This window comes from Gopherus flavomarginatus, chromosome 3 (genome assembly GCF_025201925.1).
Source record: "Gopherus flavomarginatus isolate rGopFla2 chromosome 3, rGopFla2.mat.asm, whole genome shotgun sequence".
Taxonomy (NCBI): Eukaryota; Metazoa; Chordata; order Testudines; family Testudinidae; genus Gopherus; species Gopherus flavomarginatus.
Genome location: NC_066619.1, coordinates 74,082,424 through 74,204,319, shown reverse-complemented (window position 1 = coordinate 74,204,319; position 121,896 = coordinate 74,082,424). Strand labels below are relative to the sequence as shown.

The 121,896-nt window shown below is 42.8% G+C and overlaps 1 protein-coding gene across 1 annotated transcript; it reads right to left on the bottom strand.

Annotated features, from left to right (window-relative positions):
- Positions 1 to 4,011: 4,011 nt before the first annotated feature.
- On the bottom strand, positions 4,012 to 67,840 carry LVRN (laeverin). The gene is made up of 20 exons (XM_050945641.1): positions 67,176 to 67,840; positions 53,384 to 53,526; positions 50,727 to 50,866; positions 48,648 to 48,774; positions 40,586 to 40,740; positions 38,977 to 39,090; positions 36,503 to 36,646; positions 36,064 to 36,129; positions 35,862 to 35,927; positions 33,864 to 34,030; positions 33,029 to 33,105; positions 26,009 to 26,148; positions 23,551 to 23,606; positions 21,559 to 21,712; positions 19,934 to 20,028; positions 19,099 to 19,206; positions 14,936 to 15,106; positions 13,391 to 13,531; positions 11,097 to 11,172; positions 4,012 to 5,922 (listed from the first exon to the last, which is right to left on the bottom strand). The coding sequence occupies exons 1-20, from the start codon at positions 67,838 to 67,840 to the stop codon at positions 5,776 to 5,778; spliced, it is 2,952 nt and encodes a 983-aa protein (XP_050801598.1). The 3' UTR covers positions 4,012 to 5,775.
- Between the last annotated feature and the right edge of the window lie 54,056 nt (positions 67,841 to 121,896).

Genomic DNA, 121,896 nt, shown 5'->3' with positions numbered 1-121,896 from the left:
CTGTGAAGAGTAAAAAGAAAGATAACACTCCCTACTTCCTTTCTGTGGTAAAAAGCTGAATTTCCCCAACCTTCAGCTGTAAACAACCCCTTCCCCACACAGCATCCTGCTCCCTCTATACCTACAGCCCCCTCCACATGCACGATACTCATAACCTTTTTCACACTCCAGTACCTACAGTCTCTCCACTCACACTGTGATGCCAACAATTTATTCCTTCTCTTACAACCTTGGGGGCTGGAAAGGTGCAAATTAATTGCTGGGTGGGGGGATGGGCAGGTGTGTGTGTATGTGGGGGGAAATACAGAATTAATTAATTGATTAGAGTTTTGGAAGAAGCTGGAAGCTCCACATCACCAGGCCATCAGTGCAAGCGCCTGAAGCAGGGGCCAGAATCAATTTCCTCTATAAATGTGGGAAAGATCCATGCAATTACTGGGGGTAAGCAGCAGGGGTTCAAAGATCAAAAACCAAAACACACCATGGAACCTTTTTTGAAAATCTCATGCTGTTCATGGTCTGACTCATGAATTTTGCACCTTTGGGACTGGTGATCCTGTAACGCTGTGTTATAATTGGGTCCCCTGGCATAGTAGAATGCATAGTAAGGCAGGGACAGTGGCTGGTAGGGGAGCCCAGGCCCTCCCATTCCATCAGGCTCCAACCCAGAGCCTTTTGAGGGCAATCAATGATCTGACAGCCAGGGGCACTTAAGGCTGCCCTCCCTGGGCCACTTCCTACCACCTCCCTGCAATTGTCCTAAGGGTAAGATAGTGTGAAGAGTGTCCATTCACCAAAAGGGGCCTTCCAGCAGCTGTGCAACCTGGGAGCTTCCTTTCTCTCAGGATGGCAACTGCCTTCTCCTGTGGTGTGGGCCTCCCTCTTGGGCCAGATCAGGCTTAGAGCTTTCCCCTACTGGGGTAGTCCAAACAAAACAAAGGGAATTAACACAACCCAGAATTCGTATGAGAGAGATTGGGGAATGCTTCCCTATCAGACTCTCTCTGTAGCAGGACTTCCCTTCCCTTCCCTCAAGGAAGGACCTTTGGACAGTTGTAACAAATTCTGCTGTTCCTTCAGCTCTCCTCTGTTGGAGTTACAGGGTCTGCTTTCTTTCCTGGTTTACCACCAAGTGAGCTGTTCTCCTGCCTTTTAACTCCTCCTCCAGCTAGTGCTAGTGCCTAGTATGGGGTTTGTACACCACACCACATCTTCCTTCCTCCTTCTTTTCCCCATTCTCCTCCTCCCATTCTCTTAGGTCTCCTCACTTTCTCCTGCAGTTCCTCTCACTTTCTTCCCCAGTCTCCCCTCGCATCCGGTTCCTCATGCTTCTCCCCCATCATGCCCCTCTTCTGCCCTCCCTCCCCTAATATACCTTCTCTTCTGAGCCTCACATATCTCTCTCCTCGTAGTACCTGCTGTTCACTTCCGATCTCAGCTCCTCCTTCCTGCCCCCATGGCCACTTCACCTTTAGCACACCCACAGCAGCCCTTCTCTGACTCTGCTCTCCGGAGACAGTCCCCTGCTGCCGGAGACACTGAGAAGGAAGTAGCAGCACAGTAACCTATGTTTGCAAGACAGCATAGTAGTAAATCTGAGAAATGTGCTTGGGGCAAAGAGCTGAGTTTGGGACAACTGTGAAGAGCACATGGGGAGGCAAGGACAAGCCTTATTTCACACCTTGCATCATGATAGCTACGATTTGTCCTCACAGCCCACCACCTACCACCTCCCCCATCACAGCCCAGCACCTATAAGTGCTTCTCTCAGTGGAGCTACGCTATTATGCCAGCTGAAGTCCTTGACCTCTTTTCCTACCCAACACCTATCCTTTCTGTTCATTCCCATTATCTACAACCTCTCCTCTTCACACCTTGCCATCTACAACCTCCCGTCCTCATCCATCTCCCACACACATACACACTGACAGCTATATGCACCTCAACACCTACATACACCCTGCGATTTTCTCGCCAAACCCCATGATTTCCTAGTCCTGAATACTTCACACTAAAGTCACTTTCAGCACCAAGCTGCCAGTCAGCACCCTTCCCTTCACCTCCACCATGCTCCAGCCAGCCACAGTCTCCACGCAGTAACAGCAACTTCTCCAAGTCACTTCTCTTCCCTGGCTGCATCATCTATTTTCCTGTTCTGAGCCTTTACTCTTCATAGTCACTCCCCCCTACTTGTCACCCTACTACTGTTGGCCACTGAGTCTGAGGGGGGGCCACTAGCAGTGCGAGAGAGTACATTCTGGTTGGGCTCCCTCTCAACCTCTTACTTCCCTGGCACTTCCTAGTAGAGATGTGTGGTTTGCTGAAAATTCAAAAAAAAAGTTGAGTAAAAATAAAATAACTTTGCATTAAACCATAAACATTTGTTAAAAAAATGGTGAATTAATATATATATATTTACTTGCAAAAATCACTTTGTGGATCAAACAAAATAGTTCATTTGACTTGAAACAAAATGTTTCTTTTTGATTTTGAATTAAAAAGCTTAAAAAAATTAACTAAAATTAAAGGAAATTTTAAAATGAAAATTCATTTCAACCTGAAAAATTAAAATGTTTCATTCAGAAAATGAGAACCAAAACATTTTGGTTTTTTTAGGGTTTTTGTTTGTTTTGGCTTTGGGTTTTTTGTTTTTTGTTTTTTTTTTACTGAAACAATTCTGCAAAATTGACACATTTGCAAAATGTTTTGGAGTCACCAATCTATATTTGTTGCCGGAAAAAAAGCTTTGGTCAGAAATTTTCACCCAGCTCCACTTCCTACTCTAAGGCAGCTTGCCAATGAATTGCCTGTGCCACTCAAAGCTTGGCATTCCCTCCCCATCCACCTCCCTTAACTAATTGCTGCTGCTGCAGCGTACAAGGAGCACTCAGTTCTTCATGCTGGGCCTGGCAAAAAAGCACTCTGAGAGAGAGACAGCCTCCATATAGGTGAATGCAGTAAAATGTGTTTTGTAGACTTCATTCTCACAGAAAATTGAATGTAAAGTGTGGTGATGGGTCATTATTTTTCTATTCTAAAACATATGTATCATAACACATATCTTTTTCCATAAAGAGAATTGATACACTGATTGTGATCTGTTTTGTTTTCTCTAATGCACCTAACATTAATTGGGCTTTAGCTGAACTGAAATGAGAACTGTAATAAATGAGGAAATAATAAATACTACAAACTATATATGTGTTATTGACATGCCTTCAGAAAGATAACAGAGGAAATTTATACCAATTTCTTTTTACATATTGATTGCTGCTTCTCTCTTGACCGGAAGAGACCAAAGAGATTAGTTCCATGATGACTTGTCTTGCTGCAAACTAAGGGCAAGCTAACATCAAAAGAGACTTACACCAAGCAGGCTGAAGTCATTTTTCTTGACAGCTCTAGTATGAGAGAGATCTGACATTAACTGTGGATCAGCCTCTAATGTTTATAAACAATTATATTTTTAAATCAATTGTCTTAGTTCTGGTCCAATTTTAGCATGCCTGAGTCCATAATGGAATGTAATTGAGGCTCTCTTTCTCTCATAGAAGATTTTGCCTATCATAGCAGGCTGAAAGGGCAGGGCTAGTACTAGAGATACCATGTTGTTATTTTAATCCTTGAACAAATCTAACTAATTCTCTCTCTGCTATTCTGCCTCTACAGTTATTTCAAACAGAATTACCTGGAAAAGGGATACGTTCTTAGACATGTTTTCAACTATCTAGTCTCAGCACAGCAAGAAGCAATATCAAGAGGTAAAAGATTCGCCTTCCTTTTCTTTGAGTGGCTGCCAACAGTAAGAACCAAGTAATTCCGTGTTTTCTTCCTGCTATTTAGTCTCAGGCTTGAAAAGAGACGTACAATATGGTATAAACCCTAGGAAAATCAATCACTATATTGTTGCTGTAAGGACACAAACGGTATGTTATTAAAGAAGCACACAATTAATCAATAGTGATTTTGAAATATTTTCTTATTTACAATTGCTTTTGTAAATATGTACAGATTGGTGATTAAATTATTAGCATATTTTTATTTGGTAAAAAACCTGACATTTCTGTAAACAAGAAAAGGGGAGAATGGTTACAAATAGCAGGGAAAGACAGTGGTTTGGATAGGCTGGTTGCTGAAAGTTAAGTACATAAATCCTGCAGTGAGATTGGGTAGAGCGGTGCCCACCTGGGGGCAGCCTCGGTGTCATTCCATTACTTTTCCACCTCACACCAATCCTGCAGGCGACCAAATCAGTCCCTGCATCTCTATGAAGAAGCTCTAAGTCATGCAAGCAGGGAGCAGCTCCTTTGCTATCCATGGACAGTGGAACATATTGCATTCTGCTCCCAAACCCTTCCCATCCTGGAATGGGTGCTGGGGAGACCAGGAATGTCTAGCATAGAGCTGGCTATATCAGCATATACATCCCCTGTGCTGACAGAATCCTCCAGTACTGCCTTAAGGCAGCTTTAATTATACTTTGCACTATTGTGTGCTAAAAATAGAGTGTAGCCACAGCCTTAGGAGCAGTGGGAGGGGCTACCCGCCCCAAGCATGTATCCATCCAAGACCATAGGCACATACTCAGGGTGGCTAGCCTTTCCTGCTGCGGGCGCTGCCACAGCTATATGTCTCCTAAGCTGGGAATCGCAACCCCCAGCGTCAAGTTTAGACATACCTTAAATTGATGTGGCTGTCAGCTTCCTTGGATGTGCACTGGGAACCCAACAAAGGATTTTCCACATTGAAAACTCCGATTTTGAAATCCTGGATATTACTCTGTTTGTGCTCTTTATTTCCTTTATAACACTGCCTGTTACTTCCTCACTGGGTTTCCCTAGGGTAATGTAATATTACTTTCTCTGTTTATAGGGGTAGTAGTGCAACTTCATTTTTTCATAATTTGTTAACTGTGCAAATAAACAAACCCACAAACTAATACACTTCAACCAAAAGCTAATAGACATGCTTTAATACTAATAGCCTGAGTTTTATTTGGCTGTCAGTCATCTCCATTAAGCCTAGTAATAGGCAGGAAGAAAGTAAAACTTCTACAAATTTTCTAATGGAATTTAGTGTAGATGAAAAAGCACTCAATGTATACAGACTTAAGCTTTTGATTCCTGGAGCGCCTTTCCTCTGAGGATCAAGAAGCACTTCACAAACAAATGTTCAAGAGTTAAAGTTCCCTAACGCTGCTCTAACTTACATATTATTGTCCCCATTTCCTTTTCACAAATACAAAAACTGAGGCTCAGTATGATTAAGTGACTTGCCTAAAGATCACACAGCAAGCCAGCAGGGGAACAGAGAATAAAGCCCAAGTCTTCTAACTTCCAGTCCTGTGTTTTAATTACAGGGTTGATTCCTCCAAAGTTCTGACATATTTATGCATCCAACGAAGTGGGTATTAACCCACGAAAGCTCATGCTCCAATACATCTGTCAGTCTATAAGGTGCCACAGGACTCTTTGCTGCTATTTAAAAAATGTTTCTGCAGATTTTTCTTGACTTTATTTAAGAATAAGTCTCTCAAGCATCATCCTGTATGGAAATAAGATAGATGCAATATGCAAATAGTTTTCTTGCATGTTTTCTGTAGAATTTTATCCTTCCACTGTGAATGAGGTCGGCCTGGCTTTGTGGTTAGAATCTTTGGTTTTGAATATAAATCATGTGCTTCATCTCTTTATTAAATCATAAAATAGTATAAAAATGCTAGCAAGCTATATTCTAATATATATTAGAATACATATGAGAAACAGATTTCAGAAGTCAGTCATCTATATTTTTCCGTAACCAATCAGTAAATCTGGCTATGAATTTTCTCCTTTCCTTATTTGCAAACTTTGCAAACTGCAGTGTTTCAGTAGTAGCAATCTGTAGATCCTTGTCCAGAGTAGTATTGTAAAAAAGCTGCAACTAAAAAAATACATAAAGTTAGTCTACAGAGTACTTTGAGTGGAAAAATTGAGTGCACTTTCAACAGATGTCTTAGACAGAACTAACTGTCTAGATAAGAGCTTGTTTTTTACATTTAGGGTTTAAATTTACATTTAAGGTGCAATCCTGATCTCACTGAAATCAATGGGAGTTTTGCATTTGACATCAATGGAGCCAGAATGTGACACTTAAACCTTTAGTTTAGGAAGGTGCCTACTCTGCAAAGCTCCTATACTGTGGCTTAAATGTTCGAAAGTGACAAGTGATTTGGGGGTCAGAAATTGGGATACCTTAAAGGGGATGATTTTCAGAGTGGGAGTGCCCAGCACTGCAGAAAATTGAGCTCCTTAAAGATGAAAGTAGGAACTCTGGCTTCTGCAGATCTTTGAGGCTTCACTGGCCTGGCACCTTCTTTTCTCTTTCAAAATAGTTCATACCTATAGTTACAGACAGCAGAGTTCTGGGGTAAGAGTCTGTGCTGTGCCTCTTAGAAGCGCAGCATAGAACACACAGCCCAGAGGAAGGGGGTTAAGGTGGCTTTAAAGCACTTTTATGCCCTCCTGATCTTGGGTAAGTCTGTGGGCTGGAGGGGCACCCAGTGTAACTTATAGGCTTACCAAAACACGTGTGACTTTACTGCAGGATAAATAATGCCTGTTAGCTATCCTGCTGTAAAATCCTAGCACAGACAAGGTGCTGTAGTCTTACCACTTGGTAAACTCGGTGAAGTCCACCAGAGGCCAGGGTATAATGCTGACCTTGCCTAGCTCCTCATGGTAACAATGTCAGTGCCTTGTCTCCACTAGGATTTTACAGTGGGATAGTAAAGAGCATTAGTCATTCTGCTGTAAACCCCCCCACACACTTTTGTTGCAAGGAAGACATGGCCTAAGTCAGTTTCTCAAATGTGGTCGCCAGGGGCTTTTCTTGCGGCCACAGCCTCCTAGGCAGTGATTTGGGAGGTGGAGCGAGGGCAAAGCAGCGGCTCCTCCCTAGGGGCCACCAGCAGTGGTTGGGTCCTGCCCCACTCTGGAGACACACAAGCTGGAGGAGCAGTCAGTCAGTGAGATCTCCATGTTCCCAAGGGTGGTGGAGTTGGGCTTCAGCCCTGGGGTGGCAGAGAGCAGGCTCCAGCTACAGGACTTTGGGCTCTGTCCCCAGGTGCTGTCCCCTGAGTGTGGGGCTTTGGGCTCCATTCCCTGGCTGTACGGTGGTGGGCTCTGGCCCTGAGTTCACCCCCCGCCATTATCTCTGGCCCCCGCTGCTTCCTCCAGTCCCCATTGCCCCTGGCCCCCATTGCCTCTGTAGCCACCTCCCCATCCAGGGCTTACTTTGTCCCTGGGCTTGCAGGGGCTGAGTAAGCCTGCTGTGAAAAGTGATATTAACAAACATACAAATATCACTTTTCAGAGCAGACTTACTTACAGCTAGCAAGTCTTAAAAAAAACCAAAAAGCAAAAGAAATAAGAAAAAAAGACAAAAACATTCAAAGCACCTTATTTGTGTTGCTATTCTGTTAGGTCCAGTAAAGAATAAATAACTGTACATTATTTTTATTATTGAGTCTGGAAAAAACAAAACCCTTACATAGATAAATTACAATGCTTTGGACATGGCTGTGTGCATATCTGTTTGTTTTTCCTAAAGTTAATTACGTATTTTAGGAAAAATTGTCAAAGCGGCCACCAGCAAGAGTTGGTGGCCACATTCTGAGGCCACTAAAAATTTTGCTGTGAGAACATGTGGCCTAAGATATGGTAGCCTCCAAGGGAGCCTCTGGGTCTGAGCTCGGGTGGCTAGCTCGGTCTCCACTGAAGCCACAACCTCCACACTGCTATTTTTAGCTACCTCTAGCCACTCTAGTGCAAGTCTGTCTACCTGGGCTGGGAGGCATGCTGGGGGTCCCCTTCACACCACAGCACCACTTCTCAGCATAAAGAAGCCAGAGCAAGGAGCTCTATCCAGATGTATAACATTTTAGACATCAGCTTTAGACACCAGCTCCCATGGTACAACTAGAAACAGCTATGATTTATAACTTGGGCTGGTTTTAATTTTTTAGACTAGCCTATGCACGAGATCTATGGACATCTACCTAAACAGTGGTAGAAATGTTGCAAAAAAGAGAGAGGGGAGAGGCATTTGTAGGCTAGAAAGATCCGAAAAGGCTTTAGTCTGCAGCCATGAATGTAAGATGGAGTCAAATTTAATTTCTTTGAACTACTAATTTCCTGAATGGTTTTACTTGTACATTTCTGGAAAATACAATATTTATGAGTTTGTCCACTCTAGGACTTTTTCCCTGGAATAATTTCCCACCATTACAGCAGCTCCACTGGTGGCAGTAAAAGTGGTCGTACAATCCTAGATTAGGCTTCTGGCAGGCACTGACATTTTAATCATCATGTCATCTCAGTCTGTTCACAGCAGCTCTACACAGCATGTTGTTAAAAACATCAGCAGCTACTATTGCCCTGACTACACAATTTAGGGTAACCAGACATTTTGATATTAGGGCCTTTTTTTTTAATACAGGCAACTCTACACCTTGAAAAAAAAAAAAGGTGTCCTGATTTTTCACACTTGGTGTCTGGTCTCCCTAACACCATTGTTCCCAGAGTTGCTCCTACCAACTGAGCTGCTAGCATTGGTGGAAATTTTCACAGGCGGGAGGGGAAGGAGAAGCCTACAGTAGACAAGGATTAGGAGTAAATGCTGTCATTTTTGTTACAATCAATATTTATTTTTATGCCTAACAAAAAATTTAAACTCTGTTTTAACTGAAAAGCTAACTGCAACTTTAAAATTCCTCTGCAGTGAAATTATATTATGTATACATGTAAATACATTATAGGGGAGGTTGCTAGTTCCGCCTGTTAAAAAAGGTTCCCAGTGCCTGCTTTCAGTTGCTTAGAAGTTGGTAAAACCTTAATAGTTTAGGCTGAAATTTTCCATGTTCTGAGTCTGCCTCAGACTGAATTTTTTGGAAAATTTCATCCAAAATTGTTTAGCTGTTTCAAAGAATGAGGCTAGGGAAAAATACATTATTTTCCCCATGTTAAACATTTCTAACAACCTTTTTTTTAAAACAGTCCTAGTGCCCTCAAGCTTTGGAACAGAGACTTGAAATTTGGCAGAGTGATCTTTATGTCACAGATGTGCCTTTTGCTGTCCCCATGAAAATCCACTCAGATAAAGCCAAATTATAAGCCTTTGGGGGCAGCAGGGAATCAGATGGCATATGCTCAGTAGATACTTCTTTGATTATAGCAGTTAACTCTCCAAAGATTGTGCCTGCTCGAGCCTCTCACAGCTCCTACCTGTAACCAGACGGTTCATGTGGCATCCCACAGAGCTAATAAGCATGCTCCAGCCTAGGGCTACAGGGGCCAAGCCAACCTTTCCCTCTAATAGCCAGGCACCACAACTGAGAGCAGGAAACCTGTCTCTCTTTTGGCATCAATGGCCCTCTGCTGGGCTCAGGAAGCCATCTGATCCAAATGCACAGGGGACAAAAGCTAGACCCAAGGAAGGAATGGAAGTAGACTGGCACAAGGAGTCTGGTGAGACTGGGACTGGAATAGGGAAAGAAACTGTGATTGGGAATTGGTGGGGAGACTGAAAGTAGTTGAACAAAGGGACTGGGTCTAAGAGCTGGAAAAGGCAAGGACAGGTTGGGTGGGGAGGCTGGGAGCTCAGGGGAGGATGCTGTGATTGGTTGGGCAATGAGACTGGGAGCTGGAGATTGGTTAGGCAGGGAGGCTGGGATTGGGAGCTGGGCAGGGGAGCAGAAGCAAGGCAAGGAAACTGAGACTGGGGGCCCGAGGGAGGAGAGGCAGGGTAGGTCTGGTTGGGTTGTTTGAATGGGATTAAAACCTTAGGAGGGGGGAGACAAGAGGCTAGAGTTGGGAGCCAGGGATAGGGAAGAGAGGTGGAGCAAGGAGAATGGGAGTGCAGTTGGAGAGAAGAAGTTGGGATTGGTTGGACAAGGAGACTGGGAGCCAGGCGGAATGGGTTGGGCAAGAAGACTGCCACAGGGACCCAGGGGAGACTGCCACAATCATTTGTGCAAACACTCACTCATGCAGTGGTGACTAACTACCATTTGCACATGCATTCCTCTGATGGGGGGAGGAGGGGTGAAACTCTGGGTGCACATCTGTAAGTTTATTTCTTGTGCATTTTTAACATCGACAGACCCTGGTCGTCAGCAGGTGGGACTGAACCTGGGACTTCTGGAGCTTAGTGCGTGAGCCTCTACCCCATGAGCTAAAAGTCAAATGACTGTTAGCTAAGGCTGTAGACTCATTTAACTCTCTCTAAGTGGTCTCAGTGCCACTAGATGGGACAGAACACCACACCCAGGAGGTGTGTGGGTTACACATGGTTGTAACCTTTTTAAAATCACTGATCTCTGAGCAGAGCTGCAATGTGGGAGGAGGCTTAGGGGACCCAGGCTTGCCTTTGGACCCTGACTGGAGTTGGAAATTTGGCCCTGCTGTCCCCACCCTCAATCAGGATTGAAGGGTGGCCAGGCCAAATTTGAGTTGTTCTGTGACACAGTGCACCTACTTGGCTCTCCCATCTTTGCAGTCCTTTTGGTGCCTATGGGCATTAGGCAGCCCCATTCCCCAGGGAGAAGTGGAGCAGGGGGCACTGGACACTCCCAGGAAAGTTAGAGGATTAGATCTGTGCTTTTGGTGCTTCCTTGAGAAGCTGATATGAAGGAAGAGAATGAGGACAAGGGCTCCCACGACAGTTTGCCTGCTGATGAGGATGGTACCTCACTGAGTAAGAGCACGGGGCTGGGTACAAGGGAGAGAACTTGGAGCTGGGGCATGGAAATATGGGGGGAAAGCACAGGGCTGGGTGTGGGGCAGTAGGAGGGGTTTGTGTGTAGAGCTAGGTGCAGGAGGGAGAAACAGGTCTGGGTGAAGAGGCAGTGAGGGATTTGGGCTGGGTACATTAGGAAAATTCTGGTTGCACGCCTATCTCTATGTTTCAACAAAAACCATAATGAGTTTCCATATATTTATTCAATACATTTCATGCTTTCCTTTTCTTTTTAATAAATATGTAATTAAAAAAACTCTTTACAAATTGACAGCAAGGTTTAAATTAGTTATTTATCGAACGGCATATAAGTAACTTACTTCTTGGATCTGTAAGTCTGTATTGACAAAGTTTTCCATAACTCCCAATAATTTCTGAAGTATTCCATTCCTATGCCTATAAAGTAATAGAAATATCAGTCAGGAAGAGAAGCATTTTGATAATATCTTGGTAAATATGCCATCAGCCTGCGTTCCTCTTCTGCAAGCATATTCGCCAAGCCTAATCTATTATTATGTTGAAACTATTGTCTAAACTGAAATTTAGGAATCTGAGTTCTCTCCTGCCCCCCCCCCCCTTATTTTAAGAAATATTCTCAGAGTTTAAATTAGTGAGGCAGATATCTATGCTGGATGCAGAGTGCAGTTTACAAATAATTTTCTTTTCTGTAAAAGATTTGCTGTCAATCTAGAGTAAATAGACAGGAATCATCTGACTTGTCTAATCAGGTAAACTCTGCCATTTTTACACAGCTAAAAATCATAATCAGGTTAGAAGAGACTAGAGAAATATGCTCATCCATTGTCAATCACATGCAAATAACCAGGTGCAAGAGTTTGCAGGAGGAAGAGAAATATCAATGTCTTGAATCAGAGCCATGGCATATTGTGATATAAAAGATACTAGGGACTCTATCCAGGCCTGGAGTAAGCAGGTTAAATAATCATTTAATTCAACGGGAGTTATGCCCCTTCATCATTTGGCCTGATAGGATTAAAATGTAGTTTCAGGTATCTCAGTGTTTTCTTATTGGCAGTGGTTTCATTTGAAAGTAATGGACCAGATTCACAGCAGGTTTCACATAAGTATAACTGTGCAGTGATCCACAGTGGCACAAATTCTGCCAGGGGACAGGTTGTGGTGGCAAAAGCTGCCACAACTGGCCCTAAACTGGGTTATCTTTAGGGGCTAAGTTATGTTGCACACACACAAAATCAAATGGCTGCTCTGTTATACCACAGTAATGGTCCTGCTGGGACCATTCTGTCAGCCAGGGTTAGCAGGAGTGCAAGATGATATAACCACATCCCACCCCACTGTTGTTCCACCTCCTATGCTGGGGAGGCTAGGAGCACATGGGGTAGATGAAGTTATCCCAGCTTTATGCCATACAGGATTCCCCTATGATCTAACATTTCCAAATAAGAATGCGTTTTCTTACTATATAAAAACTGACTGCATGTTTGCCATACAATTTGTCCCAGGCTTTACTCTGTAAAGAGGCTGAACTGGAAAGTTTCATATTCATACACAGGAAGCCTGTGTGTCTTAAACCATTATATTGATAGCCTTGATAAACTCAGGATGGATCAAACTAAAGAGCAATAGCATTTTCCATCTGAAAGTTTGGATGGAGGGCCATCAGGGAGCCGGGGAAGCTCCCGGAACTGGTTACAGCTGGTGAGGACAAGCTCTAACTTATACAAGTGGCATAAAGTCCTTAAATGACTGCAGAACAATGGAGTATCAGCATAGCAGTGCTATGCTCTATCATGTCTCTTCTGTCCCCACCCTCACCCCCAATATACTCCCTCCATCTCCTGACATGCCCCCCATTCCTCCCATGTAATCTGATCCAAGAGTGTTCCTGCCCACTTACCCTTTCCCCCATGTCTGACCACTCTTCAAACCTCCTCTGTTCATTCTCCTTGCTTCCAGAATCATACCACATACATACTAATCCTTTCTTTTTTATCTGCCCCCAACATCTCACTCCTAGATGACCAGCCATTCTCCTGCCACAATATCCGGGTCATACCCTTTCCTACTCTTACCAATGAGTTATAGGATCCAACTACCTTCCAGTGCTTCCAATTTAAATATCTGTGTTGTATGGAGTATATAGAACTCTGGAATACACCAGATTGCATGCTATTTAACAATAAGAAAAACCTCACATGTTTATAATGTTTTCGCCACAAAGCACTTTATAAGGTTGCACTGTGAGTCAGATTTTTAAATACTCACCATCTTACAGTTGAGGCCAGATTTTCAAAAAGCTCAGCTCCCATTTAGTCACCAAAATAGGGCCCAGATTTTTTAAAGCGGGTCAATATCCCTTAACTCCCATTGAGACACTTACGGGGGGACACATACTTCTGCTGAGCTCTTTGAAAATCCAGCCACTTATTTTGGTGCCTTAATGAAAGCTGAGCCCTTCTGATATTCTAGCCTTTTTATGTAGGAATCACTTAGACCACCATGGAAATGCAGGCACCTCTGGAGTAGAACATCTGCCACTGGGCTCTACAGCTCAAACTTAAGGTAGAGAAGAGAGTCAGAGAAACAACTGCAGAAATAAAGATGAATGACATAATTTGGTTGCTTACCATACCTTTCATTTAAAAGTAGCCAATTTTCTGTTACAAATTCCCATGCTATCCGTTGGCCAAGCTCAGTAGCTGCCACATTTGAAATGACTATGGATATATTATCAGAAGACAGTAATGAATTGTTGAGTGAGTACTGCAAATATCTGTTGGAAACATAGAATAAAAATATTATTATTTAGAATACAAACATTGACCTTTTGAGCTGCCTGTATTGTTAGAGTATCATGTTTAATATAAATATTAACCTTTCATTACTTACTAACTTTACATTCTCAATGCAGAAAAAGTGTTGCACAGGGTATGGACATATTCATTTTCCTTATCTTTGCACTCCTCAGAAAATGTTAGGGGCAAATTATCCCTTCCACAGAAAAAAACAATGGACTCATCCTGTCAGGAGCAAGGTTGGTGTCTGCCCTCCTTCAGAGATAGCAGGCCCCTTCATAGAATCATAGATTATTAGGGCTGGAAGGGACTTTAAGAGATCATTTAGTCCAACCCCCTGCTCAAAGCAGGACTATCCACAAATTGTTCCCACCAAGGATTGAACTCACAACCTTGGGTTCAGCAGGCCAATACTCAAACCACTGAGCTATCCCTCCCCCCTGTCCCATCAAGATACCCAGGAGATGTGTGGCATTTCTGTTAAGTCCCTAGTGCCTAAGGAATGCTTCCTACCCTCCAGAGCAACATGACTGCCAAAGAAGCTGCATTCTCAGAGGCTCTCCACTGGTAGCTGCCACATGCACAGGTGCATAAGGCAGGCGCAGGTCACCTGAATTTTCTCTGGCTGCACACCAGAGACAGGATTGTTAACTAATTTCTAACTGCAGAATATTTACTCTTTGTGAGACAGAATGAGCCCATTTTGACTTTCCTCTTCCTAAGTGACTTTGCAGACTGCCATTTGGCAAAATGCATTGGAGTCTCACTCTCTCAGGCACAGGGAGGAGAGGGTCATCAGGGAGTCAGGGGAAGCTCCTGGAACGGGTTAGAGCTGGTGAGGACAAGCTCTAACTTACAAAAGTGGCATAAGGTCCTTAAATGACCACAGAACAGTGGAGCATCAGCATAGCAGTGCTCTGCTCTATCATGTCTTTTCTGTTCCTACCCTCACCTTTAACATACTCTCTCCATCTCCTGACATGCCCTCCATGCCAGAGGAGCGGCTGCCAGAGTAGGCAGCTATGCTGCCTCTGCAAGCTTTGTATCAGTGGAGTTTACCCCAATAAGAGAGAGATGCTGTGCTTGCCTGTCTATCTTGTGCTTCTCAGTGGTGCAAAGTGGACATAAACGATCACAGAATCCAGATTCACTATATTTTTACTTATAAACTAAGCAGATTTTCTTTGACTCCATTGAGAAATAATAATGATGGTAATTATGGACTCAATAATGCAATGTTTATAAAGCCATTTTTAGGAGTAGCACTGCACTTTAAACAATGGATAACTTATTATTGAATTAATATCTATTTTTGCCCTTAAAACCAAGAAATTAGTGATTTACTGTTAAATACATTAAAAATATGATTTGATCAAAGTCACCTGTAAAGCAACCATGACTCTCTGGTGCAACTCATGGCAAAGAGCATTATATCCTTATCTATTCCTGTGGAATTATGATGCTTATACATTTTCCATGCGAAGTCCCATTCTTTATCACTTCCCATTGCAACACCATAACAACAGATTGTTCTTTTAATAGTAAAGGGAATCCTGTAAAATAGAATAATAGTTGTTGACACCATATTGCTATAAAATGAAAACAAGCAGCAGAAAGTTATATATTATGTTCACCAATCACAATCTAAAATACTCACAACAGAGCACTAAGCACAGAACAAAAATCTGAAAAGCAACTAGATTTGAGGACTGCATTTTTACATTTATTATTCAAGCATTACCACAACAGTGATGCTTCAAGGTGAACTGAATAGCTTTTTTAATATAGCTGGGCAAATAGTTCATATTAGCCAACGTAATTAACACCCTTGTGTCACATCACAATATGGTGATGTCACATCCTAATATGATGACATTTGCATGAAAACACCATCTCAGAAAGGCCTTTTGGAAGGGCCTATCCCAGCAGTGCACGTGATAAGAAAACACTTTCCATTTCAAGAAGAGTGTCATATGTTTCGAGAATGCAAGATGAAGAAAGAGAATGGTCCCCTCTCCTTGCAGCAGATTGTCTCCCATTATCCACACTTCAGAGGGTGGTACCTACAAAGTGATGAAGAATTTTGCAAAAAAACCCAAATCCAAAACACCTTTGGGCTCACCTACTGCTACCATTTTACATGCTGAGACCAGAGTGAAAATGTTTGTGTTTCTTCTGCAACAGTCAAAAGTGTCACTAACCCTAAAACAGCACAGGGTGGTAAATCTTTTTGGTGTTAGCAATATTAACTATTCTACTGAAATAATAACATATCATACATGTGAGGATCTCTATGCTCTTTACAAACATTTTATATCAACTGGATTTTTTGGTTGATTCCCTATGGCAGGAAGGGGCCCACTGACAGAAGACTCTGAACATTCTATTTACCTAATGTCTCTGTATTAAATTACTTACCATTAAAACTAGCATAGTCTTTTTTAAATTTCATTTCCTTGTTCTAAAAGAATAGGGCAAAACAGAAAAAAGGAACACCATGGACAGGAAAATAACTGAGGAGAAACAATGGGGCAGGGAACCTAGTTCTGGCATGATAGAGTTATATCATTTTGTTTTACACAACTCCATGACTTTGCACCTCAACCATTCTGAAAATGCAGGAGGGGGGAGGGGAGTCTATCTAGAGCACTATACACATGTGCAGCACACAGCTCTGTAGATCTGCAATGCAACTCAGTTCTCCACTGCCACAGGGAATAGGTTAGGTCCATATTGCTCCCATGAGTAAAAGAAAGAAAAACCTGGAAGATATTGGCTGGTGGCTGTGGGAAGAGGGGAGCAGGGGCTCCACAGCATGCTCTTTCCACAGATCCTATAAACCCATTTCCCCAAGTCCACTTGATTGGAGCTCCAGGGGTCAGGAGGAAGTGTGCCTAGACAGAAAGGGATCAGGAGTCAGTTGCTCTCCATAGCAATATCCTCTTTCAAGCCTGTGGGGATGTCACTATGGAAGATAATGACATTGTCAGCCTATGGCAGAATGACTGCATTGTGGAAGAAAAGGAACTTGGGGGGGTAGCATGAATGCACTGTGTCAGCACCCAAAAGGATTCCTCTGCAGCTCTTGTGTCTGTTACAGGTTTGGTGTGTTTTCCAGTTCAGTGTGTAGAAAAATTGTCCCTCCCTAAATACTGATCAATCTGGAGGGGGGGCAGTGGGAAGAGATTCTTGAACTGAAATTTAGGGAGCTTCCTCACCCCATGCTATTTTTTCTCATTAAAACTTAGTAATGAACATATTTGAATCACTTATAGCTTCATAATTGCACTGGTTTTTCAAATATAGATGGCAGCCATTCCTTAGTGAGGACTTGCCATATGTGAAGATTTAAAGACTAGCTGTCATGTGAATTAACTGTGTGCAAAGAAAGAAAGGTCTTATTCATTATGAAATCAGAACAAGTATATTTTTTTCCACCTAACTCAAAAACGGAAACTCAAACTTTTGAAAAAGTGGGATTTTGGATTCAGACTAAGCATGGAAAGATGAATATTTCAAAAAATTTTGAATAAGACATTGATTTTGTCACAGAGGTCATGGAAATCATGACTTTGAATAAAGTCTGTGAAATCTTGGCAACGGCTATTAAAACAGATTTGATTCCTGCCCTGCTCCCCCAGCTGAGTGGCATTGTGACCTGATGCATGGGTTGCAGTGCCACTAGGTTTGAACCATCCAATTTCTGTCTCCATCTGTGGAGGGGTCGAGGTGCCAAGCCTGAGTGGTGCTGTAACCTAGTGCTCCAGATTGCAATGCCTGAAGTGGGGAGCCAGGCCCAGCCCCTTGGGACAGGAATTCCACTGTAGGTTAAGTGTGGGATGGGCTCACTCTACAACTTACGCCCAATTGTAGCCTCACCCTTATTAATAACCACAGCTGCTTTTGCTATTTAATAGCTTTTGTGTAGGTACATGTAGCAAGAAATACATTACTTGGTGATCCTCATCCTTCCATAATTTATTCTCCCCCACCCCTTTGCTGTGAAATTTACTACAAATTTCTGTGCCAAAATTGTAGCCTTAATTATGAACAACTGAAAACAGGAGATTATGATTAAAATCATCTTGCATCCTTAATTGCAGTATTTACAGCTAACATTACACAATAATAAGAATATTCTGTTTTGGATACTAAATAGTGAGTAACATTTTAAAGCTTTCAGTTTACCTTTAAAAGAAGTTATTATGAGGTCAGTCATTACAAAGCTACTTAACCCCCGCCCCACAAACTTTAATATAAATACTACAGGTTCAGCTGATTTAGCCATGTGATTATATGAACAAAGATTCAAATAACAGCCAACAACATTTTTGTTCACATTTATTAACTATACGATAACAGGTAAAATAAAAATAGAAAAAGGATAAGAATAATAAACAGAATATAGACTCACCAGTGCCAAAACTATCATAATTGCATAGAAAAACAAGAAAAGAGGGAGGGAAAGAGAAGTGAGAATTACAATATGCCATATGGGCTTTTCTGCAGTGAAATACTCTAACACGGTTTTGTTGACAAATATAGGCCATCTTTAGTTACATAAAAGTGCAACATGTATTTTTGATTTCAGTTTGTGAAATCCATTTAGGATGCTTCTGGATATGTTCTTATTGTGGATTTATTTGTTTTTACCATATTACACAGCCTTAATAAAAACCTACCAAAAATAAAACATTGTAACTTTCAAGTTTCCCCCACAGCAATGCCATATACAACTGTAAAATTTCCCACAATGATGCTATATGTCACCATTTAGACTACTGTTGAAGCTGTGAAAGTCACACAGTAACATATACAGTGTATGCAATGTAACAGAGTTAATGTCCCTGTGGGAACCTGCTTTTTAATTGCCTGTCTTTTCAGTCATTTACATTCTCAACCTTAATGTTGTATAGGGCAATGGATGTCATGGCAGACTGGTACTTCTGCATTGCTTATTAAAATCCTGCCTAGAACCTTGGTCCTGCCAACAGCATTCATGTGCTGCTTACACGCCCTCTTAGAAACCCATCGAAATCAATGACACTCCAATTTAGAGTAACCTTTTGCCTGATCAGGCCCTGGGTCTGTAATGGCTAAAAGCTGTTTACAATGAATACTGTAGTTGTTAAGCAGCACATATGAAATGATTTGGTATGGTCAAGTGTCCACATCACAAACAACCACCACAACTGGCAGCATTTGGCTCAGCTAAAGATTAAATGGGTGCAGACGATACCCAGAGGTTAGAACTGAGGCAAACTGACAGAGTGCTGAGGGATACTTCCACAGCCCAGTCTGCACTTGGCCTCTTTGGTGCTTAGACAGAGTTCAGTTTCCAGGGCAGTCAATCTGCATCCTTCATGAAAGTCAAGTTTACCTGAAAAAGCACTAAATATTATATCAGTTTAGGTTCTTACAATTTAGGTCTTGCCAATCTATACAGGAAGAAGAGAAGTACACAAGAAACCTTCCCTACACTGGCCTGTTAAATTTAAATCTGATTTACACATACATATCTATAATATTACAGTATCATTCTTACTCATTGTCAGGGTTCTCCATCCACTTAGTGTAAAGTTCAGAAGATAGGTTTAAACAGTCTTGGAGACCCAGCCAACATGCTGTATTAATAATTTTTTCCAAATGAATTCTTGAAGGGAAGTAAAAAAAGGACACATATTACACATTTTACATTATTCCAATGAATAATTTTTAACTATAACATAATTTTATCAAATTACACTGTATCTTGGGAAGTCATCTGCTAATAACAGCAGGTTCAATAATAAAAACATAACCAAATAGCAGTCTCATTGCACAGAGATGTTTGTAGTGATTAGCAAAGTTTAAATGTATTCTAGTCCCACCACAAACCTATCTGTCCATGTTTTTACACTGCACTTGCCACTGTGAGATCTGACTCTATCTTTATAACAGTCATGTCTCAGCAGACATGTTAAGGATTCAATGGCCATGCAAACTGAACTACCTCTATTCTTTAGAAGTGGTTCCTTTAGGTCAGCTCTGAGGTACAAAGGAGCAGGAGGACCTAGTTGCCCTGCTAATAGTTATGATGCAAAAATTCTATGAATAAATCAGGGATATAATGCTCTAGGGTGTTAAATCACGATCATTCTCTAGTACTAAATTTACTAACCCCCACCCCCCATCCTGATAAAACAGGCAACCCATCTTGCTGCTGCTATTTCATTTTAAAATTCACGTCATGCACATTTATGGTACTGCATTATTAACAATAATGTTTCAGTTACACTGAAATTAATTAAAATATCTTTCCTGCATACTGTTTTCAATTTGCATAAAAGTCTTTATCATATCAAATCACTTCAAATTTGATTTTTTTTAAAAATACTTACTGATCAAAATAGTCATCTGCCAAAGCATCAGAATGTTGACGAATAATACTTGCATAATAATGGTATATTGGCAACATTCTCTTTAACAGATATTTCTTTTAAAAGAAGAGAAAGAGAAATTACTTTAGTTTACATATGACATTGCTGTATTTTTCTCTACTTATTTATTTTGATCATTTTAAAATTGGAACTCTGGGTACAGGTGCAAAATGTAAATAAAACATAAAAATTGGAATCAATGTCCAAAATACAAAATTCTCCCTGAACCACTCACACAGAGGTGTTCCCATTTCAGCTCCCTTAGCCCTGGAAGATAAGATGAATTTTAGAACTTGATATGAAGATTAAACTCATGGAAGAACAACTAAGAAAGCAAGTCCCAGAGAGCAGGATACTGGAAAAATCCCTTGTCTCCTCCATATTAAAAATTCAGCAAAGTACTTAATCACATTTATCTTTAAGCATGTAATTTGCCCCACTGAAGTCAATGGCACTACTCAAAATTAAGCACATGCCTAAATTCCTGCTGAATTGCGGACTAAATAAGGGAACTGTTAGTTCAATTTCCTCAAATGATCTCACTGGTTACCATACAGGGAGAGTGGCAGCCTGAAGTATTTTGTACCTTAACTATTTAGGACATGACAGGTTAAAACAAACTGGAAGCCATTACAAATCACAGGTGTAGTGTGTTCTCTAGGACAGTGGTTCTCAAACTTCTTTTTTTCAAGACCACTTGAAAATTGCTGAGGGTCTCAGTGGACCACTTAATGATCTTTCCAAATGTTGTTTGTACTGTTAGCTAACTATTGTAAAGCACTATATTTAAAAAAACCTTAATAATAATTAATGTTTTTTTTGTTCTGCAAATAAAAGCACACAACTAATATTTTAATATCAGTAGTCTTACCTTTCTAATGCGATAGATGTGCCCCCTCTCCCCTGCCGCAGCAGCTACTGAGCTGGGACTGGGAAGGAGGGGGGTTTCTCCACTGCCACAGAACCAAGGTTGGGAAGGAGGGCTATCTCTCCCCAGCAGCTGCAGCCCTGGAGCTGGACAAAGTCGCCTCTTTCTCTGGCCGCTGCAGCCTTACACATCCCAAATTCCTCCCCCCTCATCTCACTTCCCCCTCAAGGCCACCACCTCACCTTATGTGTGCATCTTCTCCAAGGTCCAGGCACCTAATCAGGGGAGCCACGCCTCCGCGGCTCCACTAATTAGGTGGGTGGCCCTTTATTCCCTCGTGTGTGGCTGCCCAGGGGCACACATTAGAGGGAACTATCCATGGACCACTTGAATGGAGTTCGGGGATCACTGGTGGTCCACGGACCATACTTTGAGAACCTCTTCTCTAGGAGAAGCACTGCTATGCAAGCAAACAGTTGCATTCTGTACAACTAATGGTGGTTGTCAGGCTGATGCATGTGCATCTACTTTTGACTGATTAATAGACAAATCAAATAATTAGCTTCCATTTCTTAAAAGAAAAAAAACACTGAATAAAACTTAAACGAAACAGTAATGTACCTTGTGGTACATCCTTGAGCATTTATAAAGGATTCATGTAGGATATTGTCTTTTAAACGGTCTAAAGTGTCCAATATTTAACAAATTAAGATGATACCTTTAAAAAGGGATATAATTCATAGTTGTTCAGAATATTTTCCAAATTGTCAGGTATTAGGTTTGACAGTACTGAATACCACACAAACATTTCATCTTCTTTGGCAAGGTACTTTGTTAGTTCAAATGCAGACTCAATCTCAATATATCCAGCCCTATTTTTAAAAAAAATACAGAACTGAGTATAGGTATTCAAGTTAAACACACATTTCAACAATGGTATATTTAGATAACTGATGAAAAAACATCTAGATACTGTGGGGTCTAGGAAAGAAGACAGACAATGAGAACAAATATAATACAACAGTGACCAGTTTAAGAGTCTGATCCTGCAAACACATATTGCTGAGCCACGTGCTGTCACCAAGAGCCAATGGGACTACTCAGCTAACTCAAAACATTGAGCACACAGTACACTAAGGTGTGTTGGTAGGATCAGGCCCATGTCCACTACTGCCACTTTACATCCTCACTAAGATAAATTGAAGATTCCCTCTATATTTTTATGTAATAACATTTTGGAGATTAAATATTTTAAAAAGACCATAAATATTGTAACAACAGATTTTCATTATAAACTGCTTTGGGGAATAACCATCACCCGAAAAGCTTAAACAATTAAATGGTAATTCAGGGATATTTAAATTTTATTAATTAATTAATTAATTAAATAGAATGGCACCAATACACTCTAGGCCAGGGGTAGGCAACCTATGGCATGGGTGCCGAAGGCGGCACTTTTAAGCTGATTTTCAGTGGCACTCACACTGCCCGGGTCCTGCCTACCGGTCTGGGGGGCTCTGCATTTTAATTTAATTTTAAATGAAGCTTCTTAAACATTTAAAAAACCTTATTTACTTTACATACAACAATAGTTTAATTATATATTATAGACTTACAGAAAGAGACCTTCTAAAAACATTAAAATGAATTACTGGCATGTGAAACCTTAAATTAGAGTGAATAAATGAAGACTCGGCACCCCACTTCTGAAAGGTTGCTGACACCTGCTCTAGGCTAACCTTCACTCTTTGCAGAGGGCCCATCCAAAACCCTCCATGGGAAGCCCCGCCATAACTATATGTGAGGAGCACATTTTACACATCCTTGTTACAGGCCAGCCTGTGCCCTCTGGTTGGAAAACCTACAGAAAGTGGGCAGAAGAAAACTCTAAGGTTCCCCTGACAGAGTTCCCTCCAAACTCCTCCAGTGTTGTAGGGGTGCTTTGCCTACCTATAGATTACAGTGATTCTGATAACTTTGTGGATCTTAGGTATCTGGTGGACGCATAGGGATAACCATTGACTCCTGGGCTCCCTGCTGTTTTCCCTAGCTCCCTGGCAGCATGGCTCCAATGAAACAGTTATGCCCCCACCTGCAGCTGGTCTTGGATATCCTTTAAAGGAATTTTCCCATGGGGAGGGGGAGGGAAGGGAACTGTGCAAGAAAGTTAATTTTTTTGTTGGTTTTTTTTTGCAGAATCCGAACACTTGTCAGGGCAATCCCACCCCTCTGAACTGTCTCTATCAGTGTCAATAATGAAAGAGGCCATGATAATCATCTACAAGTAGTTGGAAGATTACTTATCAGGAACAGAAAGGAATTGTTGAATACAATGAGGTATAGTTAGAAACAACTGAGATGAAGTAAGAAAAAGGAAATTTAGGCTCAACATTAAGAAATGTTCCTAATGGGGATCTATATTAGCTTGCAGAAAAGTCTCTTGATGGAAATTGTAGCAGCTCAACTGCTTGAAGCATATGAGCTGGGACAAACAGTTAGAAAAGATACTGTAAGGAACTACTCCACATTGGCCAGGAATGGACTAGATGACCTAAATGATTTTTAAACTGTTCCTTGTTGAAGTCTGTCTTCTTTACAGGGTATTTATGGAGACAAAGGAGCAAAGTCAAAATAGGAATGTGAAGTATAAAAGTGTCATGTAATAGTGCATTAATAACAATTTTCTATCATAGACTCAAAATATACTCACTGTGCCAATGTAAAAGCATCATCTATCAAATGTAACCTGTTGACAACTGGAATGGCCTGCAGAAAGCACTCATCTGGTGTTAGTAGATCAAAGATATCATTTTGAGGAAAGCATACTTAGTTATGTTTTGAAAGTCTGGAACAAACCCTGCAATTTTTTCTCAAGACAAACTTTATAGACTTCAATGGCAGCTTTGCCTGAGTAAGGATGGCAGGATTTGGTCCCATATTTTGAGCTGAAATAATTTACTCAATGTGCCTTTAAGAACAATTTTTTCTGTGTATGTAGACTTAAAAAATTCTACATCTGCTACCCATTTGCAATAGCTAATGAACTGCTAAGCTTGAAAAATCCTCTGAAATATATGCAATATTGCAAATTGAAGTGAGGAAGCTCTACAGTATCTAAAATAAATCCTGATTTCTTCAGCTTGACAATGACTTTTTTCCTTTTGAGACTCCAATTCATAATCAAGTCCTCACACCAGTCCAGATGAACGTCTTACATTTGTTCTGAATTCTGAGTTGTTCTGGCTACAGGAGACCATAGGCAGAACTCCAGTTAGTAATTTTGTTCTCCATTGAATAAATCTTCAGGCTAATCCTGCACTGGATTATGTGGAGTGCAAAGATTATTTATGTTGTAACCAGAATCTGTAAAAAGAACTACAGGCTTCTGGTTCTGGTGCAAAACAGACTATGCACCCAGCAGCTGAAAAGACACCTATCGTGCCATCATTTATGCACGTTTTGCAAATTCTGCAACCAGGAAGCAGAGTAGGAGAACAGCTTGCCCACTCTCTTACTATATGATTCTCCTCTACACATGTATTTTTCCTTCCTATTTCTATTTACAGGAGTAGCTTCTAGATATTTAAAGCCTATAATATATCTTAGCATAAACTTAGTTGGGCAATTTTGTCAGGTAAACCTGTATAATGGAATTAAATTGCAAATTTCTTTCACACTGTTCCTTTGGTAGAGTTTCCGCAACACCCTCAAAAGAACTTGCATGGGGGTTGAGGGTTGGTCCAAGGAATCTGTGGATTTCCTGCAAGCCAAGTGAATCTAGCATTTACCAGAGTCCAGTTCCATTTGTGTCAAAACTTCTGGCCCCTGCTTCTCTCTCTCCTGCCTGCATAGCAGGAATGCTCCGACATGTTCCCACGGATTTTCCCACTGACAAATGCCAACAGAGGATTCAAAGCATGGATTGGGAGCCCACTTAAATTTAGGCTGACATTCAGAATTTGTGTGATCAGGAAATCCATATAGGTTTGAAGGAAAGAAAAAGAATGCATCTTGTCTCCAACCCTGCCACACCCATGGATTGCAACTCCTCCAGAGCAGTTTCCATAAAGTCAAGAAAGCAATACCAATAGGAGGCATTTCCCCTTTCCATGTCTCCCCATTCCTATGCCAATATTGTTCATTATTTCCTATACTTCGTAGCAGAAGCAGAGTGGTTGATTTGGCCCTGTTGAACTATTTTCAGTGGCCTTTACAACATTGCAACATTGCAACATTGCAATTAAAAAGTGATTCATGGGGTTTGGGCTACACCATGCAACTCAAGTGAGGAAGAATGCAAGGGTGCCTTAAAGCTCATCTCTATGCTCCCTTTACTCTGAGCCCAAGTTTTGCTCAGCCAGTTCTCTGATGTAAGTCAGATCAGCATGAAATTGCCTTAAGTTATATTAACTTTCAATGGTCACAAGGTGTTGAAAAGACAACCAGGGATTAGCAGAACATTAGTAGGACTGGCTGGAAAATGGAATTTTCCTCCTGCAAAAAAATTGAAATTTTTTTATGAGAGGAAAAACTCTGAAAATAATTCCATTTTGGGAGAACCCCGATGGAATTTTTTCAGCTTGTTCCTGGCTACCTAACTCCCCAGGGTGCTGCCTCTCGTGGCTGCCCAAGTCCCCAGGGAGCTGAGCAGACTCATAGGCCACTGCCCAGGGAGTCAGGGAGATTTTCATCAGAAGTTTTGATGGAATCAACACATTCATGTGGAATGATTCAATTCTGTTGAATCAGCATTTTCTGGTGGAAAAGTGTTCTGTCAGAATGTTTTCCATCAGTCTATGTGCAGGTAAATCCCAGCAACACTCATACACTGGTAAGGCTTTGCAATGGCTTGAAGTCCTGGAAGAACCTCCTTATACTTGGAAATCCTTCCAGGGCTGATTAAGACAGCTTTACAGGTAGAATCTGGTCCTATGTTAATGAAAACATTTTCAGCACACACTTGAAATAAAAAGCTAGTTTAGTCCCACTTTTGTTCCCACTAAAGTCAAAGTGAATTTTGTCAGTAACTCTAATGGGCACAGATCTGAAGTCTTTGTATGTGATGCACTAGCTTTCAATTATCAGTTAAAGTAACTACTGGTAATGATTGCAATAAGAAATCGATTGTATAGAATTTGTTTACCTCATTGATAAACAAGTTATCTTACCTTTGGGTCTTTTTCAAGCAGTTTTGCTAATCTCTTCAAATGTAATGGATCATAATTAACTCTGTAGTATCCAGCCATATTCACATTTAACAAAATCCAGTCATGTTCTGAATCTGTTATTTGCATTTCAGGAAACATTTCTGTGGGGACATTTGGAAATGGAAAGGCTGTATCATTTTACCAATCTCTAATGCAGGTATGTAGAATGTTATAAACTGCTATGGAATAAGAGCTCAGTTTTAATCTGATATATGTGCATGTACATCACCACATCATTAAATTATATTGCTACTATGCATGAGGCAAAAGAACTCAGCCAGTTTCTCAAGATTTTATGAGTTACAAGCTCACATGTGGACCCAGATTTTGCCTGGTGGGAGCACAAGCACCCCGGCAGGGGGAGCACATGACCCCCACATGCACCAGGCCCAATTGCACACTCTGTGTTCTACAGAATACAAGAATTTATCCCTTTAAGGCACTTTGCAAAGGAGGCAGGGAGGAGGCAGAGCCATGGACGCATCTTGGTCCTTCACTGACCAAAGGAGCTGGCTGGCTGGCTGGCTGGCTTGCAGAATAGTGGAATGAATGATTCAACCTCCTAATGGATGGAGACTTGCTCTGCCTGTGTGCCAAGATCTCTGGGAGAAACTGTGTCCACCTGAGGCTCAATACATTCTGGAATTTTCCCTGGAGCAGCGTGCCTCCACACTGCTCCCACTGTTGGCCTCTATCTTCAAGCCATAACAGGGCTCACTGTTATCTTAGATTAGAATTGCCTCCTTATCAGCATTCAAATATAAATCTAAACAATTGTGGGGGCAACAGAATGGGTAAGTTTATGCAACAGTAGCAAAACATCCAACTAAATAGTTTTGTTGTAAATACAAGGCCCAATCCTTCAGATCTTACACAGTCTGATCGCTCATCAAGGGCCTGATTCTGCCATTGGTACTTCATCCGGATCTTCCTAGACTAGGAAAAAAGTGTGGTTAGCCAGTTAGCTAGCCAGAGTCTAGGGTAGACTTTGAGCAGCTAAAACAATTTTAAAGGTGTTAAAACTGCACCTACACAAGGTGCTTCAAATGTTTCAATTGCAGTTAAGCTAACCTGATTTAAAAGAAACAAAAACAAAACAAAAAATTCACTCTTTTTCCCTAGTCTAGATAAGATCATGGAGTAGTACTGATGTAAGTAGCATCAGAATAAGTAGGAGAATAAAGACTGCAGAATCAGATTTTAAATGGGTGTTTTGAGCGAGTGGGAACTACAGGATTGGGCCCTGAAAATTGCCACTAAGGTCTGGTCTACACTACGAGTTTAGGTCGAATTTAGCAGCATTAAATTGAATTAACACTGCACCCATCCACACAATGAAGCCATTTTTGTTAACATGAAGGGCTCTTAATATCGATTTCTGTACTTCTTCCCGACAAGGGGAGTAGCGCTGAAATGGACATTGCCAGTTCAAATTGGGGTTAGTGTGGACGCAATTCAACAGTATTGGCCTCCAGGAGCTATCCCACAATGCACCATTGTGACCACTCTGGACAGCAATCTGAACTTGGATGCACTGGCCAGGTAGACAGGAAAAGCCTCGTGAATTCTGGGTTGAGCTCCCAGTGCCTGATGGGTCAAAAACATTGTCGTGGGTGGTTCTGGGAACATGCAGTCAGGACCCTCCTCCTCTCTCCCTCCATGAAAGCAACGAGAAAAAATTGTTTCTCACCTTTTTTCACTGTCACCCGTATGTCTACTGGATGCTGCTGGCAGACACGGTACTGCAGCACTACATAGCAGCATCCCTTTGCCTTGCCTTGTGGATGACAGAGGATACAACATGACTGGTAGTGGTCATCGCCGTCCTGTGGGTGCTCCTGGCTGGTCTTGGTGAGGTTGGTTGGGGAAGCCTGGGCAGCCATGGGTGCTCCTGGCCGGCCTCAGTGAGGTCGGTCGAGGGCACCTGAACAAAAATGAGAATGACTTCAGGTCATTCTCTCTTTAAGTTTTGTGTAATAGAGATTCAGTCCTACCTGGAATATCATGCGAGCTGGAGGCTTCTGCCTCAGGCTGCTTTCCCAGTCAGCAGCACCGCGCAGTCACACCCAGCCTACCCGTTGCTTCCATGGCTCATGAAGCCTGGACAGTAGTAAGGAGCAGTCCAACTATAGGCTGATCAAGCACAGAACGATGGTTCACTCTGCTTCGCTGTAAGCCAACCACGTTCCCATCCCCTCTTTGATCTCTGCTTGCAGAGGCAATAAAGTCAGTGTTGTTTCAAATTCATGCATTCTTTATTACTTCATCACACAAATGGAGGGATAACTGCCAAGGTACCCCGGCAGGGGTGCAGGAAGAGGAAAGCAACGGGTGGGGTTGTTGCAGGGGCACCCCATAGAATGGCATGCAACTCATCATTTCTGCAGGATGTCTGGGGCTCTGAGCCAGAGCGGCCATTTGCATCTGTGGTCCTTTAGTAGGCTTGTCTGATATTCTAGGCAGGACTGAATCTCCATAAGACAAAACTTTAAGAAGAGAATGACTTGGGGAGTCATTCCCATTTTTGTCCAGGCACCCCTGACTGACCTCACCGATGCCAGCCAGGAGCACCCATGACAGCAGCAGACGGTACAGTATGACTGGTAACCATCTTTGCCAACTTGCAAAGGCAAGGAGCTGCTGCTATGTAGCACTGCAGTAGTGTGTCTGTCTGCAGAATCCAGGAGACGTGCGGCGACAGTGAGCAGAGTGGGCTCCATACTTGCCGTGGTATGTCATCTGCACGAGTAACCCAGGAAAAAAGGAGAGAAACGATTTTTTCCTGTTGCTTTCATGGTGGGGGTGGACTGACGACATGTACCCAGAACCACCCATGACAATGGCCTGGTCTACAATACGCGTTTAAACCGATTTTAGCAGCATTAAACCGATTTAACGCTGCACCCGTCCACACAACGAGGCCCTTTATATTGATATAAAGGGCTCTTTAAACCGGTTTCTGTACTCCTCCCCGACGAGAGGAGTAGCACTGAAATCGGTATTACCATATTGGATTAGGGTTAGTGTGGCCGCAAATCGATGGTATTGGCCTCCGGGCGGTATCCCACAGTGCATCATTGTGATCGCTCTGGACAGCAATCCAAATTCGGATGCACTGGCCAGGTAGACAGGAAAAGCCCCACAAACTTTTGAATTTCATTTCCTGTTTGCCCAGCATGGAGCTCTGATCAGCACGGGTGGCGATGCAGTCCCAAATCCAAAAAGAGCTCCAGCATGGACTGTACGGGAAACACTGGATCTGGTCGCTGTATGGGGAGACAAATCTGTTCTATCACAGCTCTGTTACAGAAGACGAAATGAGAAAGCATTTGAAAAAATCTCCAGGCTATGATACAGAGTCCACAGCACAGTACTGTGTGACAAGCATAACGGAAAGCCAAAGAATCAAATGGATGCTCATGGAGGAAGGGAGGGGGTACTGAGGACTCCAGCTATCTCACAGTCCCCGCAGTCTCCGAAAAGCATTTGCATTTGGCTGAGCTCCCAATGCCTGTAGGGTCAAACATATTGTCCGGGGTTTTCAGGGTATATGTCATTAATTTACCTCCCCCCACACCCATGAAAGAAAAGGGAAAAAAATCATTTCTTGACTTTTTTATAGGTCAGCCTATGTCTACTGCATGCTGCTAGTAGACGCGGTGCTGCGGCAATGAATAGCAGCATCCTCTCCCCTCCCCTCCCCTCCCCTCCCCGGTGGCAGACAGTACTGTACAAAAGGACTGATAGCGGTCCTGATCATCCTGTGAGTGCTCCTGGCTGGCCTCAGGTGAGGTCAGCCTGGGGCGCCTGGGTAAAAATAGGAATGACTCCCGGTCATTCCCGGTAGATGGTACAGAACGGCTGGTAACCGTCCTCATCATAGCAACTGGGGGCTGAGTTCCATCAGCCTCCCCCCCCCCCCCCCCGTCTAAAGAAAAGATTCTGTACTGCCTGGACTATTATAGCAGCGGGATGTTGGGCTCCTCTCCCCCTCCATCGTTTAATGTCCTGCCTGGACTATCACAGCAGCTGAAGGCTGCCTCCCCCTCATTTTATCTCACTAAAAACTCAGTGTTTCTTATTCCTGCACTCTTTATTACTTCATCACACAAAAGAGGGCACACTGCCACGGTAGCCCAGGAAGGCTGGGGGAGGAGGGAAGCAATGGGTGGGGTTGTTGCAGGGACACCCCCTAGAATGGCATGCAGCTCATCATTTCTGTGGGATCTGACACGGAGCGGCTGTGCTCTCTGGTTCTCTGATACACTGGTTCTCTAGTACACTTGCCCCATATTCTAGGCAGGACTGACTATTTTTAGATACAACATAAAGGAGGGAATGACCTGGGAGGTCATTCCCATTTTTGTCTTTGCGCCCCCGGCCGACCTCAGCAAAGGTCAGCCAGGAGCACCCATGACAGCAGCAGATGGTACAGAACGACTGACAACCGTCATCTCATCGCCAATTTACAATGGCACAGTAGACAATACAGAACGACCGGTAACCGTCTGCGCTATCTTGCAAAGGCAAATGAATGCTGCTGTGTACCGCTGCAGTACTGCCTCTGTTAGCGGCATTCAGTACACATACAGTGACAGTGACAAAAGGCAAAACAGGTCCATGGTTGCCATGCTATGGCCTCTGCCAGGGCAATCCAGGGGAAAAGGGCGCGAAATGATTGTCTGCCGTTGCTTTCACGGAGGAAGGAATGAGTGACGACATTTACCCAGAATCACTCGCGACACTGTTTTTGCACCATCATGCATTGGAATCTCAATCCAGAATTCCAATGGGCGGGGGCGACTGCGGGAACTATGGGATAGCTACAGGATAGCTACCCACAGTGCAACACTCCGGAAATCGACGCTAGCCTCAGTACATGGACGCACACCACTGAATTATTGTGCTTTGTGTGGCCAAGTGCACTCGACTTTATACAATCTGTTTTACAAAACCGGTTTATGTAAAATCGGAATAATCCTGTAGTGTAGACATACCCAATGTTTTTGCTCCATCAGGCATTGGAATCTCAACCCAGAATTCCAGTGGTCGGCAGAGACTGTGGGAACTGTGGGATAGCTACCCACAGCTACCCACAGTGCAACACTCTGGAAGTTGATGCTAGCCTCGGTACTGTGGACACAGTACGCCGACTTAATGCACTTAGGGTATTTTATGTGGGGACACACACAATCGACTGTATAACAACAATTTCTAAAAACCTGAATTCTATAAATTTGACCTAATTTCGTAGTGTAGACATACCCCTAGAGTAGCAGATTGTATTGAGTGGCCTCTGCCTAAACTATTCCCAAGAAACACTTTTGAGCTAAAATTTTTATAGTTGGTGTCACCCAGAAGTGATTTCTATTTTAAGGGAGTAAGTACAGGAGAAATTTCATGACAATTAATTTAGCTATTTGAGTGATTTGTGCAAAAAAGTGTTTTTAAGAAAACCTTTTAAGAAAACATACAGTTGCTTTCTTTTGAACTTTGGTACAGTAAATCAGAATTGGCTTTATTTTAAAACTTCAGACTTGGTGTGTAAGTAGCTTTGAATGAAGCCTATTGACTTTGATAGATTTGAAGACATTTGGTTTTCAAGTACAAGTTACAATATTTTTAAAGGGAGTACTGAATATGTGCAGTATTTTATTTTCTTCAGACAGATGCTCGAAATATTAATTCATGGGGATTTTTGGTCATTCGAAGAGCTGCACATAGAAAACGTGTGACAGGTTGATGGGTGAGGAAATGGAGCCTTTCTTTAATCCTACAACAAGTTTAATCCATAGCACTGAACTCAGTATAGCACCTTCAAAGTGAGCACTGCTGCTTAACACCTCTTTCCTGCAACAGCCCTAATTTGTTATCTTGTCACTCATGCAGTGGTTTATTGAATTTTAAATTGAAAAGTACAAGTGTTCTCTGGGATGAATAAATACTGTTCTGTTTATCTGCTTCCTCCACCCACCTGTGGCTAGATACTCACTTTGATAGCCCTATCTCTCATTATTCAAAATAGATTAAACAGCTTTTGACCTTACCACACCCACTCCAAAGACAGGACAGAGGAGAGTTGACATAGGTATGCAGTATATATTAATTAATTATTATTATTATGTAGTGAGGAACTGAAAAAAGTATTTGAAGAAGCATGTATCTGCCTCATATAGATGGTTCATAGTGTGGTAGAGTAAAGGTTAGAATGAAGGCTTTTTCTAAAACCTTAACTCAAAATGTCCAAACTTTCAAATATTTAGGTTTTTAAAATGGCAATAATCTAATAAAGCTTCTTTTTGTTTAAAGTAGCAGTGATTATATCCTTATCTCTGTCTAAATGTACTTGCTTATTGCAGAATAGTAAATGAAAAGGAATTGCACCTTTTTATGACTGAGGATGCATGTGCAGTTGCATTTAAGATTAATTTTAATTCTGCTCCTCTTTTAAAATGATATAAACAAATTCAGTTATGTATTGTTGAAACTTCACCTTTTCAGTTTGCCTAGATGTACAAATGTGGCATTTTGAGTTACTCTATAAAGTTATTTACAGTATTTAGGTATTATGTGATTATGACTCTTTGATAATGGCCAAATCCTGAAGTCTTTCCTCAGTCCAGGAGAAACTCGCACTGAAGTCAGTGGAAGCAGCGTGTGTAAGGAATGAGTAAAACCTGAATAGGACCTCAGAGTTTGTCCCTCTGTACAAAATGGCAGATTTCTAGTTGTTATGGAAATCTCACAATGTCCATTCTATTGTGTGATTAAAACAGTACTTTTACAGTTACAATAGATTTTTGCACATAATTTTTCTTTATTTGAAAATGTACTTATTTTAACATGCGATATAACTAAAGCAAATTAATGTGGAGTTTTTTATTGATTTTTTTATCCTTTCTTATCCAATTCAAAATATAACTCATGTTTTCTGTTTGTTTGTTTGTTTTTTACACATGTATGAACAAAAACATTACTTACTGCTACTTTTATCTAGCCAGACTAAGGGTTGTGCAGATCCATTTCTTATCCAAGAAATAGGAACAATCCATGTGTTACTTAACAAAAAACAAAATTGGACAATGTAATTAATTCTTATAGTTAAGGAAACAAGCTCTAAACTGATGGTGAATAAAATTGCAAGTAATTTCTTAAAATTCCCAGTTGTCCCTTTCCCCTCTCTGATGCACTATATCTTTTCAGATGTTAGTACTCAAGTTGGGTCAACTCCTGGTCTCAATGAAGATCAAAGGGAGTTTTGGCTTTAAATTCAATAGGGCCAAGATTTAGCCTATAGTCCTTTGGCAGATCCTCAGATACTAGAATCTTTCTCTGGGGATTACTTTCCTTCTTCTAACAGTGATTTTATTTTTCCACATTCTCTCTTTTCATTACTCTTAACCCTTCATTCCCTTTCTAGCACCTGTAAAACTCTTTTTTTCAGAAACATGTTTGTTAAAAAGAGTTCTGTGCAGGCAAGAGACCCCAAATGCTCACTAAGCAGCACATCAGCCTTCTGCAAGAAGGCACCAAAGCTACTTCTACTAGAGTTAGTCATTTTGGAAGATCTTGGTCTCTGTGTCTGCCTTTTGCAGCCACATAATGGCCTTACACCATTGCTATCCAGGGGGAAGTAATCAGCTGGAAAAGGGAATTGCATGCAATACCACTTCAAACTCATGCCTCAGACGGATTTCATTTGACAATTCTAGGGGAAAAAACAAACAGCTGTTCAAAACATAATATGTTAATGCAATATTTTTCTGCAATAAAAGGTAAATGTATGCTAAATGCTAAAAATATGAACTAAACATACTTGTAAGCAGTATTGTTTTCTGTCCTTTTATTATAAAATTGTTCCTGACTGATAATGCCGGTGGACAGATTTAATGTTAAAACTGGAAACCCATTTTGGCATGTCCAGGAGTCCATTATTTTTTTTACTGATGCTGGCAACTGAACTTCATTCTGTGCATCTACAACCTTCAAGAAAAGCCTGAATTAGAAACATTTATGAAATATTTATTCATACTGATCCCAGCAACATGCTGGGAGATATAGTAATGTATCTTAGAAATTATAACTGCTTAATCTTCATTCATGTGTCTTTTATATTGAGAATCATTGTAACTAACCAGAAAAAAGTATTATTGTCATTAACCTATAGAGGACCCAACTCTTTAGGGAAATCTAAAGTATTGCAATGATATTTCTAATTCTTGTAACTTGATTCTTTACCTTTCTCTTGTTAATTTCAATATATTTGAACCTTTGGGAGGTTAATGATAGACACAATTTGTTGTATGGGATTTTGTTTATTCTATTCATGTGAAGCACCTAGAATATAAGATAGACACTATGAAAACTAATTAAATAAATAAATAAATAATGTAACACCTGACAACTGATTCTGGGCTGGATTCTCAATTAGTGGGAACTGGCATAGCTCCATTGATTTCAATACTCCTACAACAATTTATGCCATATGAGAATATGATCCTCTGTTCTTAAGACTCTGTTGCAGCATGATGGAATCTTTCTCCACAGTAATTTTGGTACAGATATTATAATAAAAATCCATTATTAATATTTGTTTTCTTAGCGTCCAGTCTTATTCAGAATTTTAGCAAATATTAAAGGTGCTGGTAGTGGGGACTTTCCCTGAAGTGTTGGGCCCTCATTGTAATATACATGAATAAATCCTGACCCTTTAATGACTTAGGATAAATAAACTAAATTTAAAATATTGTCTGAGCAAAAATATTTACTGTGTATAAAAGTGAAGGTACAAAAGAAAAAGATCTTAAAGTTACACAGAAATAAAGATCAGAAAAGCTCTTATGCAGTGTTGTTGTAATTGTGTTGCCCGAGGATATTAAAGAGAAAAGGTGGCTGAGGTAATATCTTTTATTGGACCGACTTCAGCTGGTGAGAGAAAAAAGCTGGGAGATGGTTATTACAACAATTTATAACCCACTTAAATCCCTACTGCCCAGTTTTTTTTCCCCTTTCCCTTTCAGACTGGAGAGGTGTTAATGAGCCACTTCACCTGGAATGGTCCCTTAAATAAAAAATCTGCTCCACTTGGTATTTAGCTGTGATATTTCCTAGACTGAAGAAGAGCCCATGTAAGCCCGAAAGCTTGTCTCTCTCACTAACCCAAGGTCCAGTAAAATATATTACCACGTCCACCTTGTCTCTCTGTGAGAAAAGATTATCCATTTAAATGGCCAAGTGAAAGATGACAAAATTTATTCGGAGCAAGAATAATCTCTGCAGGTTTGTGTAGGCAGAGGCAAGTGGTTGTAAGTGCACAGACCTCCTCTCTGGCCCTTTAGGTACATCTATACTGCAATTAAAAACCCACAGCTGGCCCATGCCAGCTGACTTGGGCTTGCGGGGCTTGAGCTAAGGGGCTATTTAATTGTGGTGTAGCTGTTCAGGTTCAGGCTGGAGCCCAGGCTCTAAGACCCTGCAAGATGGGAGGGTCCCAAGCTCTGGCTGCAACATGAGCCCAGATGTCTACACCACAATTAAACAGCCCCTTAGCTCGAGCCCCACAAGCCCAAGTCAGCTAGCACAGGCCAGCTGCAGGTTTTTAATTGCAGTGCAGACATACTCTTCATCCCCCATCTCTCCCATCAAATCTTCTACCACAAAAAGCCTGCAAAGTGAGTTTGGGAGGTGGGGGTGGGGTGGAGGAACTAGCCTAGGAGTAGATAAATTCCACTTCAAAGTTCCATAGTTGACATATGCACAGAATTTGGCCCATTCCAACCATTTAAACAGAAGTACTAACAAGACTAACAAGTACCATTTGTATGTGTGTCCACAGATCATCTTGGTTAACACTTGAAAAGGAAAATGCTTTCAGGTATGACTGCAATGAAACAAATATAAACATCAGAGTTCATTAGGCTTTAATAAAAAAATCAGAAAAAGAGAAACTCATTCATGCTCACTGTTATTTTCAAACTGATGAACCCAGATGAAGAAGTTTAGTTTTCTAAACTCACACTGAGTGCTTTGATAAACAGCCTCTCAGTCAGAAAGCTGGAAAGCATCCAGATAATGGAGGCCCCCTATGGAACAAAAGAGATGTTTGAACATATGAGTTATTATTTAAATAAACTTTAACCATTCAGTGATTGATATTCAAGCCATATTTTTCATAAGTGACACTGATCATTTCTATTTTGACTTTTAATACTTAATATAGATTGCAAATGCATTCATACTCACACTTCCCTGTAGATGAATACTTTTGAAACACACAATGTACTTGTGTTTATAACTAAACAAAAAATAGAACTATGGAAATTAAATTTTAGAAGAAAAGATAACTAAACTATTGTAAGTTTTGCAATAAAATGCTTTGCTGGTTCTTTTTAAATCTGTGTTTTACAAAATTGTTGGAAAGTACATAAAAGCAAAATATTTGATTTTCTTTTTTACCTTGCTGTAAGTGAAGATGTCAAATAGGCCAACTAGTGAAAATGTTTCGTTGATTTTTTCTTCTCTTGTTGATAATGACCGAGCTGCTATTTCTTTATCTTCCCTTAAGACTGGTTGTAATATGTGATAATAAAAGTATTTATTCTGAAAATTAAAAGATAGACTCCCATTTCAATTAATTCCAATTGTATAAACCACGCAGACTACATACAAGCTAACATTTGCTTTTCAGCTCATTTTTCCCCCTCAAAAGGAAGCAATCTCCCCCCAGAATAAAGGGGGTTGGGGCCCTGATCCTGCAAATACTCCAAAGGGGGAACTACCATCGAAGGCAGTGGGAGTTGTGCACACAGAAGGATGGCAGGTTTGGATCTCATGAAGAAGACTAAAGTTTTACGATTTAAGAAAAAATGTAAAAATTATTAAATGCAACAAAACTTGCAAAATGTAAAAATGAATTATATATTTACATTTCAAGTACAATCAGTTCTTGCTTCACTTATCTGGCAAGACACATTCAGTGTTGTCTATTTCCTATGTTGAAAGAGTAACTAATACAATAGCCATCCGAAGGAGTGCAGTTTTAGGAGCTTCAGATGTCACTGAGTAGCAAATGTGGACAGCCAGATCCTCAGCTGGTGTAAATCAGCTTAGTTCCCAGCTTATTTTTAATGGAATTGTCACCCCAGAGTCCTGAAGCTAAGTCTCATACTCAGGTAAGTAAAGAAGAAACTTGTGTTCATCTGTTTTCTTTGAACATGTATTTGTCATTTTAAGTTTACCCGGATGTTCAGCTACTAATGTGGATCTGCAAGAAGGTGGGTTTTTATTTAATGTGTTTTTAAAACACTGCAGGTCTCTTTGAATACCTGTACTATCAAACAGGAGGAGACAGGCTTTTAAGAGATGTCAACTTATTTTGTATTTTCCAAACAACTTTGGCAGCCAAATTTTGAAATGTTGCAGATGCAATCTGTGCTTGTAATTTTTTACCTGCATATGAATTGTTGGCGAAAACCCTTCATGCAGGTACCTGCAATTACCTGATTCCAGACACGAATCTGTAGCTGTACACATAACTAATGATGTTAAGTGATTTGATTTGCAATACATTTTGTGTCACAAAGTTACAGGCACAGACTTTTACAGAGGCAAACTCCATCTACAAAAAAAGAGACAAAGGCTTCATTCTTAAAACTTAGCCCTTTATATGTTCCTGCAGTATTTTCTCCCGAGAATGTATTTGACATGCCCGTAGTAGTTTCCAATTCAGCGAAGTACTTAAGTGGTGGCTTAATTTAAGCACAAGCTTAAAGAGCAAATGGTAATTTTGGTGATTACAAACACTGATTTTCATCCCTAGCAGAGAATGAAATCCTGTTTAAAAAGAAAAACTCAGCACAACCTTAACTATGGAGTTGTCATCAATGTCTCCATAGTGTCAAACATGAGAAGTTTACATTTATGTTATCAGTTGTGGAGTTATTTACATATAGAATACTAACCTAGGAGAGAGAGAATTACATTCATTGTATCACATAGTTAACCTAAACAAGAAACAGCTTCCCAGGAATCATTCATGTGGAGTAGCCCCACCTCACACAATAAAGAAAAATATGCAGCTTTGCATTTTTGACAATCATGATTAATCACGTTGGATCACTGTGAATATATGAAACACACTGTAAAATGTTATGTTCTATTATCTGATGTAATACAACATGGAGTGTCAGAAAGCTTCTTACAAGCTGCATAGATATGTACAGAGTACCTAAAACCAAGCCCACCTATATCAATTAGGGAAAGTGAATACCATTTCAAAATGAATGTATAGTAACAAACTGATTCAAAGCAAATACTGAAATGTTATCTCTGTGCTGCTGAAAGAGCAGATGCAATTGTGAGCCAACATTTGTCTCTATATTATATACACACGCCATTAGAGATGGTTGAAATGTTTTGGCTGAAACGTCTTTTTTCCCCAACAAAAAAAAAATGCAGATTTGGGTCAGCTGAAACATTTTGTGCATTCATGCTGAATGTGCCAAATTATTTTGGTTAAAAAAAATCTGAAAAAATTGAAAGGTTTCATTTAGAAAATGTTGGAATGAAATATTGATTTTTTTAATTCAAAATGACTTTTCATTTAGGAATTTGTTTCAATTTTATTTTAAAATGTTTTAAAAACTAAAATGAAATGAAACATTAGGTTTCAGGTCAAATTAAATGTTTTGTTTGATCCTAACAGAATTTTATTTTTATTTTTTAGAACAGCTAAAGAACCGAAAAATCAGTCATCCACAGTGCTCTATATACAATATCTATATTATTTTCATTTTAAGTTATATGGGAACTGACGATGAGCCCATTAAAGTCAATAGGAAAGCTCCCATTGACTGCACATCCCTGGTGTTGGATCAGGACAATAATGTAGGTTGTAAGGGGAAAGCGTTATATTCAGTTTTGGTACTTACTAGTGGTAGTCTGGGTTCTATGTAGCTAGCACCAATGTATTCAAAGTAAGATGCAAATCCTTCATTAAGCCATAGATCATTCCACCAATTCATGGTAACCAGATTTCCAAACCACTTAAATAGAAAAGAAAAAATGTCTCAGATTGCATTTCTTTGAACTGCTGCTTTCATTCCTGTATGTTAAACAGATATGAAGGATCAAGAGAACAATGTGACATTATTTAATGTGTATACATTATCACAATCAAATGCTATAATTTATTCTAGTTGGTAGAAATTCAGTAGTGCAAAGACACAACTTGAGAAAAGCCACCCAGATGCAAGTCAGTGGTTGTATATTTTTAAATTCCTATGTTTGAGATTTCATAACATAAACACATACAGTGATTTTAAACAACTCTCAGTTCTATTTAAATAAAGCAGTCACTTATAAATCTGTAAATCTAAGAGAAAGCCAGACTACAATTTGAAAGTATGGCATTTCTCAAATAATATACAAAAGTATTTTCCAAATAGCTTCTCTCCAATTAAATAATATTATTTTATTTTTCCTTGTTCTTAACAAAAGGAAATTGTCAAATAGATGATAAACAGAACTGGGGAAACAGCCACTTCCAAAATCAGCAAATCCATACCCTGGTGAGCAATAAAACTTCCATAACAGCTGTGATGTACTAATAGTTGGCAGTTTACATTTAACAAAAATCTGATATATCACTTGGGGATTTGTGATTTCATTATATATTATTTGTTAATCCTTAAGGTTTGTTATTTTATTTAAAAACTATGTTTAATTAAATAATAATATTTATTTTACTGGCCCTCAATAAACACACATGTGGACTAGCCAAGTTAAACTCTTTTGGCTAACTTTATTTTTTAAAATACTTTCTCTTGGCAAAGTATTATTAAATGAAATATAGCAAAAAGTGAAACTGCTTTATCATTCCAGACCAAATAATTTTAAATTCTGAAGATCATTATGTAAACAGTTCCAGCTCAGATAAAAATGCGTTTACCATGCCTTCTTTCTATAGTTCAATAGCCTAGTCACTATTTGCCTTCTTCGATAGTTACATCTATCCCCACTAAAAATTAACATTCTTTATGAAATGTATTCTCCCATCAGTGCATTGTGGGAATCATTACTCAATCTCTATATGCATACCATGTTCATTTCTAGAGTAGAGTATTTTCTTGGACGGTATCCAAGTATAATGTAAGAAAATAAACAAATGGTTCATTAGTAGACATTATGTGTATATCCATAACCCATCTGAGTCAACTTTTCAAATAATGGTAATACTGTTATCAGTATTTTCTAAATTTCATTCAAGATAAATAAATATTGGGTGGGGGTTCTTGTGTCATGCTGGAATTTGTTTTTTATATTGATCTGCCAAGTTAATTTATAACCGAAGTGTCTTCCAACCAACTGAAAATGGTTTTGGTTATTGCTGTAGCATTCCTTCCTCTAGTTACCATCAACTGTTACGCCCCTACATTTAAGTCGCTATTTTCCGATGTTAAACAGTGTCTTTGCATCTATATAAACTGGAAAAGAGCAATTTCATAGATAAATACATATACAGAATGTTTTACCACATGCCTGGTGTCCTATCTCATGTGAAACAATTAAGCAAATCATAGCTTTTTTGCTTTCGAATTGATCCCTTGGGATGTACATCAAGGCTGATTCTTGGAAAGTCATTAGCCCCCAGTTTTCCATAGCATTTGCTGCAAAATCAGGCAGTGCAACCAGATCTAAATTGATTTAAACAGAAAAAAAAATCTTTAAAATTTTCAAGAGTAAAATGCTTACATGACTCTTCTGTGTTTACTCAATGTGCAATTACAAGATATAGCTTTAGTGGTTCTCTGCTGTACCATTGCAATAAACTAGAAAACGCTTTTTGAAATTGTTTTATTTCATGTCTTTAACTGTTTATGACACTGCTATGCCTCTCTAGGGATGCCGCCCTTTCAGTCAGAAAAACAAAAATCAATTAAGTACAAGCCAAGCCCCTCAACAGTTACATGTACCAAAGTACATTCTGAACTAAAATAGTTGATAAAGAAACTTTCCTCCCAGCTGCTGGGAGAGAGCAGATTCAATTCTCCCCATTCCTGAGTATTTCTGGCTCTCCATTTTCTGTCTTGCTTTTGCCCCAGTTATGGGAGCATGCAGGAGGAAGGGAGGGAGCAGAAAAAGACATCTTTTCTCTCTCGCTCTGTCATGGCTTCTAGGTGTGTAATTTCCCCCTCTTTCTGCATCCTGGCTACTGATAAGAAAGGCTCTCTCTCAAACTCTGTATCCCTGGGTGAGCAGAGAGGCTCATTTCCACTCTTTTGTGTGGATCAAGTTACCCCAGAAACACCTTCTCCCGTTCCTCACATCAAGTCTCACTCCACCATGTCCATTTTCCCTGTATTCCCCATTGTCCCTCGGCCTGTGCCCCTTTCTGCAGCCCCCATTCACTTGGAGCGGCGAACTGCGGGCAGTGGGAGCCGCGATCGGCCAAACCTGCGGATGCAGCAGGTAAACAAACTGGCCTGGCCTGCCAGGGGCTTTCCCTGAACACGCAGCAACCCTAGTTTGAGAACCACTGTTCTAAAGGAAGGTCCATTCTCATTGATTGATATAACCATTAAAAGGAGAGGTTACTCGCCTTGCTCAGTAACTGGAGTTCTTCGAGATGGATGTCCCTGTGGATGCTCCACTTCAGGGACACTTGTGCCTTTAAAGGGAGGTTTTTGGTAGCAGTGCCTGTTCAGCCCACACATGTGCCCCACACATGCTCGCGCCTTGCACTGTGGTTATATGGGGCTGCATGAGTAAACTGCCCTCAGTTCCTTCTCCACTGCAAAGACCCATAAGGGAGACTCCAAAGCAGAGGGGAAGGAGGGTGGGTAGTGGAAAAGCTGCAGGGACACACATCTCAAAGAATTCCAGTTACAGCACAAGGAGAGTAATTTCTCCTTTTAATAGGTTATATCAACCAATGAAATGGCACTTTTCTTTAGAAAATAAATGTGGTGTAGTGTCCCTATGGGTGCTCCACTTTAGATGACTCCCGAATAGTATCCCCTTCATGAAGGAGGTGGGCGATTCAGAACAGAGTCCAATACAGAAGAGAGAACTACTGTCTAAAGCAGCATCTGATCTGGCCACAGTTATCAAGGCATAATGATTAGAAAAAGTCTGAACAGATGACCAAGTTGCCACTCTACACATGTCTGTAATTGGTACATCCTTAAGTAAAGCTATAGAGGTAGATAGTGCTCTTATGGAATGTGCTATCACTCTTGAAGGGGCTTGAACATGAGTTCTGTTGTAACAAATCTTACTACAACCAGAGATCCATTTTGACAACCTCTGTTTTGAAATTACCAAACCCCTGTTTCTGTCCACAATGGATACAAATAGGCTAGGAGATCTGTTAAATGCTTTGGTCATATCTAGATAGAAGGCTAATGCTTTCCTGACATCTAGGATATGGAATATGGCTTCTTGAGTAGTTTGGTGCAGCTGGGGGGGGGGAAGGGAGATGAATGGTTTAATATGAAATTCTTGAGTGTGCTCACAGCAACACCTTCTCTACAGTGAATACTGTAAATGGGGAGGTCTGTCATTAAGGTCCCAAATTCTTCCACCCTTCAGGCAGAAGCGATTGCTACCATGAAGGCTGTCTTTGTTGAGAAATCTAATAAAGAACACATAGTTAGTGGCTCAAAAGGGTATTTCATAAGGCAATTAAGTACTAGGATCAAGTCCCAGATCAGTATAGGATCTCTGATTTGTGGGGATATATTCGATAAACCTCTTAGGAATTTTGCCACACTTGGGTGAGAGAAGAGTGCAAAACCCCCTATGGGTGTGTGACAAGCTGTATTGATGCTAAATGAATCCTGATAGATTTCATAGAAAGACTCAATGTTTTCAGTTCTAATAGGTAATGCAGTACCTTGAAAAGAGGAGAGTGAGTTGGCGAAATTTGATGACTATTACACCAAAGATAATATCATTTTCAATTCTGGAGGTAAGTATTTCTTATAGATTCTTTTCTCCTATTTAATAAAATGTATTGTACCTCAGACAAACAGGATATCTAGATTCCTCAGAACTATTAAGGAACCATGCTTGGAGATTCAGAATCTGCAGATTGGGGTGAAGTGTTCTTGCCTACTGACCCAGGATGCTGGTCAGACTGATCGGAAGTCTCCACAAAAGGGTGAGAGGTGTATATGATCAAATAGGGATACCAGACCTGTCTTGGCTGCATTGGTGCAATCAATATGACTCTGACTCAATTTTGTTTGATCTTGTTGAGAACCTTTAAACAGGAAGGGGAAGGGGATAAGATGTTGCAGCTGTTAGACTATGTTGGTTAGATGGTTGAGACTCTCGATCAAGCCATCAAACTGTCGCTTGGAGGACATGGATGGCTGAGAAGATGTAGCGGTAGATGAAGGAGAATTTTTTTATGATTATCTTAGTCTCTTGGCTGCAGGTTCAAGGGGCCTACAATATGTTAAATATGGGACTTGGTGTGTTCTTTGTGCCATCAGAGTCCTATTAAATCTCCTTTTATTTACAGAAGTGCAAATCCCTAAGGATTGCAGCATAGCTCTTGAATCCTTTCAAGTGTGGAGAGATGTATCTATCAAGTCTACGAAGTGCTTGCAACTGTCAAAGCAGAGGTCTTTGACAGTACTCTGAACCTCTCTTGGAAAGCCTAACAGCTGCAACCAAGGTGCTCTTCTCCTGACCACTGTAATGAAAATAGAACATGCTGCAGTATCTGCTGCATCCAAGGGGGCCTGGAGTGGTGTCTTTGCCAGAAGCTGACCCTCTTATACAATAGATCTAAACTAATCTCAATGTTTTTCTGGCAGATGCTCAATACAAGAATTCTTGGATTTGGTCATGAGCACCAGATGGTTTGCTATTCTGAACTGAAGTATGGCTGAAGCATAGGATTTATGACCAAAAAGATCAAGCCTCTTGTGGTTCTTCATGTACAGGGTGGACTTTGAGCTATGTTTGTCTGCCTTGTTCATTAATGGCCTTCACTACTAGGGAATTTGGAACTTAGTGAGAAAATTGATACTTCAGTTCCCTAATTGGAACATAATACTTTTTATCCACCCTCTTGCAGGTAGGTGGTGTGATAGCTGGAGTTTGCCAAATCATCTTAGCAGGCGCCATAAAAGCATCATTGATCAGAATGGAAATCTTCATAGATATCAAATGTGTAAAATATAGGCGTTTATGGTAAGATTACTGAATCTCCACTAAGGGAATCTGCAACTTGTCAGAAATCCTCTTCCTCAGGTCTTGAAATTGCCTGAAGTCATCTGCCACAGAAGGTGATTGAAGCATGACAACTTCATCATGAGATGTGGAGGAAATATTAGTAAGAGGTTACTTCCATATCAGACCTTGCCTCTTGCTCCTCAAAGGTCTCTTCCTCTGGCATAGGTGGTGGTAAAGGGGGTTGAGAAGAACGGGTCCCTCTCTGTTCCCTCCGATGTTGCAAAGACCTTGATGTAAATTGTTAGTGATAGAAGGCCCACAGATCTCAGCAAGGCCACTGAGGGGGCCCAAATGGCAAAAGTGGTGGCAGCCATCTGTGTTCCTGCCATGAGGCCATCCTTTGAAGTCTATCCTCCTGTAATATGTCAGTATAGTATTGACATATTACAGGAGGGAGTGTGACGTGTCCCAGAATAGATAGGGGAATCTGCACTGAAATTAGAGAATCTGATAAGTTATCTTCCACATACTCTAAGGGGTTGATAGCTGTTCCACTTGCAGAGTAGATGAGAGTGTGTGTGGTGCTTTAGGTGATAGAGGAGGTGGTCACCGAAAGCATCTTGACAGTGACAAACCTTCACTCATTCACAGAAAATACTCCAGCTCACAAGATATTATCAGATCCTTAGGGTACCTAAACTCTTGTGGTACCAACAGTATCAAAGATTGGGCTGACTGGGAACCTTTGGAGGATGGGTTTGGTACCGATGCAGCCAGTACCAAGTACTTACTATGGGAGTGAGTTGGCTCTGATTCCCTCAGTATCATAGGTAGGCAAGCAGTCTGGTACTATTTATCTTCTTGTTATTGGTACCAAGTATTGTTGCAGGATCGGCTTGGTCTTTTGAACCATGTCTCTGCTGCTCTGGACATGGGAATTTGAACTTAGTACTGAGTCTGTCTTAGAGGACTGACTCCTCTTTGCCTTTGCAGTACCATCCTCACTGGGAACCTACATGGAACTACCCTTGGGACTTGAGGTTTCTGTAGCCATCTTGTGAGACGGTCACTGAAAGATTCTTGGAGATTTACTCCTTACTTCCTTCTGCTTATAGGCAGATATGAATGAGACCTTCAGCACCGTAGATGTACTCAGTTCCACGGTACTGCCTGCCTTGCTACCGGTCTCTGATGACCAATATCTCAGTGTGGATGGGGTACCAGCTGTATTGAGAGGTCTATCTACCCCCGGATCTGAAGCTGGACATAAAGTTTGCTCCATCATTAGGAGTTTAAACTTAATTTTCCTATTTTTTCAGGATCTATCCTTGAAGTGCTGATATTGCACATACTAGGGATAGGAGTACCACACACAGGCAGCAGAGGCACTGGGAGTGTCTGTCTCTTATCGGAATAGCCTCATGACAGGAGAGACACCTCTTGAATCCTGGGGAGTCCAGCATTCCTGAGTAAAATTCATGAAAATTTAACCCCAGGAGGAGAAATCTCCTAACTACACAACTATATGAATAAAAAGGGGGTTTGTTTGCTTTTTTTGGGGGGCGGGGGGGGGAGAAAAGCAAAACAAATGGAACATTTTTTCCAATAACTAGAACACTATAAAAAGAACAGGAGTACTTGTGGCACCTTAGAGACTAACAAATTTATGTCAGCATGAGCTTTCGTGAGCTACAGCTCACTTTTTCGGATGCATAGAATGGAACACATCTGAAGAAGTGAGCTGTAGCTCACGAAAGCTCATGCTGAAATAAATTTGTTAGTCTCTAAGGCGCCACAAGTACTCCTGTTCTTTTTGCAGATACAGACTAACACGGCTGCTACTCTGAAACCTAGAACACTATAGGGTAAGTAACCATAAGGTAACCAATTATCTGAGAAAAAATGCTAAATATCAGAGAACCGGTACACAGTAGACACTGTCACAGGAGAATGGTGGTTTGAAGGAACCGAAGGTGGTTCACCCATGCAGCCACATATAGCCTTGGTGCTGGGCACAAGGATATGTGGGGCACATGTGTGGGCCGAATGAGCACTGCTACCAAAAATCTTCGATTGAAGGCACAGTACTCAGATGTACCTGAAATGGAGCACACACAGAGACACTATGTGAAGAATATGTTGATTTACAACTAAATAGCGCCTTTACACTAGATTTTGTATATGGTTTTGCTACCTAGGAGGTAACTATAATTATATACATTTATTTAAGGAATTATATAGCTTAATATTTTCAGATTCTTATTAAGTGTATATTTTTGTATGTTAGAAAATGGTGAATAATATATTGTTTATTTACTAGTTAATTAACTTTTTGCTCATGATTTGTGTCTAAGATGGTAACTGGGATTTAACTAAACACAAAACATGGCATATAAAATGTTTATTAAACGAAATATTTTGGATACATAAACATCTCATCAAAACATGTTTCACATTTACAACTACATTACAATAAGTTTAGGCCTTTGTATTAATTCAGATGTCATTTTAACCAGGTTTATTTTTAAAAAGAAAAACAGTATAATAAAAAAAATTAAATAAAAAATCCAATTTCAAAAAAAAATTTTTTTAAATCTTCAATTTTTATCCATGCTGGATTTGGACATTGAAGGAAATAAAGAAAGATCTCGACTGGATATCAAGGATATCAACAACAAGGGATATTTCATTTTAAACTAGATAGGTGGTAACTAATGAGCACATTTAATCTCCCAGACTACTAAAAATTATTTAGATATTTTAAATTGTCAGAGTACAAAATAAAAGGAAACTGGTGGTTAAAAATGCTTTCTTTAGCTCTTATATATTAAGAAGAGCTCAATCTTTTAAACTGAAATGAATTGATTTTTAACTTTCTGTTTTTGAGCTCATAATAAATGTGCTCAGTATTTAAGCCAAACTCTTAAATGAAGTCAAAAGGAAGTCCGCTTAGTAACTCATATCACCACAAGGCTGAAATTTTTACTAAGAGGCCTAAGTCACCACTCCACTGATCTAGTTTATATGGGTGTCACTCTGTTCAAATCAATGAAGTTATGCTGGTGTAAAACTGGAGAAAAGCAGTGGTGAATCAAGACCCATAATGATGTCTAGCACCTTTGCACACAGTATACATAAAACTAAGATAATGAGGTTTAAAAAATGGCTATTGCACATTTCTTTCTAAGCAGAAATAGAGTTTGCCTACAGGGGATTTTTTTTCCAGGAAGGAAGATGCAAGGAGATGTTTGTGAGTTACAAGTTAGGATGAGACACTGCACAAAAAGCTAGTAAGGTGCAAAGAGATGCTGGTGACTTACAAGTTAGATGGGGACATAGTACAGGAAGCAAGGAAAGTTTGGGAAGGTGTGGGTTAATTACATGTTAGGAATGATGTTTCAGGGAAAGCCAGGTCAGTGTGGGAAGAGGTCACTGACATAGATTCATGAAATATGCTGCAAAGAAAGAAGGGTAGAAAAGGGGAGAAATTGAAAAATAAAGGATTAGGGCTAGTTAGAGTTGCCAAGCGTCTGGTTTTCGACTGGAATGCCTGACTGAAAAGGGACCCTGGCAGCTCCGGCTGGCACTGCTGACAGGGCCATTAAAAGTCTGGCCGGCAGTGCAGTGGGGGCCCAGGGCTCAGGCAGGCTCTCTACTTGCCCTGGCTCCACACGGCTCCCAGAAGTGGCTGCCAAGTCCCTGCAGCTCCTAGGCACATGAGTGGCCAGAGAGGCTCAATGTGCTGCCCCCGCCCAAGTGCCAGGTCCGCAGCTCCCATTGGCTAGGAACCATGACCAATGGGAGCTGCAGAGACAGCGCCTGCAGGCATGAAGGCAGTGTGCGGAGCCTCCCTGGCCGCCCATGGGACTAGGTGCCACAGGGACCTGGTGGCCACTTCCTAGAAGCCGTGATAATTGCCACCGGGTCACTGCACTCCAACCCCCCTCCCACACCCTAGCCCCGTGCCCCAGCCTGAAGTCCCCTCCCACACCCAAACTTCCTCCCGGAGTCTGGACCCTGCACTCCCCCATAAACCCCAAGACCTTGCCCCAGCCCTGACCCCCTCCTGTACTCCAAACCCCTCATCCCTGGCTCCATGCCAGAGCCCACACTCCCAGCTGGAGCCCTTTCGCCCTCCCCCGCCCCGCACCCAATCCTATGCCCCAGCCTGGTGAAAGTGGGGGAGAGCAAGTGACGGAGGGAGGGAAGGAGCGAGCAGAGGGGCAGGGCCTCAGAGAAGGGGTGGGGCAGGAGTGTTTGGTTTTGTGCGATTAGAAAGTTGGCAACCCTAGGGCTTGTATTCCCTGAACCCTGCACAGATTAAAATAAGAGTCTGGCAAGACAGGACCCAGTATTTCTGTAGCTGTTATATCATCATCAACCATTTGTGTTTAATGAAAGGAAGGTACCTCACCTGTTTTTGAAAGAGGGTAGCTGATGTTAAATAAATCTTCCAGAAATGAAAAAAGTGGGCCTGTGATATTTAAAGCATAGTCAGCATGCCCATTTTCAATTGCTTCTTTACGACCCCAAATACGTATCTATAATAAAACAAGGAAATGTTATTTTAGACAATTTAAATTTTCACTATCTTCACCTCTCTTCTGTGAAGGTAACATTTCTGAATAGATGTTTTGGAAATGCTGCATCAGATTCTGCAATTAAACTTTTCATACAAGAAAAAAAGACCAAATTTATCACTTGTCCTAACAAACTAATGGGCAAATCCTAATCCAATTGAGGTCACTGAAAGTTTTGGCACTGCCTTCAAAGGGACCAAGATTTGAGTCTAAATGTATATAGAAAGTTTCCTAGTTATTCTTTTATTAAATATGAAACACCACCTTATAACGTAATAACACTGAAGACAACATATTTAAAAGTGATATTTTAACGTGTACCAGCAAAATGGCATGTGCACCTGTCTGTGGTCAGAAATGGGCTTTTGGACAGGCAGATTAGGTGTTTGCAAGGAGAAATTGATAAGTATACTGTTACCCCACCAATATGCCCATATGGGCACATGCATTAATCTGAGACCCTTGGAAAATTTAGCCAGCAAGTTTTGAATACATAGCAGTTAGCAAAATTAAAAACAGATGTGAGTTCCGCACATGCAAGTGCTTGTACATGTTAAATTTCTGGGCACAGTTTTAGAGGCATTTGATCTCCAGATTTAATTTAAAGTGAAAAAGTACTGATATTCAGTTAACATAGTCTCTCCAGCCTTGAGCTCCCCTTTTCTGCCAATGTATTGTAAGAGTCTCAAAACAGCATACCATTGTGTTCAATACCCAGACACAAAGGGTAGAGTTAAAATCATAGTGACAGCTTTAACTTTAAATACTCTGGCGTATAGCAGACTCTCGTCGATATATTTTCAAACAGACATTTATTGTAAATAATTCTTGCAAAAGAGACAAAGAATTAACTGTTTGTCCATTAATGCACATACTTTGGAGATGAAACCTGGATATCTATGTTTGAAAATTAAAGACAAAATCCTGCCCCTTCTGCTTCACAACAGCAGGGAAGATTGCAACCAAATGCTCACAAGTACTAATTTGAGGGCCTGGCTACTGTCCTAATTGAGCACGTCTTGGCTTAGCAAGACACAGTCTGCAATTTTGGAGGCTTGGTCAGACCTCCAAGCTCCCAACATGTCTGATGTGGTGTGCAACAGGCACCATATCAGTGCATGCTTCTCCATTATAAAGGAGCAGTAGAGTGCTTTCTGCTGCACATTCGTAGTGTCTTCGATGGACCAGCCTGAGCCATTGTGCTTTGCAGTAGTAGGATGGCTATGGGACCCACCATGTAACTAATACTTCACTGTCATTCATTGAGTGAATCAAATACTAAGTGTAAACTTTACCCTTGGCTCAATATTATTTTAGCCTAGATTTTTATATCTAATCACCTTTTGTTTTTCAACAAATAAAAAAACAACCAAAATTAAACATAATAATAAAATAACATCTTTTTGACATTTTTGTCCTTAAAGAGTTATAGATACAATATCACAACAGGACAATTGTAACATGGTATGGACATCATTCACTGCATAGGAAAAGTAACTTGAGGGCATACAATAGGAGCTTTTAAAAGTTAAAAATTGTGTCAATATTCAAAAACAGTATGTTATACAGTATAAGTCTATACTAAGCACTTGAAGCACAGCGCTGCTCCCATTCAAGTCATTAGGGTTGGGATTTTCAAAGGAACTTAAGAGAGGTTTTACTCTGCTCATCATTCATATCAGAATGTATTTATGTAGTGATCTGTACAGAGTATATAAACTCTAATTATTATAAATGAGATTTTTATGCACATGTATTTCTTGGATAAATGTTAACAGTTTTACCAGGTAATCAAATACTTTCAAAATAGGACATATATTCAATACAAGTTACAGCTTATCAAACATACAGTGCACCACAGAACCAATTTATTCTGTTAGCTGCTCTAATGAGTGATGCAGACTCTTATTTACCTCGTTGCCCCTTTCAGTCCTGGTGATGTAATCAAAGTCACAAACCACAAAAGCAGTTAGATAAGTTGACATTTTCAGTGTTGTGTTAAATGTGGTAACAGTCCATAGGCTTCCATTCTCATCTTTCATTTCTGATGTATCTAGAACAAAAATAATTTTAGTATAGAAAAAAACTATCGCTACAATACAATAAAACAAGAGTTTGTGTTTTCAAACTAATCTTTTGTACATCTCTTTATTACATTTCAGTACTCCGTATGACAGCACTGGCTACATATATTTTGGTAATAGCAGCATGCCAACTTTCCCACTTAGCTCATTCCATGTACTTAAATTATTACATATTACTTGTATTATTAATGCAAAGACTCTACTACTCCACTCATCAACTTCTTAATCAAAATCTATGAAGCATATCAAACCGTGCATTAGTTTTGGAATGTGGAAAAGCATAGAACATATTCTCCCATGCTATACTTCTATAATATGTATGTTCATAATATCACTCAAGAAAACATCAAACATGCCTGAGAGTTAACAAATACTTTAATCTCACATGGTTCAAATAAAGGGCCAATCAAACCGTCCACAGAAAAACCTATGGAAGGCATTTCTGAGAGAGGAAATATCTGCAGACTACCTTCACAGATATTCCCCTGTTTTAGTACCAAAGTTACATTACATGCCTCACAGATTCGGTAACCATTGACTTTTCTTACTTGAAATGATGTACATGAGAAATAAAGAATCATGACAATGAGGATATTAAAAGAGACATTTACACACGAAAGGAAGGAATCTCACAGCTTTTTAGGTTTCCTGCATGAATACTATCTGTCCCTCATTTGGCATCTTTGTCACACACAGCATCCCACATTAGGTAAGAATCAGTGGTGAGAAACATTGCCAGGGCAGCATATAACAGCTCGCACTGCTGCTGACCCTGTCATGTCTATTCTGTGGACTAACAGATTATTTCAATTATGTTACTGTTAAGGAAGTTTTCATAAGCATCCAAAAAAATGTTTAAGATATACACAATCTCCCCTGCCCCCTGTCCTTAAATAACAGAAGTATAGCTCTCACACGTACAACACCACAACTTCAGAAGTAAAAGTCATGCAGTAAAATATACTGAGTAAACACTGTATGGTAAGACTCAAAACATGAACTGTTGCGCAATCAAACATCATAGCTACCAGACATGGATATGTCACCATTGAAAGGTGACCCAATACCACCATCACCCACCTTTCAAGATTGCGACTGTGCATATTTGCCTGTGAATTTATAGATTTTTACTAACCCTCTCTGACTTTTTTTTCAGACCTACTTAATAATGTTCCTGCCTCAACAACCCATGTCTCTTAGGACTTGCCTACACACAAAAATTAATCTGGAATAAAAGTAGGGTATGGATTCAAAACAGATTAAGTATTCCCGATTAACTCCATGTGCAGATTCTTATTCCAAAATAAGACACTTATATTCTGGGGGCCAGAGGGAAGTTTGCACATGGAGTTAATCAGGAATAGCTATTCCTAAATAGTCCCTCTCTCAGGTTGGTTGGCCCTTTAAGGTAAGTTGGACTGTGCCTTGCCCATGACCTAGCAGTTATCCATCAATCTTTCCTCTGATCTAGCCAGGCAGGGATAATTAGTGATCCCAGCTGGGTGTAATGGAGCTAGAATGACTGACCCCAGCCGCGGAAGACAACTTAAATTGAGCTGAGCTCAGTTGAGGGAAGAAGACCGGGGAGAGGGGAGGTAGAGAGTTCCCTCTCACTAGGAACGTAGAAGAAATAGAATCAATCCATGTAGTGGGCCTGAAACGGGGGCAAGATCCAGGGAGAGACTGCAGAGATGGCAGGACTCTTCTTTGGAGAAAAGCCCACAGGGAATAGAGTAGATTTTTGTGTCAGGGAACCCTGAGATAGTGTTTGTACGTGGAAGCAGAAGACTTAAGTAGCCCGGGGGGGGGGGGGGGGGAAGCCTATTCAGACTTGTTTTGATTTTCATTTGAACCTTTCGGTTACCTCAGATAGGGTTTGAACTTTGTGACTTGGCCGGAAGGCTGAGCCATGGAAGATCTTGTTAGAGGCAGATGCCTGCAAAAGGCACTGGAAATAAGGAGACCAGTGACATTATGCAGGGGCCTGAGGGGGGTGGAGGGTGGGGGCACTCCAGGGAGCAGTTTTCCCCACCCTACTCCCCATGTAGACAAACCCTAACCTCTTCTGTCCCCAAACAGGAGCAGCAACCGCCTCCTTTTAGGAGATGGAGTCCTCCTCCAGTAATCTATCAACAGCACTCTTTTGACCAGCAAGGACTACCATAGGACCATTCAAAGTCTCTCCACACAAACCAGAGAACCTGATCTCTGCAACATCATGTTCTGCTAACCGCCTTCCACTTACATTTCTTTTTTTACAGTTAACTTCCAGTCCATGCTTTGTATTATTGCTCTCTATTGCTAGGACAGAACACATTAATTGAACAGAATTTTCAAATATTTGAGCCTTTAGTCCAGGGATAACCAATCACTATAGTACAGGATGATACAGTAAAATAATGTGCAATGATTATACACTGTTGAAGTAAATTCAAACCTTTATTAAGGTAACTTGGAGAAATACAGATGTCCATTTTTTAACCTACCTATAGCAGGCATGTTGGAAAGGGCCACGTAACTGGGATGATGGACAATTATGATGTTAAAGGTTGCCTTCATGGCAGGTTCATCAAAGCAGGGATAAACAGTCCTGGCATATGTTGGTTCAAGCTGTGATGCAATCAGCATACTAAATTGGAAATACAGATATGGTTAATCCAGCATGTTGCAGCTGATCAAAAACATTATATAGTGCACAAAATCTGCCAAGTTAGAAAAAGAAAAGATAAATCATATACATATGTGGATTTAGAAAAGGGTTAGTCATTATTTAGAGAAATGTATGACTCAGTTGTCCCCCACAGAGATCCATGTGCAGATTTGCAGCTTGTTTAATTTAGCCATTTTAATGGCTAATTCTTTTCTTACATGTCTTTCTTTTCTAACTGATGAGGTCACATTTTTATATATTTGTTCTTATTTTTCTAATTTGATTTCTAATATGGTGTTAAAGTCTCATGCATAGTTCAGACCACTTACGGCAGTCAAGTGCTCAGAAATTATGTAGCCACCCATATTGAATCAGAAGTAGATTTGATGTAGATGCCTGATTTTCTCTCTAATCCAAACTTTCTTATTTTAAAAAAGGTCGAGTTTATTAAAGGATTTAAAGAATTATAGGACGTGTTTATGTGCAAAACGTGCCCCTCATCTCCACCCAAACCAGGCACAGAAGCACCCTACATCAGCAGCACAGCAGCAGTTCTATGGCACTGCGGAACACCATCGAGAAAATGCTTATGGGGACCCTGTAGCACCTCTGTGCTGTAGAACTCTGCTCCAAGATGCCACTTGTGGTAGTCTGGAAGAGGGCTTTGTGGCAGAGTGCAGCAGACCACGGGAGAAGCCGGTGGACCCATTGGCCAAATTTTCAAAAGCATCCACTGGTTTTGGGTGCCCAACTTTAGACAACTGAGGAAAATCCTTACTGGAGAGAAGCAGGGAAGATGCTGACAGAAGCAATTTCCATTCTCTGTACAAACCAAATGCAAATACATCACTGTAACAGGGATTAGAGACAGATCTACAGGTACACCACGAGAGGATACAGCTGGAGATGAACCACCTGTGTTTTGAAAACCAGCTGTTGAAGATGGGTATCACCAAGGTGAGAGAGAAGATGGGTAGCACCAATGTGAGGCAGAAGACAAGGAGTGCCACTGCCAGCATGAGGAAAGAGAGGACGGGGAATGTCAATATCATCTTGAAATGGACAGATTTCACCCGCAAAACCCTAATCCAGTAGGTGAAACCAGACACCCACATATCTGTCCAAATGGGTGGCAGAGACTCCAAATTATTTCCTTGCTTTAAGGAAGGGAATGATATGGATGTGTTTCTAAATTATTTTAAAATAGGGTGTGAATTGAATAAGATAGGGCAGGAGGACATGGTCTGGTCCCTGGCTTCATTACTGTCACAAATGAAGGACTTAGACATTTTCACCCTTATGGACAGAGAGAAATATAAAGATCATGGGCAACAAAAACAAGCTTTCTTGACAAAGTTCAAACTTCTCCCTGCATATAGAAGGTCCGGGGAGTTCAGAAAAAAAGGGACATGATCTATGCTGAGGTTTCAATTCAAATGATGGGCTATGTAAGAAAATGGGGAACTGATTGGAGGGTTTCCATGGTTGATGAGATCTATGAATTAATGGGATTAGAACAATTCCTTAAACTCTGCTACCCCAACCTGAAATAATGGTTAATAGACAAAGATCCAGGAGGCATGACCATATCTGGGAAATGGGCCGACCAACATGCAGACAGCCCATCAGCAAGTGAAAGAAAAATCAAGGGAGATAGCACCAATGTGACCACCCAATCAAGACCCGTCCTCCCCACTGAAGGGAGAAGGGGCTAAATCCAGAAATGGTAGGAGGCAAACCATAACAAGGGTCCAAAAAGGGAACCTAGGGAGCGGGTATGTTTTTATTGCCATAAAAGTGATCATAAGACAAAATACTGCCTGGTGCTAGGGAGATCAGAGGCTAGTTGTAGCACACAGCAGTTTCAGGTGGCAATGACTCCACCATCAATGGAACCAAAACTAGTCCCATCAGTGAACATGACTCTATCAGACTCCAAATGGGAATCAATTAAACCCTGTTTCCCAGTGGAGGTCGATGGGAAACAGTCCAAGGATGGAGGGATGCTGGAACCCAAGTAACTGGTATGCCCATGATCAGTGGACCCCTCATGGATCATTCCAGATAGACTCATGACCATTCAGGGAATAATAGGTCTCCATTTTCATGTCCCTGTGGCTCAGATCCACCTGAAATGAGGTGGCAATCAGGGCCCTAACACTGCTGGGATACCCTCTGGGATACCCACTGCTGGGATGCCAGAAGAGGTCTTGCTAGGAAATGACCTACAGTCCTGGGCCTGCACCACTTTTATGGTTACTTGGAGCCAAAAGCAGAAAGCCACAGCCCTTGCCTCAGGCCAAGCTGAAAGTTGGCACACAGCTTTGAGCTGCTGCCTGACAGTGTAAGTGCATGGCCTGGGCCTAGGCAGAGTCCTCCTGATTCCCCCTCTGAGGACTGTGTAAGTGGGCCACAGTGATCAGAATAAGCTCTCCCAGTTTCCAGTTTGGAAATCAAGCAGAAACAATTAATTGACCCCTCAAGGAAAACCTAGGGGTGCAGCAGACTGCCCTGGCAACTTCCTGGCAGGATGGCACCTGGAAAGGTTTCTCTGGGATCAGAGGTTGTTTTACAGAGAGTGGATGCTCCTTAAGAATATTGAGCCATGGAGTATACAGAGACAATTGGTGGTATCACAAAAGTACCATCTTAGACTACTCAGGCTAGTTGGGACATGTGGGAATACAGCTCGGCAAACAGCACTTACTCCAGAATTTCTATTGGGCTTGGGGTTTTGAGACAGTGCAAAAATACAGTAAGAGCTGTGACCCCAGTCAGAGAGTGGGAAATGGCTGGAATAAGAGCAAGGCTGGCCTGATTCCTCCTCCCATTATAGAGGAACTCTTTCAGAGGATTGCTATGGACATTGTGGGACCCCTTAGCAAGACTACCCATATGGAGAAAAAATATATTCTTGTGGTAGTACTGCTATCAAGAAGTGGTAGCTCTCCTCCATAGAGGCAGACAAGATGGCTGATACCTTGCTAACAACATTCAGCCGGGGGCAGGGGCGGTTTTCCCTGAGGTTTTGATTGATCGTGGGGCAAACTTATGTCTGCCCTACATGAAGGGCTATGGGAGAAATGTGCAGTTCCACAACTTTGGTCATCTCCCTGCTACCCCCACACTACTAGGCTGGTTGAGAGATTTAACGGAATCCTTAAAATAATATTGAAAATGTTGTGGACCAACAGCCTGGTGATTGGGATAAATATTTACCTGTTATTTGCCTATTAGGAAGTTCTCCAGGAATCCACAGGATTCTTCCTTTTTGAACTTCTCTATCAGAGGAGGGTACAGGGCCCCCTGGACCCAATGAGAGCAGAGTGGGAACATATAGCCTCTCCCAAGGGAATGTCCATTGTGGAGTACTTGTTGGGTTTCTGGGAAAAAATTCATTGAGCTCCTGAGTTTTCACTGACAGAATCTATCTAGAGCTTGGAAGAAACAGTCTGGCATGACCATACGACACATGCTCTGACACAGAGTACAGGGGACCAAGTTATGATGATCATTCCAGTGTTGGAGGCACTGCACATGTGCTGTCAGTGCCAAATCCTGAGCATAAAGTGGTTTGATGTTGTGGAAAATGTCACAATCTTGCTCCAGCATATATAGATAACATTTGTATTTTCAGTCAGATTTGGGAAGAGCATGTGATCCCCGTAAGGAAGATGCTTTACAGCATTCAGATGGTAGGCCTGACTGTAGAGGTGGAAAAATGCAAGGTGGGGATGGCAGAAGTGGGCTATTCTGACCATGGAGTGGAGAGGGGCTGCATAAAACCGCAGCCTGCAAGAGAGGAGGTTATTAAGAATTGCTCCACTCCCCAGATAGAAAAACAAGGTACAATTCTTTACTGGGATGGCCAGATATCACCTGAGATTGTCCCTCACAGATCTATGTATAAGAAGGGTAAGTCAGACAAGGTTACCTGGTCCAAACAGAGTCAATACAACTTCTGTGACCTGAAAGAAGACATAAGTACAGACCCAGTTCTGGTATATCCAGACTTTGAAAAGGCTTCCATGGTATTCACAGATGCCTCTGACACAGGCGCAGGGCTGTGCTGATGCAAGCTGATGAAAAGAGGAGAAGCACCCCACAGTGTATGGGAGCAAGAAATTGCATCCCTGAGAAAAAACAACTATGCAACAAAGGAAAAAGAATGTTTGGTTCTGGTGTGGGCCCTCAGCAAACTACAGCCCTACTCTTTTGGATGACATTTCACTGCATGCACTGACCATTCCCCACTCACCTGGCTACATCAAATAAAAAGGACAAATACCACATTGCTAAAATAGAGATTAGTGCTCCAAGACTAAGATGGAAATTATTTGTGTTAAAGGGAATGCAAATTTGGTTGCTGATGCCCTGTCCAGTAAATAAGAAAATGATTCCCCTAGGATGCAGGTCAACCACCCTAGGCCATATTTGTATGTACAGTGCAGCATCTGTACTGATACAACTGCGCCATTGCAGCACCTGAGGTGAAGATGCTCTATGCCAACAGGAGAGAGCTTTCCTGTCAGCATAAAAAAACGCCTCCACAAGCAGCATGACCTATGTTGGCATGAGAAGCTCTCCCACCAGTGCAGCGCTGTGCACACAAACGCTTATGTTGGTGTAATTTATGTCACTGAGGGGAGTTGAATATTCACATCCTTGAGCGATATAAATTTTTTAGACAGGTTGTAGTGTAGACATAGTCCTAGTTACACCCACTTCGGCAGGGGAGATACGATATATGGCAATTTCCTGCACTTATCCTTGAAAATCTTTATAGTATTAAGTTTATGTATTATTTTGAGCTGGGATTATATGTAACCCCTCTAGAGGGGAGATGTGATGTGAAGTCTGGTAGTTCAAAGTACTATACTGAAAATGTGCCAGACAAGAATAAACTTTTTGAGAATAAGTTTGAAGTGGAGTTCCTGAGGAATACTTAGGAAGAGGTTAATGCAAATCCCCCACCTCTAGTTATGCAAAAACTCAGCCTTTTGCAGCTAAGACCTGAAGAAGGGGTCATTGTATGCTCATTATCTCTTCTCCGAGACTGGAGATGAAGGGCTCGTATAAAGAAACAGCTCAACTATCCAGCCAGGGATCTGGTTCTGAATCTGAGATTGTCATGAACATGTAACAACAGGGCAAACCCAGTTGTGGGTTTTGAAAGACTGACCAGAGCTTGAGGGTGGAGTTGGGGATGATCTCTGGTAAGCATTTTTGCTCACCTAAAGATCTTCTTTGTTTTTAATGTTCTCCCTGTAACAATAAAAGTGCTTGCTTAGAAAGAGCTCTGTGGTAACCTATAATTGCAAGCAACACACAGCTCATAGCCTAGCTAGAGAGAAAACAAAGTACAGCTGGTGGCCTCTTAGGCAGTCTGGCTTGCTGGGGATATCACAGTGTAAATCCAGGGAGCTATACAGCCTTAAAGAACTCCAGTCAGGGTGGAGTAAGACATGGTTCTCTGCCCAAGAGGTAATGGCTGGGAGCCAGAAATCTTTAAATGGGTGCCCTCAAGGGAGCACAGAGGAGGAATACAGGGGCAGTCACCCTTAAACTATGATAGCCCTCTCTTTCGGTTTCCACAGAGTTAGAGAGCTCCTTTAATCCCTATGGATTCCATAGGAGCTGCAATGGCATAGGCTATGTAGGAGTGGACGTAACGAGTATATCCGTGCATAAATCTGACACCTAACCGTGCCCCTCCCCAACCAGCAATGCCCAGTATTGGGGTAGCACTTGCTGTTGGTCTTAGGAGATGTTGTGGGCACCTTACACCACTGCAAATTCCCCAACCCCAGTGGAATTTCTGGCTCTGCCCCCACCCACACACACACATGGTGCCAGGATCTGTGCTAGTAGAAGCTAGCAGAGAGCCTGCATGAATTTGGTACACTGCCTGCAAATAATTCTCATTACAAAGCATAACACTTATGCTGGCCAAGGCATTATTACAAAAAGAATTAAAAGTTGTTTTTCCAGCAGATTTCCACATAAAAAGAAAACAAAAGTAAAATGAAAATGCTTAATCTACTGTTCATAAACAGTGGGTATTTCACCCCTAGTTCCTCAGGTCAGGCAGTGGTATGAGTCACTGCTTGTTTGCATGCTTATTTTTAAAAAGATCCTAATGTGACTGAATTGCTAGCAAACTTTATTCCACATTGCAAATCTACCACATTTGACACAAATCAGTCCAAATGGAATTTTATTTTCCTACAGCCTAGGATTGTATAAGCAGATAAATTAACACCCCCCACTATTCCTCTTTTGCACAAATAAATTTGTAGAAAATGAACCTTTTTATAAACTGTTTTAAGAAATGTTGTATAACAGTGCCAGAGGCTAGCAAAATAAAATCAAAATTAGAGTATTCCCACATACGAGCAACCTGACTGTTAACAGGCTCTTTAAGAATAAGGCATAATTACTTCAGCTATTCCAAGTTGTATTTCACCTTGTATGAAATGAACTAAGTTTAAAACACTAGAAATCTTTTTCATAGGTGATAAGCTGGCATTTCTGCAATAACTCCTATTACCAGCCTTCTTGCTAGATCATAATAGTATTAGGATGACACTGGAAGTACAACAGTCTCCACCTTCTCCCCATGTCCCAACTGTTTAGGAAAGTAACATTTCTGAAATTGTTAACACTGTTTACACAAAACTACATTTTTTAAAAAGCTGTTTACAACCACATTCAACTCCTTTGAAACATGTATGGGGATTGAATCTTGAAGATAGCTTAGTGTAAACCATCTTAGTTTTAGGGTGGACAACTCTTAATGGATCATCCTCAGTAATCCATATTAGTCCTGTTTCTAGTCCTTATCAATTGACATAATACAGGCAATTTAAAAAAAAGCAGAATAGCTAGTGGATTGCCCATTAACACCTACCAGTGTTCATTTAAAACACAAGAACACAAGAACAGCTTGTGACGTTACACCTCATAATGCTTTATAAAAATGTGCTTATGAGTGTAAATATGTCATAACTGGAATATGTTTTATGCTAGATATGCCGTGTAACATATCTTTGCAAAGGTTATGTTCTACTTAATGTATGCATCCTATTTCTATGCAAGTATCATTTTTATATCTGAAGTTATGAGCGTTGGCTCTATGCTTGTATTTAAAGTGTTTGCTGTAGAAGTACATAAGGCAGATTTGGTCAACACAGTGTGAAGGAGTTATTCAAGTAATTGGGAGTACTTAACTAACAATGGACTTTGGGAGACGCCAATCCACATCTAAGCTTTCCTGGGAACGTTCAAACTAACATGTAAACAATGGCTTTGGCCTGCAAAAAGCTGAATCATTCATAGACATGTGACTTGCCCAGGTGACTGCAAAACTCCATCTTGTTGAGGGGATTTTACACAGGAGAACAGAGGGGTTTACACCCACAAGAGAAAAACTATACAAGCCACTGGAAACCCCTCCATTTGGTCTTCAGCTGGCTCAGAAGATAGCCTCTCCACCCCAAAGAGATGCCTGAAAGAAGCTTGAACAAAGGACAGTAACTACAGGGGTGTGAGAGATTGCTGGACTTAGACTAGGAAGGAGTCTAGTCTGTCAAATAATCTTATTGGAACATCTCTGAGGGTGAGATTTACCTGTGTTTAGTTTCCTACTGTATTAGGCTTAGACTTGCATGTTTTTGTTTTATTTTGCTTGATAATTTACTTTGTTCTGTTTGTTATTACTTGGAACCACTTAAATCCTACTTTTTACATTTAATAAAATCACTTTGTGCTTATTAATTGACCCAGAGCAAGTAATTAATTCCTGGGGGAGTAAACAGCTGTGTATATCTCTCTATCAGTATTATAGAGGGCAAACAATTAATGAGTTTACCCTGTATAAGCTTTATACAGAGTAAAACAGATTTATTTGAGATTTGGACCCCATTGGGAACTGGGCATCTGGGTGCTAGACACAGGAGCACTTCTTAAGCTGCTTTCAGTTAAGCCTGGGGGACGTGGCCGGCTAGCGTGTCTGGCACAACAAGACAGGGTACTGAAGTCCCAAGCAGACAGGGAAAAATGGGCTCAAAGAGTCCCAGCACATCAAGTGGCAGTCCCAAGGGAGTCCTGTGACCCAACCCATCACACAGCCATACTGGATCAGACCAAAGGTCCATCTAGCTCACTATCCTCTCTTCCGACAGTGGCCAATGCCAGGTGCCACAGAGGTAATGAACAGGTAATCATCAAGTGATCCATTTCCTATCATCCATTCCCAGCTTCTGGCAAACAGAGGCTAGGGACACCATCTCTGCCCATCCTGGCCAATAGCCATTGATGAACCTATACACCATGAATTTATCTAGTTCTTTTTTAAACCCCGTTACAGCCTTGGCCTTCACAACTATTCTCTGACAAAGAGTTCCAGATGTTGACCGTGCATTGTGTGAAGAAAAACACTTCCTTTTGTTTGTTTTAAACCTGCTGCCTATTAATTTCATTTGGTGACCCCTAGTTCTTGTGTTATGAGAAGCAGTAAATAACTTGTGAGTCTTCAAGAATCATTTACATTTGCTATCAAAGGGCAACACTATATTGTGTACAAAATGGGTACCAAGAAAAACTGCACTGATTAGGATAGTACCCAAAAATCCTAAAATGTAGATGAAATTAAGCCAGTACTTTAGTACATATTCCATAGGAACACACACTATCCTTGATCTGATCACACAGCACTCACTTCACAGCAGTGAAAGTTGTGCATGTAGTCTGATGGTAAAACATGCCTCCCAAATTCCATGGACCTAATCCAATACAACTGAAGCAGGATGAAGGAAGACAAGAGTGTCTTTAAAACACCTTTCTGACTCCTCTAATCCTGACAATGACTCTCTTACCTATATGCCACCCATGGATTCCCCAGCTTGAGGCTCATAAGGATAGCTTTCCAACTACTTTGTACTGTCTGACCAGTGCAAAGCATCCAGAAGTGGGGCCGGGCTTATATTTGACTCCCTTTGGTGCTGTAAGCACTGCAGAAAGGTACTCCACAGTGGCTACAAATAGTGCCTTCATTTTTCATTTCCTCCCCCACACTTCAAGACCTGTTTAAGTGTGCAACTTAGATCACTTGCCATTATCTATAATCAAACAGAACATTAATGGTTATTGTGTTGTTATTCATATTACTTTTTTCTTATTTGTGAGCTTAGTGCTTATGAGAGGACTAGAGAGCTCTCGCTCTATAAGAATTATAGCACAGATGGACACAGGTTTTCCACATCAGTTCACCAATGTGCCTCAACTCTGATTTGGCAAAGTGAGAGAGAAGTTCATTCTCAATGCCAATTAAGCCTTTCACTTCTATTAAGCTGCCAACAGCTATGTGGACATCTGAGCAGGAGAAACCGTTAGCACAAAGTGATAGAAAACCATTATCTTCTGCAAGTTGTACAGTGGCTTTACCAAAATGGCTAACGAACTAGATTTGAACTGAAGACCTAGAGATGAAAGATGCCCTATTGCATAGTGCCTGGGCTATCTAATCCTCCACTAGAATTAGTCTTCTAAAATAATTAAAATAACCTTGTCAGGTACCTTATTAGACCTGACAAATGATGTCCCAAAAATATATCCATACTGCAGGAGAAGGATTGAGTTTCTGCAGCACAAACTGCGAGAGACTCAGAGCTAGGAAACTGCTACTATGGTAAGATTGAAGACTTCACTCTGAAAGAAGGAGAAGTTTCAGAATAGTGTTGCATGGATCAAGTTCAGATAAAGTCATTTAAAATAAGGAAAGATATGCAAAAACTGACTTGAGAACATCAAGAACGCAGGCAAGAGCAGATAAGCAAAGCAACACGTTAAATCTGCAACCCACAGAGTTCCTTTGATTCAATCTACTGTCTGGACATAACTGGAATCTTTTAACCAGACTGCAATCTTACATACCATAGTTACTACAGGGTAAATTAAGGACAGAATGGAACAATTCATATAAATCTTTTTGCCACTTTGCTAAGCTATTTAGGGAGGTTGTACCATAAAATGAAGTCATAACATAAAGAACAGTATGTAAATGGGTACTAAGAATACATACACAGGATATTCATTTATATACTTAGTGGTGTAATTTTCTATGCCTACTTGTATAAAACTAAAAGGGGCTTTCTAAAGAAATTAAGAAAAAATTCAGTTTTCCTTACCTCAAACTTCATAATTAGACAAATACCATTGTATAAAGAGATCCATGAAAGAATGGATGAAGATTGCAGGAAAAATAGAAGAAATTTGTATTAATTTCTCCAGAGTTGGTATCAGCGGAGTTAGGTTATATGACAGTCTCATGCACTTTTTATTTCAATAAAACAAAAAAATTAAGTTTTTTTTTATTGGTGTGTGTTCATGCATGAATGGATGATTTTTTTTTTAGCAAAATGAATATTATCTATTTGGCACATTCTCATAATATCCAATCCACTAACAGACAGCTTAATCTAGTGAACTAATCAGTAGATTGGGATCCAAGAATGCCAGAATTCTAATTCTAGCTCTACTGACCTTGAGCAATTCACTACTCCTTAAATTATTAAAGGTAAAAAAAAAATTAAAATCCCATTTTCTGATGTGTTTTGTTTACCGTATGCATCTCAGTTTGGACAATGAAAAATCAACGAATTAAGTTTCACTTTTGTTTAAATGAGTTTGTTTCCAGATTCTTAGGATGAAATTTGCCAGCACAAAGTCTGTGCAGCATGTAAGCACATAATTGCTATTTTGCAGGTTAATTTATTTAAAATGAATGTTTTTATTTAACTTGTACTGGACCAAGTTTAAGTTGATAGTGTCTCTATATTGTGTGCTCATTTTTTTGAAAGTGCAAAGCACTGTCATTGGTGATTTGATTTTTATAGTTGCAGTTAAGCAAATACTAACATCCATACCGCCTAACAACAACATTCACAGACTCCTCCACTCTACATCTAAGTACCATTTTATTCCAACATGCACCTGCAGTGCATGCATCTAATTCCTCAAAAAAAAAAACAAAAAAAAAAAACCCACCCTCAAACACACAGCCTGAACTCTAACCTTAACTCAATTAAGATATATTCTCTGCAGACAAACATACAGGTGAAGTGCATAATGTGTCATATGTACATGAAAACATCTGAGGTCAGAGTTAAGGTTTTGCATTTGAGTCTGACTATGATACATTGGATGTGTGTGCTGTCCTAGTCCCTCATATTAACATTAATGGAAGGGGAGATCTGAAGCAGTCAGAGCACAGAGCAGCATAGCTTGCCTCTGTTGAGGCAGCTGCTCCATTGGACAAACCTTTTATGGCCCCACTCCGGGAGACCTGAGAAAGTCTACTGGACTAGAAGTAGCGTTGGCAAACTTAGCAAGTGTGAGAGGCTGGGGAGAAGGAGACATGCAGAATGGTAAGAAGGCCAGGGAGCAAAACTGGAAGCAGAATGGCAAGTTCCATGTTTGTCATCTTTAGCACAAAGCATGTGTCTGTACCACTTGTTCATGTGATGGGGCTAGGTCAGGGAAGCTAATGGCAACAGTGATGAGGAGCTTGCTGCTCCCCTACTGAGCTCTTCTGTCTAGGATGAACCTCCTGTAATTCCTGAGAAGGGGGGTCCGGCTCTGACAAGCCTGTAGATTTTCTTGAGATTATGAGTAGTGCTGCCAGGGGAGAGCTTGGCAACACAACTCAGAGCCTGGGGAGGAGGCATGAATGACAAGAATCCCAGATGATGGCTTGGGAAGGCATTGTGGCAACTAGGGTACAGGCTGTAACAATAAACTAGGCAGGGAGATGAGGCTGGGGAAGCAGTCTGGGAGAATAGAAGTGGCCAGCAGATCTGAGCTGTTCAGATTTGTCTTTGCAGACCTAGAGTAGGTAGAAAAACAACTCCCCATCTATTACACTTTAAAATTTGAATATTGACTTTCCCTGAGCTGTTATGCTTATATGTGTGAGAAACTTGTACTTTATGGGGACTGTAGTTCTTTAGCTACAGGAGGCTGAAAGATGTCTGAGCTGCATTTTGCACTATGGTTTTACTCACATAATTGGTTTTGGGAATTGGTTCTACGGTGGACACCTGGGCTAATATAAATAAGGGGCTCCAGCATCTTTTTGCAAGCCTTCAACTATTTGGTCTGATTTGTAACATCAGATAATCACAGGACAGTCGCTACATATTCTATATAACTGCAACAGTGCTGACCATGTAGTGCTCTTTTTAGAGGATACCGGTGCCAATAATCCAGCAACAGCTAACTTTAACAGACACAAGCTTTTACCAAATCTATTTTTTGTAATAAGTCACAATGTAATTGTGGGGGCAGAGGAAGGAAGAGACATACCATAAAACACAGCTAATACAGGGCCCAATCCTGCAACCTTTACTGTATTGAGTTGCACTTTCTCACGCTGAGGTCAATGGAACTGCTTGCATAAGTGCTACCTGCTCAGCAAGAACAAGGACTCTAGAACCTGACCTGCAGATTGCAAGCCAGCAGAGGGAATCTACAGTCTTGATTAATACCTCCATGACCTTGGTAAATAAACAGCATGGAACAGGTTAAGGAGCAACTTATGAATGTATGTTGCAGTGACTTTTTTCCTTCATAGAGGATCTGCTAACACATTATCTAATAACAAACTGTATGGTTGTTTAAACCTGAAAGGCAGAGGGTGGGGGAGGGATATTCCTGTTGTCAGACAAGACTACTTTATTTTTATAGTGTCTTTTATGTGTTCTATAGCCACAAAAGTGCTTTTCTTGTTTAACTCCACATAACAGACAAAAAGAGAACTTAAGCTATAGGCAAAGGAGAAATATTCTTCAGCCAAGATCAGATACAAAATAGAGACACCACTTTCTCTATTTCCTGGCATACACCTAGAGGACATTACTAACTAGATGTGTGTGTCATTGCAAATTTGTACTGATTTTCCTAAAATGCAAGATGTGTTCAGATCTGAGGTTTTGGTTTTAGCTTCCTCCGTCTCTAAAAAGCTTATAATTCCTTTTTGGGAAAAGAGGAAAGAAGAGAGATACCTGGCTGTGTTCCCCTCCCCTTCCCCACCAACCACCTCCTCAAAACGCACCAAAACAAGTACTTAGGGCAGTGGTCTTCTGCCTGTTTTCATTTGCGGACCCCTACAAATTTTCAACCAGAGGTGTGGACCCCTTTGAAGTCACACAGTCTGCGGACCCCGATGGGTTCCTGGACCACAGGTTGAAAACCACTGATTTAGGGGATTAGCCAAAGCCCACTGAAGTCAAGGGCAGTCTCTCCATTGTCTTTACATGGGTTTGGATCGGGTCCTCTGATGCTCATCTGATGGCACTATAAAAACAAGCGCCTCTAAAGTCAGGAGGAGCTGGTGTCCCAGCCTTTGACCGGAACAAAAGTGTCCCAAGCCCTTTCCCGGGCGTCATCTCAGAAACTGGCTCGGGAATTAGCCAGCAACTCTTCTGGGGCTCGCGGGAGCAAAGCGCCCCTCGGGGCCACGTTCTCGGAGCTGAGCGCTGCAGTCTGGCACCTGCCCTACGCTAAACCCAGCGCTTAGCTGCCCGCTTGCCCGGGCGCCCAGATGGCGCGGCACGTCCCCGCGCGCTCACCTGCTCTGCCCCTGGTCCGTGTAGCGGGTGAGGAAGAGCCCGTCCAGATCCTCGCTCAGGGGCCCCCTGAAGCTGAGCTGCAGCACGTAGCGCCCGCCGGCCCGCAGGCTCCGCCGCAGCCCCAGCACCGCGTACTCCTGCCGCTCCTCCAGCCACAGCTCCGCCACCTCGATGCTGCCGCCGCCGCCGCCCGGCCCCTCCAGCAGGGGCCCCCGCACGGCCGCCCCCCACAGCTCCAGCTCGGAGCTGTGCAACAGGATGGTGGCCGTGTCCTGGGCGCAGCGCACCGTGATGTTCACCTGGCCGGAGAAGACAAAGGGGCCGGGCTGGCCGGGACTCACGCGGGGCCAGAGCCGCAGCTCGTAGTGGAGGGGCAGCAGAGCGCGGGGCAGGCGCGGGTTGTCCCAGACCCCCGGCGGGCGCGTGCTGCCGGGACTGGGCCGGGGGCTGGGAGTTGGGGGGCAGCAGCCGGCGCCCTCCTCCTCCAGGCCGGCCGTGGGCAAGGCGGGAGCCGCGGCCGCCCGCAGCTCCTCCACCTCCTGCAGGCAGCGCCCGTACAGAGCCCCCAGCACGGCCAGGGCCAGCAGCAGCGCGGCCAGCAGCAGCGCGAGCAGGGCGGCGGGCTTCCTGCCCAGGTAGAAGCCGGAGGCTGCCTTGGGTCCCATGGCAGCAGGCGCCGGGAGCACAGCGCTGCTGCAGCGCCCAGTTACTCTCAGAGCGCGGCAGCGAGTGGGGCTGGGGCTGGGCTGCACCCTGCGCGCAACGAACAAATACCCGGGGAGCGCTGGCGGAGGTGGAGCCCCTCCGGCCAGGGGCAAGGCAGGAGGAAGGGGAGAGGTGCCCACGCTCCGGGGCTCCCCTCTTGCTCTGGAGGTGGGAAAAGGTAAGAGGCGGACCCACTTGGATCCTGCCCATCTTTGGCCCCAAGCCCTCAAAGTGTATAATCAAAAACTGGGAACGAATCTAGACTCTCCTATTTCTCTCTCACGTTCCTGATGCCTCTCAGCACAATAATGGGTGAGTCAGACACATTTTAGCCCCCGATTCCTCACATTCTAATACCTAAATAGAGGACAAGTCTCGCTCCTCCTACAACACCAAAAATACTTTATCCTGGCACATCCTCCCATGCCAGCCCCACAAAAACCTAGAGCCACTATCTGGAGCTGGCCATCCCCAGTCAATTTTTGGCCCTCCCTCGTGACATTCTGTGGCAGCGAGCCCCAATCTTTGTGTGCCCAGTGGCACATTTATGTTTTCAGAAGAATGTGGTGGGTGCCAACAATTTTTTCAAGGCTTATTTTGTATTTGTACATTAAATAATACAAAAAAACATCATATTTAATATTACATAATATATGAATCCAGAGAGAAGAGAGAAGCTGAAGAGAAGCCGCGAGGACAGAGGACACCAGCGCCTATAGCCCCGGAGTACTCTGTCCCCAGCAGGCACAGGGCCGTGGCTTCTCTACCCTGCTGGACACTAGGCGGCCCCGCGCCTGCCTGGGACCGAGAACACCGGTGACTGCAGCCCCCGAGTTCTCTGTCCTCGGCAGGTGCGGGGCCATGGTTTCTCTACCCTGCTGGGCACTAGGCAGCACCTGTGCCTGCTGGGAACAGCAAACACTGCGCCCGCAGCCTGACTTCTCTGTCCTTGTCAGGCATGGGGCCGTGGCTTCTCTCCCCTGCTGGACACTAGGCGGGTGCACATAAATATCCCGATGGCTGCCATCACATTGGGGACCACTGTTCTAGGGCATGAACAGAGAACAAGTTTAGCTCCCCCTAATACAACAATAAAAACAATGAGGCGTCCTTGTGGCACCTTAGAGACTTACACATTTATTTGGGCATAAGCTTTCATGGGCTAGAACCCACTTCATCAGATGAATGGAATGGAAATTCAGCCGGCAGATATAAATACACAGCACATGAAAAGATGGGAGTTGCCTTACTGAGTGGGGAGTCAGTGCTAAGGAGGCCAATTCAATTAGGGTGGATGTGGCCCATTTCCAAAAGTTGACAAGAAGGGATTAATATCAACAGAGGGAAAATTATTTTTTGTAGTGACCCAGCCACTCCCAGTCTTTATTCAAACCTAATTTGATGGTGTCAAGTTTGCAAATTAATTCCAGTTCTGCAGTTTCTCATTGAAGTCTGGTTTTGAAGTTTTTATGTTGAAGAATTGCCACTTTTAAGTCTGTTATTAAGTGTCCAGAGAGGTTGAAGTGCTCTTCTACTGGTTTTTGAATGTTACAATTCTTGATGTCTGATGTGTGTCCATTTATTCATTTGCATAGAGACTGTCTGGTTTGGCCAATGTACATGGCAGAGGGGCATTGCTGGCACATGATGGCATATATCACATTAGTAGATGTGCAGGTGAACGAGCTCCTGATGGTGTGGCTGATGTGATTAGGTCCTATAATGGTGTCCCTTGAATAGATATGCAGACAGAGTTGGCAATGTGGTTTGTTGCAGGGATTGGTTCCTGGGTTAGTGTTTCTGTTGTGTGGTCTGTCCACGCAGCTATTCAAGGGACACCATCATAGGACCTAACCACATCAGCCACACCATCAGGGCTCATTCACTTGCACATCTACCATCTCTGTCAGGAAGCAACGAAGCTGTGGCTTTTCTGCATCAAGGAAGGCATTATTCCAACAGCCAATGACTTACCCATTGGTTAGAATCACTTGGCTGATCACCTCACAGGAATTTCTCCCAGAGTCATGAGTGATCTCTGAAGATCAACATCCAGGGATCTATCTTCAGAGAATGGGGCATTCCATTGGTCGACTTGTTTGCAATGAAAGACAACAGGGACTACTATCAGTTTTTCTCTCAAGAAGGTCTCAATCTCAGGCCTTCCATCTGAATTGGGGGATCAGCCTCGATGTATACCAGGGGTCTCAAACTCAAATGACTACGAGGGGCTCGAGGGGGGCAATCCTGTGGCTGTAGTTTGCCCAGCCCTGGCCTGGAGGTAGGCCGGGGGGGTGGGCACGGGCCGCTGAGTGGGCCGCAGGAAATAGTCCTGTAGGCTGCATGTTTGAGACCTCTGATGTATACCTTCCTCCACCCTGGATTCCACTCATCCCTCAGGTTATTCTCAAACTTAAGCTAGATCATGCTGAACTGGTACTCAATGCACCAGTCAAGACAATTTTGGTTTTCCAGTCTTCACAGTCTGTTTGTCCAGCCCCCCAAACATCTTCCTCTTCTTCCCAACCTACTGATGCAGCACCACAATCAGATATTGCATCCAGCACTGAGCAGCCTACACCTCACAGCATGGATATTGCAGGGTTAGATGAGGAGGAAGAGCAATGTTCAGTGGCAGTTCTGCATATCCTACTTAGTAGTAGAAAGCCATCTACTAATTTGGCCAAGTGGAAACATTTTTCAGTTTGATTAATGACTCAGGGAATTCAGCCAAGACTTGCCTGCATTAAGGTAATTTTGGATTACCCGTTATATCTGAAATTCTCAGGTCTCACTTTGAATTTGTTGAGGGTTTTTTAGCCACAATCTTGGGATTCCACTCTCCAATACAGAGGATGTCAATTTTTGCCAACTCAATGGTAGTCAGATTTCTAGAAGATGTGGTCCATTTCTTTCCACCCGTGAAAGAAACTGCTCCATTGTAGGACCTTAGCTCTGTATTGCCCACCCTTTCGGGACCTCTGTTTGATCCCCTAGTACAGGTGTCGGCAACCTTTCAGCAGTGATGTGCCGAGTCTTCATTTATTCACTCTAATTTAAGGTTTTGCATGCCAGTAATACATTTTAATGTTTTTAGAAGATCTCTTTCTATAAGTCTATAATATATAACTAAACTGTTGTTGTATGTAAAGTAAATAAGGTTTTTAAAATGTTTAAGAAACATAATTTAAAATTAAATTAAAATACTGAGCTCCCAGACCAGTGGCCAGGACCCAGGCAGTGTGAGTGCCACTGAAAATCAGCTCAAGTGCCGCCTTCGGCACACATGCCATAGGTTGCCTACCCCTGCCCTAGTAACTTGTTCTCTGTCCCTCCTTTGCCAAGTGACATCTTTTTTGATTGCCATAACATCTGCAAGGAGAGTAAGTGAACTGCAGGCCCTAATGGCAGGGCCTCCATATGTGCAGGTTTTCAAAGACAAAGTGGCCCTAAGGCCACATCCAAAATATTTATCTAAGGTGAGTTCACAGTTTCACCTTAACCAAACAATATACTTACCTGTATTCTTTCCTAAGCTGCACACAAATGCAAATGAACAGTGTCTTCATATGTTGGATGTGAGATGATGCTTGGCATTTTGTGTGGAGAAAATTAAACCATTTTGGTCATCGCCTGAAGTATTGGTCTCCTATGTGGATCAGATAAACGATCACGCAGCCTCTGCACAAATGATTTCCAGATGGATCACTTCCTGCATTACAACAGCATATGGGTAGCTCACACCACATCACCACAGAGACTTGTTGCTCATTCAATGAAGGCCCAAGCAGCTTCAAATCACATTCCTTAATGATGTTTCTATATTGAACATTTGCAGGGCTGCTGACTGGTCTTCAGTGCATACTTTTACCAAACAGTATGCTATTATGACCACGTCTGAATCAGATGCAAAGTTTGAAAAGGCAGTTCTGCAGATGTTCTTTAAGTAGACTGAGTTCCCCCTCCTTCTGTTATTGCCTGTGAGTGACCTGACTGAAATACACATCCGCAACCACTCAAAGAAGGGGGAATAATTACTTACCTGTACTGTACCTGTTGTACTTCAGATCTGGGTGCAGATGTATTCCACAACCCACCCTCTATCTCTTCTGCCTCAGAGTCCCCACTCATGCTTTCTCATGCGAAGGCACTGAGGGAACAGTCAGCTTGGCACTGCCTTTAAACACCCTAGGGAGGGGAGGTGCTGCTTGATGGGTACTTTTAAGCAAAGTTCTCTGGCTTCAATATGCTGGGCCCATGCACACATGAGTGGAATATATGTCTGCACCCATATCTTGAAGATCAGCAGTTACAGTACAGGTAAGTAACCATTTTTTTGTATACATTCTTTGTAAAATGAAAGGATTACGTCAAAGAAATACCTGGACTCCATCATCAATTTCCCTTCCTAATTGAAACAACCTGCAGGATTCTATATTTTGACAAACTGCTCAGGTCGAAAAAAGATAACACACATTTGATTGTACTGTGTAATCCCCCTGCAAAGGGGAGAGTGAATGGATAAGTTCCCCCCACACCCCTCCCCCGTCTTGAGACTTTAAAAACTATTTTTCCTGGGAAGATTATATCATGGAGTAATTCACTGGAGGAAACCAGAAACTCTTTTGAATGCATCTTTTTGTTGTTCACATGAGAGGAAGACTAATGGGAATTTAATATTTTATTTCCAAAGTCTCCGGAAACACTTCTCACATCTACGCCAGCTGTAAAACAGAATCGCTTCAAACAGGGATCCCAAAAACCATTTAGATGCACTGATACTTTCTACAATGCTTGTAGATGTTTCACACTAATACACTCACTTCTCAGTATTCCTTAGCTTTGAATCAAAATACAGGCAAAAGGATTTGTCATGAGCAAGGAGATCAAAGAGTTGAGGTCCAGAAATAAAAAAAAAGATGAATTTGGGCCAGGAAGACTATCCATTTGCTAATCCAACTTCTATTTAAGGGAAAATTATGAGAAGCCACTATTAAGACAATTATTCTGCAGAAGCAAGATTAGTCTAGTGTCTAGAATGTGCAAAGTGTATGTGTCTTGGGCAGCTGGATTTCCAGCAAGCCAAAAAAAAATCAGATGAGGGAATCATAAATAAAAGCTATTATATAGGAAAATTAGTGCAATGTGGTGCACAAATGAAACAACAAATGGCACTTTTTTTTTTAATAATTGCACTGGATTAAGCACAGCTAGTAGTAAGAACTTGAACTGATTTCAAAAGGCTGCTGTGTGCTACACGTGCTGCTATGTACTCTTTTGTAGTTGTTTGAAAAGTACTGTACAGATACTGGAGGAACACAGGACTGAAGAAAACATTAGTGTCCTTCCTGGTAGTTCAATAAGTTCTCCAGCTGTCACAGGAGAATTTCAGTGTTTTTCAGTTTTTACACTTGTTTCCCCTCAGACTGTGCTAAACAGTAAAGGAAACTTTTGTTTGTGAGATCAGAGAACAACTAGCCAGTATTAACTTCAATGCAATAACAATGATTGCAAGGATTCAAATCTTTTCATGCTGTATTTTTTGGCATCACTTCTATAGATTTACCACAAGTCACAGGACAGCTCATTCTTCTGTTTTTCTCTCTCACCCCCTCCCTCTCTCCATTCCCTCCTTTGTTCCTATTTCCTCTGTCTTCTGTTCCCCCATCTGCTGCTGTCCCACTCAGCCAATTCCTGTTCCTAACACCTCTCCTCCTGTGCAAGCTCCTATACTCCCTCCATCGAGCCCAACCTTTCTCCCCTTACCCTCACTCCATTCAAATCAGGCAGCTTCTTTCTCCTCCTCACCTGAGAGCCAGCTGGGGAACACTGAAAGCATAGGAGGGACAACATCTCTGCTTGCTCTCAGTTCTAGTGCCTGGCACCACAGCAGCCCCCCAGCTGCCAGGATGAGCCATGACACTGAAAGTCCTGCATGGCCCCTGCAGCCCTGGAAGAGAGTATGCTCAAAATCTGGTTAGCATATAAAATCTGAGAGAGAATGAAGCATGCTCAATGGAGATGAATTCTTCAGAGAATTTAGCAGCCAAAGTCTAACAAGACTCTACTGAGCATGTGCAAACTGTGATTCTTTTTCAGAGACGTATGTCAGTTTTTCATGGGGTGGGAAATGGCACTTCTCTGACAATGGAGCAATTTTTCCTGTCAAATTTCAAGCCTTTGCTCCAAAGCATGGAGACACTAGTCCTTATCAATGAAACAGTTGTAAGAATATTTTTAACACTGGCAAAACAATGTATTTTCCTCTAATATTATTCTTGAAAATAGCTGTAATGTTTCAGTTGAAATTTACCAAAAGTATTCAGCCTTAAGCAGACCCTTAGCATGGAAAGTTTCAGCCTGAAACTTTACATTTTGCAAAGTTATAAGCAACTGAAAACAGGGTCAGATAATGGAAAGTGTCAGGCAATCTTAACGGTAGGCTTTGCTAACTGTGCCTCCTATGATATAGAGTAGGACTGTGCACAATATTTCAAAACATTGGAACTGATGTTTGTTCATTTAATTATGATTTTGTGAAAATGGTCAACATTGTGAAAACTCATGGAAAAGATTGTGGTTTTTTGGTTGGTTGGCTGGGTTTTTTTGGCTTTAAAAAAAACTATTTTGAGTGAAAATTCCAAGTTTTTGACATGCAGTTTGGAGAAGATCAGATTCTACATTTCCATTAGAAGACACCATTTTGTGAAATTTTATGGAAAAGCAACAACAATATTTTACACATACAAAATCATCTCAAATGAAATTGTGATGAATTTTTTCTGAAAATGATTGCAGTTTCACACAGTCCCAGCATTCAGCTTGTCAATAGTGCTTTCTTTAAAAGGTGAAATTGATCAAAGCAATTTGCAATCTGCATACTACAATAAAAAAACTGAATTATTATTATTTTATGTATAGTATCAATAGTTTCTGAGGAGCTTTTCAGACAGAAATAAAGAGAAGGTGTCAAACAAATAAATTATAATATTAATACAGACTAAGTAATAGAATATTCGGAGAAATAAAAAGCAGTGTAACTACATGGTGGAGTTTAGGGTACGTCTACACTATGGGAGTATTCCGATTTTACATAAACCGGTTTTGTAAAACAGATTGTATAAAGTCGAGTGCACACAGCCACACTAAGCACATTAATTTGGTGGTGTGCGTCCATGGTCTGAGGCTAGCGTCGATTTCTGGAGCGTTGCACTGTGGGTAGCTATTCCGTAGCTATCCCATAGTTCCCGCAGTCTCCCCCACCCCTTGGAATTCTGGGTTGAGATCCCAGTGCCTGATGGGGCAAAAATCATTGTCGCGGGTGGTTCTGGGTAAGTGTCGTCACTCATTCCTTCCTCCAGGAAAGCAACAGCAGACAATCATTTCACGCCCTTTTTCTCTGGATTGGTCTGGCAGACATCATAGCACAGCAACCATGGAGCCCGTTCAGCTTTTTTTTACTGTCACCGTATGTGTACTGGATGCCGCTAACAGAGGCGATACTGCAGCGCTACACAGCAGCATTCATTTGCTTTTGCATGATGTTGATTACAGATTGATCTCACCCCTCGCTCCACCGATATGGCCACCAGGTGCCCGTTATCTACCGGGTAATGAGCGTTGGAATAGGGCGGAGGTTCGATCACTGGATGCCCTGGGGGGGGTGACAAGTGCCCAAGGGTAGTGACGGGGAGAACGCAAGCAATCAGTCGTAGTGTTAAAGATTGAGGATTTATTAAATGAGTCACAGATAAGGATAAGGGATAACACAATTAGTTACAGCTTGGGCTTACAATATAATACTAGAACAAATAACACAAACACTACAATTACAAATAGAAGCTGGCCCTGGTATTTTTCTAAATCCCAGTAATTATTCAGGTCGTCCCAGGGGTTAGTAAAAGTGATATTGGTGCTATTAGTAATCATAAATGCAGCAACTAATCTTATTAAACACAAATTGCGAGGCTCAACTGGTCCCCCTTGCGTTCAAGGTTTCCTGGTCAACGGGTTTCCCCTAGCAGGAGCCTTGGGGCGGCTGGAACCAGTCTCTGCCTCTTATCTAGCAATACAGATATCCTTAACAGCTAATCTTACTTACACATACAAACCACAAAAGTTTCATTACGGCCGGCAAGCTGTCAGGCTTCAGGAAACGCGTGAGCCCGGAGAGAGACTGCAGGGCGATCAATCCTGGATACGGTTCGACGGGAATTCGATTTCTCTCTGCCCGTCCCCGGGGGGGGCCAACAATATATAACGAATTTTTCGTCATAATTTATAATAAGCCAATTGCAGGGTCGCGAGTGGCTCATGCCCATACAAGGGAGGCAATCGGCCCCCAGCATCTCTACTCAGGAAGCAACCGTCTGGGGGAAACTTCCCCTCCTCAGGTCGGCCGACCGCAAGGTGCTGTTTCCTGTTACAAGTTCTGCTTTCTGAGCAGCTATGTGATCAGTGGCAGTTCTGGGGGCTGGGGGAAAATTCCGTTGGGGGGTGGAGGCCGAAGCACTTGTTGTGTGGCCCTGGGGCCCAACTTGGGGGTCTAACATGCCCCCATGCTCCGGCCGACAACGCCCAACATACCTAAACCTCAGTGTCCGAGTCAGCGTCCGCTCCTACGAGCGGACGCGTCTCAGTGGCCGAGGCAATAAGGGCACTTCCCACCATCCGCCGAACACAGGCCTTAACAAAAGCACACCCGAGGCAGAGGAGGCAGAGGCCCACCACAAGCGACACAAAAAGGGCCTGAAAATAAGACTTATAGGCTCCAAGGCCCAGCCACTCCAGCCATGACCAGAAGCGGAAGGTCTCTCTGGACTCACGCACAGCAGTTCCCAAGGCCTGAAGGTCATTAATCACTTCAGTTAAGTTTCCAGAAATAGAAGACAGAGAGATACAGCACTTATCTTTAAACTGTGGATACATAGATATGAGGGTTTCACAAAAATCCCGTGATTGCAACAAAAATTGTATCATTAAGCGATTCTGAAAAGAATAATCTGCTAATTCACCTAATCGCTGATTAACTAAGCTAAAGCCCTTTGCAGTGGTGTTGGCTAGCGTTTCAATAGCCAACGATTGAAATAATACTTGCTCACGCAATAACATATATCCCACGGGGTTAAATGAGACCACTGAAGATACTACAGAGGACAACGCACCCTTTGCCCTCTCCCACCATCCCCAAGAACGTCGAACCCGCCCGGCTGAACTGGGCTGCCAGGTCTTAACATAAATGCCACCTCCTTTTATTAAAATAGAACCAATGGTACATACACCTCTAGGATTGGGAGGAAGCACCGCATAGGCTGCCTTGCCACACAGCCAAAAGTGCCCGGGTCTGAGGAACCAAGGGGAAAAGGTTGAGTCCTGACAGGCCGAGCCTCCCTTAAAAACTAACTTCTTAATGTGGCTGTGGGATAGATATGTGTGTTTAAGGGGCTGATAGAAGTTTTTGCCATTATAAGTGTTGCCGCCGGACCCAATTTTCCGGCCGCGGTTACTGCATAAAATGGGGGGTGGGGACGTACGATTGAAAATAGGGCTGCTGGCCGTCTCATTTCCATCTACCAGCTGCCACTGGGAACAATTGGGGTAGGCCCCAACCCAACTAGTTTCTGTTCGATTATGTCCCAAAAAGGCCCAACAGTGGGATGCCATGGGCCTTTCCCCAGGTGACAAGGGGAGTGGGCCCATACGACGTACCCTAATTTCATTAAAAATAGGAAAAACAAGGGGGGAAATGGGGTCAAAAAGATCATTTGTGCAACCTGTCCATTGTACGGTGGGGAGCCACTGAGCAAAGGGGGAAGAACAATTGAGGGGATTATTAATACTACTAAAGTTAAACACTAACGGCAATAAATCAAACAAAGGCCTATTTACAGACAGCCTGTTGGAACATGCAAGACAGTTATCAGAGGTCAGCGAAGATAAGTCGATGTTTCCTCCCAGGGCTTCCTGGATCCAATAGGCTGCGAACAGAAGCTGATGGATATTTTCGCCCACACGATACCGTCTCGGGTTCAGCAGAGGTGGGTCCCTCTGATCGTTGTTCTGGCCTCCCGCCGCTATGGCGAACTGTAAGACAGAACAGAAGGCGGCCTTATTGGCCCCCGTTAGTTCGTTCCCGACTCGGAACGCTTGCTTATCCAGTTATGATGGACCAAGGTGTGGGTGCCCCGGGCATCCACAATCGTATAGGTATTAGGATATTTACCTGCACTTACAATTTGTGCAGCGTAGGGTTCTCGGTGACCTGAGGCCTGTGGCTCAGCCACCCAGACTAGTTGGTCAGGCTGATATACGGGAGTCCAGGGGCCTCTAGGTCTGGGGCTGATTTCAGGCCAACGAGAATAGTTTGCATTGAGAGAGATTAGAACCTGTGGTAATAGTGCACTCCAACCCTTATAGTCAGCGTTGGGATTAACTGAACGAATCATGGTTTTCAGAACCCCGATTTTCCGCTCTACAACACCATTACTTTCGGGGTGATACTTCAAGTGAATATGGAGGGAAGCCCCCCATCCCAGCACTAATGCTTCAAAACGTTTGCTGGTAAACGGGGGTCCTCCATCTGCTTGAACTTCGGAGGGCACACCCCATGCTGCGGCTACCTGTTGCAGTGCCCCAGCCACAGCCGCAGCCGTGGTGGTGTTCAGAGGGATGCAGTGAGTTTGACGGGAGCCCAAATCTACCACTACCAGAGCCTTTGGGTGGCGACGGGCTCCAGGTAGGGGTCCCATTAAATCTATTTGCCACACCGCGCCAGGAGGGAAATACTCCGCAGCGTACGCCCACCGCTCATAACGTGGGCGGTTTTGGGACTTGATTTGTGCACACTTAAGGCAGGACTGCACGATTCTTTCACAGTCCTGTCGCCGTACCTCAGGTTTTCCCTGAGCACCTAGGGCTAACTGATTGTATAGGCGGCCGCTAGGCAAATGCCCCCAATCCTCATGAAGCCATTGGAGGAATGGGTCGGTGTTTAGCTGGGGCTGCTGCCCCAGGCACACTTGGGGGGCTTGAATTTCCCTCATTCTGTGATCCAATTCGGAGTGGAGGGGATTAGAGTCAGGACGATGTGACGGGCAATGGGTTATAAACCAGGGCCGGGAGAACTTACGTACGAGGTCAAAAATAGTCTCCCACAGTGGCATGAACGCTGTGGGATTAGCCTCTCCCGTGAGGATGCTGAGACAAAATTGTGAGTCTATACCCAATACGACCTGAGCAGAAACGGAATGGGCCTGGGTAACGTGCTGGGCAGCGAGAAGGACCCCATGAACTTCGCTATGCTGGGCCGATGAACCCGGGGGAAGGAGATCAACCTGGAAATGGTCACATTTAGCACAGAGAACTCCTGCCCGGGGGGTCGGGGAAGTGCCCCCGTCGGACACAATCCAGGGGTCATATTTTGTTTCTATACACAAGGGCTCCGAAACTCCTGGGAATCGGACATCGTTTGGCAGCGATTTAAGCGTCCATTCCCGCCACGTGATTTCCCCCAAATAACACAGCTGTTGCCAAGTTAGGCTGGTCCCGTGAAAACTGGGGGGGGGCAGCCGCGTGAGCCAAGGAATGAGGTGTACCTCGGGGCCGATCAGGGTCCCTTTACTAGATAGCGGGGCCCAAATGCGTGCCTCGCCTGCGGCTAGTAACATAAGTCCTATGGGTCCATATCGATACTGAGGACCCTTGAGCCGTCGGGCCCAGTTATAGACCGGTTGCCCGTCTTGTGATACCGAGTACCCATAGTGATGTTGTGTAAAGAACAGGGTAATGGTAAAAGGTGAATCCCTTTTATATCGCGCTAGCCGTGGGTTAGAGGCAAACCAGGTGGCTATTCGTTCCAAGCTCTTTTGGGCCTCAGGACTCCATATTTCCCGTTTCCGTTTGGACGAGAGGGGTTCCTGGATCATTTCCAGGTCTACAAGGTGTTTATCTGGAATGAAGTGTCGGTGATAATTAATCAGGCCCAAAAGTCTCTGCAGTTGCTTTTTATTCTCGGGTGGGTCTTTAACCCAAGGGTCTAAAATCCCTGAGGTGGGTTGGCCACAGTTATAGGGGTCATAATGTTGGCCTAAGAAGGAAAAGCTTTGAGAGGGCACGAGGTGGCTTTTTCTCTCATTAATTCGCCACCCATTGGCCCTTAGCTCGGCTACCACGGTGTTAGTTACGTGTTGGACTATGTGTTCGTTGGGCCCAATTATGATTATATCGTCCACATAGGCTAGAATGGTGGTGCCCCCAGTGGCTTCTACCCCCTTTAAGGTTTTTGCAAGAGCGGACGTGGCCAAGGTGGGGGAATTACAGAACCCTTGAGGGCACACCTTCCACTGGTACTGTGCGCCCTGGAAAGCGAAATTTAGAATTTGGGGTTTATCCTCCAACGGGATTTGATAGAACATATCCTTTAAATCTAGGGTGCAGGCCCACCTCCCACTGGCATCGCTTAGCTGTTGCCGTATTTCTGGAATGGTGGCTGGGCCTGCGAATGGGAGGTGTCGGACTCGGCTATTTGCCTGCCTATAGTCAATGACCAGTCGAAATTCAGAGGGGTTGCCGGGCTTGGGGATACCCCAGCCGGGAGATAGATAATTTGACGCGGTCGCCTGTGCTATCCGTCCCTCTTTTAATAATTGGTCGAGGAGTTGCTTAATCAGGGGGATGCCTTCAGGCTTCGTGGGAATGGGAGAGAATTTCCATGAACTGTTATTAACAAGCTCGGGGCAATAAGGGGGGGGGGCTTCAGGCGACAGGGTGACAGGCAGAACCTGACAGACTTGTTTTTGTAATCGCAATCGTTTGATATCCCCAACCCCCAGCAAATTTGTTCCTCCCAACAAAGCCTTAACTTTTCGCTTATACCCCTTATGAATCAAAGTAAAGCTGACTACAGGCTTTTCTTCAATACTGTTAAGACCCTGAATAAACATAGTAGAACTTGTGGGTACATGAGGCACATCGGATTTTATAACAGAGATTTGAGCTCCGGTGTCCAACAAAAAAGATACAGGGGTGTAAGGGGGTTTAGGACCGGCTACCAATAGGGTGTGATATGGTCGATCATCCCAAGTGTCTGTGGAGGCCGGGGCGCACCCGGCCTCTACTCGTTTTTTGTCCTCAAATAGTCATCCCAGTCCTTCCATCCTAACTGTTTCCCCAAATCTTGCTGCTGGGAAGTGGACATCTTCCGCAGTGCTTCCTTGGGGATCCCCTTATGTAACAGGAACCCAAAAAGTGCTCTTTCAGCCTTGGTTCGTTCAGGGTGTTTAGGCTGACCCTTGTTAACAGGGCTCTCAGCTGGAAGGGCTGAAATGGGGTTCTTCGGGGCTGGTGGCATTCGGAGCCGGGACACGGCCTCATATAAGGTAATAAGGGGTTGCCCAACCCAACCATGCAACAGCAGGAGTCCCCCTGTGTCAATCGGTGGGGCGCCATCTACGGCCAAGTCCACCGCGTCCCGTTGGACCGGAATTTGAGTGGGATCTGTGACATAAATAAAGGGGACACCTGACTGAACCTGTTGCTGGTCTAAATTTAACGGTACCACTTGTGGGTTCCACACTATGATGGACGCTCCGGCAATAGCCCAGATGATCTCATGGGGTGTATTTACGCTGCCGGGAGGTACATACAGTCCCTTAAAACTGCCTTTCATGGCCAAGACGGCCGCGGCCGGGGTGGTGAGCGGCCATACCTCATTTCCCAAGAGATGATGACCCGGGAACCCCGACGCCCAATTGGACGTTTTGGCCAGAACAGCGGCTTCCTCCCTATCCACCATCTCTGCCCCGTGATCCAGGGCCAGACGACCCAACCACACTAGGGGTGCCTCGCCCTCCCTGCGCCTTGTGTCTGTTAAGAATTCCTTCATCTCCGCCTTGGTGCGAGTTCGGTACTCGGAAGTCGTAACTGTCTGACCTGTATAATAATCCACCTTACTTTTGGTGATAGCAACAGGCATGGCCTCCATCTGCCCCTTCTTCTCAGGCGCAGGTGGGGCTGAGGGGAGTGCGGGATAAATTAAAGGGCAAGGGGGGGCTTCATAAGGGGGTGGTCTCCCATCCTCCTGCTCTTTGCCACTTATCTCACACTCTGCGCTGTCGGTGTCGTTAGCAGCGGCTTGTTTAGCAGCAAACATAGTGCTTCCATGAAGGACCGCACAGAGGTCCAGCGTTTTGTTTAATGCGCTGAACAAGACCGTGGACACGTCTTCCAACTTATACTCGTCTGGTCTAAGTTTCCTTGTCCGCCTGGTCTGTTCCAATTCCTTCATTAAGTGGACTAACAACCCGTGGGCTGGATCACCCGGCTGTACCCGGGGCGGGAGTATGAATTTGGGAACGGTGGCCCCAGATCTTTTTATGATACGGCTACACTCGTTCCAAATGCCAGACGGTGTCTCGGTCCGACTAGTCTCCGCAACCCCCGTGCACTGGGATTGCAGGGAACTATCGGCCGGCTGACATTTAAAGGTGGGATGGCAATGGAGGAGACATCCTACGGCAGGCAGGGTTAATGAGGTTGTATAGCTTTTTGACCCTGACCCTGATTCTATAATACAAATCCAATCTAGGGTGGGCTTAGCAGACTGTCTGCTGGCCACTTGGTGAAATTGCAGGTGTTGAAATTGCTCGAGCTCAGATTGTTCACGGTCCCCACTACACCACGGGCACTGACCCTCCCGAAGGCATCCTGTTCGTGACGCCATGTTGATTACAGATTGATCTCACCCCTCGCTCCACCGATATGGCCACCAGGTGCCCGTTATCTACCGGGTAATGAGCGTTGGAATAGGGCGGAGGTTCGATCACTGGATGCCCTGGGGGGGGTGACAAGTGCCCAAGGGTAGTGACGGGGAGAACGCAAGCAATCAGTCGTAGTGTTAAAGATTGAGGATTTATTAAATGAGTCACAGATAAGGATAAGGGATAACACAATTAGTTACAGCTTGGGCTTACAATATAATACTAGAACAAATAACACAAACACTACAATTACAAATAGAAGCTGGCCCTGGTATTTTTCTAAATCCCAGTAATTATTCAGGTCGTCCCAGGGGTTAGTAAAAGTGATATTGGTGCTATTAGTAATCATAAATGCAGCAACTAATCTTATTAAACACAAATTGCGAGGCTCAACTGGTCCCCCTTGCGTTCAAGGTTTCCTGGTCAACGGGTTTCCCCTAGCAGGAGCCTTGGGGCGGCTGGAACCAGTCTCTGCCTCTTATCTAGCAATACAGATATCCTTAACAGCTAATCTTACTTACACATACAAACCACAAAAGTTTCATTACGGCCGGCAAGCTGTCAGGCTTCAGGAAACGCGTGAGCCCGGAGAGAGACTGCAGGGCGATCAATCCTGGATACGGTTCGACGGGAATTCGATTTCTCTCTGCCCGTCCCCGGGGGGGGCCAACAATATATAACGAATTTTTCGTCATAATTTATAATAAGCCAATTGCAGGGTCGCGAGTGGCTCATGCCCATACAAGGGAGGCAATCGGCCCCCAGCATCTCTACTCAGGAAGCAACCGTCTGGGGGAAACTTCCCCTCCTCAGGTCGGCCGACCGCAAGGTGCTGTTTCCTGTTACAAGTTCTGCTTTCTGAGCAGCTATGTGATCAGTGGCAGTTCTGGGGGCTGGGGGAAAATTCCGTTGGGGGGTGGAGGCCGAAGCACTTGTTGTGTGGCCCTGGGGCCCAACTTGGGGGTCTAACACATGATAGCAGAGATGGTTATCAGTCGTTCTGTACTGTCTACTGCCAGTGTAAACTGGCAATGAGATGACGGTTATCTGTCGTTCTGTATTGTCTGCTGCTATCATGTGTGCCCCTGGCTGAGGTCAGCCACGGGCGCAAAGACAAAAATGGGAATGACTCTCCAAGTCAATTCCTCCTTTATGTTTTCTAAAAATAGAGTCAGTCCTGCCTAGAATATGGGGCAAGTGTACTAGAGAACCAGTGTACCAGAGAGCACAGCCACTCCGTGTCAGATCCCGCAGAAATGATGAGCTGCATGCCATTCACAGGGGGTGCCCCAGCAACAACCGCACCCGTTGCTTCCCTCCTCCCCAACCTTCCTGGGCTACCGTGGCAGCGTACCCCCATTTGTGTCATGAAATTATAAAGAATGCAGGAATAAGAAATAGTGACTTGTTAGTGAGATAAAATGAGGGGGAGGCAGCCTCCAGTTGCTATGATAGTCCAGGCAGTACAGAATCTTTTCTTTACACGTGAAAGGGAGGGGGCTGATAGAGCTCAGCCCCCAGTTGCTATGATGAGGACAGTTACCAGCTGTTCTGTACCATCTACTGGGAATGACCAAGAGTCATTCCTATTTTTACCCAGGCGCCCCCCTGGCTGGCCTGGGTAAAAATATCCTCTATCAGCCCCCCCCCAGCCAGGAGCACTCACGGGCAGATGATGGTACTCCAGCAATCAAGCATATTGCACCATCTGTCACCGGGGAGCGAAGAGGAACAGATACAGCTCTTTACGGCTGCAGCATCGCATCTACCAGCAGCATTCAGTACACATAGGGTGACATTAAAAAAAGTCAAGAAACGATTTTTTTTTCCCTTTTCTTTCACGTTGGGGGGGAAGGGAGTAAATTCAGGAGCTATACCCTGAACCATGCCAGACAATGTGTTTGAACCTACAGGCATTGGGAGCTCAGCCAAGAATGCAAATACTTTTCGGAGACTGCTGTGGAGTCCTCAGTACCCCCTCCCTCTCTCCATGAGCATCCATTTGATTCTTTGGCTTTCCTTTACACTTGTCATGCAGCACTGTGTAGCCTGGAGATTTTTTTCAAACGCTTTGGCATTTCGTCTTCTGTAACGGAGCTCTGATAGAACAGATTCGTCTCCCCATACAGCAATCAGATCCAGTATCTCCCATATGGTCCATGCTGGAGATCTTTTTGGATTTGGGACTGCATCGCCACCCGTGCTGATCAGAGCACCAAGCTGGGCAAACAGGAAATGCAATTCAAAAGTTCGCGGGGCTTTTCCTGTTTACCTGGCCAGTGCATCCGAGTTCGGATTGCTGTCCAGAGTGGTCACAGTGGTGCACTGTGGGATACCACCCGGAGGCCAATACCGCCAATTTGCAGCCACACTAACCCTAATCCGATATGGTAATATCGATTTTAGCGCTACTCCTCTCGTTGGGGAGGAGTACAGAAACCGATTAAAGATCCCTTTATATCGATATAAAGGGCCTCATAGTGTGGACGGGTGCTGAGTTAAATCGGTTTAACGCTGCTAAAATCGGTTTAAACGCATAGTGTAGACCAGGCCTAAATGTTTTGTTAAGTCCATTATTTTGTATGGGGTTTGTTGTTTTAATTGTGCACATGTGTAAATTAACGGTGAGGACTGAAATTTGTCTATGTTATGGATTACCCACCTTGGCAGTAACTTAAAAATATTGAATTTGAAATTTTAAAAAGATTAGTATGCAGTAGATTATAAATAGTTAAGTTCACCATTTTGCTGAACATATGACAGAATTGCTAAATTTAGGGCACCTGGGTTATATGATTTTGTGGTGGAAATTATATGAAGCGTATGGTCCGGACACAGCCAATTAGGCACTATACATCAGGTATATTTTACACTCATATCCTACATCAGGCCAAATTCTGACCTTGGATGCACACAGGTGACTTCCATATAAGTAAGTTACACATCTGAATGTAGAATTAAATCACATAATATAAAAGTACTCAGACACCTTGCATTCTTAAGGATACGAAAAATGTTTCAAACTTTATTATTTGATTTACAGGTTACAGACATGATTTCACTCTTGTTCTTTATGCAGATGTCCAGATTTTTAAACAACAAAAAAAAAAAAACAAAGAAAAAATATGACCTGATGGGATCACTTCCCGCACCATCTTTTAAAGTGAAATATGATAATCAATAGTGCACTTGATAGTCTCACTTCCTGATCTAAATTATCTACAACTGAAATTTTCAATTAAATTTTAATAAGCAGAATATTAAACCAATTCAGACTGAAATTTCATCAGGACATTTAGTTAGCAACTTTATTCTTGTGAAAAGCACCAGGGTATAGTTCTAAAATCACACAAATAAAGTTAATAATTCTAGAAATCGAAATCATCTTTTAGATTGCAGGATTGTTCCCTAAATTACATTTAAAACTGTATGAATAACAGATTTTACAGTTTGCTGGCAATTCTGTAAAACTGAAAAAAAAACCCATTTTGGGTCAATCTAAAAACAAAAATTTTTCAGTGAATCAAAAAAGTAAAAAAAATTCATTTACTTCAGATTACGCATTTTTTAATATTTTTGAATTTTTTAAAAGTAAATATGAAGGACAATTATGAATATGTCATTTTGAATAAAATAATCAAATGTTTTGTTTTATAAATGTGTAAGTGGAGCATTAACTATTTTGAATTTTGGGGATGGGAGGCTGTTTTTCTACTTGAACAATTTGGTGAGACCAACATGAATCCGCTAAATGTTTCAGTGTCACCCAATCTGCCTTTTTTGCCAAAAAAGTTTCACTTGAAAAATTTTACCCAGTTCTAATAACATTGTTATTTTGTTCAGTCTAATTTTTAAAAGTTCCAAGCTATGGGGCTTCCACTATTTATTCTTGGAGACTATTTCACACCCTATGTCTTAGTTTTTCTCTTAGTTCATCTCATTATCTCTAGCTATACTCCCATATATTACACTAGTTCTTCTCTCTCCTTGGTAAACTAATAACATTTGTAGCCTATAATGTCACCTCGTAGCCATCACTTAGCGAAAGCTAGCCATATCTCAATATTTCCTTTTAGGTAGTTTCTCCAATCTTCTGATTAGGTTTGTTGTTCATCTCTAAACTCTGTCCAACCTACCAATGTCTTTCTGGTATATAAATACAATATTCTAAGGAGCATGTTGCTTCCATGCTTTGAACTAATACCTTAATTTTTGCAGACTAAAATTCACATTGGTATTTTGTACAGATATATCTAGTAACTTGGGAAAGATTATTATGATATGGTGTTTACTGAAGAAATTAATGAGAGATTTTTCCCCCAGACATTCACCATAAATCTCTAAACTAATGGCTCGACAATTAACCACAGCTGCATGGTTACTTGTGTATTTGTGTGACAGCAACAACCCAGGATATGAGCAAGAGAGGATGTCATCAGTCTGCCTCATTTGGAATAAAAGAGGCTGTAGTTGTATCAATGGTGGGTTCGAAAGTCAATTAGACTACATCAGTTGGAATCAGAGATGCCTGGGAAATTCTGGAAAAAGCACCTGATTTCCAGGATTGGAAAAGCCGACACCTTTGCAAAGAAAGATATACAGCAGACAAGTTAGTTATATTTCGTTTAGTTAGTTTTGGTGTGAATAAAAAAACCACAGTTAACTGGAACTGAGGTTTGAAAATTGTATTGTTACAACTTGAGATGAAAAGAATGTCTGAGTGCAAGAATTATACTCAATATTGAAAAATCTAGTCCAGATGGAACTTATTATGCTTTTTTATAAATAAAAGTTTAACTTGATTATGATTTTTACTGCATTTAAGCAGCTATAAAACTATATTCTCTAAAAAGTGCCAGAAATTTAATTTGAAATTTAGTTACTGAAAAAATATTCTATATACCATATATGTAACTGAATTAAATAAATATCTTAAAACATAAAAGTAAGATTTAATTCACCATAAATCAAATTAACTCAATTAAATAGTTATACATTTTCAGAGTTGTGTTTGAGAGACTGTGTGAAGTGAGTAAATGGTTGGCCAAGAATTAACATGTAAAGACAAATTTTGTTAAGTAGGCATTACATTAAAGTAAATTAAGCTGATGTTAGCTAAATAGATAAAGGATACATTTTTCAAAAAAGTGTCTAAGGGTATGTCTACACAGCAAAGAAAAACCTGTGACTGGCCAGTGCCAGCCAACTCAGGCTTGCAGCACTCAGGCTGTGGAGCTGTTTCACTACTGTCTAGACTTCTGGGCTCAGGCTTGAGCTCTGGGACCCTGCAGGGTGGGAGGATCCCAGCCCGGGCTCCAGCCCAAGCCTAGAAGTCTAGACAGCAATGCAACAGCTCCACAGTCCAAGCACTGCAAGCCTGAGTCAGCTGGCACTGGCCAGCCTGCACTGGCCAGCCGCGAGGGTTTTCTTTGCTGTGTAGACATACCCTAAGTGACTTGAGAGCCTAAGTACTATTTTCAAACATCACTTAAGCCCAGATTTTTAAAAGTATTTAGCTGTTCCTGCACTTAGTATTGCAATGCCTAACTGATTTAGGTGCCTTAGGGCATGTCTACACTACCAAATTAAGTCAATTTTATACAAGTCGATCTTTAGCAACCAATTTTTTACAGTCGATTATGCATGTCCCCACTAAGTGCATTAGGTCGTCAGAGTGTGTCCTCAATACCGTGGCTAGCATCGACTCACGGGGTGGGGCACTGTGGGTAGCTATCCCACAGTCCCCGCTGCCCATTGGAATTCTGAGTTAAGCTCCCAATGCTTGATGGGGCAAAAACATTGTCGCGGGTGGTTTTGGGTACATGTTGTTAGTCTCCCTTCCCTCCTTCCCTCCCTCCACGAAAGCAACGGCAAACAATCAATCTGCACCTTTTTTCCTGGGTTATCCGTGCAGATGCCATAGCATGATAAGCATGGAGCCCACTCAGCTGCACACTGCTTTTGTGAGCATTGTAAACACCTTGTGCATTATCCTGCAGTTTGTGCAGAGCCTAGCTAGGAACTGGCAGCACGAGGAAGATTGTGAGGAGGACATGGACACAGATGTTCCTGAAAGCTCGGGATGTGGCAGTTGGGATATCATGGTAACATTGGGGCTTGTTGATACGGTGCAACACCAATTCTGGGCCCAGCAAACAAGCACAGACTGGTGGAACTGCATAGTGTTCTGAGTATGGGATGATTCCAGTGGCTGTGAAACGTTCACATGAATAAGGCCACTTTCATGGAACTTTGTGAGTTGCTTTCCCCCACCCTGAAGCACAGGAATACCAAGAAGAGATCTGCCCTGACAGTTAGAAGTGAGTGGCAATAGCCCTATGGAAGCTTACAGTGCCTGAGTGCTTGAGTCAGTCAAGAATCAATTAGGAGTGGGCAAAAATACTGTGGGGGCTGCTGTGACCCAAGTAGCCAAGGCAAACAATAACTGTCTGCTAACAAGCATAGTGATGCTGGGAAATGTGCAGGTCATAGTGGATGGCTTTGCTGCAATGAGGTTTCCTAACTGTGGTGGCGCGATAGATGGAATGCATATCCCTATCTTGGCATCGGACCACTTTGCCAAACAGTACATAAACTGCAAGGGAGACTTCTCAATGGTGCTGCAAGTACTGGTGGATCACATGGGCCGTTTCACCAACATCAACGTGGGATGATCAGGAAAGGGACTTTCTTCCCGGACCAGAAGATTACTGTTGAGGACGTTGAAATGCCAATAGTTATCCTTGGGGACCCAGCCTACATGTTGCTCCCATGCCTCATGAAGCCATACACAGGCAGCCTGGACAGCAGTAAGGAGCAGTTCAACTATAGGCTGAGCATATGCAATATGGTGGCAGAATGTGCCTTTGGGTGTTTAAAAGGGTGCTGGCACTGTTAGCTGAGTAGGTTAGACCTCAGCAAAACCAATATTCCCATTGTTTTTCTGCTTGCTGTGTGCTCCATAGTATTTGTGAGAGTAAGGGAGAGATATTTATGGCGGGGTGGGAGATTGAGGCAAACTGTCTGGTTGCCAATTTTGAACAGCCAGACACCAGGGCAATTAGAAGAGCACACCAAGGTGCACTGTGCATCAGAGAGGCTTTGAAAAACAGTTTCATGACTGACAAGGCTACAGTGTGACAGTTGTGTGTGTTTGTTCTTGATGTAAAGCCACCCCCTTTGGTGAATGTACTTCCCTGTGAAGCAATCCCTCTCCCCCCCTTCGACCACAGCTGGCACAGGAAATAAAGTCCCTATTGTTTTGAATCCAACATTCTTTATTTAAAAAAAAAATTGAGATCACTGACAACGCTGACTAGTCGGGGAGGAGGAAAGGACAAGGCCATGTTGCTTATTATAGCTACACTACAAATCAGAACTGTTTGAATGACAGCCTTCTGTTGCTTGGGCCATCCTCTGGAGTTGCAGCAAAGAATCCTGTGGCACCTTATAGACTAACAGACGTTTTGGAGCATGAGCTTTCGTGGGTGAATACCCACTTTGTCAGTGGCACCTTATAGACTAACACGTTTTGGAGCATGAGCTTTCATGGGTGAATACCCACTTTGTCAGTAGCAACTGACAAAGTGGGTATTCACCCACGAAAGCTCATGCTCCAAAACGTCTGTTAGTCTATAAGGTGCCACAGGATTCTTTGCTGCTTTTACAGATCCAGACTAACACGGCTACCCCTCTGATACCTCTGGAGTTGAGTGGCTGGGTGCCCGGAGGGGCCCCCCACCATATTCTTGGGCATCTGGGTGAGGAGAATATGGAACTTGGCAAGGAGGGCAGGTGGTTACACAATGGATGAAGCAGAGGTCTGTACTCTAGTTGCCTTTCCTGCAAGCTCCACCAGATGCCTCATTATGTCCATTTGCTTCCCAATTAGCTTTAGCATCTCCTCCTGTGTGTTCTGATCATGCTCACTGTATGCTTTCCTGGCCTGTGCCACCAAATGCCTCTATGAATTCAGCTGTGCCCTATCATTGTGCGAGGACTGCATGAGCTCTGAAAACATGTCATCGCGAGTGTGGTTTTTTTGCCTTCTAGACTGTAATAATCAGGGATGGAGTTGATACGGGAAGCATAGAAACATTTGCAGAGGGGATAAAAGGGAGAGTAGAATTTAAGAAGATACATTTCTGAGAACAAAAGGGAGACTCTTTCACAAGCAATTCACAGCAGACAGCACACGTGCTTTAGGTACAAGGTCACATTTTGCCTTTTATATTGATTGCCTGCCAGTATGGTGACACATCACACACGGCTGGGCAACAAAATTCAGTTTCCAGGCAGCCATGGTAAGCCAAAGGGTATGTGGGTTGGCTTCTTCTGCATTCATAATATGTGGGAATGGTTTCAAACTGCAGCGCCCTCCTTTCCTATAGCACCCAATGCTGGTTGGTTTTGCTGCTCCATTTAAAAGGAGGGCCTGCAATTGCCGTTTAAAAGGAGGGGCTGTGGGTTTTGGGGTAGATGTGAAGCATACCCCTCCCCACCCACATGGCTATTCTCTGGGATGATCTCTTTTAGCCAAGCGCAAACATCCCAGCATGACTGGGGTCTAATGTGCTAGGGATCACCAAACACAGGGGATTACTGTTCCCTTACAAAGCTTCCCCTATTTCAACTAGGTGACCATAAATGATTTCACCGTCCTGAGGCTGACACAGAAAGATAAAGACCGAATATTGCACAAATGCAACCAAAACCCAGGACCATTCGCTGCCATGCTTTGTGCTACAATGATTCTAGACTACTTGCTACTGGCTTGGCATGGTAAAATGTCCTACCATGGAGGACAAAATAAGGCAGCCCTGCCCAGAAACCTTCTGCAAAAGCTTTCAGAGTACCTCCAGGAGAGCTTCATGGAGATGTCCCTGGAGGATTCCCGCTCCATCACCAGACACGTTAACAGACTTTTCCAGTAGCAGTACTGGCCATGAATGTATCGCAATTGTTCAAGACAAATCAAATATTAAACAGAATTGCTTTTAACCCCATGGTGTAGTTACAAATGTGCACTTACCAGAGGCGCCCTCTCCACCTTCAGAGTCCAGGAATAATTCACCCTGGGAAGGTATTGGCTCTAGGGTGATGAAAAGGTCCTGGCTGCCAGGGAGAACAGATTGTTCGCTTGCCTACTGCACATTCTCCTCTTTCTCCTCCTCCTCCTCCTCCACAAAATCCTCATCCGTCTTGCATGAGGCTCCCCCCTTGCAGGTGTCCATGGACAGTGGAGGGGTAGTGGTATGCAGCTGATCATAGAAGCGACATATATGGGGCTCTGACCAGGAGCAATTGTTTGCCTCCTTTATCTTTTGGTAGGCTTGCCTGAGCTCCTTAATTTTCAAACGACATTACTGTGTGTCCCTGATGTAGCCTCTCTCCACCATGCCCTGTGTGATTTTGGCATATCAGGATCAGATATATATGCCATTGGCATATTCTGCAGGATCAGAGTTCTGCCTGCCCAGATTTTTTTCCTCATACAGCAATCAGATACAGTGTCTCCCGTTCACTCCATGCTGGAGCTCGTTTGTGATTCTGGAACTGCATGGTCACCTGTGCTGCTGAGCTTGCCACGCTGACAGGAAATGAAATTCAACCGGAATTTGACATTCAAAAGTTCCCGGGGCTTTTCCTGTGTGCCTGGCTAGTGCATCGGAGTTGAAAGTGCTGTCCAGAGCAGTTACATTGGAGCACTCTGGGATAGCTCCCGGAGGCCAATACCATTGAATTGCACAGTGCTGCGTCTGCACTACCCCAAATTTGACCCAGGAAGGTCGATTTTAGTGCTACTCCCCTCATTGGAGAGGAGTACAGCAGTTGATTTTAAGAGCCCTTTAGGTCAGCGGAACAGGGTTTGTTATGTAGCCACATTGCTTATAAAATCAACCTGATGTGGCTAAATTCAATCTAACCTTGTAGTGTAGACCAGGCCTCAGTCTCACTTTCACTTGGGAGCCTAAATGACATCAGCTGTCAATGGGATTTTGTCTCCCAAGTGCCTAAATCCCTTTTTAAGTCAAGACAGGCTCCTAAATCAGTTAGGCATTACAATACTGAGTACAGCAATGCCTAAATACCTTTAAAAATCTGGCCCTAAGGCCCTAGGAAAAGAAGTCAGTTAGAATCTGGCCCAGCAAATGGAAGCTGCAGATAAGCCATAAGAAATAACTATTTGTTCTGGGCTTATTTTCCCTATTAACTGCATAAAAGGCTCACACCATTTCCAGCCAACTCCATAGTTGTAATTAGGGTGACCAGCTACCAAGTGTGAAAAATCAGGACAGGGTATTGGTGGGAAGGGTAATAGGCATCCATATAAGATAAAGCCCCCAAAATCGGGACTGTCCCTATAAAATAAGGATGTCTGGTAACCCTAGTTGTAATGGAGTCAGGAAGGTGGTATTTGTTGCTTCAGTGCAAAATGCACTTAGATTGCACGAACAGGCCTGCTGATGGTGGGAGGAGGCGGCAAAGGGAGCAATTGTCCAGAGGCCTGGGTGATTTAAGAAGGGCCCAGGGGCCCCCGGCCACCGCCACTGCTGCGGTAGCCGGGAGCCTGGGCCCTTTTAAATTGCCCAGGTGGGCTGCAGGGCTCCTCGGCATGCGCGGGGTGGTACCGGTGGCAGCAAAGGCAGCTAGGCAGGCATGTGGAAGCCCTGTCCATGCTGGAAGAGCACCAATTGACTGTTCTGTCCTGGGGCCCAGAATTTCTCTCAGCGGTCCTATCTGTGAATCCTCTATCAGCCATAGCACATCAAATGCCATATAGTGGATACCCTGGGCCATATCAAACCTGATGTATAGCGCTACTCAGTGAGTTAGACCAGGGAGGAATTTGTCTCCTCTAGTTTTATCTGTTTGTAAAGAAGGCCAAGTTTTTTGGATGGCATGAAATGTTTACCAGAGCCTTGACTCACATTGCTCACTTTGTCCATCTGTTTCAGCGCAACATAATTAATGACAGCTGCAGGGTGTCTGCACAAAACAGCACAAAATAATACAAACTTCTTTTGCTGATAGTGTTTTTAACATCTGTCCCATTATCTTGTAAATCAAGATGGATTCTATTTTTGACAATATGCCAAGTAGTCCAGAGAGATTTTAAAAAGCAATGGAAATTAAGTAGGCCTGACAGAATTCAGTTTTTATTTTTTTTATAACCTCAATGGATAGGATTTATTTTTAAGCTTTTTTTTAAGATCAACAATATAAATTTTCACAGGTGACATATGAGCAGGTCCAGTCAATTATCAGACACTTATTTAGAGACAGTAAGACATTGTGTTTTTAACAGTTAAAGCCTTGAATGTTAAAACACAAATAGTCAACATTATGTCAAAATATATAAAGTAAGTATCTTTAAATTAAATTCACATTCTCAACTGTATTTTTCTTATTTTGCCTATCTGTAAATTTTGATTAACAATGGAAGTATTTGTTGGTTTGTGTGTGTGTAGTGAAACTGATGCTGACTGACATTTACCTATACCAATCTAATCCTTCCAAACCTAAAATTAAGGCATCTGTGTGCTCATCATGGAAGGCCTTGCAATGCAGAACTGATTTTCTATTAAAGTCATCATAAATCACACAGACTAAACAGTGCCTGAGCGATGTGAGTTTGGATCCATGCTGGCAGTGAATTAAATGAAAAGTGATAATTTAAGCAGCTTTAAAGCTCACAGGTGGATTTCTCCTTCCCCGAGATTTCTGGTATCATTTTGCAAGATAAGCTTCCAGGAGAGTTCACAGCAATGTTATAGAACCTTTATCAATCAGACAAACCCTTTGTGTTTCACTACAGAAGATGGCTGTTTATCAAATTGGCCACAGCTTTGTGTTTTACAGACTCTAAAGAGTCCACTTTCTAGGGCCTCTTCCTGGCAGAACATTCAGCCATAGTTTATTGGAACAAGTTGATGCTTCCAGCTGATCTACAAATGGATTAACACAGGTCTCTGACTGAACCCTTTGGTGTGTCTCAGGACTGGGGTTGCTTTACTTGGGGTATGTCTACACTTCGGAATTACTCCGATTTTACAGAATTTGATTTTTGGCAACTGATTATATAAAGTTGAGTGCATGCGTCCACACTAAGCACATTAATCGGCAGTGTGCGTCTATAGTGCGGAGGCTAGCGTTGACTTCCAGAGCGTTGCACTGTGGGTAGCTATCCCATAGCTATCCCATAGTTCCCACAGTCTCCCCTGCCCATTGGAATTCTGGGTTGAGATCCCAATGCCTGATGGGATAAAAAACATTGTCGCAGGTGGTTCTGGGTACATGTCGTCAGGCCCCCCTCTCCTTCCCTCCCTCCTTGAAAGCAACGGCAGACAATCATTTCGTGCCTTTTTTTCTGGGTTACCTGTGCAGATGCCATACCACAGCAAGCATGGAGCCTGCTCACCTGACCGTCACCGTATGTGTCCTGAGTGCTGGCAGACTTGAGACTGCATTGCTACACAACAGCAGCTCATTGCCTTTTGGCAGCAGACGGTGCATTACACCTGGTAGCCATCATCATTGTACTTCTGGGTGCTCTTTTAGCAGACCTGGACAGACATGGGAGTGACTCAGCCAGGTCATTCCCATCTTCTGCCAAGCACCCAGGAGATGAGGATGGCTAGCAGTCGTACTGCACCATCTGCTGCCGAGCACCCAGGAGATGACAATGGCTAGCAGTTGTAATGTAGTATCTTCTGCTGAGCACCCAGGAGAGGACGATGGCTAGCAGTCATACTGCACCATCTGCTGCCAGCCTAAGATGTAAAAGATAGATGTAGTGGATCAAAAGAAATAGATCAGATTTGTTTTGTATTCATTTGCTCCTCCCTCCCTCTGTGAAATCAATGGCCTGCTAAACCCAGGGTTTTGAGTTCAATCCTTGAGGGGGCCATGCTGTGTGACAGTTGTTTGTGTTTCTTCTTGACACAAAGCCACCTCCTTTGTTGATTTTAATTCCTTGTAAGCCACATCGTCAGTCGCCACTCCCCAGAGCAATGGCAGACAATCATTTCGTGCTTTTTTTCAGTGCATACCACTGCAAGCATGGAGCCCGCTCATCTCAGTGCAGCAGTCATGAACATTGTAAACACCTCATGCATTATCGTGCAGTTTATGTAGAACCAAAACCTGAAAAACCAGGCAAGGAGGAGGCGATGGCAGCGTGGTGATGAGAGTGATGAGGACATGGACACAGGAGTCCCTCAAAGCGTGGGCCCCGGAGCTTTGGAGATCATGGTGTTAATGGGGCAGGTTCATGCCATGGAACGCCGATTCTGGGCCTGGGAAACAAGCACAGACTGGTGGGACTGCATAGTGTTGCAGGTGTGGATTGATTCCCAGTGGCTGCGAAACTTTCACATGTGTAAGGGGACTTTCATGGAACTTTGTGACTTGCTTTCCCCTGGCCTGAAGCACCAGAATACCAAATGAGAGCAGCTCTCATAGTTGAGAAGTGAGTGGCAATAGCCCTGTGGAAGCTTGCAATGTCATACAGCTACCGGTCAGTCAGTAATCAGTTTGGAGTGGGCAAATCTACTGTGGGGGCTGCTGTGATGCAAGTAGCCAAAGCAATCACTGAGCTGCTGCTACCAAAGGTAGTGACTCTGAGAAATGTGCGGGTCATAGTAGATGGCTTTGCTGCACTGGGATTCCCTAACTGCGCTGGGGCGATAGATGGAACCCATATCCCCTATCTTGGCACTGGACCACCAGGGAAGCCAGTATATAAACCACAAGGGGTACTTTTCAGTGGTGCTGCAAGCACTGGTGGATCACAAGGGACGTTTCACCAACATCAACGTGGGATGGCCGGGAAGGGTTCATGATGCTTGCGTCTTCAGGAACACTAGTCTCTTTAAACAGCTGCAGCAAGGGATTTACTTCCCAGACCAGAAAATAACTGTTGGGGATGTTGACATGCCTATAGTTATCCTTGGGACCCAGCCTACCCCTTAATGCCATAGCTCATGAAGCCATACATAGTCAGAAGCTGCTCAACTATAGGCTGAGCAAGTGCAGAATGGTGGTAGAATGTGCATTTGGACGTTTAAAGGGTCGCTGGCACACTTTACTGACTTGCTCAGACCTCAGTGAAACCAATATTCCCATTGTTATTGCTACTTGCTGTGTGCTCCACAATCTCTGTGAAAGTAAGGGGAAAACATTCATGGTGGGGTGGGAGGTTGAAGCAAATCGCCTGGCCGCTGATTACGCAGAGCCAGACACTAGGGTGATTAGAATAGCACACCAGGAAGCGCTGCACATCAGAGAAGCTATGAAAACCAGTTTCATGACTCATCAGGCTACAGTGTGACAGTTCTGTTTGTTTCTCCTTGATGAAAACCCTGCCCCCTTGATTGACTCATTCCCTGTAAGCCACCCACCCTCCCCCCTTCGATCACAGCTTGCTTGCAAAGAAAATAAAGTCACTATAGTTTAAAAACCATGTATTCTTTATTAATTGATTATAAAAATAGGGAGATAACTAACAAGATAGCCCAGGTGGGGTGTGAGAGGAGCAGATGAGGGAAGGAAAAGGCCACTTCAAAACTTGTTGAATGCCAGCCTTCTGTTGCTTGCGCTGTCCACTGAAGTGGAGTGGTTGGGTCCCCAGAGCCTTCCTCACTTCCCGTGTTCTTGGGCTTCTGGGTGAGGAGGCTATGGAACTTGGGGGGTGGGAGGGCGGTTTAATAGGGGCTGCAGTGGCACTCTGTGATCCTGCTGCCATTCCTGAAGCTCCAACAGATGCCAGAACATGTCCGTTTGATCCTTCAATAACCTCAGCGTTGCATCCTGCCTCCTCTGATCTTCCTGCCGCCACCTCTCATCTTGATCATCCCTCCTGTCCTCACTTTCGTCCCTCCTGTCCTCATGTTCATTGGCTGCTTTCCCGTACTGTGATACTGTGTCCTTCCACTCATTCAGATGAGCTCTTTTATTGCGGGTCAACTGCATGATCTCAGAGAACATTTAATCGTGCGTGCATTTTTTTCGTCGTCTTATCTGAGATCTCCTTCCTCCGTCCCGAAGGCTGCTTGAAAAATTTGCAGCTAGGGGAGGGAAAAAAGGGAGAGAAGTATTTAAAGAGATACATTTTACAGAACATTGGGTATACTATTTCACGGTGAACTATACTATTCACGTTACATTGCACATGTGATTTTGGTACAAGGTCGCATTTTGCATCTTTTATCTTGAGTGCCTGCGGCTTTGGTGTTAGAGATCACAGACGCAGGGTCGGGCCGCGAATGCATCCCAAGTCCTCAGGGCAAATTAATCATTAAAAAATGCTTGCTTTTAAACCATGTATTATATATACAAAGGTACATTCACCAGAGGTCTCATTACGGCTTCATGGTCCGGGATACTGCCTTGGGAGGGTATTTCAATCAGGGTGAGAAAAAGATCCTGGCTGTTGGGGAGAACGGTGTGCTGTATGCTCTCCTCAAGGTCGTCCTCCTTCTCCTCCTCATCTTCCCTGTCTGCAAAATCTTCAGGCATGGCTGAGAGTACCCCCTCCTCGGAATCCACGGTCGGGGTGGGGTAATGGTGGCGGCCCCCCCAGAATTGCATGCAGCTCAGCATAGAAGCAGCATATCTGCAGCTCTGCCCTGGAGCATCCATTTGATTCTTTGGTTTTCTGGTATGCTTGTCTGAGCTCCTTAACTTTCATGCAGCACTGTAGTGAGTCCCTGTTGTGCCCTCTCTCCATCATGCCCTTGGAGATTTTTTCAAATATTTTGGCATTTCATCTTTTGGAACATAGTTCTGATAGCATGGAATCATCTCCCCATACAGCAATCAGATCCAGTAACTCCTGTACGGTCCATGCTGGAGCTCTTTTTCGATTCTCGGACTGCACGGTTACCTGTGCTGATGAGCTTGACTGGCCAAACAGAAAATGAGATTCAAAAGTTCATGGGGCTTTTCCTGTACACCCGACCAGTGCATCTGAGTTGAAAGTGCTGTCCAGACTGGTCACAATGGTGCACTGTGGGATAGCTCCCAGAGGCCAATACCATCAAATTGCGTCCAAACTAACCCTAATTTGAACCGGCGATATCAATTTCAGTGCTAATCCCCTCGTTGGGGAAGAGTACAGAAATCGATTTTAAGAGCCCTTTATGTTGAAGTAAATGGCTTTGTTGTGTGGACAGGTGCAGGGTTAATTCGATGTAACGCTGTTAATTCGACATAAACTCATAGTGTAGACCAGGCCTTGGACATATATTTTCATTGTCATAGTATAGCTGGGATGGCCAACCTGCGCCTGAGAAGGAGCCAGAATTTACCTATGTACATTGCCAAAGAGCCACAGTAATACCTCAGCAGTTCCCCATCAGCTCCCCGCTGCCTGTCAGTAGCCCTGCTGATCAGCGCCTCCCGCTCCCGCCCCATACCTCCAGTGCAGTGAAAGGGACAGTGGAGTGGCAGTAGCAGGACCCAGAGAAATCTTACTAACCTTAGAGTCCTTGTGGCACCTTAGAGGACTCCTTATTGTTTTTGCTGATACAGACTAACATGGACACCATTCTGAAACCTTACTAAACTTGCTGCTTCAGAACAAGGACCAGGATAAGCATGCTGCATAACCTCCTGAAAAAAATCACTTGGGTTTGAACAGGAAGCCAGTCTACTGGCCATTCCCCTAAACAGACAGCAGGGGAAACTGACCAGGTGCTATATTTGGGAGGAAGAAGCAGGCCAGTGGCTGCCCCCATGAAGATCCATGAGAAGGAGAGTGCCAGCTAATCACAGAAGTGAGGTAAAGTGGCAGGAGTCCACTAGGCTTACCCCTCCAAAGACAGCTAATGCTGTGAGTTTATGCAGCTGATATTTTCTCATGGATCAGGCTCCCAAAATACAGCAGCAGTACACATTTGACATGGAGAAAATCAGGCTGGGGAAGAGGAAATTAGAATGAGTTATCAATCTTATAATGACTAACTGAAGCTTCCGAGGTCAGATCATCAATTCTATATGGGGAGTAAGAGGAATCCCAGGTTCTTCACCACCACTACATGAGTGATCCGAGCACAACTGGCCTCAGGAGAGTGAGGAGAGGTTCCCAATCCTGTGAGACGCTAAAGAAAGGACTTCTTGTTTAGCCATGTTCAGCATGAAGAGGTTTGGGCCTATCCAGACACACATTATTTATCAACTGCTAAGACAAGAACGATGTCAGCAGAGGATCGTAATAGCCACTTCCCTCCCTTTCCCATCCTGCACTAGGATTAGCAGATCCAATAGCTGTGCAGCAGAACAGGGATGCCTAGCAGGCAGAGAAATCCTGAAGCAAACAACACACACGCACGCTAAGGAAAAAGTGTGTGTGCTGGGAAACAGTTCAAAGCTCCATGCTCTATGGTAGTACAGTTGGAGATGGGAAATGCCACTGTTCCTATTCTTGTGGTCATTCCAGAGTGGACCAGACAGGTCCTGTGGTTTTCTCCTCCACACTCCTCTGCAATATCTAGCTATAGACTGGATCTTTCTAGGGAAACAATGCTTGGTCCAGGGATGCCACTCAGAGATGGTACTAAATGCCAGACAGGTTCCATTTGGAGATATAGGAGTTTCCATAAATGAAGAAGACAGACTACCTGTCCATCTTTTAGGTCCACTTCATCGAGATTCAGGCACCCTAATTCCACTTAAATAAAGAGGGCCTGATTCTCCTGTGCCACTAGTTTTCCCTTATGTATCTCATTGACTTCACTGGAGGCATCCTTTACACTGATATATAACTGAGAACAGATCCAATCTTAAAATGAATGAGAAATGGCCTCACTTGCAAAGTAGCTTGACATCTCCTCCCTTTCTTTTGTTCACATGCAGCTCTCTTCACTCTCAACTCTACATTATTAATCCTCATAGTAATAATATCAAAATTCATTAAGGCTGGCGGGTTGATGTCTACCAATGAACTCTTCGAAAAGGCACCTTTAAATCAGTGTTCATTGTCAGCTAATGGTAATTTTATGCATTGTTAATCTGGGTCTGTGGGACATGGGCTTTTTGACTCAGTGGTTCCAAGCCCGGGCTTGGGTGTCCAAACTGCATTGTTACCCGCCACCTCACCCTATTCTTAATTTTGTTTTTGTTAGGGCTATAAATAGATGAAATGTTATTATTAAGGATATGATTCTATCATGGATGTCACAGATTCTGGGACTTTCCAGAATCTCTGGAATTTCTGTGGCAGGGCTGGAGCAGTGGCCCTAGGAATGAAGCAGCGGCTGGGATTGGGTCAGACCCTGCTGCAGGAGCAACAGTCCCAGGGCCGCTGGAGCCACCGGCCAGCCTCCGAGGCTCCAGCAGCCCCGGAGCAGCAGCCAGATTTGGGTCAGCCTCCCTGGGGCTGGAGCAGCAGTGATCAGCCCCTGCCACAGGAGCAAGCCTCTGTAACTCTCCCCCCCTACCTCTCCCAGGATATTTTTAGTAAAAGTCAGAGACAGGTCATGGGCTTCTGTGAATTTTTGTTTTTTTGCCTGTGACCTGTCCCTGGCTTTTACTAAAAATACGTGTGACAGAATCTTAACCTTACCTATTATTAAGGTTGCCCAAAACTTCCTATTATAAGACCCTGTTTACCATCGTTTATAACTTTGCTAAACTTTAATTATTTGGGCTGAAATTTTCCATGCTCGGTGTCTTCCCAAGGCTGATTTTTTTTATGTCAGCCAAACTGGCACATTCATTCTGAAAACAAGGCTAATAAAAAAATTAATAGCTTTGCTCATGTAAAAAAATTCTGGCAACCTGTCTTTTGAGACACTCTAGTGTCCACATGCTTTCAAGCAGGAACTTAAAATATGGCAGGGGATGGCCTTTGTGTCAGGGAAAGACTTTTTGACAATGCTGTGAAAAATCAGCCCAAATTTGGAAAGGGTATAACCATCTGGAACATCATAGTTCACAAATAATCAGTGGAGACTTGGTAGAGCTTTGCAGCTAAACTTCCAAAGTTTCCATCTGATGGGCATGCTCCAGCCCAAGGCTGAGCAGAACTTTTCCACTGAGTTAGGAATCATGGAGGAGGAAGCTGGCTAATTTAAATGCAGCAGGGACAAGAGCCAGACATGGTGGGAGAGGGCAAGTGGAGTAAATTGGGACAAGGCGCTTGCAGGGATGGAGGGTGGGGAGACAGGGACTGGAGGCTGGAAAGTGGAGGAAGAGGTGAACTGGGAGTTGGGGCAGGCAGGGACACTAGGACTGGCTGGTCCAGGAGATTGTGACTAGGAACCAGGCTACAGAGACTGGAACTGTCTGGGCAAGAAGCCAGGATGAGAAATGTTGGAGGGAAATTGGAAGCCAGATGGTGGGCTGCAACTGGGTTCAGAGGAGAAGCTGGAAGGGAGACTGGCTGGGCAAACAGACTGGGACTGGCAAGGCACAGAGAACGGGACTGGGATGTGGAGCCTGGGGTGGGAAAGAGACAGGGCTGGGATGGAGGACGTTAAAGCTTCTGGGTGGGTGGGGCGGGGAATAGACAGAAGAGTCTGGGCCCAGAGTATCCTACCCTACAGGGCCTGTAATGGAACCTGAGATTCCTGAGTCTCACCATTCCTCTGCTATTAATCAGTAGCTGGGAAATGTACTGGGAAAATGCATGTCTCATCACTCTCTAGTATGGGTCATATTTTTGTCACTATACACCCTTTCTGCATTCTCATGGTTTATGACATCACCAGAACTCCTCAAAGGAGTAGCCCACTAATTTACTCTTATTTCTTCCCTGTATTTTTAATTCTCTTGTGGACATCAATTAATGGAGTCTGACATGAACAGATGATTAATCTAAATCTGAGAGTGATTCCATCTATGCACGTCATTTGTAGTAATTAGAATAAATTCTCCTTTTATAAGCTTGAAGAAAGACTTGAGCAATTTCGAATTTTCCAAATTAATCTAATTTGTTTCCATTTCATGACATTTATTTCTACAGAACACTTGTTATGTTTTCCCATCCAGTTAAAAATAGACACTCTTTTCAGATACAGTCTCATTCCTTGACAGTGTTTTAATCTAATTGCCACAGCCAGAGAAAACAGAGCTCTTCAAATTAAGTTGACCTTAAACAAACCTGTACAGAGCTGTCATGTTACAGCTTTTGTGTTGACCTGCGTTATAAAAAACATAGGGATTGAATTATAAAACCCTAGCAATAAGCATGTAGAAAGTACTTAAAATAAACCATTTTCTTTAGGGAGTTTTTCTAGTGATGCTATAGGAATGGAAAATGACAGAGAATTAACAAAAAAATGACAGAAAGAGGTTGGGAAGTTGAATTGATATAAAACTTAAAGGAACAGTGACAGGTAGCACTCATTGGTGGTGCTGCTTAGTGCGTTAGGTACCTGGGTCACAACTCTCTCCCATCTGTAGCATCCCCTGCCAGTGGTCACTCCAGCAGTTTCCTTTCCGCTTTCCAGCCAGGTCACCAGTTTAGACCACCTCCTTCTGGCAGGTTAAAAGAGTCCAACAAAATATATAAGTCCAGGATCCCTGTGACAGTTCTCAGGGCACTCAGGACTGTGAATCAGCTTGTTACCCCTGCCTCCAGCAAGTGAGAGTTTTTCTTGTGGTAGCTGGGTGCCCACTCCTGACACAACCATCCTTTCAGCTACTCAAGCACTCTTCTCTGGACTATGCCAGCCCTAACTCTGCCTGGCAGGTTAACACACCCCAATCCCATTGTCCCTTTGAATCGTTCTCTTGTGGTATTCAGCCCCGACACTGGCTACTTTCAGAAATTCTGGATTCTCAACACCCAAAGTGCAGTATACTTCAGTTTACTAATTTTACCTTAAGCCCACTGCTCCTGTACAACACACATCACTTGTGAGCAGTTGTAATAAAACAAAAGTAGGTTTATTTAAGAAAGAATAAAGATTTAACTAGAAATGAGAGAGTGGTGGAAAAATGGTTACAATACAAAACAAAATCATAAAACAAGAACCTGGGTCTACAATTATCAGTAGTTAAATTTCCTACCCAATAAAATAGTTCCCTCCTACCTCCCAAAGTCTGTTGCAGAGCTGGCTGGTTTCACAAAAAACCAGGATCCAAACATTCATAAAAGCATCCCCAGTCCACAAGAGTTTCTCCTGTGAGTGGATACAGACTGCTTCTCCCTCCTCTGTTATACTGAAACAGCCATGGGTGCTGGAACTAGGGATGTGAGGGGTGCTGCAGCATCCCCTGGCTTGAAGTGGTTTTCATTATATACAGGGTTTACAGTTTGGTTCAATGGCTCACAGCACCCCACTATACAAATTGTTCCAGCAACCCCGGAAACAGCCTTTGGTTTCTATTCACAGACAAGATGAACCCTTGTCTTGTAAAATTTCTTTTTTTACCTTTAAGAAGTTTCAGTTTTTTGCAGTTGCGTCTGATAGTTTCCATTTCAAAGTTTTAGTATTGTGCAAGGCTAAACAATTGAGATTTGCATTACCTCACCAGCTAAACAGGGTGGGGTGACAACTCTTTCCTGCCTGAATAGGTCATCACTGAACCATATTATCTTCTGGAGACTAATTTCTACTCCAAGTCCATAAAACATACTTTCAATATAAATACATGATTCCTTAAATTTTACCCATGCACACATCACATAATGATTATGAATCTTGACAAGTTATAAGCTTTCTGGAGATACCTTGTGTGTTACTCTTTATGGATTAATATCCTGTAAAATGTGTTTCGTATAGTGAGTTTGTCAGGTCTGAGGTGAACACCGTTTGCAAAGATCAGGGAACCCTTTGCTAAGGGATGTCAGTGTAAAAGTCCCCCTCAAAAGAGTCTTCAGCCCATATTCAGGTCCCCACAGGTTGCACACCCTTGCCTCCAGGCTTACAATGTTTCTATTCTCCCTTATCTCTAGGAGTGAGGAGGTGGAAAGGGAGGGAGTTTGTACCCCTTCATGGGAGAGAGTTGGTAGAGGAGCCCAGTCCTTCCTGTCCACTGGGCTCCAAACCAGGGCCCTCTGAGAGGCAGTCATCAAACAGCCAGGAGTGCTTCAGGGCTACCTCCTGCCACTTACCATCCCAGTCCATAGAATCATAGAATGTCAGGGCTGGAAGGGACCTCAGGAGGTCATTGTTGTATCAACCAGGCAAGGTACTAACAAACTTCAACAGGACTTTATTTTTAAAGTGGAAACCTCTTTACCAAGCTGCTGCTGCACCCTCTGTAACTCTCACTCTGCCTCCTTAACTGTCCCCCCCCCCTCCTGTCCTTTCAGACTCCCAGCAGCCAGTGCTCCCAGTTCTAATAATCACAAGCAACATCTAAACACCCCATTCCCTCCTCTTTTAAGAAACTCTCCCAATTAAAATAAACATTGTTGTTCCAACCTCAGAAACAAATAGGAAACAAGACACTATACTATTGGCAGAAATATTACACTGAAAACACTGTAGATGCTACATAACATAGTCTCTAGTCCAGGCAGGTGGTTGTCTGGGTCTGACAGGCTGTCTCTCAAGCCCCGGTTCCAATGCAATGTCTTGTTGTATTGGTACTAGGGTGAAATCATCCAATGCAGACTGGGCATTGGCATAATCTCCTCTTGCTGCATAGGCAGGTGCAAGATAAGAAGCATTCCATACCCGCCCATCAGAAAGTCGATAAGTATAAGGTCCCTTCTTCTCTATGATTTTAAGAGGAGCTGTGAATTTATGATCCCCTTTGCATAAAATTCCTAGTTTTCGTATTCTAATGGAGGAACCACACTCAAACTTTGGTTCCTTAGCACCTCGTTGCTTGTCTGTGAAAGCCTTATATTTTGCTTGGTTCTGTTCAACTGTTTGTCTCACATCATCCTTGGCTGGGGCCTCAGGTCGTGCCTTTAACAATCCAGCAATGTTCAGTTTAGTATTCATCTGTTTCCCATGCAGTAACTCTGCAGGTGATCTTTGCATAGTGGCATGTCATGTAGTCTGGTATGCTTGCAAGAAATCAGTAGTGAAGGGTATCCACAATCGCCCTTCCAGTTTAGCTGTTTGCAAACTCTCTTTCAAACTTCTGTTAAACTATTCGATTTCCCCATTGATTTGAGGGTAATATAGGGATGACCTTCTGTGTAAAATGTCCCTCTCTGCTAGAAAAGTTTCAAACTCCAGGGAAGTAAATTGACTACCATTCTCTGAAATCAGTTCTTTGGGGTTACCTTCCCTGCTCAAAACTGAATAGAGGAACTTAATTATTGTAGCAGAAGAGATTTGCAATGTAAATGCTACCTCAGGCCATTTACTGAAATAGTCTATTAAAGTGATAACGACAGTCAATTGGAGCAGTGTCAAAGGGTCCTACAATGCCAATTGCCACTTCTTCCCATGCAGATTCAGGAAGAGGAACAGGCTGTAATGGAGGGGTACATGTCACTGCTGTCTTATCATGCATTTGGCAAGTGACATGGGATTTTATGAGTTCTTCAGTGAGAGTCCATCCCTGGCCACCAATACAGATCCTGTAGTCGTTGTTTGGTTCTGACCATTCCTTGATGAGTATCGTGTGCCAGGTGTATGAGTTTTGACTGTAATTCTTCTGGTACAAGTAGCCAGTGTGTACCTCATAGCACACAGCCATTGAGCAAAGAAAGTCCATCCCGAACTCTAAAATAAGGCAGCAAAAGTGGGTCAAGGTTTTTAGGGTTACATGGGCCATCTCTTTCTCAGAAATTCTCCTAGTTTTTGTTGAATTGGACAAGCTGAACAAACAGCTTGAAATTGTTCTCTTGTAACTGCAGTAAGAGTGCTTGTAATAAGCGCAACTACCACATCCTCATCCTCCAGTGGACCATCTGGTGAAGGCAAAGGCAGGCGAGAAAGGCAATCAGCTACCACATTTTTGTTTCCAGGCTTATATTCCAGTTCATAATTGAAACAGAGTAGCCTTGCAGACCATCTAGCAATAGGATATTCTGCTCTTCCCAGTCCTTTCGTGGTGAGCAACATCGTCAAAGGGCTGTGGTCTGTGCGCAACTTAAACGTGCGGCCCCACAGGTAAGTTCTCCATTTTTCAGTGGCCCAGAGACAAGCGCTTGTTTTTCAACTGTAGAATACTTTCTCTCAGCATTACTTAGTATCCTTGAAGCAAATGCAACAGTCTTCTCTGTGTTGTCCTCATGAAGTTGTGTGAGGACAGCCCCAAGTCCATAATCAGAAGCATCAGTAGTTACAATTGTGGGCAATGCAGGACTGAATAGTGCAAGTACTGGACTATGTATAATGAAGTCTTTCACCATTTCAAAACTAGCTTGTGCATCCATTGTCCACACTAAGGTTGAACTTAACCATTCAATGACATAAGCATAATTGGGAATGAATTTTGCATACCAGGAGGTAAGACCCAAGAAGGAACGAAGGTTGGCAAATCTGTTGGAGGAGGAGCATTTGAAATTGCCAGGATATGATCTGGATCAGGTTTTAGTCCAGCCTGTGAAATTGTATGCCCCAGAAAGAAGACTTCAGTTTGTCTAAATTTGCATTTGGACCTATTGAGCTCGAGGCCTGCTTTGCTGATGCAGTTTAGTACAGACTGCAGGTTATTGTCATGCTCCTCAGTTGTATTTCTGAACATGATAATATCATCCAAATAGCACTGAACTCCATGTTGATTCTTCAGAATCAATTACATCATTTTTTGGAAGGCACTTGGGGCTGATGCGAGACCGTATGGCACACGTTTAAAATGAAATAGTCCCTCATGTGTAATAAATGCTGTGAGGTCTCTGCTATCTTCATGCAACATAAACTGGTGGTATGTGCTCTGCAAATCAAGAGAAGAAAACATCTTTGCTCCATGGAGTTCTGCAAATACTTCTATGTGAGGAAGAGGATGGTTGTCAATCACAATAACTTTATTTGGCTCCCTTAAGTCCACACAAAGGCAAATGCCTCCACCCTTCTTCTGCGTCACTACTATAGGTGAAACCCATTCCGAGGAGTTAATCTCTTCAATAACGTCCTTTTGAACAAGTTTTCTAAGTTCCTCTGAAACAGCTTCCCTGACTGAAAATGGTAAGCGCTGTAATTTCTGTCATTCAGGCATCACATTATTCTGCATTTTAACTTTATGCAGAAACCCATAAGCACAGCCGAGTTTCTCCTCAACCTGGTGTTGGGTCCCAGCTGAAACTGGTGTGTGTACCACAAGAGTGCTTTGCTGAGGAAGATCAATTCATTCATTAAGTACCCTGAGATTTAAAGCAGCCAGTAAATCTCTGTCAAGGATAGGAGTGCCTTTTGTGGACAATGTAGAACTCTGCAGTTACACAGCAATCACCAAAAGTAACTATTGCTGGCAGGCAGCCATGTACTGGACTATGGTTTTTCAAATAGCACACCAACTGAAGTTTGGGTTCAGTAACGAGGCATATCTTTAAAGTAATGAAAATAGATGGAATCAGGTAGTATAGATACTGCTGAGCCAGTGTCCTACATTAGCTGAATAGGGTGTGATTTGCCTGAGGGTATGGCGGAAATGTTTACAGTGCACTTTATCTGTTCTGAAATATGTGCAGTAGTGGTTTTGTCCACGCTCAGCACAGTAACATCTGGTATTTTAATTGCATGCACCTGTTGATTGAACTGGCTACTGTGACATACTTAAGCAAAATGCCCAATCTTTTTGCAATGATTGCACTGAACTACTTTTGCTGGACATCCTGTGTATCTTGCAAGGTGTTATGGAGATCCACAGCGAAAGCATGCTTTTACTGAATTTTGCATTTGCTGATTCAGTGGCTTTTCATTAGTTTTCCTCCTGCAATTGTTTGTCTGCAGTGATAGTGAACTTTTCTGCAAAGGAGTCACAGCCTGGACTGTGCCTCCTGTATCCCTGCTCATTATTTTGGCTTCAGCTATAGCTCACTCAATCTGAGTAGCAATGGTTATTGCTTTTTCTAGTGTAAGTTGTGATTCTAGAAGTAAGCGTTCTCTTATATGAAGCATGGTTGTTTTCTCAATGAGCTGGTCTCTAATCATCTCATCTGCCATATTCCCAAAGTCACAAGTTACAATCAGACTCCTCAGGGAAGCAATATACTGCATCATAGTCTCCCCCGGTCTCTGCTCATGCTGGCAAAATCTGTAGCAATTAGCTATTACATTCACCTTTGGCACAAAAAAGTTCTTTAATGCAGTGAGTGCAGTCTCATATTTATCATTTGCAGGGGAAAAGTGTAAATCTCTGTAGCACTGATTGCAAGCAGATAAGTCTCAAGCATATGGATCCAGGCAGTAAAAGCAATTGGAGGCTCACTTGGGCTTTGCAGAAAGGGTGCAGGTGGGTTCAGAGGCAGAAGATCCATCCTCGTTGCCAAAATGTTGTATCAACCAGGCAAGGTACTAACAAACTTCAACAGGACTTTATTTTTAAAGTGGAAACCTCTTTACTAAGCTGTTGCTGCACCCACTGTAATTCTCACTCTGCCTCCTCAACTGCTCCCCTCTCCTTCCAATTCTAACAATCACAAGCAACATCTAAACACCACAGTCATCTAGTCCAAACCCCTCCTCAAAGCAGGACCAATCCCCAACTGGCCCCCTCAAGGATAGAGCTCACAACACTGGGTTTAGTAGAGCAGTGCTTAAACCACTGAGCTATCCCAATTTCCACTTAATCCCCAACAATCTGTATATATTAGCTTAGTATTAGCTTCACTATTACCTAGAACTTTGCCCCAAAAGTTTAAGTCTGAGAGTCTTCATTGTAAGAGTGAGAGGCATTGTTCCAGCTGCTATTTGCATTACACACAGAAGCGTGTTAATGAAGACACCGCATGCTATACACAGTGCCTGTTTGGATACAGTCTAGTTTTCTGAGATTTTATTTCAATTCTGACCTTAAGGCCTGGCAGTCATATCAATAAGAAGTATCATTAGTGCTCTGTATAGCATTATCACCATTTTCTTATTTGTTTCCCAAGAGGATCCAGATATACTTTTAAGTAAGTTGATTCTTACTTCTCTATAATATTTTCAGTATGGTCCTTCCAGATGAGTTTGATGTCAGATACCACACCTAAGAATTTGTACTTTTTCGCTATACTTTTCTGATGGACATTTTATATATACACACAATTACCTTTTTTTGAATCTTGTGTTGTGAAGATCATTCCCGTGTTTTTTTCAAGCGAGAATCTGAAACCTCACCTGTTTCCCCATTCTGTATTCCTCTAAAGTGCATCACTGATTCTTTTGGTGGCACTTCCAAGGTTTCTGCTTTTGGGCCATATGGCACAGTCATCAGAAAAACAACGTGAAACCTATTCCTGCTTTCTTCTCCTTTGAAAGGCCATTTATCATAGTATTAGAAATGGCTGAGCTAATGACAATCCCTTGGGGAATTCCATTGCTAATGGCATATACCCACACTTGTATAATTCTTTTGCTAAGGAAATCCCTTATCCAGCTGTATGTTCTTCCTACCACACTCAAGGTTGTTACTTTATATAACGGTCCCTCTCACCAGAACAATCATAGGCTTTTTCTATGTCCAGGAATATTACTAACATGTATTCTTTCATTCTCATGCTTTTTTGGGTGCATCTCTCTCTATCCCTACAGCATGGTCAGTCACACACCTACCTATTCTGAACCCACTTTGTGTTCCATCTATGAGCCTATTTCTTTCCAAGTGTGCTACCAATTCACAGTCACCAGTTTTTCCATAGTTTTACATAAACATGCTGAGAAGGCAATTGATCTGTATGCCTCAGACCTAGAGTTCACCTTGCCTGGTTTCCCCAGTGGAACAATAATCAGGTATTTCAAGTCTCTAGGTATTTTCCCCTTTTCAATATGTTATTGTATAATATACTATTGTTTAATCTCTCAGGCTTTCATCACCTAGGTGTTTGAGCATTTCAAAGCTTACTTTGCCCTTGTCTGGTGTGTTGATTTTGCTCCTCATCACCACTTTCTGGAGTTTCCTCCTACTGAAGTTTTCATTTAAAATTAGATCCACATCCTCCTCCCACCTCTTCATCATTTCATAATTATTATTAAGGATGATTCTTTTCCTTGTTTCTATCCTCTGATCCTCATCATTTACTGAATTTTTTAAACATAGGAGGTGAGGTAATATCTTATATTGGACCAACTTCTGTTGGTGCAAGAGACAAACTTTTGAGCATACGCAGAGCTCTTCTTTCAGTCTGGGAAATGTCAAAGTGTCACAGTAAATACAAGGTGGAACGGATTGTTTAGCAAGAGTAAACATATATTTCAAGAGACCATTCAAGGTGAAGTGAAACATGGCAGCCAGAATTTCTCATATCTTTTTGTTGGAGATTATTACTCTGTGGCCTTCCACTGCAAGGTTCCAATGTACTGGTATCTTTACTTACTTTCCCACAATATTTACTCCAGCTGTCTCTTTTTGCCCTTTTTATTGCCCTTTGTGCAATTCCCTTACTTTTTTCATATGTCATTAACTCCTCAGTGTTTAGAGTAGTTTTTCCTTTCTTATATGCCTTGTTCCTTTCCCTTAATTACCTTGTCACATTCCTTGTTCCGCTATGGTATACTTTTCCTATCTCTAATTAGGGTTGGTATCTTCAGCATAGCTAAGCTGTCTGTCTTGACAATTCCCTTAGTAATATTACTATAGAATTCCTCAATATCCTTATTTATACATTGCTTGCCCACATATTCCTCACTTTTATGTCTAAGGAGGTTCCAATTTGCTTTTTTCTTTTTATAAGGTTTCAGGTAGGGGTATTTCCTTTTCCTTGATACATAATTAACCTCAGGAAGTGGTCACTATCCATTCCCTCTTCTTTGTAAATTGCTCAGCTGTCTTTTGTTGCTATGTTACTAGAAGCTATTCCCGGGTTTAGGCAAGAGAGGCTTCTGTCCACTTCATTGAAGTTGGTAGGTGCTCCATCATTTACTATTACTAGATTATTACTTTCAAAACATTTGTAGCCATTTTCCATTCTTCTCATTTGTCTCGCTTCTCCACAATCTATCATGACTGTTCGGATCACTGCAGATAATGTATGAGCATGCAACATCTTCAATTAATTCAGTGCCACAGCCTCTAGTTTTCTTTGCAATTTATAAATATTATATGGTCTGAGAGACAGTGTTTTGTATCCATGTCTCAACAGCATTATAGTCAATACTTAGCTTTGTAATCTCTACTTAGAGGTAGTTTAGGGTCTCCTTAACAATGGTGCAGACACCCCCCCCACACACATCTTTTCTTATTTCTCTATCATGTTTATATATGCTACATCCTGAGATTTTATAGTCTCAAGTTTTTTTAATTAGCTGAGTCTCTTGTAGGCATATTATAATCAGGTTTGGTTTTCATATCAATAACATGTTTCTTTAAATCCTGCCCATATGCATGCCAGCTAAAAACAGTCACTCCCACTTATCACTTGCAATACTTCTTTCACTTAGGAAAGTATGGTGTCATTCCACTGATAGATTGCTAGCTCGTAGGTATTTTTCAACATCAACTACAATTCTCATATTCTTCTGTTTTCTTTCCTGTCTTATAAGTATATTACTTCAATCATAAGTGCAATTACTCTCTCATTTTCTGTAAGTAGCATGTCATCTCCTTTTACCCTGATATCACTCATTACTTCCTTCCCAATATTTTGTTGCCTTTAATCCCTGTCCCTATATGGGTTTTCTTTTTCCCTCCTGTTAGGTGTCTCCTAGGAGCTTTTGCAGAGGAGATGTTATTAATGATTTGGGGGGGTTGTATTTGTGTCATTTACCTTCCTGCAGTACATTCTCCATATGCTGAGCTGTGTTTTCCTTCCACAGTTAGAACATGGTTGTTCTGCCCCTTCCTCACAATTGTCATATGAATTGTCACCTCTCCACTTGCTGCACCTTAATTTCCCTTTGCAATTATTTGCTACCTGACCAAATCTTTGACACTGGTAGTATCTCACTGGAGGAGCTATATAAAGTTTAAACCAGAACATCTGATACCCTAAAGTTACTCTCTGGAAATGTCCTTCCCTTAAATGTGACCAGCACCTCCTCTTCTGCTAATCTGCCTTTATCTTCACCTATTCTGGCTTTATTGTCTCTTCTGACATTTCAAGTGCCACACCATATACTGCCCCTCTCACCTCAGTTAGGAACCTGGGTGATAACAGCGTTTTTTTTAGCTTTCCTAGCAGCTGTGTCTTAGGAGCTTTCCTACTAGTTCTTTGTTTTTGCGTTCCATTAACAAGTCTCCATCAGGTAGTTTCCCAGCCCTTACTATATCGCCAACACTTTTGAATTACTCTGCAATCATCAGGGGGCTGACATTCCCTATCTTTTTGTCCTTAGCTAGCGATTTTACTATTATGTAATTTTTCCCCATGTCCCACTCCTGCCTTCCCACTTGCTGCTTCTTCTGCTGGTTCCAAAGAATCTATCCTTCTCCTCTTCCTTGTTTGCATCCAATCTTCTTCAATGCTTTCCCTATCCACATTTTCTAGCCAGGTTTTAGTATCATTAGCTATCACTTCCATTCCCCCCCCACATCTGCCAATTCAACCTAGGCCAGTCGTCACCTGACCTGTTCTGAGCTGTCTGACTGACTCTCTTTTTAAGCTCCTTGTCCAACTAGAACAGGCTCTACAAGTGCAGTGGGACAGAGCCACGTAGGCCCAGAACTGCTCCTTAATCTCTCCAATCCCAGGTTTATACACACCATCCAGGAACGCTCCTCTCTTTTTCCGCATTTGAGTTAACTTAGATAGACTACGCTGATGCCAGGAGTTGCCTATGTGCCATCATGGCTTCTGTAAATACTATTTATTTAAAAAAAAAAAAAAAGACTCCCCTTCCTTCCCCCTACAAAATAAATCAGTGTGTGTGACAATATATCTATGTACTTATCAGAGGTGCATTGGTCTAGTGGGTGAATAATTCCAGAATACCTATTTAACTCAAAAGCCTAAATACACATTTACGCACGCCTAAATACTACATTTATCTAGAAAATAAGAAAAGCATCCAAGAAGAAATTTTGATCACACCATTAATGGTGAGAGTGTTACCAAAAATGATATCTGCACATGAAGGGCCAGAATCTACTCTCTGTTAAAATAAATAATTTAAGATGATATCAATGAGTAAAATTTGACCCAATATGGCCAGTAAGTTAAACATAATAAAAAATATTACATACAAAATTTGAAGTGACTCTGAAGTTTAATGACACAGACATCCTTTAGACTAAATGTCATGTCTATTAACTAGTAAATTATTTATTTTATTCTTATTCTGTTCTCTCTGTGTTCTTATATCAGACCCATCACCATGGTATCAGTGTCCATAAAGTGCTTTAAGGTGGGTTAAGCAAGTAAATAACCAATATTTAATTAGTGATATATTCCTAATTGCATATTTTCTCTTTTACTTGTACATTGCATTTCAAAGAGCTCATGGAATTTAAATATTTCAGTAGCATTCCCTGAAGTATGAAAATATTTAGAAACTGGACTTCAAAATGGCTCTTCTCTTTCAAGATATCATCCATAGAGTTCAAGTTTTCCCCTATTCGCAGTACTGCTACACAATAGGAGTCTGTTAGAGTTACACATATGGTGTTATTCAAATGCAACACTCAAGTAGGTGACCATATTAATTTCAAATTTGCAGTTCAGGATACAACGTTCCTGTCCAACTGTGTAGGAGGGAAGTGAAGAATATGTTTACAAAACAATCTGTACAAGTACACAAGATCAGAACAAGGCCTTCATTTGTAAAATAGACAATATGGCAGTACTTCATCCCACCAAAAGAGATCAACTTTCTCTCTTCAGTTATTAAACTCTACTTCTAATTAACAGAAAATCCAAGAGTACCATGCAGCTGTCTGCATTCTCCTTAAGGCATGAGTAAATCATTTTGGATCAAAAAAAAAACTACAGGTAGAATATATTTAGTATGTGAAGCAATAATCATCCTGCTAATCCTGAAGTTTTGTGCCCTTTTGTATAAATTATCAACCAGTATTCTTTAAAAAATAAAAATCAGTCCAGACTTTATCAAAATGCCAGTGATTTACAAAGAGGGGGAAACAGGCTGTGTCTTTCTTTGTTTTATGATATACCTTTTCAGGCCTTCTTTATATCAGATAGGGGCACAAGTCCATATTTTATAAAATCTCTTTATTACTGAAAAATAAACATTGCAAAAGGTAATGAGTGTTCTTGTCAGGTATCAGAGCTTGCAGCAGATCTAGTCTCCCAGCAACCTCATCAGTACAGCTGTTCTGCAGCAAGCTGCCTGATTAGCCATGCCACCTGACTGGCTGCAGGGACCAGCAGGCTGGCTCTTAAGCCAGCAGCAGCTTGCTGCTTCTCAATGCTCATGCCCACCATTGTGCCTCCTCATGTGTTACCATGTTTCTCTGCTCTTGCCTTGCACCCAGGGCCAGATCCAGGCACCAGCAAAACAAGCAGGTGCTTGGGGCTGCACATTTCTAGGGGCGGCATTCTGGAGCCGGCCATCATAGGTGTCAACTCTGGGGCATGGGGAAAAAGTGCCCACGCGGCCCCAGCTCGTCTCCGCCTGCTCCCCTGAGCGTGCTGCTGGCGCTCCACTTCTCCCCCCTCCCTCCCAGGCTTGCTGCACACGAAACAGCTGTTTCACGCAGCAAGTCTGGGAGGGAGGAGAAGCCAAGTGGCAGGGCGCTCGGGGGAGGCAGTGGTGATAGAGCAGAGGTGAGCTGGAACGGGGAGTCGTTCCTCTACCCCCCGTTACTTCCTGCACCTCGCCTCAGCTCACCTCCGCTCCACCTGCTCCCCTGAACACACCAGTGCTCCGCTTCTCCACCCTCCCTTGCCTGAGAGGGAGGGGGGTGAAGTGGAGCGGTGGCACACCCGGGGGAGCAGGCGGAGTGGAGGTGACCTAAGGTGGGAGGTCACACGGGGCCCCCAGGAAGCAATGGGGGGGGGGGAATGTGGCATGCCCAGGGGAGGAAACGGGGCTGGAGATTTGGGGAAGGAGTTCGGAAGAGATGCAGTTGGGGCAGGACCGGGGGCAGGGGGGCATGAAAAAAAAGGGGCCACAATTTTTTTTGCTCGGGAAGGCTAAAATCCTAGAGCCAGCCCTGCTTGCACCCAGCTTTGCCTCTGTCCTTCCCTTGCCTTGAACCCCTCCTTGTCTGATACCCCGCTCACTCTAGTTCCTGACCTCCAGTTTGAATCCTGGCTTTGGCTCCTAATCTTAACCAGTAAGCCTGCTGGGACCACTAGGCTAGACCACTCTGATCCTGGTCAGCTAACAGATTGAGAAGCCCTTAAAATTGAGGCCAGCAGCTCTTGGCACTAGCATGGACCCTACTAAGGCCCCAGTGAAATTTGTAGATGCTATCCAGAACCTGCAGTTCCAAGTAACTGCCTCGCAATCACAAAATACAGCACTGCAGTACAGATTGCTCCTATTCTGCCCCTCCTGGAGCCAAAGATTCTTCTGCCTGACAAATTTGATGGTGATTGGGACAAGTCTGGGCGGGTTCCTGAACCAATATTGGCTCCTTTTCCTCCTATGCCCCTGATCATTCTCCATGGACCAGGCCTGTGTGGGGCTCATCTTAAGTTTGTTGACTGCGGAGACCTGGTCTTCCCTGTCCCTAGAACAGTTCAGCTCCCTCTTGCAACCATTAGAGGAATTCATTCAAGCTATGTCCATTATCGTTGGTGACCCCATCCATGTGCAGACTACTGAGGCAACACTTCTAGGCCTTTTGGCTGGGAGGCCAGCTCGTAGCCAAGTACACTGCTGAATTTTGTTGTTTGGCTCCTGATACCAGGTGAAATGAGGCAGCACAGCACCACCATTTCTGTCTGGGGTTAAACGAGATAAAGGAGGAGTACTACAAAGCTGCTGAGGCTATTACACCCACAATTCTCAAGTCCTCAGACTTCCTTTCTGGCACTACAACCTCTGACTTGTTATCCTCTATCTGCTCTGTTACACACTGATCTCTTTGCCATCCAAGCCTTAGACCATTACCAGGAGCAAACCACCACAGACTTCACATGCCAGGATGGGATCCTATACCATGAAGAACATGTCTATGTGCCCAAAGGTGCCACTTAGTTTTGAATCCTACAACTCTACCATAATACTCCCCTAGCATACTCCCCTTGGCCATTCTGAGACCTGGCTTCCACGAACTTTTGGCAGCCTGCAGTATGCACCTCTGTTGCATCCTAGGTTGAATCCTGTGATCTTTGTGCCTGAACCAAGATTTCTCTGTTCAAGACTGATGGGTCTCCTCCTGCCCTTACCCACTTCACCTTGGGCTGGGGCCATTGTTTCCATGGACTTGATCATGGAATTACCACCTTCCCAAGGCCACACTACCATTCTAGTAGTGGTTAACCATTTAACCAAGATGGTGTATTTCGATCCATGTCAAGCACTCCCCTCTACTCAGGAAAAAGCCCACCTGTTTGTGAGCAACATCTTTCATCTTGACAGTTTGCCTATGGGTGTAATGGCTGACCGAGGATTTGAGTTTATTTTCCCCTTCTGGTGAGAATTTCTATGCAGCCTGAATATCGAGACCTTAACCTCAACATCTTATCACTCCAGCACCAACAGGCAGGCAGAGCAGATCCTTGAACAGTACCTACATTGTGTCCTAAACTATCAAGATAATTGGCTGTCCCTGATCCCTCATGCTGAGTTTGCTTACAACAATGCCATACACGCCTCCACCAAACAGATTCCCTTCTTTGCTAAGTATGGTTTCCATCTGTGTGCTCATCCAGAGATCCCCTCCTAATCATCGATGGCTGTAGTTACCAAACTCACGTGCAGCATGCACACCAAGAACTCCAGAGTCAATCAGAAGTCACCAAGGCTACCTACAAACCAGGGCTGGCTCCAGGCACCAGCCAACCAAACATGTGCTTGGGGTGGCACCTTTTTTTTTTTTTGTTCGTCGGGGCAGCGCTGGAGGAGTTTTTTTTGTTTCGGCGACGCGGCGCTGGGGGAGGGGCAGGGGTTGGCGCAGTGCTCAGAGGGGGGTTTGAAGCGGGGGTGTGGTGCGGCACTCAGAGGGGGCGGGGGCATGGCACGGTGCTCTGAGGGGGTGGGGCTTCAGGGGGCATGGCGCTCGGGGGCAGGCTTGGGGCAGTGCGGCGCTTGGAGGGGGGGCGGGAGCACAGTGCAGCACTCTGAGAGGGCGGGGTTTCGGGCAGTGTGGTGCTTGGGGTGCAGGGTTTCAGCAGGGCAGCGCTCGCGGGTGGGGGGGCGGTTCTCTTCTTTTTTGCTTGGGGTGGCAAAAAAGTTAGAGCCAGCCCTGCTACAAACACTATGCTGACCAGCCAACACCTGACTTTGGGGTAAGGGATAAGATGTGGTTGTCTGTCCAGAACTGATGATCTACTTGCCCCTCTGCAAATCTGGACCGTAAGTACAGGGGCCTTTTCAGATCACAAAGCAGATTAACCCAGTTACTTTCAAGTAACAACTACCAGATTCCCTGAAAATTCATTCTCTCATCTTCCACGTCTCCTTTCTAAAACCATTAGTCAAGAACCCTTCCCACTCCATACTACTCCCCCTCCTTTGCCTATAACTCTTCAGGTCCAAGAATACATGGTTCTGCAGATTCTAGACTCTCGTTGGGGCTGAGGAAAACTACAATATCTAATTGACTGGGACAGGTAGGGATGACTGGGACAAATGTTCATGGGAGCCTGCAGAACATATCCAGGCCCCGGATCTCCTGTGTGCCTTCCCCCACACTTATTCTGAGAAACCAGTCCCAAGCCACCCTCGAAGTGGGGGATACTGTCAGGAATCAGGACTTGCAGCAGAGCTAGTCTCCAGGCAGCCTGTCAGTACAGCTTGTCCACAACAGGCTGCCTGAGTAGCCATGCCACCTGATTGGTTGCAGAAGCCAGCAGGGTGTTTCTCAAGCCAGCAGCAGCAGCTTGCTGGCTTCTCAATGCTTATACTCATCATTGTACCTACTCCTGTATTCCCTGGCTCCAGCTGCTTCTGCCTCGCACCTAGCCTTCTGCCCCTTCCTTGAACTGCTGCTTTTCCCTGATACCTTGCTTGCTCCAATTCCTGACCTCTGGCTTGACCCTTATCTCTGGCTCCTGACTCCTGCTCAACACTTGGCTCTGGTCTCCAGTTCTTGCTTTCCAGTTTGACCCTTGGCTTTAGCTCCTGACTATAGCTCTGCCCCTAGCCACTAGGCTTGACACCTGCTCCAACCACTAGGCTTGATTGCCATTGTCCTCGTTGGCTGACAGTTTTTTTGTAAGCCCCCACATACTGTTATCCAAGAGGCAGACTTGAATACTATTCTCTGCAAAGGACACATTGCATTTATATAGGACCTTTCATCCAAAAATCTCAAAGCATGGTGCAAACATGCAGTAAGTTTCAGAACATCTTTATATGGAAATAAAGCAGAGACTAAGTGGCTTACCCAGGGTCAAGACAATGGCAGAGCAGAGAATAGAATGCTGATTGTCACCTGATGCACTAACCCCTAGCCATGCTTCCTTTCCAAATGCACAGACAGTACATATGTGCTGATGCATGCAAGAGCCATGCTATTTTCCATTAAGAATGAAGCTTTTTATTTTCTTAAGACCTTGGAACCAAATCCAGCAAATGATGATGGGTTAGTTGTTGGTGAGACTATCTAAAAGGAGACAGTCTGAATTCTTTAGGACTCTCCCTCAGTTCTTTATTAACCATTGCCACTCTTCAGAGCAGTCATACTCAACCTTTAACATCCAAACAGCCTTAATCATGGACCTGAGTTACACAGTCACAAAAGAATGAAGCTATTTAGAATACAAAATGCTACAAACTTTTCAGCTACAGTAATAGGGCCCAATCCAACTCCCATTCAAGTTCCACTGACTTTAATGGGACTTGGACAAGTCAACAAAGCAATTAAATGAAGTCTGAACTGTGAATGGTCTTTTTAAGGCTCAAAACTAAATCACAGATTCATAGATCTAACATTCAGATTCTGGTACCTGTTTCAAAGCAGTTGGTTCTATCAATATCTCTGCTTTCCCAGGGGTATTCTGCAGCAAGCTTCACTCTGATCACTATAGGCCTGTTTTTGGAGGGGCTGGGTACAGCAGCTCTCACTGGTTTCAGCTGGAGTTTTGGATGCTCTGCATGTCTGAAAATTTTTGGACCTACATTTTTATATAGCTAGGCCTGATATTTGGATCCAAAGTTTCCACTAATTAGTTTCAGCTCCAGGACTCTGGATCTCTAGGTTTTTGGACACTGCCAGTTCTTGCACAGTGTGCTCTCAGCTGTACAGAGAGGAAGACAATGGTCCAGAACTTCAGGTGGTGTAACCTGGCAAACATCAATGAAGCTATGCCAATTTACACAAACTAAGTATCAGGCCCACAGTCTCTCTCCCTAGTGACCTTATAATCTGAATAAAGAGCCAAAACAATACAAATAAAGGATGCACAGGATGAACAGTGGGAAGCTATCATAGCATGTTGAAAGTTTTATTCTAAATTATTTTAGACTGGTCAACACTGGAAGACACGATGGCTCCAAACCTGTGTTAACAGCCAACTACCATAAAATGTTGTGTATTGGTGTGGATAATTTTGAGATTAAATATATCTCTATGCAAATGCAACTCTAAATATATATGTGAGGGTGGGTGGGGATGCTGCTGGGCTTTTGTATTTCTTCCACAGCACAGTCGCTGCATCAACTATAGCTGAACCACTTGGTAATAGTGACCATAATATAATTAAATTTAACATCCCTGTGGTGGGAAAACCCCACAGCAGCTCAACACAGTAGCATTTAATTTCAGAAAGGGGAACTACACAAAAATGAGGAAGTTAGTTAAACAGAAATTAAAAAGGTACAGTGCCAAAAGTGAAATCCCTGCAAGCTGCATGGAAACTTTTTAAAGACACTATAAATAGAGGCTCAACTTAAATGTATACCTCAAATTAAAAAAAAAGAACATAGTAAGAGAACCAAAAAACTACCACAGTGGCTAAACAGCAAAGGAAAAGAAACAATGAGAGGCAACAAGGAATCCTTTACATAAGTGGAAGTTAAATCTAGGACTGTCAAGTGATTAAAAAAATTAATTGTGATTAATTGCACTGTTAATAATAAAATGTCATTTATTTGAAATCACTATATTTCAAAATGTAGAAAACATCCAAAATATTTAATTACAACACAGAATACAAAGTGTACAGTGCTCACTTTATATTTATTTTTGATTACAAGTATTTGCACTGTAAAAAAAAAAAAGATAGAAGAAATAGTATTTTTCAATTCACCTAATAAAAAACACTGGTAAACCTATCTTCAGTACCAGGCAAACTGGCTGAAACTATAGTAAAGAACAAAATTGTCCGACACATAGATAAACATAATTGGTTCGGGAAGAGTCAACATGTTTTTTGAAAAGGGAAATCATACCTCACCAATCTACTAAAATTATTTGAGGTGGTCAACAAGCATGTGGACAAGGGTGATCCACTGGATATAGTGTATTTAGATTTTCAGAAAGCCTTTGACAAGGTCCCTCAAAGGCTCTTAAGCAAAGTGAGCTGTCATGGGATAAGAGGGAAGGTCTTCGGGATCAGTAATTGCTTAAAAGATAGCAAATAAAGGATAGGAATAAATGGTCAGTTTTCAGAATAGAGTAAATAGTGGTGTCCCCCAGGGGTCTATACTTGGACCAGACCTATTCAACATATTCATAAATGATCTGGAAAAAGGGGTAAAAGCAAGATGGCAAAATTTGCAGAGGATACAAAACTACTCAAGATAGTTAAATCCAAAACAGACTGCAAAAGGGTTACAAAGGGATCTCACAAAACTGGGTGACTGAGCAACAATATGGCAGATGAAATTCAATGTGGACAAATGTGAAGTAATGCACATTGAAAAATGTAATCCCAACTATACATACAAAATGATGGTAAATTAACTGTTACCACTAAAGAAAGAAATCTTGGAGTCATTGTGAATAGTTCTCTGAAAACATCCACTCAACTATCAAGGGATAGAGAATAAGACAGAAAATATCATATTGCCTCTATATAAATCCATGGTACACCCACATCTTGAATACTGTGTGCAGATGTGGTCACTCCATCTAAAAAAAAAAATAATTAAAAATAAATTTAAAAAAAAGATACCTTGGAATTGGAAAAAGTTCAGAAAAGGGCAACAAAAATGAGTAGAGATATGGAACAGCTTCCATATAAGTAGAGA

Coding starts and splice junctions, on each gene's coding strand:
- LVRN (XM_050945641.1), bottom strand. CDS start 67,840: ATGGGACCCAAGGCAGCCTCCGGCTTCTACCTGGGCAGGAAGCCCGCC. Junction 50,867..53,383: donor TTCCAACATGCCTGCTATAG/GTAGGTTAAAAA, acceptor TTTTTGTTCTAG/ATACATCAGAAATGAAAGAT. Junction 39,091..40,585: donor CACATGAGATAGGACACCAG/GCATGTGGTAAA, acceptor TTTCTATTTAAG/TGGTTTGGAAATCTGGTTAC.